The sequence below is a fragment of the Zymoseptoria tritici genome, chromosome 17 (genome assembly GCF_000219625.1).
Source record: "Zymoseptoria tritici IPO323 chromosome 17, whole genome shotgun sequence".
NCBI lineage: Eukaryota > Fungi > Ascomycota > Dothideomycetes > Mycosphaerellales > Mycosphaerellaceae > Zymoseptoria > Zymoseptoria tritici.
In genome coordinates, this window is record NC_018202.1 from 23,417 (window position 1) to 150,391 (window position 126,975).

General features: G+C 52.5%; 15 protein-coding genes across 15 annotated transcripts; 6 read left to right on the forward strand and 9 right to left on the reverse strand.

Annotated features, from left to right (window-relative positions):
• Positions 1-62,360: 62,360 nt before the first annotated feature.
• Positions 62,361-65,801, reverse strand: MYCGRDRAFT_97780 (uncharacterized protein; the record flags this gene model as incomplete). The annotated part of the gene is made up of 5 exons (XM_003847167.1): positions 62,361-62,365; positions 62,494-62,662; positions 62,974-65,049; positions 65,196-65,333; positions 65,490-65,801. The coding sequence occupies 5 exons, from the start codon at positions 65,799-65,801 to the stop codon at positions 62,361-62,363; spliced, it is 2,700 nt and encodes an 899-aa protein (XP_003847215.1).
• A 4,125-nt stretch (positions 65,802-69,926) lies between these two features.
• On the forward strand, positions 69,927-70,283 carry MYCGRDRAFT_97781 (uncharacterized protein; the record flags this gene model as incomplete). Its single annotated transcript, XM_003847092.1, has 1 exon — positions 69,927-70,283. The coding sequence occupies one exon, from the start codon at positions 69,927-69,929 to the stop codon at positions 70,281-70,283; it is 357 nt and encodes a 118-aa protein (XP_003847140.1).
• Positions 70,284-72,002: 1,719 nt separating this feature from the next.
• On the forward strand, positions 72,003-76,142 carry MYCGRDRAFT_97782 (uncharacterized protein; the record flags this gene model as incomplete). Its single annotated transcript, XM_003847093.1, has 12 exons — positions 72,003-72,203; positions 72,257-72,486; positions 72,833-72,903; positions 73,141-73,237; positions 73,370-73,550; positions 73,708-73,810; positions 74,248-74,750; positions 74,818-74,864; positions 75,019-75,180; positions 75,439-75,503; positions 75,681-75,706; positions 75,930-76,142. The coding sequence occupies 12 exons, from the start codon at positions 72,003-72,005 to the stop codon at positions 76,140-76,142; spliced, it is 1,899 nt and encodes a 632-aa protein (XP_003847141.1).
• Positions 76,143-76,948: 806 nt separating this feature from the next.
• MYCGRDRAFT_97783 (uncharacterized protein) lies at positions 76,949-78,290 on the reverse strand (the record flags this gene model as incomplete). The annotated part of the gene is made up of 4 exons (XM_003847166.1): positions 76,949-77,710; positions 77,775-77,949; positions 78,008-78,153; positions 78,213-78,290. 4 exons carry the CDS (start codon positions 78,288-78,290, stop codon positions 76,949-76,951), a joined length of 1,161 nt encoding a protein of 386 aa, XP_003847214.1.
• A 1,650-nt stretch (positions 78,291-79,940) lies between these two features.
• MYCGRDRAFT_97784 (uncharacterized protein) lies at positions 79,941-81,051 on the reverse strand (the record flags this gene model as incomplete). Its single annotated transcript, XM_003847165.1, has 2 exons — positions 79,941-80,158; positions 80,214-81,051. 2 exons carry the CDS (start codon positions 81,049-81,051, stop codon positions 79,941-79,943), a joined length of 1,056 nt encoding a protein of 351 aa, XP_003847213.1.
• A 463-nt stretch (positions 81,052-81,514) lies between these two features.
• MYCGRDRAFT_97785 (uncharacterized protein) lies at positions 81,515-82,278 on the forward strand (the record flags this gene model as incomplete). Its single annotated transcript, XM_003847094.1, has 2 exons — positions 81,515-81,675; positions 81,765-82,278. The coding sequence occupies 2 exons, from the start codon at positions 81,515-81,517 to the stop codon at positions 82,276-82,278; spliced, it is 675 nt and encodes a 224-aa protein (XP_003847142.1).
• A 990-nt stretch (positions 82,279-83,268) lies between these two features.
• Positions 83,269-84,267, forward strand: MYCGRDRAFT_97786 (uncharacterized protein; the record flags this gene model as incomplete). The annotated part of the gene is made up of 1 exon (XM_003847095.1): positions 83,269-84,267. The coding sequence occupies one exon, from the start codon at positions 83,269-83,271 to the stop codon at positions 84,265-84,267; it is 999 nt and encodes a 332-aa protein (XP_003847143.1).
• A 1,839-nt stretch (positions 84,268-86,106) lies between these two features.
• On the reverse strand, positions 86,107-87,335 carry MYCGRDRAFT_97787 (uncharacterized protein; the record flags this gene model as incomplete). The annotated part of the gene is made up of 2 exons (XM_003847164.1): positions 86,107-86,778; positions 86,898-87,335. 2 exons carry the CDS (start codon positions 87,333-87,335, stop codon positions 86,107-86,109), a joined length of 1,110 nt encoding a protein of 369 aa, XP_003847212.1.
• A 974-nt stretch (positions 87,336-88,309) lies between these two features.
• MYCGRDRAFT_97788 (uncharacterized protein) lies at positions 88,310-91,283 on the reverse strand (the record flags this gene model as incomplete). Its single annotated transcript, XM_003847163.1, has 2 exons — positions 88,310-89,519; positions 89,635-91,283. The coding sequence occupies 2 exons, from the start codon at positions 91,281-91,283 to the stop codon at positions 88,310-88,312; spliced, it is 2,859 nt and encodes a 952-aa protein (XP_003847211.1).
• Positions 91,284-91,729: 446 nt separating this feature from the next.
• Positions 91,730-93,016, reverse strand: MYCGRDRAFT_111762 (uncharacterized protein; the record flags this gene model as incomplete). Its single annotated transcript, XM_003847162.1, has 1 exon — positions 91,730-93,016. The coding sequence occupies one exon, from the start codon at positions 93,014-93,016 to the stop codon at positions 91,730-91,732; it is 1,287 nt and encodes a 428-aa protein (XP_003847210.1).
• An 870-nt stretch (positions 93,017-93,886) lies between these two features.
• MYCGRDRAFT_97790 (uncharacterized protein) lies at positions 93,887-96,363 on the forward strand (the record flags this gene model as incomplete). Its single annotated transcript, XM_003847096.1, has 3 exons — positions 93,887-94,720; positions 95,023-95,142; positions 95,269-96,363. 3 exons carry the CDS (start codon positions 93,887-93,889, stop codon positions 96,361-96,363), a joined length of 2,049 nt encoding a protein of 682 aa, XP_003847144.1.
• A 5,854-nt stretch (positions 96,364-102,217) lies between these two features.
• On the reverse strand, positions 102,218-103,375 carry MYCGRDRAFT_97791 (uncharacterized protein; the record flags this gene model as incomplete). The annotated part of the gene is made up of 4 exons (XM_003847161.1): positions 102,218-102,306; positions 102,370-102,632; positions 102,689-102,796; positions 103,308-103,375. The coding sequence occupies 4 exons, from the start codon at positions 103,373-103,375 to the stop codon at positions 102,218-102,220; spliced, it is 528 nt and encodes a 175-aa protein (XP_003847209.1).
• A 6,997-nt stretch (positions 103,376-110,372) lies between these two features.
• Positions 110,373-111,918, reverse strand: MYCGRDRAFT_97792 (uncharacterized protein; the record flags this gene model as incomplete). The annotated part of the gene is made up of 2 exons (XM_003847160.1): positions 110,373-110,865; positions 111,713-111,918. 2 exons carry the CDS (start codon positions 111,916-111,918, stop codon positions 110,373-110,375), a joined length of 699 nt encoding a protein of 232 aa, XP_003847208.1.
• Positions 111,919-113,106: 1,188 nt separating this feature from the next.
• MYCGRDRAFT_97793 (uncharacterized protein) lies at positions 113,107-119,519 on the reverse strand (the record flags this gene model as incomplete). The annotated part of the gene is made up of 2 exons (XM_003847159.1): positions 113,107-114,063; positions 118,356-119,519. The coding sequence occupies 2 exons, from the start codon at positions 119,517-119,519 to the stop codon at positions 113,107-113,109; spliced, it is 2,121 nt and encodes a 706-aa protein (XP_003847207.1).
• A 991-nt stretch (positions 119,520-120,510) lies between these two features.
• On the forward strand, positions 120,511-121,340 carry MYCGRDRAFT_97794 (uncharacterized protein; the record flags this gene model as incomplete). The annotated part of the gene is made up of 3 exons (XM_003847097.1): positions 120,511-120,581; positions 120,769-121,040; positions 121,252-121,340. The coding sequence occupies 3 exons, from the start codon at positions 120,511-120,513 to the stop codon at positions 121,338-121,340; spliced, it is 432 nt and encodes a 143-aa protein (XP_003847145.1).
• Between the last annotated feature and the right edge of the window lie 5,635 nt (positions 121,341-126,975).

Genomic DNA, 126,975 nt, shown 5'->3' on the forward strand with positions numbered 1-126,975 from the left:
TTCGATGGCATGTATATCGGTTGAAGCTCCAAATTCACCGCAATGTGAATATGCATGTTAACTTTCTACGTAGGATCGGCCGCATTCCGGCCAGAACGAGGAGCCAAACCCCTTAAATCGAGAGCAACAGATGCAGAAAATCTCCAGAGATGAGAGTCAAGGTAAGGCGGAAAGTAGGAAAGAACACCTCGAGATTCCCGTCACAACCCCAACCCTAAGCACAACACGGCAGCCCACATCGAAGGAAAGGAGAAGCGCTCCTCGGATCTTGCGCCCTTTCCCCCTATTCCGGAGGAAGACTTCTCCCTTTTACGGCTGCGGGACGAGGTTAGGTCGGCGTTGCGTAGAGGACGGGGGGAGTGCGTACCATTACAATGTGAGCCTAGGCCAGTCCCTGGTTATGGAGATCCATCCTCTGCTTGTGCACCGCTCTCCGGATGAGATTGTCGCGCGCCCTGCCTAGGTAACCGGCCGCCACCCCCTGCTCCGCGGGAGTGAGGGCTGCATAGCTAGGCCGAAACACGAAGCGGGAGATGTCCCGCTCCGCTTGAGCCCGAGTCTTTCCCTGCACCTGGGGAGTCCGGCAGAGGTTGGAGAAATCTAGCCAGTTTATGTACTCTACTGTAGCCCTCTTGTAATCCCAAGTCTCCTCGTGGACCGGGGCCCCACATAGCCGAAGAGCACCGGGAAGCAGCACCAAGTTGTCCTCATTTTCCTCCGACCCAAAGAGTAGGAATCTGGTCTAGGTGTCATATGCTCCGCCCGGCACACCGGTCATTCCGGGAATAATAGGTTTGTCCCAGGCGGCGGTCTCGTGGACCTGCCGTAGGAGATCTCTCTTGAATTTGGTCAGACTGGCGGGAGCATGGTTGGGGAAGTTCTGCTCCATTTGGCGCTCGTCCAGAGTTTGGTTTAGGGCATGCATATTAGGGAAGACCGGAGCAGCCATGTCGATGATGGTGTGGACGATTGTCGATGTAGGAGTAGAGTCGTAGTAGAAGGTGTGGGTATGTAGTTGCTAGAGGTGAGGGGTAGTGTGTTGTCGTAAGAGGTGGTAATCGTGGACTGTGTGAAGGTCCAAGGGAAAGGGAAGGAAAGGATTGCGGAAGTTGATGAAAGAGAGAGGGTTTGAAAAGAAGAACGTAGTCGCTTTTGTGCCCTTGGAGGGGTGACCTGCTAGTGAATTCGACTACGTGCCAGCAGTCACTAGCTTAAGGCTTGTGATAGTACGTGAATTGGAGCATTCACCTGCTGGAATCAGCTGGACAATTGCACTTAAGCCCTTACCTTCCGAGCAATCACGGACCTCCTGGATCACGCTCGTTTATTCGAGATCACGCACACCCACTTGAGAGCATTGGCATATGACCTGAGCCTTTAATTGAGGTTGTCACGAACGCTTAAGGTTACGCATTCACCAAAGGGGAGGATGTTCAAAAACACCAAAAACCTCGCTCAGGTTTACTTGAACCCTTGAAGCCTCGGGCACCGTTTCACTTGAAGGCTTGTCATTATCATATGACTCGCTCGTTTTAGTTAGTCTATATAGCTTGAGGGCCTTCGCCCTCATAAATCAGTATTATTCTTTTCCGCTTTTTAATCAGAAGGGCGACCTGCTGGTGAATTCCACCCCGTGCCGGCAGTTACCAGCTCGAGGCTTGTGATGGTACGTGAATTCGATTATTCACCTGCTGGAATCAGCTGGACGATTACAATACTTTAGCTACGCTATTGCACTCACTTCGACCTCGAATTTGTACATCTGCTCTATATGTGCGAGCTTTTATTCTTAGAGCAATTTAAGGCTCTCCTAGAACTCTCCGCCTTCGAGGCTATTAACGTCGCCGACCTCTTCCGGCATGAACAACAGCATTTTGGCGGTACGATTGTCCAATTCTTTAATGTTAAGGCGAGCGCTGGGACCAACTTAAGGTGTCGATGGTGCCATTGGGGCTCGTGACTGCTCTTCTTCTTTAAGCGCACCTCTAGTAGCGACCGAGCTTGAATTTCCTTCGATCTCGACGTCTTCGTCCTTGGTCGGCGTTGCAGGTTACGAAGCCTCTACGGTGATATTAGTTCCCATCTCTTCTTCGACATGCTCGTCACGGATCTCACTCGCTCTTGGAAACAATAACTGCGATCGAGCTTGCTCCTACGACTCTCGCAAAGACAGACCCAGCACGAGCGCTACTTTCCTATCAACGCTGTTGCCGACGATCTTGTGTTGCTGAGCAGGGCTACCTATCAGAACCTCCCAGTCTTAATAGCCCTGAGCTCGCCTCGCTTCTATGACAGTCCAGATCCGATTCTGAGACCAGTGCATAAAACGTCCATTGATGCTATCTCCGATGGCGGTCTTAGTCACGATGGTTGGAAAGAGGCCATTTGGGAACATTCGCGAAAACATTCTCGAGTTCTCCTGCCGACGGGTTGCGTTAACGTTGTCGCAGAATGTTAAGGGTTCTCCGCGTAGAAGCCCGAGCAATTTGGCCTGTATAAGACCCATCCCGTACGGTCGAGTAGGCACAGCCGCCATCCGGGTTCGGTTTGTTGCCGACTCTAGCGACATGGTCCGATGGTCTGGGAATTGCGGGCAAAGCTGCGGTTGCGCATCTCCGATGTCTGGCAAGTCGGCGCAAGCCTGCGCCGGAGTGACGTATAGGAACGCAGTAAACTCGTCTTTGCAACTACCGAAAGGCAGGCCGTTGCTCGAGAGGCTAAGTGCACGACTTCTGAAGCTCATGTTTGGATGACTATGGCTGTGAGGAATTAGCGACAGTAGCGGCAGACCAGGAGCGGAAGCAGAGATGAACACTTGTGATCGTTGCTGTGGACTGCCGTGCGACCAGGCATCGCCCAGGAATTGCTGAACTTGATAACCAAGTGCGACCAAGGCCGCAACGATTTATAAAAACACATTCTGATCTTTATTCGGTCCCATCCCGGCCGTCATCGTAACAACGTTCTTAAGGAGGAAGTACCGCGGGACGTAGAAGTCCACAAATAACACGATCGACGCTACCAGCGAAGCGTTCTACTTAGACTGCTCGCTAAGCTTAAAGAGCTGCAGCATCGAAAATCCGGGGCATGGACTTCCGCCTGTGAGAATGTGAATATCTCCTGGCCGCGCGATGTTCGACTTTGGGTCGCCCGCCATGGCTCTGGCAAGCAAGTCGTTAACTGAGCCCAGGAAATACTCCATTCTATCCGGCCGTTGAACGTTTGCCCGGTGGCTATGCAACGCATGTTCATTCCAGTCGGCGGCATACTTGAATCTGGCGATACCGGCTTCTTCCAAGCTACGGTCAAAGGTTCCACTACCGCAGAAGAGACTCATCCCGACTATTTTCTCGCCGTGGTGCATATTAGGATTCCATCCTTCTTTCATCGGTGGGAAACCATCTTGTGCTGCGGAAAGGGCTTCGGCGAGGTAAAAGAAATCGCCAGTCCCGTCTCGGTCGTACAGCGTGACAATGTCTCCAGAATCGATTTGGTCTTGACGAAAGCAGCGCACATAGCACTTCCGGATGATTTTGTCGCATGCTTTGTCAAACACGACGTCCGTAAGTACCAGCTCGTTCGGCCTAGCTTTCGCGCCTGTCTGCTACTCGCTCTTCCGCAAGAATTGACGCAGAACGACGCGCCGCTTCTGGGTATCGAACTCGATAATTTGGGTAGGCTAGAGCCGGTCCTCGTCAAGGTCGTCATTCCATTCGCGGACGAGGACGGTGTCACCAATTGCATATTTGCTCCGGCACTCGTCGAATATAGGAACGTTATGCTTGCACTGGTACCTGAAGTCGCTTACTTGAATTGCAACGAAGTCGTATGTGTCTTGCTCGTGAACTGTGCGGAACTTCTGGCGCACGAAGTGTCCTCCCTGCTAATATGGATCCTTGGCATACCAACATACGTCTACCTTATCCAAGACGCAATCCAGGTCAAGAGCCAATGTGCCGCAGCTGCAGTTGTCGGACAAGAAGAGCTCATTCGCAAAAGGGTAATAGGCTTTGCCAAGTGTAGTGTCCTTTGGCTTGTACAGCCAGAGAACATCGAGCGAAGTACGATCTTTGCAAGTGTGCACGTTCTAAACATAGGCATACCATGCGTGCGCTTTGATCCCCCATTTGGTACTGACATCCGGTGCGACGCATACGACATCCCCTGTGTTCACCATGACTGCTTTGTTCCCCTCTTGAGATTCGCTTCGGCTCATACTCCTAGGCGTTAAGGTTTGCATTGGCGGTGCACTTAGAGATGCTCGTCGCGGCGTCAGTCTGAGCCTTGCTTTCAGCTCATCCGACTTCTTTAGCACATTTCGGTCCGTGATCGTCCGCTCTTCTAGCTGGTTACCGAAGTACATATGTCGAAAGCACTGGTAGACAAAAGGCGTGACGATCGTTCGCAACTCCTTGTTTGGCTGCGCTGGGATAGCTGTGAGATTATAGGGATCGACTTTACCCTAGATCGGTTGTCAGCACAATCTAGACTCTTTGTCATCGATATCCCAGCATTCTTTCCAAAGGAAGCCGACATTTGCAGCAATGGTCGTGCGGAAGTCTTTGAGTTTGCATTCAGCTAGCCATTAGTTGAAGCCAGTGTTATCGCCGTGGAGTCTAGTCAGCCATTGGTAAAATCGTCTGCGGAAATGTCCAAGGGTGACCTGCTGGTTGCTGAGGAGGTAGTCGACGAAGTGCTTCCCGAACCGTGCTAGCTAAAGGAACAGCTCGTAGAATCGACGATATTCCGGTGCAGGCGTTCCCAGCTCGTACCAATGACTAAACAGAGCGGACGCTTTCGACTGTAGCTTCGATTGAATGCAGATGCTACCGGCAAAATCTGTAAAGTCTAGGTCGCCATACCTACTGATAGCCAAGATCTCGAACTGTACGCCCTGCACGTAGCGCTTTTTGTTGCCTGCCAACAGAATGCTATCGAAACAGAACTCTGCATAGTTTAATTGCCGCAGTTTCTTAAGAGTGACGAGGTCCGATGCGCGTCGTCCGTCCGCCATGTATACCGAGAATTGATTGAGTTTGAAAGTAGCACATTCCGGAGTTTCGGTGCTAGCAGACTTCGCAGCTGCGAAGAAGCCTACACTCAAGTCTAGGCTTGCTTCGACCTCGTTTATAGGTTGCAAAGGAGGTTTGTATCCGTGGTAAGCGCTTCTCGGAAATGCTAGTCCTGCAATGGAGATGTGGCTTAAGTAGCGAAGCTGCCGTCGTTTCCCGGAACGAGCTGTGGCCCCAGGCTCTGCTCTAGCAGCAGGCTCGTCCCCTAGTTCTGTTTCGGTCGCTGGAGGAGTAAGTGTAGTCCTGAGCCTTCGTTGTCTGGGCGTGCGCAGTAGGCCCTGGTCCTCAACTTCCCGATCTCCGACCGTTTGGCTCGTCTGCTCCTCGCCCGATTCCATCTTATACTGAACCACTCTCTGCACTCCATCTTCTTCTTGTTGTTTCGACTCGCCTCGGTCCTGCTTAGAAGCCGCAGGACTAATCACAATCGCATTGCTTAGGGAAGCTCTAGCGCGCAAAATGTCCATCTACAATTGTCCATTCTGAAGCCGCGGCTTCTTAGAAGGCCTCGAAGTAGGTCCTACTACAATGTTGTCCTCGTCATCCTCAATGACAATCGTATCGCCGCTGATCCGTCTCTTCATAGTTGCCGTGCTGCTTAATGCCGTCGTATACGAGGTAGTAATAGGGTTAAGAATGCCGCTGTCTCGCTACAAAGGCGCCATGTTCTTTTCGTTGCTCGAAGCAGTCCGTCCGCGGTAAGTGTGCCAAATCGCACAATGCGAGTGCTAGAGCTGCAAGTGAAGTCCAAGAGTAAATGCACCAACCATTCACCTTGCAAGCCGTGCACGCAGTGTAATAATCTGCCGAAGCAAAGAAGAAATAGCAGACCAAGATATCCGCAAAACGAATATCCGTAGAGGTAAAAAGGAATGCGCGCAACTTGCCAGTAAAACGTTGCTTCGTGAGGTAGTTAATGAAGTGTGGTCTAGAAGCTTTGAAGTGCGACTAAGGATGTTCCAGCTATTAACTTTTGACCGCGCCTACACCTTAATGCCCGTAATAGCCGCTATTGCGAATAGCATGTGTTAGCGCTGTCAAATTCAAACAGTGGAAGTGAGACGGATTATATTCGAGATTACTTACGCACGCCTACTTGAGGGCGGTGGCATGTGACCCGAGTCTTCGCTTAAGTGTTGTTACGAACGCTTGAGGTCCTCCTCGACTGTTCCTTGTCCGGCCACGGCATCGCGCTGGGCCTAGGCCTCTCGTATTCGGGGTTTGGCGTCCCTCGCTCTTTCGTATGCTCGGAGAGGGCGGCTCAAAAGTCCTTGCTCTCGCGGATGGTTCTCTACGGCGGTTCTCGCCGCTGGGGGCGTAGCTTTCGAAGTGGAGGGCTGGACAGCACGGAGGGTTATCCGTGCCTAAGAGAACTGAGGCACCTCTAGGAACTGTGTCCGGTTAGGCTTTGTTACCCTACCCTGGGCCTAGCTTAGGGTTTCTGCCGAACCCAGCGGAGAGGGATGATCCCTGCGAGTTTACGCTGTCGTTGCCTGTGCCGTGCACTCTCTCCTCCTCTTCGTAATCTTCCTCCTCGGAGTTCTCTTCTCCGTAACCATTCTGTTTCTAACGAGTTACGAACCGAATCGCAATTCTCCTCCCTACAGCCTTCTTCCTCCTTACCTCTTCTCTCGCATTGTAGCCGCCTTGATCAACCCGATCCTCCGAAGAGCCTTTGTTGTCGCAATCGTAGCGCAGTCGCATCCAGCGCGATCGCCTCCTCCCTCCTCAAATCCTCCGTAGTCGCATCTGTCGCAATCGTAGCGTAGTCGCATCCAGCGCGATCGCCTCCTTCCTCCTCGAATCCTCCGTAGTCGCATCTGTCGCAATCGCAGCGCAGTCGCATCTAGCGCAATCGCCTCCTTCCTCCTCGAATCCTCCGCGGTCGCATCTGTCGCAATCGTAGCGCAGTCGCATCTACCGCAATCGCCTCCTCCCCAATCGAATTCTCCGCAGTCCTATCTGTCGCAGTCGCCTCCTCCCGTAACCTTCCCAACCGCCTGCTTGCTAACGATGCTCGACGAAGTAGATGGAGTGGTGCGAATTCCCTTGGACATCCTGGACGCGCTCTTCCGGGCGACCGAACAGCGAGCCGGCGATGCGAACGACTTCGTTATCGTTCGCGCTGACGAGGCCTAGGACCGCCGCGAGGTCTGCTGTCTCTCTCGAGGATCCTAACGCCTTCGGGAACTGTTTGCCGTCTCCGAGGCTCAGGCTAAGGAGCAACTAAGGCCGCATACGGAGAAAGAGATAGAGACTCGTGTGAACAAGGAGGTCCGCTAGCGCATGTCGCGATATTTCGAAGAGAAGGCCTGCCGACGGATCTCGTCGGCAGTAGGAGCGGAAAGGCGGGGACAACAACGCCTACGCGCGACCTCCTCGCCTCCGCCGGTGTATACGGAGTATCCCTCCTCTACGCAGCCGGTACTAGGCAGAGCGGGTAGTAAGGAGACAGCTCCTACGTCGGGAAGAAAGCGAAAGCGGGACAACTGCCGCGCACGGAGCTGCCCAGCGACGTTACCCCTTCGACACTCTCTTCGTCGAGAGAAGTACTCCAAACCTACTATAGAAGACGGGGTGGAGGAAGACCAGCCGGCGGAGAGCGACGGGGAAGAAAACGAGCCGGAAGACGAGCAGCTGTTAAAGAAGCGTCGGAAGCCCATTTCGCCGCGGCAGGTAGTGGAAAGCGACGCCAACGAAGACGCCGTCGACAACGGCAGCGACGATGGCAACGGGGAGCCCGAGGAGATCGTAGTCGCTAAGGTGAGGGCCGCCTCCTTATTCTATCGCCCAAAAAGGTATCCGAAGCAGAGGCCGATACAGCTCAAGGTACTAAAGGACCTACTGCCACAGAAGCGCAAGTCTGGCAAGGGGACCCTAAGATCGACCATTTCCCGTGAGACTGTAGACGAGATAACAGGTCGAGAACCGGGAGCAGCGGCGGAAGCGAGAGAGCAGGACCCTGCGGATCCGGAGGGGAATAGCGGACTGGAGAACGCTAGAGGAGGGCCAGACCCACCTGGAAGCGATAGAGAAGGGTCAGATCCTCCCGAGAACGCTGGAGGAGGGCCAGACCCACCTGGAAGCGACAGAGAAGGATCAGATCCTCCCGAGAACGCTGGAGGAGGGCCAGACCCACCTAGAAGCGACAGAGCAGGGTCAGACCCTCCTAGAGGCGATAGAGGAGGGCTAGATCCTCCCGGAAGTACTAGAGGGACGTCGGATGTTCCGGAGAACACTAGGGAAAGACCAGACCCTCCTGGAAGCGATGGAGGAGGACCAGATCCTCCTATAAGCACTAGAGGGACGTCGGATGTTCTGGAGAACACTAGGGAAAGACCAGACCCTCCTAGAAGCGATAGAGGAGGACCAGATCCTCCTGTAAGCACTAGAGGGACGTCGGATGTTCCGGAGAACACTAGGGAAAGACTAGACCCTCCTGGAAGCGATGGAGGAGGACCAGATCCTCCTGTAAGCACTGGAGGGACGCCGGATTCTTAGGAAGATACTCGCCAGCCGCCCTGTGGTACGTTGAAACCCTCCGCCCTACACCGTCCGCTACTAACTATCCGAAGCCGGCGCTAAGGCCTAATATACGGAGGGCCTCCTACAGCTCCGCCAGCATCCTGCGGCGGCAGGCGCCGTGTCTGGTGTGGAGGGAGTGGGAGGCATTTCCCCCACCTACCCGGATTACTGCCTCTAGTGTAACTTTGTTCAGGACGTCGCTGACAACGCCGGCAGCGCCGAGGACCATCACGTGAGCGCGCAAAGCCTGCGGAAAACACGGGAGGTCGACCTAGGTCTCTAGAAGCACTTCGAGAAATGCCTCGCCATCGCTCGTAGGACTATAGGAACGACCGTGATCGACAAGTGGCGAGGCTTTTTGCAACAGAGTCGAGACCTATGCCGGCGGGACAGGGACGAGGGGGAGACAGCGTTCGTCGAGGACGAGAGGCAGGAGGAGAGGCAGGAGGTGGTCGCCGCAGCATATCGGGAGTACCGTACGGCCGTAGATTGCGAAGTGGGGATCTGGTGGTCGAACTTTGAGTTTCGCCGCGCGACAGTGCGCCTAGCGGACCAGCTAGACCTCTACAAGAAGCTCCCGCCGCGAGGATCGTCGCAGACGACGGCGACAGTACTTCCGGACAAAACGCCCTCCGCGAGGGGGGCCCTCTTCCGGGAGATGCGTCCGGACTGGACCAACAGACTCCCCGCTGGCTTTACGAAAGAGGACGTAGTGCAGGAGGGCCTGGGGACGGAATGGAACGCCTTTGAGCATGCGATCAAGGTAGGGAGGCGCTAGAGGAGGTTCGTAAGGGTTCTAAACCTTGACGCCCTGCTCCTTATCGACCTCGGGAGGGATCTGTCCTACATCCAGCACACTATCCCGCTTCCCGTTTTTGTCGCCTAGGTCCATCTCATCCGTCGAGTGCGGCCGGAGATTACGCCGACGGCCGAGCGACTCCAGAGGTGGAGGTACTACGACCGCGCGCGAACTGCCGCGAAACCGTATGTGGCGAACCTGCGGCTCGAGATGCGCGGGTATCGCGAGCTATCGCCGACGCAGCAGTTTGAATTCTCGGGCAGCGAGGACGGCGGGCTGCGGACGTACGATCCGAGTGTCCTGTCGCAGCCTAGCGATGCAGTGACCGACGTCGACTGGGGTTCGTCGTTTTCGACCTTTCTGAACGACGAGGACGTAGGCGGAAGGGCTACGGAGGGACAGGATGGTTGAGAGGAAGCGCGGAGGAGATGAGGTCCAGCGAGTTATCCAAGTATAGATTTGATCCGGACCGGTCCGGCTCCTCTGATTCGTCGGCCGCAAACTCTGAGCCCCACGTCTTGGTCAATTGACCAAGGTGGGTCCGTGCCTGGTCACGTGGGCCCAGAAGCGCACTGCTGAACTGTCCCACCCGGACTCCTCCCTCCCTTCTATGACCTCCTCCGCGGTAATTGCCTCTATCTCCTGCACAGCGAACTCCTCCGTCTCGTCCGCCTCGACGCGGATTTCGTTGAATCCGAGTCTGCTCGAGGGTAAAACAAGCTCTTATAGATACGACATGGAAGATTTTTAATGGACAGTTCTTCTCGTAAATGCCCAGTCTCGGAGCCCGTCTTTGTTGCGAAAGAAACCGTCACAAGGTTCAGAAGTGAGGTTTTCCAAGTATGCGACGAGCGTCGGATTCGTCTTGCTGCCCCGACTTGCCGGCAGACCCTTTACGAAGGATTTTCGGGTTTCGACCACAACTAACAACACCCGAGCAAGACATAGTACTGCCGCGGAAGAGGATAGTGAAGAGGAAGCGCGGAGGAGATGAGGTCCAGCGAGTTATCCAAGTATAGATTCGATCCAGACCTGTCCGGCTCCTCTAATTCGTCGACCGCAAACTCTGAGCCCCACGTCTTGGTCAATTAACCAAGGTGGGTCCGTGTCCGGTCGCGTGGACGAATCGGCCGCGACGGGAGGGCCGCTGCGTCCTCCCCTGCCCATTAGCTGGCCGCAAACTCTGAGCCCCACGTCTTGGTCAATTGACCAAGGTAGGTCCGTGCCTGGTCACGTGGGCCCAGAAGCGCACCGCTGAACTGTCCCACCCGGACTCCTCCCTCCCTTCTACGACCTCCTCCGCGGTAATTGCCTCTATCTCCTGCACGGCGAACTCCTCCGTCTCGTCCGCCTCGACGCGGATTTCGTTGAATCCGAGTCTGCTCGAGGGTAAAACAAGCTCTTATAGATACGACATGGAAGATTTTTAATGGACAGTTCTTCTCGTAATTCGGTCTCGGAGCCCGACTTTGTTGCGAAAGAAACCGTCACAAGGTTCAGAAGTGAGGTTTTCGAAGTATGCGACGACCATCGGATTCGTCTTGCTGCCCCGACTTGCCGGCAGTGAGCTTGTTGTATTGGATTGTATTGTATATGAGGGTGGTAATAATACAATACAACGTGTATCTTGGCAACATACAGTGGATATCCACTGTATACAACACTCTCAGACCTCATCGTCCACCACTGTTGCTTATGAGTCTCCTTAAGCAGTGCAGAAGGTTGTAAAGCCGGCTGTTGTATCGCTCATGAATGAGCTTGTTGTCTGACCATCTATAGACTTCTTAATGTCCTCGTCGTCGTCAAATGCTAGTGTTGTTGCTCCGGCTCTTGTTGTCTTAATTGGAGGTCTATATGCACTGCGAAGGAACGCATAAGCCTCGATGATGTCGCTATGGAGCTGTGAACGGCGGTAGTTAATCATATCTCTGCCGGAGCTGAATGAGCGCTTAGGGTTGTCGCTCATAAGGGGGACTAAAAGGCAGTCGAGTGCCATTCGTGAGAGGCATGGCTACTAACGGCAACGAGCCATCCACCAAGCAATAGCGTCGAATAGTAGTGTGCGTTCGCACAACGAGTGTATTTAGTGCCCTTGATCTTAAAGGAGTCTGGCTGAAGGGCCTTGTCGAATATAGCGCTGCTCTCACAGAGCGTAACATAGTCGGAGGTGCGATCCTTGCGTGGTAGCAGTTGCCAGCCTGCTGTCGAGGGTGTTAAGGCTGAAGATGAGGCCATGTTGATGGCAATAGTGTTGTTACAATAGTTACAAGAGCAGTGGATTAATGGCTAACTTCTCAGGTGCAGACTCTGTTTATGCAGTGCAACAACACCGGCGCAGACTCCGAATACACCTCTGAAAACACCACCTCCGAATACACTACTATAAACATGGCCCTTAAAACCATGCCTACTATCACCGGATACAGCTGTATTGTATCCAGCCGTACAGCACGACAATACAATACACCAGCCTTAAGGTGAGGATCTACGACAGCTGTATATACGACAATACAATACAATACAACAAGGATACAATACAACAAGCTCACTGCTTGCCGGCAGACCCTTTACGAAGGATTTTCGGGTTTCGACCATAACTAACAACACCCGAGCAAGACATAGTACTGCCGCGGAAGAGGATAGTGAAGAGGAAGCGCGGAGGAGATGAGGTCTAGCGAGTTATCCAAGTATAGATTCGATCCAGACCTGTCCGGCTCCTCTGATTCGTCGACCGCAAACTCTGAGCCCTACGTCTTGGTCAATTGACCAAGGTGGGTCCGTGTCCGGTCGCGTAGACGAATCAGCCGCGACGGGAGGGCCGCTACGTCCTCCCCTGCCTATTGGCTGGCCGCAAACTCTAAGCCCCACGTCTTGGTCAATTGACCAAGGTGGGTCCGTGCCTGGTTACGTGGACATAGAAGCGCACTACTGAACTTTCCTACCCGGACTCCTCCCTCTCTACTACGACCTCGCCGTCTCCTCCGCTCCGAACTCCTCCATCTCCTAGACTCCGACGTGGATTTCGTGCAATCCAAATCTGCTAGCGGGCGAATGAAGATCTAATATATACGATATCGAAGATTGAAAACAGACAATTCTTCTTGTCATGACCCGCACTCGGAGCTTGTATTAGTTTCGAAAGAACCCGTCGTGAGGTTAAGAAGTTGGGTTCTGAAAGTATACGACGAGCCTCGAATTCGTCTGTTCGCCCCGACTGGTCGGCAGACCCTTAAGAAGGATTTTCGATGGTTAAGAGGAAGCGCGAAGGAGACGAGGTCCAGCGAGTTGTCGAAAGAGCCCTGCTCCAGACCCGTCCGGCTCCTCTGATTGGTCGACCGCAAACTCTGAGCCCTACGCCTTGGTTAATTGACCAAGGAGGGTCTATATCCGGTCGCTAGGACCAATTGGCGCACCGCTGAACTTCCCGCTGAGACTCCTCCTTCTCTGCTACAACCTCGCCGTCTCCTCCGCTGGGATTGCCTCTATGGCCTGCACTGCGAACTGCTCTACCTCCTCCGCCTAAACGCGGATTGTATCGCTTTCCGGAGCTATGGCTGAAGTCTACCCTTCTCACGATATAGACGATGCTAGCCGCTGGGCGGATTTCTCGCCCAATGCTGGGATGGGCGGATTTCCAGCCCACCTTGCTGCTGGGCGGATTTCCAGCCCACCTTGCCGCTGGGCGGATTTCTCGCCCAATGCCGGGATGGGCGGATTTCCAGCCCACCTTGCCGCTGGGCGGATTTCTCGCCTAATGCCGGGATGGGCGGATTTCCAGCCCACCTTGCCGCTGGGCGGATTTCTCGCCCAATGCTGGGATGGGCGGATTTCCAGCCCACCTTGCTGCTGGGCGGATTTCCAGCCCACCTTGCCGCTGGGCGGATTTCTCGCCCAATGCCGGGATGGGCGGATTTCCAGCCCACCTTGCCGCTAGGCGGATTTCTCGCCCAATGCCAGGATGGGTGGATTTCCAGCCCACCTTGCCGCTGGGCGGATTTTCCGCCTAATGCCGGGATAGGCGGCCTCCGCCTAAAAGCAAAACGGAAACTTCCAAGAATTATAGCTTTCTGCTTTCACCTCTCGTATCTCGCGCACATAGCTAATTTCAAAGATTCTAAGAACACGGAGAGTAACTCCAGTATAAGAAGTTCCTTTCTATGTGTCTATATTTAATTTGAGATCGTTGTTGTAGTGTCAAAAAAGGTCGAGAAACTTGAGGTGTCGCTGCTAGACTGTGTGTCGGAATTTCCGTTTTGGCTTCTACACCTTAGGTAGATTTCCAGCCCACCTTGCCGCTGGGCGGATTTCTCGCCTAATGCCGGGATGGGTGGATTTCCAGCCCACCTTGCCGCTGGGCGGATTTCTCGCCCAATGCTAGGATAGGCGGAGAGCTGACCTAGCAGCCGAACACGTAAGCGGCATACACCTCCTGCTCGACGCTCAAGAACAGCCACCGCAGAAACCTCTACGGACATAGAAGTCCCACGATATAAGAGCCTGCGACGCTAGCGCTACTACGTGCAGCTTTATTACGCTTTCTACCGGGTGCCCGATAAGGAGGGGGTGGTGCTGAATGTAGGCAGGAATTACTACGACGGGAGAGCACTACACTACGTCGTCGAGCTCCTCGTTGGTAAAAATACGCGGATGGCGAGTCCAACGTGGATTTAACGGCCTATAGAGGACGGCTCGGGCACGAGAACGGCACGAGGGAGAACAGATTAACGAGAGTAGGGCGGAGGAGGAGGAGGGAGAAGACGTGGACACAGGAGATTCGAAAGCGAGACGGTAAGGCAACAGACGAGACCGGAGACGAGCTAGGCAAAGGGAGAGGAAGACGGGAGGATGAAGAGGATATAGGCCCAGTAGGACGGGATGGCATCGAGATGAGGACGATGTAACGATGCCTAGAGAGGACGATATAACGATGCCGGGGACAGCCCATTCTCAGACCGGGGAGTGGAGGAAGAGACGACGAGCAGGACGAGTGAGTACGGAGGGGAGGGTGGCCCTTTATACCACCACCTCGTCGAGTGTAACGATTCTAATCAAGCCGTGGACCCCGGTAGACGGCGAGATAAGAGGATGGCCATCGACGATGACCATCGACGATCGTGAGGCTGACCCTGCTCGTAATTGTGAGAAGGACGACTACACCCCGGCCCTATAAGAGCCGGATGTGTTCCCTCCTCTCTAGAGCCTCGCTACCACCTGTTTACGCTCTTGGCCTCAGTTTTCCTCTACGGTGGAGACTTCGAACCATCCGTGAGCACTCTCTGCCTGGGTTGCCCTCTCCTTCGAGTGCCTCCTACTACCGATCCCGACTCGTTACTTCGCCGACCTCTCCCTCGACGTTCCTCGTAGCTTCCTCCTCCCCTCTACCCTCGGCGTCGCCCTCTCTGCCCTCTAACCCTTGGATGTTATCCAAACCGTCGACGAGCGCGGTACGGCCCTAGGAAGGTCTGACGGCCTTTGCAGACGCCCTCTGGGAGCTCTATAAGGGCGTTATCCCGTGCGGCGGCGAGATCGACCACTTTGGCGTCCTAAGGAACAAGACTGGACATCCCGATACGGAAGGACGATACTACCGCACCTTCGAGTGCAAGAAGTGTCGTACGAACAAAAGGCGTACCGTCAAGGCGTAGATTAAGAGCGTCACCGCAGAAATCGGCCGGTCGAGACTTACGCTTGTGGCGCAAACGATCCTGGACTAGCTTCGTGACCGTGGTAAGGATACGGCCCAGCTCGTTGCCTGGATTGAAGATCGACTAGAGGAGCCGGTAACCGCGCCGGCGAAGCGAGCACTCGAGTCCAAGTCTTCGATCGAGACAGCGTCCGCGGATTGTCGGTTAAGGAAGACGATCCGGCGTGAGGAGGACGTGTTCCTGGATATTGTCTCCACGGATCTTCCTTCTACGAGCATCCCTTCGACAAAGATTCCGTCGACGAATCTTCCTTCCACGGACATTCCTTCCACAGACATTCCTTCCACGGACATTCCTTCCACGGACATTCCTTCTACGAGGCTCCCTACCGACATCCCTTTGACTAGGCTGCCTTCGATCGACATCCCCTTAACGATCCCTACCGTCCTCGTCCCAGAGACCGACCCTGCCGCGATTCTAGTCGACCCTGTACCGAAGCCCATCGTACAGATACCCTTCTTTCAGAAATACGCCGAGGCCTGCCTAATCCGCGCGGCGAAGGAGACGAAGCGATCGGTTGACCGCCTCCTATACACCCTGGGCGAAGGTCCTCCTTATCGCTTGGACGAAGGTCCTCCTTATTGCTCGAGTGAAGATCCTCCGGACCCTCCTGGACCTAAAGACGGCGCGAGCGAGCACCGGAAGGAATCGAGACCCGCCACGAACGGAGCCCCACCGCCTGGCCGGAACGACGCGCGAGCGGAGTCGATCGAGGAGAGACGGCAGAGGAAGAGTCTTCCGCACCGTTCCGTCGAGGAGAAGCGCGGAGGGAAGAGTGTTCCTCCCGAGGTACGACCCTACGACCTCTTTCCTAGTAAGGACTACGACCTTCTCTCGCCCTTTTCTACGGCATCCGTCCCTCCTCCCCTCGTGCCCTCTCCGGACACGCCCTCTCCCGCAAAGGTAAAGGAGCTTACTCCCTTTCCGTTCTCTTCGTCGGGACGGTAGAGGCCGTGGATCGCGGACCTAGCCGCGCGTGCCGAACTAGTAACGCCCTCCCCGAAAGCGAAGACCTTCCGGATTCTCTCCGCGGAGCCGAAGCCACGAACGAAACCGACCTCTCCTTTGGCGGACCGTAAGCGGAAACCACTCTAACCCCGCTCTGTAAACCTTCCCGGGAGATCGTCTGCGGATTAGGTCCGCGAGTTCGTCGATTGCTATCGAGAAGCCGATAACAAATTTAAAAGGCGAGTAGTGCGGCAGAAGGCGAAGAGTGCCGGCGTCTTCGACGAGTTCAAAGCCGAGCTGATATGGCAGGGGCTGGAAGAGGAGCCGGCGGGACGGGAGGATGGCCCAGGCTCGAAGAGAGAGACTCGAGGAGCATCCTCTAAGAGAGAGAGTCGAGAGGCATCCGGGGGAGGCGAGTCCTCTCGCGGGTCGCGAGACCAGGAGGAATGCTAGGATTGGATGTATTAACATCCGGGGCTTGGGGGATAATAGGTGGCCGATCCTGGCGGCGCTGATTGACGACGACGTCCTTGACTACCTCTTTATCGTCGAGACCTGGTTCGTCGAGCATAAGAAGCGCCGAGCGGATCACCGCGTGATTGCGACCACGGTGAAGCCCGATACGGTGCTGAGAAAGGGTCGCTTGGGCTGTGGGATTCTGGTGATGGGGACGGTACGCGCGCGAAGTTGGCTCACCGGCGAGGCGCAGATCATTGGGACGGACGCCATAACCCTGCCGACGGACCGGGGAACGATTAGCGGAGTCTACTTTCCCCCCAAGCGGAAGCCGGATGAGGTCCGGTCTACGCTCGACGCGGTTGCCGGCTCCGATGTCGTTCTCGGAGATATTAACGTCCGCTTTGGTAAGATGTCTCTCCAGAGCAGGAAGGCGTCGCCGCTTCCGAGACAGAAGGTCGTCTCGCGATGGATCGAGGACTCCGCGATAACCCATCTGAAGCCGATCCAGGAGCCGATCACGATTGCGGACGCCGTATGCGAGAAACAACTAACGACTGACCACTGCTTTGTCCGCCGGACGCTGCTGCATGCGACGCTGGCTCTACCGCGACCGACGGAGAAGATGAATACCGACTATGTCTACTAGCTCTACCTCCAGCTGGACCCGACTGCGGGTACTCCGGGTGGATTAGCCGTGCCGTATCAACTTCGACGCTATGCGATAAGCCGGCTGAACGACGACGATACGGCGCAGGCGCTCTGCTATGGCTGGGAGAGAAGGGCGCGGCATCGACAGCATCTGTACCATATGAGCGCCGATGTGGACAAGCAGAATGCGGAAATCGTGTCGCTCTGCCAGCAGGTAAGCGAAGCCGTGCTCGGACTCGCCTCTACGCGTTGTCGAAATCGTCCTCCGGGTAGACGAAAGGCGGAGGATATAAGTGACAGAGGCGGAGAGAAGAAGAATGGAGGCGGAGAGAAGAAGGATCGAGACGGAGAGAAGAAGGATGGAGGTGGAGAGAAGAACGACGGGCCTTGAAAGGCAATAACAGACCCGAAGCGAAAGCGAGCCGAGGATGATGACAACGCCGCTCGCAAGCCAAAGCCGCTACGCCGCCGTGGCAAGAAGAAGAAGGACTGGCGTCTCAAGGCGATGGCGAAGCCGAATCCGGACGCCGATGGCGGGACGCTCGAGACGGTCCGTCTCTATAAGAGAGCGCAGCGCCGCGCGAACGAGAACACACCGCTGGTGCCGACCCCGGCGGGGAAGGCGAGAGGGATGACGGCAATCGATGAGGTGACGGAGGGATTTGCCGGTCGATTCGTCTCGACGGCGACCCTCCCGGTACGGGAGATGTTTCCTGTCGACGATCGATCCACCTCGCTCTCCTTCTCGATCGACGAGATAATGCAGGAGCTTACCCACCAGGATGCTACGAAGGCCTGCGGAAACGATGGGGTACACATCCGTCTGATAAAAACCCTCGCGACGACGAGCTTCCTCCAGATCCTGGCCGCCCTCTACAATTCCTGTCTCCGGAATGGTAAGACGCTGCGGAGCTGGAACGAAACTGTCGTCTATCTGGTCGTCAAGGACAAGACCCGACGGGAGGATGGTACAATGCCGGCGAAGGACGCTAACAACGTTCGTCCGATCTCGCTGGTAACGATGTTTCGAAAGGTCTTCGAGCGCCTACTCCTCCAGCGCTTTGATAGCAGGACATAGGCGAGGATGCATCCCAACCAGGCGGGATTTCGAAGTCACCACTCTACCGTGACGAACGCCGCGGTCGTCCACGCCCTCCTCGAATCAAGCCGGATTACACACGCCGTGTTCCTCGATTTTCAAGCCGCCTTTGACGTTGTGGATCATGTACTGCTCGCGGACGTTCTACGCCGGCGGAGATGTCCAGAGAACATGCTAGCTCTGATTGCGAGCCTCTGCTTTTTCGACGTCTGGTCCTTTGTCGTTTCGGATAGTACGGCTTCTCGGTGGTTTCCGCGGACGAGGGGAGTTCTGCAGGGCTCACCCCTCTCGCCCTATCTGTTTAACATCTTCATCGATGGCTTGCTCGAGGACTTGAATCGACCTGGGACACTCGCCCTGGCCGGCTCTTCCGACGTGATGCCCGCGGCGCCGCCGATTCCTCGCGCGCTGTTCTTCGCCGATGATGGTGTTCTCCTCGCTAGCGACTTGGACGAGGTACGTCTACTGATCCAGATCCTCGAGTGCTGGTCCTCCGCCAACCGCATCGCCCTGAACATTAAAAAATGCGCCTATCTGGCTCCGGCGTCTTCGCAGGAGGCAATCTACCTCTTTAGTGCGGAGGTACCGAGGAGAGAGGTATATACCTACCTCGGATTTCCCGTGACGGCGCGAGGGATTGACTTGAGGAGGCACCTTAAGAGCCGGCTCGAACAGGCCGGGAAACGAAGCGACTTCCTGACCCTCGACGCGGACGGTTGGGGCTTTACGCATCGCCTGCGAGTCTATTGGCAGTATCTCGCACCGATGTTCGAGTATGGCGCGCCTCTCCTCGCGGCGTTTGCCGAGGACTCTCCTAAGTTCTGGGACGAGACGACCAAGGACGTTGCGAAGCTGACGAAGTGGATCTCGGGTTATGCTTCTAACCTTCACTTTACTCGCAATCTCCTGGGAATCTCCGCCCTACCCTCGCGATTTAAGGCACTAAAAACTGGCTTTCAGGTCGTAAAGAAGCACGCTCCGGAAGAAAGTCCGCTGCGGAAGTTGGGATTACTAATCTGGAAACCTAAAGCGTTCTTCCGGCGCTTGACGGAGGACAAGCTCTACGAGAAGTACCGCAAGACACCCGAGTCCTGGCCTCGCGACCGAAGCCTCAGCGAAGACCGCCGTTCTATCCAGCGGTTCCTGCGCTAGGAGAGAGAGGAAGATATGGCCGAAGAGGCCAAGAAGTGGAGCCTGACCCGGATTATACCGGGAGAAAGCCGCCTGAAGCGGGACTTACGAGGAGCCGATCACTTTTTAAAGGCGCCGCGGTCCTTCCAGAAGCGCTTCCTCCAGTATCGGCGTAGAACCTTCCATACCCATGGTTTCTGCGTCTGTACGAGCAAATTCATCCGAGGACACGAGACTTGCTACCGGGAAAACAGGACGAGCTGGCTCTTAAGGAAGGAACGACGGGCGAAGCAGAAGATGCATAAGAAAATGGGCACTACGAACACGAAGTTTACCGAGGTAGACTTCCTTCTAAATACAGGATGCTGGGAGCGAGCTAACGAGATCCTCGAGCGAATCTCGACGAAGATTACGACGGAGGAAGCTGCGGAGGAGGAAGCGGAGGAAGCGGCGGCACAGACCTAGTGCACACTGTCCTGAGTAGGACGTTAAAAGGCTCCGTCCGATGAGTAGGACGTTAAAAGGCTCCGTCCGATGAGTAGGATGTAAAGTGGCTCCGTCCGATGAGTAGGACGTAAAGTGGCTCCGTCCGATGAGTAGGACGTAAAGTGGCTCCGTCCGATGAGTAGGACGTAAAGTGGCTCCGTCGACCCGGGACGTAAAAGCGGAGATTATCCCTCGAGGATAAATTGGGCGTTTACCCTATCGAAAAGGAGTCTCTTCCCTCGAGATGAAAGTGGGCGTCCGATCGGTAGGACGTTAAAAGGCTGCGCTGCGACGTGGGAGACGTGGGCGACTGGCAAGGCCCGGACTGGCTCCGCACCGGACGATCAACTCTATCCGGAAGGCCCAGCGGTGGATGTGAGGCGTGTACCCTAGATCTGCGGCTGCTTCCTCTCAAAGCCGGGGAGCGGGAGGAAGAAAACTAGTACCTCTGCAGAGCAGTAGGAGGCTTGGAGGAATGCGAAGGCGACGGCGTGGTGGGGGGGAGGAGTGGACAACGACGATCGCTGGAGGAGGAATTCTGGCCGAAGGGAAGACGGCTCTCCCCAAACCGTTCGGGAAGCACTTGTGGACTGGTGTGCAAGCGGCTCGATCGGAATCGAATGTCTCCGACAGTGGATACGCCGGACGGAGGGAGGACAGAGCTCTACCGAACGGTCTTAAAGCGGGATGTTCCCCCTCAACGAGACGGGGTTACAGTTTCGGGCGGATGAGGAGACGCACACCTCGTCCGTCACCTGGGAGGTTTGGAAACCCAAGGTACGATGGACAGTGAGCGATTGCCGGAGCGATATTGTGCGTTAGGATGCGGATTAGCCCATCGGTGGTCTCTCTTTTTGGCGGTTTGGTCAACTCGGGAGATGGTAAAAAGGACACCGTAAAACGTGGTTGGGCTGGGAGTAGCTGCGGTGCCGTGCATCGCGAGGCGCTTTACGTGGGAGCGTAGGTCTGTTTCCTCCCCTCTAAAGACGGCCAAAAGAGCCGGGAGCAAGGGCTTGGATGGGGCTCCAGTTCAGATCAGGTGCAAAGGTAGACTAGCCTATATAAACAAGTACAATGAACCCCTAACCCTACCCTAACCCTAAGGGCCAGTGTGTCTGTCTATTCGTATGCTATACAAGAGCCGGTTAATCGAGACCGGCAGGGACTTGTGCTTTCTGAAATAAGTCCTAGGATATCCGATATTCCTCTCGGACCCCGAAGCCGTATAGACTATCCTCGTACGACCGGAGCGAGCGGTGGACTGACCGGACTTTATGCTTGAACGCTGCAAAGATGCGACGGCGCTATAGAGCCTTAGCAGCCTGCCCTCGCCGGGAGACCGCCTAGGCTTTATTAGCTGCACTCTGTGAGAAGGCGAGGCTGCTATATACCGGCTGGGAGAACAGAGGTTCGGTCGACTAGTCGACTAGTGCAAAGAGATCCTTAATGTTGTTGTACCCTTGCATAAAGGCGACACCGCCTAAACGCTCAGGTGATTCGCGCTTTAATTCGCCGCGAACCGTAGTACTGTTAAAGGTCCTACTCCACTAGTAGAGCTCTGGCTTTATATTAAGCTAGCTGGCTTAGTATTCGTTGTAGTTCGTACGGCGGAGTAGAACGAGGGGTTCTCGATGAACCCTCGACCGGTTTGTAGGTTAGTAGGCTAGGTCCTTAAACGCAAGATCTACGAAGGCAGTGTCGAAGTCGATGTACTCCTTGTCGAATTGTCGTTTAAGGGACCGGTCGACCACTTGCCGAAGGCTGGCGACAGACGTCTTACGGAGCTCGAGCTTGCAGCCGTAGCGCACTGTAATCAGTTCCGCTTCCTGCCAGTCCTCTTCGTCGTCTGCTAGGCGTTCACAAATACGGGTCCAGAGACGCGCGAGCGGTAGTGCCCTAGGACGCCGGGCCTGATCGCTCGGCTATGTATTTGGAAGGTCGTAGAATAGCTCGCTAAACGACCGGTTGGTCGACCGAATCGACTGCCGCTGGCGAGCGTAGGACCGGTTATACGCCTGTTCGAAAGTGCGAGGATAGTGCTAGAGAATGTCGTCTAGGTAGGTGTCTTCGAGGGCAGGTATAAAGATTTCGTTAATAAAATACGCTTGCTAGATCCGGTTAAGGTAGCAGCGGCGCTGTTTGTCGACTGCTCGTTGCCGCTTTATAGATAGCAAAGGTAGGTTTGGGAAGAAGATGTAGGTATCGAAGCTAGTAGCACTAAAGCCACAGGCGAGCCGGAAGTGCTTGCATGTCGTTGGGCGGATGCCTAACCGGCCGATAGGTATATGCCAGTTGCTAGAAAGAGTCTTTGTAAACCGTGGCTGGTAACAGAACTGGATGCCATGCCGATGGGCTGCAAGTAAGGTTAGTAGTAGGAATAGGGCATTAATGTCCCACCGGCGCGTTATCGTAAAGGGCTGCTGCTAGTATATTAGACAGGACCGCTCGAGCGATAGGACCGGTCGGTTATCGTCCGGTGCACTAGTACTGCTAGCGAGGAGTCTTTCCTATGCGATGTAGCGGATCTGGTCTTGACTGTAGACCGGGAGAACTCTATGCTCTGCAATATGTCGCATTATATCGGGAATCGTACATCGTTCCTCTATGTTTATATCTCTATCCGGGGACCGGTCTTAACTCTCCTCATCGCTTTCTCTAGTAACCTCAAGGCTCTAGTTACGGCAGAACTAGCGGAGCGTTTGACCGGTCCCCTACCTCTCTAGACTAGCGCTATCTCCTATTGCCTAGGAACACTTGCAGCCGCTACAGCGAAAGGCTCTTTAGAGTGTCCGAATAGTATAGGGAGTTGCAGTGTTCCTCACCTCTTCGCTCTTATCCTAATCTGTCCCTCTACTACCTTATGCGCTCGACCGGTCGCTACTAGCATACGACGACGAATCGTCCTCGACGTCTCCTTCTTCTTCTTCTCCTACGTCGCTATCGGTAAGCGACCAGTCGTCAGGATCCCGAGGAACAGGCTCCTGTGTCTCGGGCTCGTCGATAACCGGTGTTGTAGTGTGCCTTGTCCCTACCCTCTCGTCCTCGTCGGTAGCGCTACTACCTAAAGTGACTAACTAGTTGCTATATATATCTAAAAAGTCGTCCTCGACGTAATCCTCTTCTTGCTCCTCTTCTTCCTCGTCTTCTTCTGCGTAAGCGGTAAGCGACCGGTCGTCGAGGTCGGAAGGGTTAAGGTCCTGATTTGTCTCAAATTCGTCGATAACTGGTGATAGAGGGCCAAGCTCCTGGTCCGACTCGAACTCGTCGATAACTGGTAACTCGAATTCGTTAATAACCGGTAGTAGAGGGTCGGGCTCCTAGGCTGTTTTAGATTCGTCGATAACTAGTAGTAGGGGTACGGCCTGCTAGTTAGCGCGGATACCTATCGCTACAATGCCTCCAACGAGGGTGTTCTAGTCGGACTCGTCGACCGGTCTATGTAGTAGCGCTGCGTGCGAAGGAGGTTTAGGAGCGATTTTCCGAGGGCTCCTCCTAAGGATAGCTGTCTCCGGGGCGTCTTCTACGAGCTTAGTCGGACGGTGCTGCTGCTGCTGCGCCGCGCTCGCTACGACGGATGGTCCTACGACGACAGATAGTCCGGCTACGACCGGTGCCTACGGTTGTAGGGTGTCTACAAGAGCATCCTGTCGTCGCCGTGCGCGAAGCTCTCGCTGAGTCTGCGACCGACGTTCGCGGGTAGTAGCATCGAAGGCGGCTTGCGACCGCGGAGACCGGTGAACCGCTCGCCTAGGCATCGCTCCGAGCGACCTCTCGTAGGAGGGAATTAAGTAAGAACCAAAGCTGCACCGGGAGTAGGGCGGTATGTAGGTGCGTCCTCGTCGTCTCGGTGTATTAGAAAAAGTGAGGGTGTGGACCCCGCGACCGGTAGACGAATTAGCGGTCGCGAAAGGCGGCTTCAGATCGCTGGACCAATCAGCAGTGCCGAAAGCCGGCTTCAGCTTGCGGAGACCGCCCAACCCTAACCCCAAACTACCTTATGGTAGCCTCCATCCCCGATCTTGTCGTTGTTCTTCAACCCTCTCCTGGTCCTCCCTGCCCGAAGGACGAATTCTTTTATGATTTAGGAGGGTAGATAGGTGGACCGGAGGAAAAGTAATTCGGATAGATTCTCCTGAGCGTTAAATACCGGGGCGAAATAAAGGTCGGCTTCCCTTACTTCTCTCTCTACTTCCTATAACTTATAAATGCCTCGGGGTTAGTACCAATCCTCGGCGAGTTCTTGTTTTTCTTCTGGCGGATTTTAAAGTCAAATTTTGATCCCACCTCCGGGAGGTGACGTTAGTCGGCTTCCCAATAGAGCCGATGCACTCTCGAGTTACGTCTTAATATGGAAAATAGAGAGTGAAAAGTAGGTCTTATCTGTAGGGAAGTTCGACATCACCTCGTAAATTATGTTTGTTTAACTTTACTTGCTCCTGGCTTTCTAAGTCGCGGTTGCTCTATAGAGGTACTATGCTACTATAGGCAGAGGAGTGTGGTCGATCTATCTGCAGGCATCTCTTTTATAGGCGGCCACGGTATGTTAATGCGCCCTTGCTCGACTTCCGGTCGTGGCCAGCACGGATAAATGTCTACATAGCGAAGGTTTGTGTTAGGCTTGCCTACGTTGAACGGTATTATCCTTAGTGTCTGACGATTGTTACAGAAGAGCAACAGAAATCTCCTATTAAGCTTTAGGCGGATGTTTAGGGTTAGGGTTATAGGGTTGTTTCCGAGCTAGATCCTAGGTCTTCCCGCCTCGGTGCTTTGGAAGACTTCTTCTTGGTCTTTGGTTCCTCCTTGTAGTAGTCCTTAAGGATCTTCTAAGCAGGTAGATCTTTATGTGTGTCGCTTGCACGCTTGCGATACCCGGGGTTTTCCCTACGGGACCTCTTCTACTCCTTCAGCTTCGCCTTATAGACCAGGAACTGTTCTGCATCCTTTAAGACCCGTGCTTAAAGTCTGTAGTCTACAACAGTACATTCCGAGCGTTTTTCGCAAATGTTCTTGCCTTTTGCTTCGGTAAGATCTTACTAAGACGGTCGTGTACACTTCCCGTCTTTGCCTAAAGGTTTGTTAGACGAGCTCGGCCTTAAGTTTATAGCTTTCCTTTTCCGACTGTTCTCGTTGCGGCCGAGTTCTTGTGCTTGTCTTCAATCTTGCCGTAACCGTAACATTAGAGCAAAGGCCATTCTTCCACCTTTGTTTCTTTTAAATGTTTAGAAGAGTCGAATAGGCTTGTCCGGTGGAATCTCCTTGTCTAGCTTGTTATAAAGCATCTAGTCTCTTCATGCAGTAGGTGGATTCGCGCGGTCTGGTTCTATAAGACCCGAGAAAATCGTCCTATAGCGGCGTTGTGGCGTTGCGTAGTTGTTCGTCGAATCGATGTGGTCGAATTAAAGGTCGAAGTGCCGGATTTCCCGTCGGGAGGTGACGTTCGGATTTGAGTTTGCCCCTAGTGGACGATGTCCGCAAGTTGCCTAATCCGGTATAGGCCGGCGTTCAAATCCGGGGCTGCAAAGACCGCTTTTGGACTTGGTCGATTTCTGAACTGGCGTTTGGAGCGTTCTCGAATATTCGGGTGTTCTCAGATGTACAGAGTCGAAAGATGCGCTACTTCCGGGCTCATAACGTTTAGAAAAACGAGTGGGTTGTCAATTATCTACCGGTGCGAACGAGGGCCATATATATCCGTAACTACCGCATCCGAAAGGTTCTACGAAGGCATTGGCCGACGTCGGAAGGCGTTATATTTGTAGGCAGAAACGCGGTGAAGGTTCGATACATTTCCGACAAAGCGCTTACTAGAGGTTAACTACTGTTGATTGCCGATGTATACGAGTGTCTCCTTGCTACTCCCTAAGACTGTCTTGACCCTCTTATTAAAGATCAAGCCTAGAACGGAATAGCCTTGACCTATAGAGTCAATAAGACCGACCTATGTTTCTACATTCCAGACGGAGTCGCGGTAATACTCTAGGGACAGATCGATGTTATTTAGTGCGTTAAACAGTCCTATCGGATCTCGTAGAGTATGCTTTCGTTCTTCGCATCGCGGCGGAGTGCGAGAGACTCGAGAGCTATCCTAGTCGTAAAAGGTCGCCGATTAATCCTCGAACTCTTCGTTACTTGTGTTATCGAGCGTGCCGAGGCGGGTAAGGACAGACCTGCACCTCGCTAACCGTCCGATAGAACCGAAATTACCGACGCCATCCCGTAATGTAGGCGTCCACCAAAAAGAGCATCTCGTGCGAGTATAAGAGGAACACATCCTGACATAGTTGCACGAAATGAGAGGCCGATACGGGGATTGAACCCGTAACCTTCCGTGCACTGCTATGGACAGAAATCATACCACTTGACCAACTAGCTATAGATAAGAAACAGGGGATTTCCCCGACCTTATACACCCTTACATTAGCACTTGCATTCTAACCCCGGATGGCTCCCTACCTAGGGTTAAAACTACTCCGACGAGGACTCCGAGGAGCTCTCTAATCTAGACCTCCCCTTCTCCTCGGAAGGGAACATTTCCCACTTAGATCCGGTTTCTGATGTAAGAAGGGAGGAGATTTCCTCTTATTCGATAGCATGTATATCGGTCGAAGCTCCAAATTCACTACAATGTGAATATGTACGTTAACTTTCTACATAGGATCGGCCGCATTCCGGCCAGAACGAGGAGCTAAACCCCTTAAATCGAGAGCAATAGATGTAGAAAATCTCTAGAGATAAGAGTTAAGGTAAGGCGGAAAGCAGGAAAGAACACCTCGAGATTCCCGTCACAACCCTAACCCTAAGCACAACACGGCAGCCCACATCGAAGGAAAGGAGAAGCGCTCCTCGGATCTTGCGCCCTTTCCCCCTGTTCCGGAGGAAGACTTCTCCCTTTTACGGCTGCGGGACGAAGTTAGGTCGGCATTGCGTAGAGGATGGGGGGAGTGCGTACTATTGTAATGTGAGCCTAGGCCAGTCCCTAGTCGTAGAGATCCATCCTCTGCTTATGCACCGCTCTCCGGATGAGATTGTCGCGCGCCCTACCTAGGTAACCGGCCGCTACCCCCTGCTCCGCGGGAGTAAGGGCTACATAGCTGGGCCGAAACACGAAGCGGGAGATGTCCTGCTCTGCTTGAGCCCGAGTCTTTCCCTGCACCTAGGGAGTCCGGTAGAGGTTAGAGAAATCCAGCTAGTTTATGTACTCTACCGCAGCCCTCTTATAATCCTAAGTCTCCTCGTAGACCGGGGCCCTACACAGCCGAAGAGCACTAGGAAGTAGCACCAAGTTGTCCTTATTTTCCTCCGACCTAAAGAGTAGGAATCTGGTCTAGGTGTTATATGCTCCGCCCGGTATACCGGTTATTCCGGGAATAATAGGTTTGTCCCAGGCAGCGGTCTCGTAGACCTGCCGTAGGAGATCTCTCTTAAATTTGGTCAGACTGGCGGGAGCATAGTTGGGGAAGTTCTGCTCTATTTAGCGCTCGTCCAGAGTTTGGTTTAGGGTATGCATATTAGGGAAGACCGGAGCAGCTATGTCGATAATAGTGTAGACGATTGTCGATATAGGAGTACAGTCGTAGTAGAAGGTGTAGGTATGTAGTTGCTAGAGGTGAGGGGTAGTGTGTTGTCGTAAGAGGTAGTGATCGTAGACTGTGTGAAGGTCTAAGGGAAAGGGAAGGAAAGGATTGCGGAAGTTGATGAAAGAGAGAGGGTTTGAAAAGAAGAACGCAGTCGCTTTTGTGCCCTTAGAGGGGCGACCTGCTGGTAAATTCGACTACGTGCTAGTAGTTACCAGCTTAAGGCTTGTAATAGTACGTGAATTGGAGCATTTACCTACTGGAATCAGCTAGACGATTGTACTTAAGCCCTTACCTTCCGAGCAATCACGGACCTCCTAGATTACGCTCGTTCATTCGAGATCACGCACACCTACTTAAGAGCATTAGCATATGACCTAAGCCTTTAATTGAGGTTGTTACGAACGCTTAAGGTTACGCATTTACTAAAGGGGAGGATGTTCAAAAACACCAAAAACCTCGCTCAGGTTTACTTGAACCCTTAAAGCCTCGGGCACTGTTTCACTTAAAGGCTCGTTATTATTATATAACTCGCTCGTTTTAGTTAGTCTATATAGCTTAAGGGCCTTCGCCCTTATAAATTAGTATTATTCTTTTCCGCTTTTTGATCAGAAGGGCGACCTGCTGGTGAATTCCACCCCGTGCCGGTAGTTACCAGCTCGAGGCTTGTGATAGTACGTAAATTCGATTATTCACCTGCTAGAATTAGCTGGACGATTATAATACTTTAGCTACGCTATTGCACTTACTTCGACCTTAAATTTGCACATCTGCTCTATATATACGAGCTTTCATTCTTAGAGCAATTTAAGGCTCTCCTAGAACTCTCCGCCTTCGAGGCTATTAATGTCGCCGACCTCTTCCGGCATGAACAACAGCATTTTGGCGGTACGATTGTCCAATTCTTTAATGTTTAGGCGAGCGCTGGGACCAACTTAAGGTGTCGATGGTGCTATTAGGGCTCGTAACTGCTCTTCTTCTTTAAGCGCACCTCTAGTAGCGACCGAGCTTGAATTTCCTTCGATCTCGACGTCTTCGTCCTTAGTCGGCGTTGTAGGTTGCAAAGCCTCTACGGTAATATCGGTTCCTATCTCTTCTTCGACATGCTCGTTACGGATCTTACTTGCTCTTAGAAACAATAACTGCGATCGAGCTTGCTCCTACGACTTTCGTAAAGACAGACCTAGTACGAGCGCTACTTTCCTGTTAATACTGTTGCCGACGATCTTGTGTTGCTAAGCAGGGCTACCTATTAGAACCTCCTAGTCTTAATAGCCCTGAGCTCGCCTCGCTTCTATAACAGTCCAGATCCGATTCTGAGACTAGTACATGAAACGTCTATTGATACTATCTCCGATGGCGGTCTTAGTAACGATAGTTGGAAAGAGGCTATTTAGGAACATTCGCGAAAACATTCTCGAGTTCTCCTACCGACAGGTTGCGTTAACGTTATCGCAGAATGTTAAGGGTTCTCCGCGTAGAAGCCCGAGCAATTTGGCCTGCATAAGACCTATCCCGTACAGTCGAGTAGGCATAGCCGCTATCCGTGTTCGGTTTGTTACCGACTCTAGCGACATAGTCCGATGGTCTGGGAATTATAGGCAAAGCTGCGGTTGCGTATCTCCGATATCTAGTAAGTCGGCGTAAGCCTACGCCGGAGTAACGTATAGGAACGTAGTGAACTCGTCTTTGCGACTGCCGAAAGGCAGGCCGTTGCTCGAGAGGCTAAGTGTACGACTTCTAAAGCTCATGTTTGGATGACTGTGGCTATAAGGAATTAGCGATAGTGGCAGCAGACCAGGAGCGGAAGTAGAGATAAATACTCGTGATCGTTGCTATGGACTACCGTGCGACCAGGCATCGCCTAGGAATTGCTGAACTTAATAACTAAGTGCGACTAAGGCCGCAACGATTTGTGAAAACACATTCTGATCTTTATTCGGTCCTATCCCGGCCGTTATTATAACAACGTTCTTAAGGAGGAAGTACTGTAGGACGTAGAAGTCTACGAATGACACGATCGACGCTACTAGCGAAGCGTTCTACTTAGACTGCTCGCTAAGCTTGAAGAGCTATAGTATCGAAAATCCGGGGTATGGACTTCCGCCTGTGAGAATATGAATATCTCCTGGCCGCGCGATGTTCGATATTAGGTCGCCCGCCATAGCTCTAGTAAGCAAGTCGTTAACTGAGCCCAGGAAATACTCCATTCTATCCGGCCGTCGAACGTTTGCCCGGTAGCTGTACAACGCATGTTCATTCCAGTCGGCGGCATACTTGAATCTGGCGATACCGGCTTCTTCTAAGCTACGGTTAAAGGTTCTACTACCGTAGAAGAGACTTATTCCGACTATTTTCTCGCCGTAGTGCATATTAGGATTCTATCCTTCTTTCATTAGTAGGAAACTATCTCGTACTACGGAAAGGTCTTCGGCAAGGTAAAAGAAATCGCCAGTCCCGTCTTGGTCGTACGGCGTGACAATGTCTCCAGAATCGATTTGGTCTTAACGAAAGCAGCGCACATAGCACTTCCGGATAATTTTGTCGCATGCTTTGTCAAACACGACGTCCGTAAGTACTAGCTCGTTCGGCCTAGCTTTCGCGCCTATCTACTGCTCGCTCTTCCGCAAGAATTGACGCAGAACGACGCGCCGCTTCTGGGTATCGAACTCGATAATTTGGGCTGGCTAGAGCTAGTCCTCGTCAAGGTCGTTATTCTATTCGCGGACGAGGACGGTGTTACTAATTGCATATTTGCTCCGGCACTCGTCGAATATAGGAACGTTATGCTTGCACTAGCACCTAAAGTCGCTTGCTTAAATTGCAACGAAGTCGTATATGTCTTGCTCGTAAACTGTGCGGAACTTCTGGCGCACGAAGTGTCCTCCCTACTAATATAGATCCTTAGCATACTAACATACGTCTGCCTTATCTAAGACGCAATCTAGGTCGAGAGCCGATGTGCCGCAGCTGCAGTTGTCGGACAAGAAGAGCTTATTCGCAAAAGGGTAATAGGCTTTGCTAAGTGTAGTGTCCTTTAGCTTATACAGCTAGAGAACATCGAGCGAAGTACGATCTTTGCGAGTGTACACGTTCTAAACATAGGCATACTATGCGTACGCTTTAATCCCCTATTTAGTACTAACATCCGGCGCGACGTATACGACATCCCCTGTATTCACCGTAACTACTTTGTTCCCCTCTTGAGATTCGCTTCGGCTCATACTCCTAGGCGTTAAGGTTTACATTAGCGGTGCACTCGGAGATGCTCGTCGCGGCGTTAGTCTAAGCCTTGCTTTTAGCTTATCCGACTTCTTTAGCACATTTCGGTCCGTGATCGTCTGCTCTTCTAGCTAGTTACCGAAGTACATATGTCGAAAGTACTAGTAGACAAAAGGCGTAACGATCGTTCGCAACTCCTTATTTGGCTGCGCTAGGATAGCTGTAAGATTATAGGGATCGACTTCACCCTAGATCGGTTGTCGGCACAATCTAGACTCTTTGTTATTAATATCCTAGCATTCTTTCCAAAGGAAGCCGACATTTGCGGCAATAGTTGTGCGGAAGTCTTTAAGTTTGCATTCAGCTAGCTATTAGTTGAAGCTAGTGTTATCGCTATAGAGTCTAGTCAGCTATTAGTAAAATCGTCTGCGGAAATATCCAAGGGTGACCTGCTAGTTGCTGAGGAGGTAGTCGACGAAGTGCTTCCCGAACCGTACTAGCTAAAGGAACGGCTCGTAGAATCGACGATATTCCGGTGTAGGCGTTCCCAGCTCGTACCAATAACTAAACAGAGCGGACGCTTTCGACTGCAGCTTCGATTAAATGCAGATGCTACCGGCAAAATCTGTCAAGTCCAGGTCGCCGTACCTACTTATAGCTAAGATCTCGAACTGTACGCCCTACACGTAGTGCTTTTCGTTGCCTGCCGACAGAATGCTATCGAAACAGAACTCTACATAGTTTAATTGCCGCAGTTTCTTAAGAGTGACGAGGTCCGATGCGCGTCGTCTATCCGCTATGTATACCGAGAATTAATCGAGTTTGAAAGTAGCATATTCCGGAGTTTCGGTGCTAGCAGACTTCGCAGCTGCGAAGAAGCCTACACTTAAGTCTAGGCTTGCTTCGACCTCGTTTACAGGTTGCAAAGGAGGTTTGTATCCGTGGTAAGCGCTTCTCGGAAATGCTGGTCCTATAATAGAGATGTGGCTTAAGTAGCGAAGCTACCGTCGTTTCCCGGAACGAGCTGTAGCCCCAGGCTCTGCTCTAGCAGCAGGCTCGTCCCCTGGTTCTGTTTCGGTCGCTAGAGGAGTAAGTGTAGTCCTGAGCCTTCGTTGTCTGGGCGTGCGTAGTAGGCCCTAGTCCTTAACTTCCCGATCTCCGACTGTTTAGCTTGTCTGCTCCTCGCCCGATTCCATCTTATACTAAACCGCTCTCTGCACTCTATCTTCTTCTTGTTGTTTCGACTCGCCTTAGTCCTGCTTAGAAGCCGCAGGACTAATTACAATCGCATTGCTTAGGGAAGCTCTAGCGCGCAAAATGTCCATCTATAATTGTCCATTCTGAAGCCGCGGCTTCTTAGAAGGCCTCGAAGTAGGTCCTACTACAATGTTGTCCTCGTTATCCTAAATGATAATCGTGTCGCCGCTAATCTGTCTCTTTATAGTTGCCGTGCTGCTTAATGCCGTCGTGTGCGAGGTAGTAATAGGGTTGAGAATGCCGCTGTCTCGCTACAAAGGCGCTATGTTCTTTTCGTTGCTCGAAGCAGTCCGTCCGTAGTAAGTGTGCTAAATCGCACAATGCGAGTGCTAGAGCTGCAAGTAAAGTCCAAGAGTAAATGCACTAACTATTTACCTTGCAAGCCGTGCACGCAGTGTAATAATCTGCCGAAGTAAAGAAGAAATAGCAGACCAAGATATCCGCAAAACGAATATCCGTAGAGGTAAAAAGGAATGCGCGCAACTTGCCGGTAAAACGTTGCTTCGTAAGGTAGTTAATAAAGTGTGGTCTAGAAGCTTTAAAGTGCGACCAAGGATGTTCTAGCTATTGACTTTTGACCGCGCCTGCACCTTAATGCCTATAATGGCCGCCATCGCGAATAGCATGTATCAGCGCTGTCAAATTCAAACAGTAGAAGTAAGATGGATTATATTCGAGATTACTTACGCACGCCTACTTAAGGGCGGTAGCATGTAACCCGAGTCTTCGCTTAAGTGTTGTTACGAACGCTTAAGGTCCTCCTCGACTGTTCCTTGTCCGGCTACAGCATCGCGCTGGGCCCAGGCCTCTCGTATTCGGGGTTTAGCGTCCCTCGCTCTTTCGTATGCTCGGAGAGCGCGGCTTAAAAGTCCTTGCTCTCGCGGATAGTTCTCTACAGCGGTTCTCGCTGCTAGGGGCGTAGCTTTCGAAGTGGAGGGCTGGACAGCACGGAGGGTTATCCGTGCCTAAGAGAACTAAGGCACCTCTAGGAACCGTGTCCGGTTAGGCTTTGTTACCCTACCCTAGGCCTAGCTTAGGGTTTCTGCCGAACCTAGCGGAGAGGGATAATCCCTACGAGTTTACGCTGTCGTTGCCTATGCTGTACACTCTCTCCTCCTCTTCGTAATCTTCCTCCTCGGAGTTCTCTTCTCTATAACCATTCTGTTTCTAACGAGTTACGAACCGAATCGTAATTCTCCTCCCTACAGCCTTCTTCCTCCTTACCTCTTCTCTCGCATTGTAGCCGCCTTAATTAACCCGATCCTCCGAAGAGCCTTTGTTATCGTAATCGTAGCGTAGTCGCATCTAGCGCGATTGCCTCCTCCCTCCTCGAATCCTCTATAGTCGCATCTGTCGCAATCGTAGCGCAGTCGTATCTAGCGCGATCGCCTCCTTCCTCCTTAAATCCTCCGCAGTCGCATCTATCGCAATCGTAGCGCAGTCGCATCTAGTACAATCGCCTCCTTCCTCCTCGAATCCTCCGCGGTCGCATCTGTCGCATTCGTAGCGCAGTCGCATCTACCGTAATCGCCTCCTCCCCTATCGAATTCTCTGCAGTCCTATCTATCGTAGTTGCCTCCTCCCGTAACCTTCCTAACTGCCTACTTGCTAACGATGCTCGACGAAGTAGACGGAGTAGTGCGAATTCCCTTAGACATCCTGGACGCGCTCTTCCGGGCGACCGAACAGCGAGCCGGCAATGCAAACGACTTCGTTATCGTTCGCGCTGACGAGGCCTAGGACCGCCGCGAGGTCTGCTGTCTCTCTCGAGGATCCCAACGCCTTCGGGAACCGTTTGCCGTCTCCGAGGCTCAGGCTAAGGAGCGACTAAGGCTGTATACGGAAAAAGAGATAGAGACTCGTATAAATAAGGAGGTCCGCTAGCGCATATCGCGATATTTCGAAGAGAAGGCCTGCCGACGGATCTCGTCGGCAGTAGGAGCAGAAAGGTAGGGACAACAACGCCTACGCGCGACCTCCTCGCCTCCGCCGGCGTATATAGAGTATCCCTCCTCTACGCAGCCGGCACTAGGCAGAGCGGGTAGTAAGGAGACAGCTCCTACGTTAGGAAGAAAGCGAAAGCGGGACGACTGCCGCGTACGGAGCTGCCTAGCGACGTTACCCCTTCGACGCTCTCCTCGTCGAGAGAAGTACTCCAAACCTACTATAGAAGACGGGGTAGAGGAAGACCAGCCGGCGGAGAGCAACGGGGAAGAAAACGAGCCGGAAGACGAGTAGCTATTAAAGAAGCGTCGGAAGCCCATTTCGCCGTAGTAGGTAGTAGAAAGCGACGCCGACGAAGACGCTGTTAATAACGGCAGCGACGACGGCAATAGGGAGCCCGAGGAGATCGTGGTCGCTAAGGTAAGGGCCGCCTCCTTATTCTGTCGCCTAAAAAGGTATCCGAAGTAGAGGCCGATATAGCTTAAGGTACTAAAGGACCTATTGCCACAGAAGCGCAAGTCTGGCAAGGGGACCCTAAGATCGACTATTTCCTGTAAGACTATAGACGAGATAACAGGTCGAGAACCAGGAGTAGCGGCGGAAGCGAGAGAGCAGGACCCTACAGATCCGAAGGGGAATAGCGGACTAGAGAACGCTAGAGGAGGGCCAGACCTACCTAGAAGCGACAGAGAAGGGTTAGATCCTCCCGAGAACGCTAGAGGAGGGCTAGACCCACCTAGAAGCGATAGAGCAGGGTTAGACCCTCCTAGAGGCGATAGAGGAGGGCTAGATCCTCCCGGAAGTACTAGAGGGACGTTAGATGTTCCGGAGAACACTAGGGAAAGACCAGACCCTCCTAGAAGCGATAGAGGAGGGCTAGATCCTCCTATAAGCACTAGAGGGACGTCGGATGTTCTGGAGAACACTAGGGAAAGACCAGACCCTCCTAGAAGCGATAGAGGAGGACTAGATCCTCCTGTAAGCACTAGAGGGACGTCCGATGTTCTAGAGAACACTAGGGAAAGACCAGACCCTCCTAGAAGCGATAGAGGAGGACTAGATCCTCCTATAAGCACTAGAGGGATGCCGGATTCTTGGGAAGATACCCTAACCTAGCCGCCCTATAGTACGTTAAAACCCTCCGCCCTATACTGTCTGCCGCTAACTATCTGAAGCCGGCGCTGAGGCCCGATGTGCGGAGGGCCTCCTACAGCTCCGCTAGCATCCTGCGGCGGCGGGCGCCGTGTCTAGTGTGGAGGGAGTAGGAGGCATTTCCCCTACCTACCCAGATTACCGCCTCTAGTATAACTTTGTTTAGGACGTCGCCGACAACGCCGGCAGCGCTAAGGACTATTACGTAAGCGCGCAAAGCCTACGGAAAACATAGGAGGTCGACCTAGGTCTCTAGAAGCACTTTAAGAAATGCCTCGCCATCGCTCGTAGGACTATAGGAACGACCGTGATCGACGAGTGGCGAGGCTTTTTGCAAGAGAGTCGAGACCTATGCCGGCGGGATAGGGACGAAGGGGAGACGGCGTTCGTCGAGGACGAGAGGCAGGAGGAGAGGCGGGAGGTAGTCGCCGCGGCATATTAGGAGTACCGTACGGCTGTAGATTGCGAGGTAGGGATCTGGCAGTCGAACTTTAAGTTTCGCCGCGCGACGGTGCGCCTGGCGGACCAGCTGGACCTCTATAAGAAGCTCCCGCCGCGAGGATCGTCGCAGACGACGGCGACGGTACTTCCGGACAAAACGCCCTCCGCGAGGGGGGCCCTCTTCCGGGAGATGCGTCCGGACTGGACTAACAGACTCCCCGCCGGCTTTACGAAAGAGGACATAGTGCGGGAGGGCCTAGGGACGGAATGGAACGCCTTTAAGCGTACGATTAAGGTAGGGAGGCGCTAGAGGAGGTTCGTAAGGGTTCTAAACCTTGACGCCCTGCTCCTTATCGACCTCGGGAGGGATCTGTCCTATATCCAGCACACTATCCTACTTCCCGTCTTTGTTACCTAGGTCTATCTCATCCGTCGAGTGCGGCTAGAGATTGCGCCGACAGCCGAGCGACTCTAGAGGTAGAGGTACTACGACCGCGCGCGAACCGCCGCGAAACTGTACATAGCGAACCTACGGCTCGAGATACGCGGGTATCGCGAGCTGTCGCTAACGTAGTAGTTTGAATTCTTGGGCAGCGAGGACGGCGGGCCGCGGACGTGCGATCTAAGTGTCCTGTCGTAGCCTAGCGATGCGGTGACCGACGTCGACTGGGGTTCGTCGTTTTCGACCTTTCTAAACGACGAGGACGTAGGCGGAAGGGCTACGGAGGGATAGGATAGTTAAGAGGAAGCGCGGAGGAGATGAGGTCTAGCGAGTTATCCAAGTATAGATTTGATCCGGACCGGTCCGGCTCCTCTAATTCGTCGACCGCAAACTCTAAGCCCTACGTCTTGGTTAATTAACTAAGGTGGGTCCGTACCCGGTCACGTAGGCCCAGAAGCGCACTACTGAACTGTCCTACCCAGACTCCTCCCTCCCTTCTACGACCTCCTCCGCGGTAATTGCCTCTATCTCCTACACGGCGAACTCCTCCGTCTCGTCCGCCTCGACGCGGATTTCGTTAAATCCGAGTCTGCTCGAGGGTAAAACAAGCTCTTATAGATACGACATAGAAGATTTTTAATAGACAGTTCTTCTCGTAATTGCCCGGTCTCGGAGCCTGTCTTTGTTGCGAAAGAAACCGTTATAAGGTTCAGAAGTAAGGTTTTCCAAGTATGCGACGAGCATCGGATTCGTCTTACTGCCCCGACTTGCCGGCAGACCCTTTACGAAGGATTTTCGGGTTTCGACCACAACTAACAACACCCGAGCAAGACATAGTACTACCGCGGAAGAAGATAGTTAAGAGGAAGCGCGGAGGAGATAAGGTCCAGCGAGTTATCTAAGTATAGATTCGATCTAGACCTGTCCGGCTCCTCTGATTCGTCGACCGCAAACTCTAAGCCCCACGTCTTAGTTAATTAACTAAGGTAGGTCTGTGTCCGGTCGCGTAGACGAATCGGCCGCGACAGGAGGGCCGCTGCGTCCTCCCCTGCCTATTGGCTGGCCGCAAACTCTAAGCCCCACGTCTTGGTTAATTAACCAAGGTAGGTCCGTACCCGGTTACGTAGGCCCAGAAGCGCACTGCTAAACTGTCCTACCCGGACTCCTCCCTCCCTTCTACGACCTCCTCCGCGGTAATTGCCTCTATCTCCTATACGGCGAACTCCTCCGTCTCGTCCGCCTCGACGCGGATTTCGTTAAATCCGAGTCTGCTCGAGGGTAAAACAAGCTCTTATAGATACGACATAGAAGATTTTTAATAGACAGTTCTTCTCGTAATTGCCTAGTCTCGGAGCCCGTCTTTGTTGCGAAAGAAACCGTTATAAGGTTCAGAAGTGAGGTTTTCCAAGTATGCGACGAGCAGCGGATTCGTCTTGCTGCCCCGACTTGCCGGCAGTAAGCTTGTTGTATTAGATTGTATTGTATATAAGGGTGGTAACAATACAATATAACGTAGATCTTGGCAACATACAGTAGATATCCACTGTATACAACACTCTTAGACCTTATCGTCTACTACTGTTGCTTATAAGTCTCCTTAAGTAGTGTAGAAGGTTGTAAAGCCGGCTGTTGTATCGCTTATAAATAAGCTTGTTGTCTGACCATCTATAGACTTCTTAATGTCCTCGTCGTCGTTAAATGCTAGTGTTGTTGCTCCAGCTCTTGTTGTCTTAATTAGAGGTCTATATGCACTGCGAAGGAACGTATAAGCCTCGATAATGTCGCTATAGAGCTATGAACGGCGGTAGTTAATTATATCTCTGCTAGAGCTAAATAAGCGCTTAGGGTTGTCGCTCATGAGGGGGACTAAAAGGCAGTCGAGTGCCATTCGTAAGAGGCATAGCTACTGACGGCGACGAGCCATCCACCAAGCAATAGCGTCGAATAGTAGTGTGCGTTCGCACAACGAGTGTATTTAGTGCCCTTGATCTTAAAGGAGTCCGGCTAAAGGGCCTTGTCGAATACAGCGCTGCTCTTACAGAGCGTAACATCGTCGGAGGTGCGATCCTTGCGTGGTGGCAGTTGCCAGCCTACTGTCGAGGGTGTTAAGGCTAAAGATAAGGCTATGTTAATAGCAATAGTGTTGTTACAATAGTCACAAGAGCAGTAGATTAATAGCTAACTTCTCAGGTGCAGACTCTGTTTATGCAGTGCAACAACACCGGCGCAGACTCCGAATACACCTCTAAAAACACTACCTCCTAATACACTACTATAAACATAGCCCTTAAAACTATGCCTACTATCACCGGATACAGCTGTATTGTATCCAGCCGTACAGCACGACAATACAATACACTAGCCTTAAGGTAAGGATCTACGACAGCTATATATACGACAATACAATATAATACAACAAGGATACAATACAACAAGCTTACTGCTTGCCGGTAGACCCTTTACGAAGGATTTTCGGGTTTCGACTACAACTAACAACACACGAGCAAGACATAGTACTGCCGCGGAAGAGGATAGTAAAGAGGAAGCGCGGAGGAGATAAGGTCTAGCGAGTTATCTAAGTATAGATTCGATCTAGACCTATCCGGCTCCTCTGATTCGTCGACCGCAAACTCTAAGCCCTACGTCTTGGTTAATTGACCAAGGTAGGTCCGTGTCCGGTCGCGTGGACGAATCGGCCGCGACGGGAGGGCCGCTACGTCCTCCCCTGCCTATTAGCTGGCCGCAAACTCTGAGCCCTACGTCTTAGTTAATTAACCAAGGTGGGTCCGTGCCCGGTCATATGGACATAGAAGCGCACTACTGAACTTTCCTACCCGGACTCCTCCCTCTCTGCTACGACCTCGCCGTCTCCTCCGCTCCGAACTCCTCTATCTCCTAGACTCCGACGTAGATTTCGTACAATCTAAATCTACTAGCGGGCGAATAAAGATCTAATATATACGATATCGAAGATTGAAAACAGACAATTCTTCTTGTTATAACCCGCACTCGGAGCTTGTATTAGTTTCGAAAGAACCTGTCGTAAGGTTAAGAAGTTAGGTTCTAAAAGTATACGACGAGCCTCGAATTCGTCTGTTCGCCCCGACTAGTCGGCAGACCTTTAAGAAGGATTTTCGATAGTTAAGAGGAAGCGCGAAGGAGACGAGGTCTAGCGAGTTGTCGAAAGAGCCCTGCTCCAGACCCGTCCGGCTCCTCTAATTGGTCGACCGCAAACTCTGAGCCCTACGCCTTAGTTAATTGACTAAGGAGGGTCCGTGTCCGGTCGCTGGGACTAATTAGCGCACCGCTAAACTTCCCGCTGAGACTCCTCCCTCTCTGCTACAACCTCGCCGTCTCCTCCGCTAGGATTACCTCTATAGCCTGCACTACGAACTGCTCTACCTCCTCCGCCTAAACGCGGATTGTATCGCTTTCCGGAGCCATAGCTGAAGTCTACCCTTCTCACGATATAGACGATGCTAGGGCAGGCCGGCTACGGATTACGGGTGTGGGCGGATTTCTCGCCTAATGCCGGGATGGGCGGATTTCCAGCCTACCTTGCCGCTGGGCGGATTTCTCGCCCAATACTAGGATGGGCGGATTTCTAGCCTACCTTGCCGCTAGGCGGATTTCTCGCCTAATGCCGGGATGGGCGGATTTCTAGCCTACCTTGCCGCTGGGCGGATTTCTCGCCTAATGCCAGGATAGGCGGATTTCTAGCCTACCTTGCCGCTAGGCGGATTTCTCGCCTAATGCTGGGATAGGTGGATTTCTAGCCCACCTTGCTGCTGGGCGGATTTCTCGCCTAATGCCGGGATGGGCGGATTTCCAGCCTACCTTGCCGCTAGGCGGATTTCTCGCCTAATGCCGGGATGGGCGGATTTCCAGCCCACCTTGCTGCTAGGCGGATTTCTCGCCTAATGCCGGGATAGGCGGATTTCCAGCCCACCTTGCCGCTAGGCGGATTTTCCGCCTAATGCTGGGATAGGCGGCCTCCGCCTAAAAGCAAAACGGAAACTTCTAAGAATTATAGCTTTCTGCTTTCACCTCTCGTATCTCGCGCATATAGCTAATTTCAAAGATTCTAAGAACACGGAGAGTAACTCTAGTATAAGAAGTTCCTTTCTATATGTCTATATTCAATTTGAGATCGTTGTTGTAGTATCAAAAAAGGTCGAGAAACTTAAGGTATCGCTGCTAGACTGTATGTCGGAATTTCCGTTTTAGCTTCTACACCTTAGGCGGATTTCTAGCCCACCTTGCTGCTAGGCGGATTTCTCGCCTAATGCCGGGATAGGCGGATTTCCAGCCTACCTTGCCGCTGGGCGGATTTCTCGCCTAATGCCGGGATAGGCGGAGAGCTAACCTAGTAGCCGAACACGTAAGCGGCCTACACCTCCTGCTCGACGCTTAAGAACAGCTACCGTAGAAACCTCTACGGACATAGAAGTCCTATAATATAAGAGCCTGCGACGCTAGCGCTACTACGTGCAGCTTTGTTACGCTTTCTACCGGGTGCCCGATAAGGAGGGGGTAGTGCTGAATGTAGGCAGGAATTACTACGACGGGAGAGCACTATACTACGTTGTCGAGCTCCTCGTTGGCAAAAATACGCGGATAGCGAGTCTAACGTAGATTTAACGGCCTATAGAGGACGGCTCGGGCACGAGAACGGTACGAGGGAGAATAGATTAACGAGAGTAGGGCGGAGGAGGAGGAGGGAGAAGACGTGGATATAGGAGATTCGAAAGCGAGACAGTAAGGCAACAGACGAGACCGGAGACGAGCTAGGCGAAGGGAGAGGAAGACGGGAGGATGAAGAGGATATAGGCCTAGTAGGACGGGATGGCATCGAGATAAGGACGATGTAACGATGCCTAGAGAGGACGATATAACGATGCCGGGGATAGCCTATTCTCAGACTGGGGAGTAGAGGAAGAGACGACGAGCAGGACGAGTAAGTACGGAGGGGAGGGTGGCCCTTTATACTACTACCTCATCGAGTGTAACGATTCTAATTAAGCCGTGGACCCCGGTAGACGGCGAGATAAGAGGATAGCTATCGACGATAACTATCGACGATCGTAAGGCTGACCCTGCTCGTAATTATAAGAAGGACAACCATACCCCGGCCCTATAAGAGCCGGATGTGTTCCCTCCTCTCTAAAGCCTCGCTACTATCCGTTTACGCTCTTAGCCTTGGTTTTCCTCTACAGTAGAGACTTCGAACTATCCGTGAGCACTCTCTGCCTAGGTTGCCCTCTCCTTCGAGTGCCTCCTACTACCGATCCCGACTCGTTACTTCGCCGACCTCTCCCTTAACGTTCCTCGTAGCTTCCTCCTCCCCTCTACCCTCGGCGTCGCCCTCTCTACCCTCTAACCCTCGGATGTTATCTAAACCGTCGACGAGCGCGGTACGGCCCTAGGAAGGTCTGACGGCCTTTGCGGACGCCCTCTAGGAGCTCTACAAGGGCATTATCCCGTGCGGCGGCGAGATCGACTACTTTGGCGTCCTAAGGAACAAGACCGGACATCCCGATACGGAAGGACGATACTACCGCACCTTCGAGTACAAGAAGTGTCGTACGAACAAAAGGCGTACTGTCAAGGCGTAGATTAAGAGCGTCACCGCGGAAATCGGCCGGTCGAGACTTACACTTGTAGCGCAAACGATCCTAGACTAGCTTCGTAACTGTAGTAAGGATACGGCCCAGCTCGTTGCCTAGATTAAAGATCGACTAGAGGAGCCGGTAACCGCGCCGGCGAAGCGAGCACTCGAGTCCGAGTCTTCGATCGAGACCGCGTCCGCGGATTGTCGGTTAAGGAAGACGATCCGGCGTGAGGAGGACGTGTTCCTAGATATTGTCTCTACGGATCTTCCTTCTACGAGCATCCCTTTGACGAAGATTCCGTCGACGAATCTTCCTTCTACGGACATTCCTTCTATAGACATTCCTTCTACGAGGCTCCCTACCGACATCCCTTTAACCGGGCTGCCTTCTATCGACATCCCCTTAACGATCCCTACTGTCCTCGTCCCGGAGACCGACCCTGCCGCGATTCCAGTCGACCCTATACCAAAGCCCATCGTATAGATACCCTTCTTTTAGAAATACGCCGAGGCCTGCCTAATCCGCGCGGCGAAGGAGACGAAGCGATTAGTTAACCGCCTCCTATACACCCTAGGCGAAGGTCCTCCTTATCGCTCGGACGAAGGTCCTCCTTATTGCTCGAATAAAGATCCTCTGGACCCTCCTAGACCTAAAGACGGCGCGAGCAAGCACTAGAAGGAATCGAGACCCGCCACGAACGGAGCCCTACCGCCTAGCCGGAACGACGCGCAAGCAGAGTCGATCGAGGAGAGACGGCAGAGGAAGAGTCTTCCGCACCGTTCTATCGAGGAGAAGCGCGGAGGGAAGAGTATTCCTCCTGAGGTACGACCCTACGACCTCTTTCCTAGTAAGGACTACGACCTTCTCTCGCCCTTTTCTACAGCATCTATCCCTCCTCCCCTCGTGCCCTCTCCGGACACGCCCTCTCCTACAAAGGCGAAGGAGCTTACTCCCTTTCCGTTCTCTTCGTCGGGACAGTAGAGGCTGTAGATCGCGGACCTAGCCGCGCGTGCCGAACTAGTAACGCCCTCCCTGAAAGCGAAGACCTTCTGGATTCTCTCTACGGAGCCGAAGCTACGAACGAAACCGACCTCTCCTTTAGCGGACCGTAAGCGGAAACCACTCTAACCCCGCTCCGTAAACCTTCCCGGGAGATCGTCTGCAGATTAGGTCCGCGAGTTCGTCGATCGCTATTAAGAAGCCGATAACAAATTCAAAAGGCGAGTAGTACGGTAGAAGGCGAAGAGTGCTGGCGTCTTCGACGAGTTCAAAGCCGAGCTAATACGGCAGGGGCTAGAAGAGGAGCCGGCGGGACGGGAGGATAGCCCAGGCTCGAAGAGAGAGACTCGAGGAGCATCCTCTAAGAGAGAGAGTCGAGAGGCATCTGGGGGAGGCGAGTCCTCTCGCGGGTCGCGAGACCAGGAGGAATGCTAGGATTGGATGTATTAACATCTGGGGCTTAGGGGATGATAGGTAGCCGATCCTGGCGGCGCTAATTAACGACGACGTCCTCGACTACCTCTTTATCGTCGAGACCTGGTTCGTCGAGCATAAGAAGCGCCGAGCGGATTACCGCGTAATTACAACTACGGTAAAGCCCGATACGGTGCTAAGAAAGGGTCGCTTAGGCTGTAGGATTCTAGTAATGGGGACAGTACGCGCGCGAAGTTGGCTCACCGGCGAGGCGCAGATTATTAGGACGGACGCTATAACCCTGCCGACGGACCGGGGAACGATTAGCGGAGTCTACTTTCCCCCTAAGCGGAAGCCGGATGAGGTCCGGTCTACGCTCGAGGCGGTTGCCGGCTCAGATGTCGTTCTCGGAGATATTAACGTCCGCTTTAGTAAGATGTCTCTCTAGAGCGGGAAGGCGTCGCCGCTTCCGAGACGGAAGGTCGTCTCGCGATAGATCGAGGACTCCGCGATAACCTATCTTATGCCGATCTAGGAGCCGATTACGATTGCGGACGCTATGTACGAGAAACAACTGACAACTAACTACTGCTTTGTCTGCCGGACGCTGCCGCATGCGACGCTAGCTCTACCGCGACCGACGGAGAAGATGAATACTGACTATGTCTACTAGCTCTACCTCTAGCTAGACCCGACTGCGGGTACTCCGGGTAGATTAGCCGTGCCGTATCAACTTCGACGCTATGCGATAAGCCGGCTGAACGACGACGATACGGCGCAGGCGCTCTACTATAGCTGGGAGAGAAGGGCGCAGCATCGACGGCATCTGTACTATATGAGCGCCGATATAGATAAGCGGAATGCGGAAATCGTGTCGCTCTGCTAGTAGGTAAGCGAAGCCGTGCTAGGACTCGCCTCTACGCGTCGTCGAAATCGTCCTCCGGGTAGACGAAAGGCGGAGGATATAAGTAACGGAGGCGGAGAGAAGAAGAATAGAGACGGAGAGAAGAAGGATAGAGGCGGAGAGAAGAAGAATAGAGGTGGAGAGAAGAACGACGGGCCTCGAAAGGTAATAATAGACCCGAAGCAAAAGCGAGCCGAGGATAATAACGACGCCACTTATAAGCTAAAGCGGCTACGCCGCCGTGGCAAGAAGAAGAAGGACTGGCGTCTCAAGGCGATGGCGAAGCCGAATCCGGACGCCGATGGCGGGACGCTCGAGACGGTCCGTCTCTATAAGAGAGCGTAGCGCCGCGCGAACGAGAACACACCGCTGGTGCCGACCCCGGCGGGGAAGGCGAGAGGGATAATAGCAATCGACGAGGTAACGGAGGGATTTGCCAGTCGATTCGTCTCGACGGCGACCCTCCCAGTATGGGAGATGTTTCCTATCGACGATCGATCTACCTCGCTCTCCTTCTCGATCGACGAGATAATGTAGGAGCTTACCTACTAGGATGCTACGAAGGCCTACGGAAACAATGGGGTACACATCCGTCTAATGAAAACCCTCGCGACGACGAGCTTCCTCCGGATCCTGGCCGCCCTCTACAATTCCTGTCTCCGGAATAGTAAGACGCTGCGGAGCTAGAACGAAACTGTTGTCTGTCTGGTCGTTAAGGACAAGACCCGACGGGAGGATGGTACGATGCCGGCGAAGGACGCTAATAACGTTCGTCCGATCTCGCTAGTAACAATGTTTCGAAAGGTCTTCGAGCGCCTGCTCCTCTAGCGCTTTAATAGTAGGACATAGGCGAGGATGTATCCTAACTAGGCGGGATTTCGAAGTTACCACTCTACTATAACGAACGCCGCGGTCGTCCACGCCCTCCTCGAATCGAGCCGGATTACACACGCCGTATTCCTCGATTTTTAAGCCGCCTTTAACGTCGTAGATCATGTACTGCTCGCGGACGTTCTACGCCGGCGGAGATGTCCGGAGAACATACTAGCTCTGATTGCGAGCCTCTACTTTTTCGACGTCTGGTCCTTTATCGTTTCGGATTGTACGGCTTCTCAGTGGTTTCCGCGGACGAGGGGAGTTCTACAGGGCTCACCCCTTTCGCCCTATCTGTTTAACATCTTCATCGATAGCTTACTCGAGGACTTAAATCGACCTGGGACACTCGCCCTGGCCGGCTCTTCCAACGTAATGCCTACGGCGCCGCCGATTCCTTACGCGCTGTTCTTCGCCGATGATGGTGTTCTCCTCGCTAGCGACTTAGACAAGGTGCGTATACTAATCCAGATCCTCGAGCGCTGGTCCTCCGCCAACCGCATCGCCCTAAACATTAAAAAATGCGCCTATCTAGCACCGGCGTCTTTGTAGGAGGCGATCTACCTCTTTAGTGCGGAGGTACCGAGGAGAGAGGTATATACCTACCTCGGATTTCCCGTGACGGCGCGAGGGATTGACTTAAGGAGGCACCTTAAGAGCCAGCTCGAACAGGCCAGGAAACGAAGCGACTTCCTGACCCTCGACGCGGACGGTTGGGGCTTCGCGCATTGCCTGCGAGTCTATCGGCAGTATCTCGTACCGATGTTCGAGTATAGCGCGCCTCTCCTCGCGGCGTTTGCCGAGGACTCTCCTAAGTTCTAGGACGAGACGACTAAGGACGTTGCGAAGCTAACGAAGTAGATCTCGGGTTATACTTCTAACCCTTACTTTACTCGCAATCTCCTAGGAATCTCCGCCCTACCCTCGCGATTTAAGGCACTAAAAACTGGCTTTTAGGTCGTAAAGAAGCACGCTCCGGAAGAAAGTCCGCTGCGGAAGTTGGGATTACTAATCTGGAAACCCAAAGCGTTCTTCCGGCGCTTGACAGAGGACAAGCTCTACGAGAAGTACCGTAAGACACCCGAGTCCTGGCCTCGCGACCAAAGCCTTAGCGAAGACCGCCGTTCTGTCCAGCGGTTCCTACGCTAGGAGAGAGAGGAAGATATGGCCGAAGAGGCCAAGAAGTAGAGCCTAACCCGGATTATACCGGAAGAAAGCTGCCTAAAGCGGGACTTACGAGGAGCCGATCACTTTTTAAAGGCGCCGCGGTCCTTCTAGAAGCGCTTCCTCTAGTATCGGCGTAGAACCTTCTATACCTATGGTTTCTACGTCTATACGAGCAAATTCATCCGAGGACACGAGACTTGCTACCGGGAAAACAGGACAAGCTGGCTCTCGAGGAAGGAACGACGGGCGAAGCAGAAGATGCATAAGAAAATAGGTACTACGAACACGAAGTTTACCGAGGTAGACTTCCTTCTAAATACAGGATGCTAGGAGCGAGCTAACGAGATCCTCGAGCGAATCTCGACGAAGATTACGAAGGAGGAAGCTGCGAAGGAGGAAGCGGAGGAAGCGGCGGCACAGACCTAGTGCACACTATCCTGAGTAGGACGTTAAAAGGCTCCGTCCGATAAGTAGGACGTTAAAAGGCTCCGTCCGATAGGTAGGACGTTAAAAGGCTCCGTCCGATGAGTAGGATATAAAGTAGCTCCGTCCGATGAGTAGGACGTAAAGTAGCTCTGTCCGATGAGTAGGACGTAAAGTAGCTCCGTCCGATGAGTAGGACGTAAAGTAGCTCTGTCGACCCGGGACGTAAAAGCGGAGATTATCCCTCGAGGATAAATTAGGCGTTTACCCTATTGAAAAGGAGTCTCTTCCCTCGAGATAAAAGTGGGCGTCTGATCAGTAGGACGTTAAAAGGCTGCGCTGCGACGTAGGAGACGTGGGCGACTGGCGAGGCCCGGACTGGCTCCGCACCGGACGATTAACTCTATCCGGAAGGCCCAGCGGTGGATGTAAGGCGTGTACCCTAGATCTGCGGCTGCTTCCTCTTAAAGCCGGGGAGCGGGAGGAAGAAAACTAGTACCTCTGCAGAGCAGTAGGAGGCTTAGAGGAATGCGAAGGCGACAGCGTAGTAGGGGAGAGGAGTAGACGACGACGATTGCTAGAGGAGGAATTCTAGCCGAAGGGAAGACGGCACTCCCCAAACCGTTCGGGAAGCACTTGTAGACTGGTGTGCAAGCGGCTCGATCGGAATCGAATGTCTCCAATAGTAGATACGCCGGATAGAGGGAGGACAGAGCTCTACCGGACAGTCTTAAAGCGGGATGTTCCCCCTTAACGAGACGGGGTTACAGTTTCGGGCGGATGAGGAGACGCACACCTTGTCCGTTACCTAGGAGGTTTAGAAACCTAAGGTACGATGGACGGTAAGCGATTGCCGGAGCGATATTTTGCGTTGGGATGCGGACTAGCCTATCGGTGGTCTCTCTTTTTAGCGGTTTAGTCAACTCGGGAGATAGTAAAAAGGACACCGTAAAACGTGGTTGGGCTAGGAGTAGCTGCGGTGCCGTACATCGCGAGGCGCTTTACGTAGGAGCGTAGGTCTGTTTCCTCCCCTCTAAAGACGGCCAAAAGAGCCGGGAGCAAGGGCTTGGATGGGGCTTTAGTTCAGATCAGGTGCAAAGGTAGACTAGCCTATATAAACAAGTACAATGAACCCCTAACCCTAACCCTAACCCTAAGAGAACCCTCCACAGGAAGAAGACACCCTACCCGAGGAAGAAGAAGACGACATTAATGAACAAATCCGCAAGGAAGAGGCCGCCACTGCCAGACAGGAGCGCCTCCTCTAGCTTAGCCTTCTCTAGGCACGCAACAAGGCCATAAGGGACCGCATCGCCCAGGTACAGAACGGATCTATCCCTACTGTCCTGCCCGATGCCCTAGTTCGGCTATCCATCCCTAAGAACGCGCTCCTAAAGGCCCGGAATCCCTACATCTTCGAGGGAAAGAACCGCGCCGACTAGGAATAGTAGCAGGAAGACATTAACTAAGCAATTAACCGGGCTGGCATGGCTACCGACGAAGAAAAGATAGAATTCGCTAAAGAATAGATGGCGAGACCCTAAAAGCAGCACTAGAAGCGCTACCTTCTCGACAAGGCACCTATTCGGCCAATATAGAGCGACATGCAGCTCGTAATGCTGGATTCTATAGGTACAAAAGACGAACGCACCTAAAGAGCTATAGACAACATTAAAGAGGCCAAACAGGGCGACAGGACCCCAACTGGGCTAATGAACTACCTAAAAGAATAGTAGGATGAGATCAGTTGCACCGACATTCCTAGGATAATCTATAAATTTAAGGGAGCTCTTACCCCGGTAGTTAGAAACAGGCTCGAACAGGGCTAAGTTACCCTTACGACCCTCGTAGATGCGGAGGAACGAGCTAACATATCGTACCGACAGATATAGGAATTTAACAAAAAGCGCTTAGCGAAGACTTCCGTCGACGAGACTAACGGAAGGCGCCCAAACAAAAACAACAAGCCCCCGAGTAGGCCGAGAAGGGCTAAAACCCCCCCGAAGGCGGCTAATAAGGAGAAGTCGGCCACCGCCTACTAGACATGTAGCAAAGAGGGCTACCGGCGCTAGGAATGCCCTAACAAGGACTAGTCGGGAAAAGGGAGAGCCCGTAGTAGATCTCCTCTAATCGCTGCGGGTCAAGTCTAGTACTCGGAGGCCTAAAGAAAGGCTGCCGAGCTAGGAGGAATTCCCCGAACTACAGGGGAAGGGCTAATACGCCTTAAAGTAGAGATGCAGGGTCCTAATAGGACTAAGACACTCCGAGCACTACTCGATTGCGGAGCGCAAAGCAACTTTATAGACAACATAGCAGCTAAAGAGCTAGGCCTAAGCCCTGAGTTAGGGCAAACAGCCTAATACGTAGCACCGAACGGCCAGAGGATAGCTGTTCAGGGAGAATGCCGCGTCCCGTTCAAAGTAACAGACACTCAAGGACACATAAGAGGATGTGTAGAAACCTTCGTAGTCGGAAGAATCCACAGGTTCTAACTAGTCCTCAGCATGCCCTAGCTAGAACGATAGAACCCGAGGGTGAACTTCATCCGCAAAAGCGTTACCTGGAAGGGGACGAAAGGCAGATAATAGAGGCCGGTCAGGCTCGTCTTACCTAAAGAGTTCTAGAAGGACGCCTCCGGCATCCCTTCGGGGCGCGTTTAGGCCCTTGCTACTTAACGCACAGACGACGCGCTAAAAGAACCGGAACTTCTAAGCGAATTCTTGGATTTCGCGGACGTTTTCGCAGAAGGAAACGAGTCCCTTCTCCCCGAGACGGGGCCAAATAAGCTCAGTATCGACCTCGAAGAAGGTAAGGAGGCCCCGTACGGCCTATTATACAACCTCTCTATAACAGAACTAGAGACTCTGCGCAACTACCTCGCCGACAGCCTAGAGAAGGGGTAGATCCGCCCCTTGACCTCCCTAGCGGGGGCAGGCATCCTCTTTGTAAAGAAAAAGGACAGTAGCCTACGTCTGTGCGTCGACTATAGGGCCCTTAATGCCGTCACTATTAAGAATAGACACGCCCTGCCCCTCGTCTAGGAATCTCTAGACCAGTTGGCGCCGGCAAAGTTCTTTATAAAGCTGGATATACGAGACGCGTACTATCGCATCCGAATTAAGGAGAGTGACTAGTAGAAAACTGCCTTTCGGACGAGGTATGGCCACTTTAAGTACACTGTGGTCCCGTTTGGGCTGACTAACGCCCTAGCAGTGTTCTAAGGATACATGAACTACGCCCTCCGGGGCCTGCTAGACCACTGTGTTATAGTATACCTCGACGATATCTTGATATACTTACAAGACGCCAAAAGCTATAAGAAACACGTCAGGATAGTCCTCGAGAGACTTAGAAGACATCGACTCTTTGCTAAACTATTAAAGTGCGAGTTCTTTAAGCGGCAAGTCGGCTACCTTAGGTTCGTAGTAACCCCAAAAGGGGTCGAAATGGAGGCAGAAAGGATCTAAGCTATCGCTAACTAGCCCCTTCCGGCCTTAGTTAGGGACATTCGCATCTTCATCGGATTTGCGAACTACTACCGCCAGTTTATTAAGGGATTCTCCCGTATAGCTAGCCTACTAAACTGCTTAACAGAAAGAGGCCTAAATAGTGCTAAAGGAGAATACCGACAGAGAAAGGAGGAATTAGTTCCCCTCGAGCTCCTACCTAACGTAGTACAAGCATTCTAGCAGTTAAAGACTAGGTTTATTAAAGCGCCTATCTTGCGGCATTTCGACCTAAAACTACCTATCCGCGTTGCAACAGATGCCTCTAGGTTCGCCGTCGGGGCAGTACTGTCCCAACCGCATAAAACGGAGGGCAAAATGCACTAGTACCCGGTAGCCTTCTTCTCTAGCAAGATAAACGCGGCCGAAAGGAACTATGACACATACGATTAAGAGCTTCTCGCTATAGTCGAGGCCTTTAAGCACTAGAGACACTACGTTAAAGGCGCTTCGTACTAAATTAAGGTCCTAATAGACTATTACAACCTAAAATGGTTTATAACAACTAAGCAACTAAGCCGAAGATAGGCAAGATAGGTAGAGCAGCTGTCAAACGTCGACTTCCGCACAACGTACAACCCGGGGTCGCTTAATGCCGCTACGGACGGAGTAAGCAGACGCCTAGACTTGGAAGATAGGGACTACTCGGGACGGTAGATTAACGAAAGCGACAGTGCTCCTACATTAGACACCCTTCGGCACCAACTGGGTCTGTCCGAGGGAATGACAGCCGAATCTAGCCCCGTTTAGTCTATAATAGCAGTTATGACCTACCATCTGCAGCTCGCCAGGACCTACTATAGCAAAACGTATATAATAGCGAGCACTCTGATAGAAGAATCATCAGACTCCCCGCTAATTAATACAATACGCGAAAGCCTGAAACATGACCCTATAGCATCGATAGTCGAACTGGCTATAAATAACCCGGATCCGCTGGAATGGACCTAAAGGTAGGCTATACAAGGCGAATTCCTCTTCTACGAACGGAAACTGTACGTGCCTGTAGGCCCAGTACGCCTAGCAGCTCTCCGCTAGTGCCATAACGATCCCCTAGCTGGCCACTTTGGTTTTGAACGGACCCTAGAGCTGTTGCAACAGTCGTTCTACTAGCCAGACATAAGAAAATACGTTAAGGACTACGTAAACAGCTGCCAGATATGCGATAGGGCGAAGCTACGGCGACATAGCCTATATAGAGAACTCTATGCGGAAGCTCTACCAAACGGGCCCTATGAGGACCTAATATTAGATTTCATCACCGATCTGCCCCTAAGTACGTTTATAGGGCACACATACGACTCAATCCTCGTCGTTATAGACAGGTGGTCCAAAATGGCCCACTACATTCCCGTACGGAAGGACATTAACGCCGAAACCCTCGCGGAGGTCTTCCTAAGAGAAATCTTCCGCCTTTACGGAACTCCTAAGTCAATTACGTCCGACAGAGGACCGATCCTTATATCCAAGTTCTAGAGCACGCTTTGCTACTACCTTAGGGTCCGAAGGGGCCTAAGCACCGCATATTACCCCTAAACGGACAGTTAGACGGAACGTCAGAACCAAACGCTAGAGCAATACCTACGAGTGTACTACAACTACGAACAGGACGACTAGGCACAAATGCTGTTAGTAGCCGAATTCTCTTACAACGATAGCGTTTATGCGACAACAGGGGTAACACTATTCCAAGCATATAACGTTTACGATCTAATTGCCGCCAGATGGCCCGACCTGCCCTAATTAGAGGGCAAAGCTCCTAGTGCGGCGGAAATAGCGCACAGAGTAATCGGCCTATAGAAAACGCTACATAAAAGACTGGCTGCGTCACAGGAGAGACACGCACGATACTACAATGCTCGCAAAACTGCGAAAACATATAAGGTTAGCGACTGTATGTACCTCTCTACTCGGTATTTAAAGTCTATCCGGCCGTTAGAAAAGCTCGATTACAAGTATGTCGGCCTATATAGGATCAAGCGAGTCGTGAACGACGTCGCGTACACGCTAGAGCTGCCGGAAACGATGAACATCCATCCTACGTTCTACATCTCCCTGCTGGAGGAGGAAAAACCTACCAAAATCACTAAACGGGCCCAGAATGGCCTAAAGGAGATCCGATTAGAGGAACCCGACGTTTACGTAGTAGACAAGATCCTGAAGCGTAAGAAACAACACGGCAGATGGATGTACAGGATCGCGTGGAAGGGCTGGCCCGCGTCTGAAAACACTTAGGAACCTACGACTTACATTAGCCCTACTACGATAAGAGCATTTAATAGAGGCACGGGAGGTACTAAGGGCAGTAGACCAGCACGATAGATATACAAACGCGTTATTAGTCACCATTAAGGCCCAAAAGACACTAGTTAACACCACACTAACTCCTTGGTCCGGTTCCTAGTTACCTAAAAATTTTCTCTACCTTAGAAGAATTTCAATCTAATGAAATCCTAGGGGGGGAAATTAGGGGCCAAACGGGCCCCTAAGGACGACATTATCACACAACGAGAGACAATCGAGCACAGTAAAGTCATTTTGATTCCATCTAATCCATAAGTCGCCAAGTCGTAGCAAAAAGAAACAACCCGGGCGTTACCGCGCCTATTAGTCCTAAAACGAGCCTAAAAGAGGCTAAAAGAGACAAAAGAAACACGAAAAAGCGCTTACATGCTTATTCCTTAGGCTTAAGGTCCCTAGAGAGGTCGTACTCGGTCGGACGGAGCACTCCCTCTACAACGGAGGCCTTCGAGCCCTTCTTAGCGCCCGCACAGGTGTAGACGGTGTCTAGAGCGGCCGAAAGGGCCCGAACGCGACGCCTTAGGCGGTCCTCGGTAGATCCTTAGGCCAGAATAAGTCGCTTACGGGGGGTGTTGGGCACGTCTTTACCCTATTAGGGTTAGTAGGGCACTTTTGGGCAAGAAGGGACCCAAATACTTATAAGCTCCCTCTTTCGCTTTACAGCCTCCTTAGCGAGCAACTTCTCGCGCTTTCCAAGCACAAGCGGTCCCGTCTGGTCGAATTCGGCCTTGCCTTAGTATAGATAGAGGCCGTTAACACTAGTAAAGGAGTTAAAGCGCCTAAAAGGGGGTTAACGGAGCTAAACAGACCCGAACTAACTATACATACCCCTTAATACGTACGTAGACCGCCTTGTAGGCCGAACAAGCCGCCGTAGCCATCGCTCCGGTACCATCAGTAGTAATAGCGGCCCTACAGAGCTTATTAGCCCTCGTGATGTCGCCTTTAACTAGTTCCGGCATCTTTTGACCACATTAGCCCCCGAAAGCCCCCTTTTGACCCCGTGTGTACATACCTAGAAACAATCGCGGTTAGAGCAATTGTAACACTTTAGGTAATATTCGTCCTTATTATTAGTTGCCTACTTATCCGGCGATTCGCGCGCAAAGAGGCAGAACTAGGCCAAATCGGCCTTATTTGAGGGCTTGTTAAGGCAGTTGACGCACAGATTGCCCTTAAAGATGCCGTTAGCGGCGAATTGCTTACGTTAGGTCGCGATAGAGGCGGGTTGCGTCATAATAGGCTCGTTCGGTCGCGGATAGGGTTGTTTAGTAAGAATGGCGGTTTTTCGATGAAATTCGAGGTCGTCCGGTAGAAAATAGGGCTAGAGGGGAACTAAACGCCACGTTAGCACTATACAGGCTACAAATGCCCCTTAGGGGGGCACTTTTGGACCTATTTGGCCATCGGATAGGATTAAGTTATACTTACCAAGTCTGCACAAGGTTGTTAAAGAAGAGAAGAACTCGAGGGATCCGAGCCTAGGTTTTAAAGCCGCAGTAGACCCTAATTAAGGCCTTAGGCTATCAAACTTAGCAAACACCAAAAAGAGTTTACTCGAGGTAAAACCGTTCAGAGCGCGACGCTCTACGCAAGGAGGGGGGCTATGTTATATCTGCCTCCGCCGAATACCGACAATCGGCATCTAATCCCTTACCTTAGCGGCATATGCACCCCTACTAGGGTCTTTTAAGCTCGTTTGAGCCAGATTGCGCCTGTAGTATAAGGATACATAGAATCTCCTCCTTCCGAGAGAGTATCGAATCGAGTCTGTTCTGAAGTGATTCATACTGCTACTCTATTCTTAACTGCACCTTTTACAAGAAGGGCCAAAACCCCCCCGAAGGCGGCCAATAAGGAGAAGTCGGCTACCGCCTACTAGACATGTAGAAAAGAGGGCTACCGGCGCTAGGAATGCCCTAATAAGGACTAGTCGGGAAAAGGGAGAGCCCGTAGTAGATCTCCTCTAATCGCTACAGGTCAAGTCTAGTACTTAGAGGCCTAAAGAAAGGCTGCCGAGCTAGGAGAAATTACCCGAACTATAGGGGAAGGGCTAATACGCCTTAAAGTGGAGATATAGGGTCCTAATAGGACTAAGATACTCCGAGCACTGCTCGATTACGGAGCGCAAAGTAACTTTATAGACAATATAGCAGCTAAAGAGCTAGGCCTAAGCCCCGAGTTAGGGCAAACGGCCTAATACGTAGCACTAAACGGCCAGAGGATAGCTGTTTAGGGAGAATGCCGCGTCCCGTTTAAAGTAACGGACACTTAAGGACACACAAGAGGATATGTAGAAACCTTCGTAGTCGGAAGAATCTACGGGTTCTAACTAGTCCTTAGCATGCCCTAGCTAGAACGATAGAACCCGAGGGTGAACTTCATCCGCAAAAGCGTTACCTAGAAGGGGACGAAGGGCAGACAATAGAGGCCGGTTAGGCTCGTCTTACCTGAAGAGTTCTAGAAGGACGCCTCCGGCATCCCTTCGGGGCGCGTTTAGGCCCTTACCGCTTAACGCACAGACGACGCGCCAAAAGAACTAGAACTTCTAAGCGAATTCTCGGATTTCGCGGACGTTTTCGTAGAAGGAAACGAGTCCCTTCTCCCCGAGACGGGGCCGAATAAGCTCAGCATCGACCTCGAAGAAGGCAAGGAGGCCCCGTACAGCCTATTATACAACCTCTCTATAACAGAACTAGAGACTCTACGCAACTACCTCGCCGATAGCCTAGAGAAGGGGTAGATCCGCCCCTCGACCTCCCTAGTAGGGGCAGGTATCCTCTTTGTAAAGAAAAAGGACAGTAGCCTACGTCTATACGTCGACTATAGGGCCCTTAATGCCGTTACTATTAAGAATAGACACGCCCTGCCCCTCGTCTAGGAATCGCTAGACTAGTTAGCGCCGGCAAAGTTCTTTACAAAGCTAGATATACGAGACGCGTACTATCGCATCCGAATTAAGGAGAGCGACTAGTAGAAAACTGCCTTTCGGACGAGGTATAGCTACTTTAAGTACACTATAGTCCCGTTTAGGCTAACTAACGCCCTAGTAGTGTTCTAAGGATACATAAACTACGCCCTCCGGGGCCTGCTAGACTACTATGTTATAGTATACCTCGACGATATCTTGATATACTTACAAGACGCCGAAAGCCACAAAGAACACGTTAGGATAGTCCTCGAAAGACTTAGAAGACACCGACTCTTTGCCAAACTATTAAAGTGCGAGTTCTTTAAGCGGCAAGTCGGCTACCTTAAGTTCGTAGTAACCCTAAAAGGGGTCGAAATAGAGGCAGAAAGGATCCAAGCTATTGCTAACTAGCCCCTTCCGGCCTTAGTTAGGGACATTCGCATCTTTATCGGATTTGCGAACTACTACCGCCAGTTTATTAAGGGATTCTCCTACATAGCTAGCCTACTAAACCGCTTAACAGAGAGAGGCCTAAATAGTGCTAAAGGCGGACACCGACAGAGAAAGGAGGAATTAGTTCCCCTCGAACTCCTACCTAACGTAGTACAAGCATTCTAGCAGTTAAAGACTAGGTTCATTAAAGTGCCTATCTTACGGCATTTCGACCTAAAACTGCCTATCCGCGTCGTAATAGATGCCTCTAGGTTCGCCGTCGGGGCAGTACTGTCCTAACCGCATAAAACGGAGGGCAAAATGCACTAGCACCTAGTAGCCTTCTTCTCTAGTAAGATAAACGCGGCCGAAAGGAACTATAACATATACGATTAAGAGCTTCTCGCTATAGTCGAGGCCTTTAAGTACTAGAGACACTACGTTAAGGGCGCTTTGTACTAAATTAAGGTCTTAACAGACCATCACAACCTAAAATAGTTTATAACAACTAAGCAACTAAGCCGAAGATAGGCAAGATAGGTAGAGCAGCTGTCAAACGTCGACTTCCGTACAACGTACAACCCGGGGTCGCTTAATACCGCCGCGGACGGAGTAAGCAGACGCCTAGACCTAGAAGATAGGGACTACTCGGGACGGTGGATTAACGAGAGCGATAGTGCTCCTACATTAGACACCCTTCGGCACTAACTAGGTCTGTCCGAGGGAATAACGGCCGAATCTAGCCCCGTTCGGTCTATAATAGTAGTTATAACCCACTATCTATAGCTCGCCAGGACCTACTATAGCAAAACGTATATAATAGCGAGCACTCTAATAGAAGAATTATCAGACTCCCTGCTGATTAATACAATACGCGAAAGCCTGAAATATAACCCTATAGCATCGACAGTCGAACTAGCTATAAATAACCCGGATCCGCCGGAATAGACCTAAAGGTAGGCTATATAGGGCGAATTCCTCTTCTACGAACGGAAACTGTACGTACCTACAGGCCCAGCACGCCTAGCAGCTCTCCGCTAGTGCCATAACGATCCCCTAGCCGGCCACTTTAGTTTTAAACAGACCCTAGAGCTGTTGCAACGGTCGTTCTACTAGCTAAATATAAGAAAATACGTTAAGGACTACGTTTGTTTGTTTGTTTGTTTGTTTGTTTGTTTGTTTGTTCCATTTACGTCCTTTCGGAGTCCAAGACTATGTAGGACGGCCTTGTAAGCAAGGCAGTAGATCTATTTACAATCAAGTTCTTTCGGTTTCTTTGACCTTAGGGGAAACCCCGTGCCTAAGGCAAAATGCCAAAGGACTTTAAAAGCAGCGCAAGACAAAGGAAATCAAACGAGTGTCGTTGTCTGCAGCCGGGGCTGCACTGCAGCCGGGGCTGCAGAGTTTTCGCGCCAAGCTTTTTGCAGAATTTTCAGCGGATCCTTCCGCTTCGCACGCACGCATGCTGCAAATTCGAAACACAGTGCAAAAGCAGTGCAAAAGCAGAAGCAGCTGTCCAACTCGCTGCCTTCTCTTATCCTTAATATGCCTTTGTGGAACTGTATGCCGCTTCCAAACGTATACAGCTACGCAGGTTGATCGCAGAGTTATGGATTCCACCAACTGTTCCAGCTCTTTAAAGTGCATGTATGCTTCCTTCGAGGGCGACGAAGTCTCTCGAGAAGGGACATGCGATTTCGGTTCGGATTTCGAGGAGGTGCGCGTATAGGGCAGAGTGGACTGCTTCTTCTTCTTCTTCTTGTTTGTAGCGTTTGTAGCGTAGAGGGCGTTCGAATCGTGTTGTTCTATAGCTTATGTTTCAATGGGAGGCGTACCTCCAGGTCGTGTTGTTGTTGTAAGGGAAGAGGGATCGACGGCCTCTCCAATCCTCCGGAGGAAACTTAGCTCTGCAACGACGGTATCGTCGCAGGTTCGTAGCCGGCACCACGTACAGGTGTTCCTCGTCGCCGACCTAAGGACTACGTAAACAGCTGCTAGACATGCGACAGGGCGAAGCCACGGCGACATAGCCTATATGGAGAACTCTATATAGAAACTCTACCAAACGGGCCCTAGGAGGACCTAACATTGGATTTCATTACCGATCTGCCCCCACATACGACTTAATCCTCGTCGTTATAGACAGGTAGTCCAAAATAGCCTACTACATTCCCGTACAGAAAGACATTAATGCCGAAACCCTCGCGGAGGTCTTCCTAAGAGAGATCTTCCGCCTTTACGGAACTCCTAATTCAATTACGTCCGACAGAGGACCAATCCTTATATCTAAGTTCTGGAGCACGCTCTGCTACTACCTTAGGGTCCGAAGGGGCCTAAGTACCGCATATTACCCCTAAACGGACGGTTAGACGGAGCGTTAGAACCAAACGCTAGAGCAATACCTACGAGTATACTACAACTACGAACAGGACGACTAGGTACAGATGCTATCGGTAGCCGAATTCTCTTACAACGATAGCGTTTATACGACAACAGGGGTAACACTATTCTAAGCATATAACGTTCGCGATCTAATTGCCGCTAGATAGCCCGACCTGCCCTAATTAGAGGGCAAAGCTCCTAGTACGGTGGAGATAGCGCATAGAGTAATCGGCCTATAGAAAACGCTACATAAAAGACTGGCTGCGTCACAGGAGAGACACGCACGATACTACAATGCTCGCAAAACTGCGAAAACATATAAGGTTAGCGACTGTATGTACCTCTCTACTCGGTATTTAAAGTCTATCCGGCCGTTAGAAAAGCTCGATTACAAGTATGTCGGCCTATATAGGATCAAGCGAGTCGTGAACGACGTCGCGTACACGCTAGAGCTGCCGGAAACGATAAATATCCATCCTACGTTCTACATCTCCCTACTAGAGGAGGAAAAACCTACTAAGATCACCGAACGGGCCTAGAAGAGCCTAAAGGAGATCCGATTAGAGGACCCCGACGTTTACGTAGTAGACAAGATCCTAAAGCGTAAGAAACAACATAGCAGATAAATGTACAGGATCGCGTAGAAGGGTTGGCCCGCGTCTGAAAACACTTAGGAACCTACGACTTACATTAGCCCTACTACGATAAGAGCATTTAATAAAAGTATAGGAGGTACTAAGGGCGGTAGACTAGCACGATAGATATACAAACGCGTTGTTAGTTACTACTAAGGCCCAAAAGACACTAGTTAACACCACATAGACTCCTTAGTCCGGTTCCTAGTTACCTTAAAAATTTTCTCTACCTTAGAAGAATTTCACGAACCTAGTGAAATCCTGGGGGGGGAAATTAGGGGCCAAACGGGCCCCTAAGGACGACATTATCACACAACGAGAGACAATCGAGTACAGCGAAGTTATTTTAATTCTATCTAATCTATAAGTCGCTAAGTCGTAGTAAAAAAGAAACAACCCGGGCGTTACCGCGCCTATTAGTCCTAAAATAGGCCTAAAAGAGGCTAAAAGAGATAAAAGAAATACGAAAAAGCGCTTATATACTTATTCCTTAGGCTTAAGGTCCCTAGAGAGGTCGTACTTAGTCGGACGGAGTACTCCCTCTATAATAGAGGCCTTCGAGCCCTTCTTAGCGCCTATATAGGTATAGACGGTATCTAGAGCGGCCGAAAGGGCCCAAACGCGACGCCTTAGGCGGTCCTCGGTAGTTCCTTAGGCTAGAATAAGTCGCTTACGGGGGGTATTAGGTACTTCTTTACCCTATTAGGGTTAGTAGGGCACTTTTAGGTAAGAAGGGACCTAGATACTTATAAGCTCCCTCTTTCGCTTTATAGCCTCCTTAGCGAGCAACTTCTCGCGCTTTCTAAGTATAAGCGGTCCCTTCTAGTCGAATTCGGCCTTACCTTAGTATAGATAGAGGCCGTTAGTACCGGTAAAGGAGTTAAAGCGCCTAAAAGGGGGTTAATAGGGCTAAATAGACCCGAACTAACTATATATACCCCTAAATACGTATATAGATCGCCTTATAGGCCGAATAAGCCGCCGTAGCTATCGCTTCGGTACTATTAGCGGTAATAGCGGCCTTACGGAGCGTATTAGCCTTTATAATATCGCCTTTAACTAGTTCCGGTATCTTTTAACTATATTAGCCCCCGAAAGCCCTCTTTTAACCCTATATATATACCTAGAAATAATCGCGGTTAGAGTAATTATAATACTTTAGGTAATATTCGTCCTTATTATTAGTTACCTACTTATCCGGCGATTCGCGTATAAAGAGGTAGAACTAGGCTAAATCGGCCTTATTTAAGGGCTTACTAAGGTAGTTAACGTACGGATTACCCTTAAAGATACCGTTAGCGGCGAATTACTTACGTTAGGTCGCAATAGAGGCGGGTTACGTTATAATAGGCTCGTTTAGTCGCGGATAGGGTCGTTTAGGGAGAATAGCGGTTTTTCGATAAAATTCGCGGTCGTCCGGTAGAAGATAGGGCTAGAAGGGAACTAAACGCTACGTTAGTACTATATAGGCTATAAATACCCCTTAGGGGGGTACTTTTAGACCTATTTAGCTATCGGATAAGGTTAAGTTATACTTACTAAGTCTATATAAGGTTATTAAAGAAGAGAAGAATTCGAGGAATCCGAGCCTAGGTTTTAAAGCCGCGGTAGACCCCGATTAAGGCCTTAGGCTATTAAACTTAGTAAATACTAAAAAGAATTTACTCGAGGTAAAACTATTTAGAGCGCGACGCTCTACGTAAGGAGGGGGGCTATATTATATCTACCTCCGCCGAATACCGATAATCGGTATCTAATCCCCTACCTTAGTAGTATATATACCCCTACTAAGGCCTTTTAAGCTTATTTAAGCTAGATTACGCCTATATAATTAATACGACCGAAGAAGAGGCGAAGGAGGAACTCGAGGTATAAGGATACGTAGAATCTCCTCCTTCCGAGAGAGTATCGAATCGAGTCTATTCTAAAGTAATTTATACTACTACTCTATTCTTAACTATACCTTTTATAACGACTTCCCGACCGGGTAAAACCTATAAGTTTAAGAGGAGCATTATAGAATAGAGGACCTATATAACGTAATAGCGTATATAGTAATATATAGAGTATAACCCTACTTATAATATAGGGTTAGCCGGACTACTTCTATACGTACCCTAAATAGCTAGCCGTTAGGCTACTATATCTATTAGGCGCTTCGTTATCGGCCTAGACGTTGTCGACTAGTAGGTTATATAAGGCGTCTTAAGAACGTATAAATCTAAGTATATATAGATTCCTAAAAAATATATACCTAATAATTTCCTAGAGGTTAAATAGCTAAGTAGAATAGACCCTTTACCTCCGGCTTTTTATAAGCTATAGAGTATAAGATTAGTAGGTTAGGAGGTAACGGAGCTAGATTTCTAGGAATAGGGTAGAATTTTAAGGCGGATTTAATAGTTATACCGGTTTTGCGATTAGGGGTAGGGATAGGGGGGGGGGGGGGGGGGGGGGTATTATTAGAGGCTAGTACCTAAGGCTATATCGGCTATACCGATGCCTAGGCTAACGCCTAACGGACGAACGCCGGTTTAGAAATCTACCAGGCCGAATCGCGAATAAGCTTCCTTTCGGCCGACTAGAAGGCTACGTATACGCTAAGCGACGCTACGCGTATATATAGCTTATACTCGACGTTCCGTTATTCTAGATAGATCTTCTTTTCGGTAGCTTTAGAATTTTATATATTCGGATCTAGACCTTTATACGTCCCTTCGGTTTAGACCCTTATATATACTAAATAATTAACTCTATCTAGAAGGCCTAGTAGTAGATATAAGATATATACCCTAGATCTATAGCTACTTCCTCTTAAAGCTAGGGAGTAGAAGAAGGGAAACTAGTATCTCTATAAAGTAGTAGGAGGTAAGAAGGAATATAAAGATAATAGTATAATAGAGAAGAGGAGTAGATAATAATAGTCGCTAGAGAAGGAATTCTAGCTAAAGGGAAGATAGCTCTTCCTAAACTATATAAGGAAGACTTATAGATAATTATCTAGAAGCGGACCCGGAGATATAGTCTCGAATTAGAACTAAATGTCTCTAATAGTAGAAGCGCTAGGCGGCGGGAGGATAGAGCTCTACTATATAGTTTCGAAGCGATATAATTCCTCTATAACGAGACGGGGTTATAGTTTCGGGCGGATAAGAAGATATATACCTTATCTATTACTTAGGAGGTTTAGAAACCTAAGGTATAATAGATAGTAAGTAATTACTAGCGTATTATTATACGTTAAGCTACGAATTAGCCTATTAGTAGTCTTACGTTTAGCTAATTAGCTACTCGAGGGATAAAAGGATACTATAAAATATACTTAGGCTAGGAGTAGCTATAGTACCGTACATCGAGAGGCGCTCTATATAAGAGCGTAGGTCTGTTTCCTCCTCTCTAAAGACAGCTAAAAGAGTCGGTAGTAAGGGCTTAGATAGAGCTTCGGTTTAGATTAGGTATAAAGGTAGACTAGCCTATATAAACAAGTATAATAAACCCCTAACCCTAACCCTAACTAAAAGGTATTCTATATTAGTTCTACGGAGAACGCCTAATAGGATAGACAAAATGCCGAGGGCTTAAGAATATAATAAATCTTAATTAATCTTAATACCCGGAACCTCTTCTAGTCCTTAATAAATGCGCTGCCTCGCTAACTCCTTTATACCCTCGACGATCTTGCCTTATTAATTGTCCTAGCTCTCCTAGCTTTTCTTAGCAAAATCTCCTAAAGGACCGGTCCGATCGATTTCGTACTGTCTAGTCCTCCTCTCCGAGGGGTTGCGATGCTTATGTAGGAACTCACTAGACGGACTTAATCTCACCGCTGCCGATGCTAGGGCTGAGCTGTAGCAGTAATGGGTCGTAAGAACTTCGTACGTCTAGTGATCTCTCCGTTCAACCTGTTCCGCAAATTCTTATATTTCAGCCGTTGGACAGCGAAGACGGGAACGCATCTTCCAGCATCAAAGCGCAGTACTTCGTGCTCTCGACGAGGGTGTACTTGGTCATCTTGTGGCGCAACTCTCACGCCCTCGCCGGCAGTATTCCACCTCTTTCATCTCCAAACCTCTCCGGCGTCCAAGTCTCGGATAGGTGGCACGACCACATCGGAGATGGATTAGGGGCTCGATCGGTGACTTGGAGGTCTGTGTTGCTGCCGGAGGCGCGCGGACTTGGAGGGCGGGAGTGCGAATGGACTGAAATGTGAAGAATCAGTAGAGGGAAGAATCAGTGGTGGAAAGGTATAGAAGGTGTCGAAGAAGAAGAAGAAGTGTCATTAGGTTCGAAGGAAACGATGAAGGTCCTCACGCTAGCGTGCTGTGTTCGGCTGCCGTGGCATTGCCTGAATACGAGTTGATGAATTCATTCGAAAGAACGCCCGGATTTTGACAAGCGCGGCGTACAATGATGTTGTTGATACGTGATATATGATGACACATTCCCCTCTCTCACAATACCGCATATACATAGTCGATCGGAATGCTCACATTGCTCCACGCCCCCACACCGACATCGCTTTGGCAATATCGGCGTTTTCTTGCTTAATGGCCTTCTTCAAAGCCGTCAAGCTTTGGACGACCTTCTTGAGCTTTTCAACAGTACGGTCACTCTGACCCTCGTGGAGTTGGCATGTCAATACATCCAAACCATACTCTTTGTCGAGCTGAAGGGCAGCATGCATGCGCTCCTTGATTTCGCCAATCTTGCGAGCTTTCTCTTCGAAATAAGAAAGCGTCTCTCGCAGTGCGTCCACAAGCTCCGTACACATCGATAACCGGTGTTGCCACTCTGGCGAAGCGGCTTCGTACCTCTTGGCGAGATCGGCAGCAGCTTGCATAACTTGAATGCCAGGGATCACAGTTGCACCATCGGGAACTGGTAGCGAGATATCGAGCTTAGTAGTGAATTCTTCTGCGAGTTTCAACTCGTTGACGTCGGGTTGTATCGCGATGTAGCAAAGGGAGAATGCGTGTCGCGCAGTGAAAAGGTGTGGCAGCTGCAGTTGAGTCGTTGCATGCATACGTCGAATAGCGTGCAGAATAATGAAGATGCCGCAGTTGATAAAGTCGTCCTGGATCGGACGGTCCTGCTGCGCGGCTGCAAGAGTCCACTCTATTGGGCCGACGTCTTGGTAACCTGGCAAGGTCTTGCAAAACACAAGCAGCTTGGCGCTCCAATTTGTGCTTCTGCGGTCTGGAGTGCGAGCGAGCGGGTCGTAGAATTCGACTTCTCGTCGCTGACGGTCCACGATCCCCAAACACCAGTGGTATGGTTTATCGTAGATGGGAACGACAAGCAATCTGCTCTTGGCGAAGGAGTTGCGGCGGGGTTTGTACTCCTTGTCGGACGAGAGTAATCTCCCGACGTAGCCAGAATCCACGATGTGAACATGTGGTGGTGCGAAAAGCTTCAGCAGCTCATCAACGCCTGTTGTACTCAGCCACTGCTCGGGTCGGAGATGTTCGAGCACGAAATGTGGGTCTGACGAAGGCGTTTGGGAACCAGAGACCTTTGCAGGTGAAGGTTTCAATTTCTTCATGGTGTTCTCGGGCTGGGGATCCTCGGGATTGTCATCGCGTCCGCGCTTCGCACTGCCAGTCGCTTCAACTAGGGTGGGCGAATGACCATTCCACGGACCGTCCGAATCGAAGACGGGCGGCGTTTCACGGTCCGAAATAGGCCCCGCGACGGCTCTCCCTTGCTCGGGAGACCGGCTGCGAGAATATCCGACGGGTGTTTCGGTGGACGATGAGGGCAGTTGTGGGTGGGTAGGTGTAATTCGCGGCGGCGCTCCAGTGGAAAAGGCCACGTCTCCTGCGCTGACAGCCGCTTCCTTGTGTTTCGCACCTCCATCTTCTGTGCCTCTATCTGCAGCCTCATCTCTCTCGCTTGGCACATCTGTGCGTTGCTCTTCTTCTGGCACGTTGTCCTCGCTTCGTGAAGCTGCGCCTTCATCTCCAGCCTCATCCCTCTCGCTGTGCACACGTGCGTTTTGCTCTTCTGATACGTCGTCCTCGCTTTGAAAATCTGTGCCTTGATCATGTGCTCCATTGTCCTCGCTCTGTGACGTGTGCTTATTTTGTACCTTCTCAACCGCTTTTTCGACGTCTTTGCTACTCCATTCCTTCAGCTTGCGGTCGTGTCGGCCTTTTGATATGCGTATCTTCTTGCATTCCAGTGTGTGTCGGATCACGTCGTCTCGCTTTTCGAGCGGTAGTTCTTTGCTGGTCTCGGCCAGAATCTTCAGAAATTCTCCAGTTTCAAGGCAATTGTTGAACATTCCTGCCAAGTCGAGCAAGGTCATCTGCCATTGTGTCCGAAGAGTGTTCAGATAAGACTTTCGGTGTTTGTCGATTTCGAACAATGAGTGAAGCATCTTCTCGCTCTTGTGGTCGTTCTTCGTTCGCTCGTAGATTTGACCGATGGTCAGACGGGATTCGTGCCATTGTCCGTATAGTGCCACGGCTTCTGCCATCAGAGCTTTTCTCTTGTCCTGTTGGTCTTTCTCAAGAGTCTCCACCGCGTTTCGTTGCTCCTCAGTCGTAGTCTTGATGTTGCCCAGTAACTCATTCAGTTGCGCTTCCTACGCGGTCTCTGATTCGTCTCTGCGCTCCGTGCCGGTGACGGTGGAGGAGGATGTTGAAGGCCCATGGACGGTGTTGTTCGTGGGACCGGTCGTGGAATCTGGTGGTGTTGTCATGGTCGACGAACGGAGCTGCCGCCTCGTACGAACGCCGTCGCCAGCTTCACCTTGACCGCTGAACTGCATCGATGGACGAGATGTGAAGGTGTGGAGGTAACGTCCGCGAAGGTCTGCTGGTGGATCTGCACCCCAGTGCAAATGGAAGGTGTGAGAGTGAGGTGCAACTGGAAGGTGTGAGAGTGAACTCTGTGGAGCAAAGCGGAGGAAGTTGCCTCGACGGACGCTAACCTTTTCAAGCCATTTCTGCCTCAGGCATCAAGGCATCAAGGCAGCAGCACGAGCTTCGTCTCAACCGCAAACTCAACGTGGATGGAGCTCACGGAGTCCATCTGCGAGGGAGGGAAGGCCGTGACACCTACAGCTGCTCGACAACACATCAGTGGTGGCTTGATGAGACAGTCGCGCATGTGATGCGGTACACTGTATATAAAGTGTACCACATTTGACAGCTCCGCCACAAGAGTGAGGTATAGATACGACAAGAGTGCTGTGTATGTGGAAGAGACTTCCCGAGGCCGTGTCTTCGCGGGACCAATGCTTGTGAAGAGGAGAGCGGCGAGTGGTATGCGGTGTTCGAGAAGTTGATGTTGATGTTCGTGAGGAGCTGGTGAAAAGTCAGCTTCGAAAGTCATTATAAACAACATGCGGGAGCTTGCCGAAGGGATGACGCTCCCGATCTATTATGTCGCTCCCCCTCCCTCGTTGCTAAGGAAGGTGGAAGATGTTAATGTTGTTGTTGTGTTTCTTGTGCGACTGAAGCAAAGGGATGTACTACAACGACGACGGCAATAACGCAATAAGTCATCGGACGCCCGCACGCATGTGCTGCGCATGTGCTGCGTTCACGGGGCGTAGTGATCACGAAATGAGCCAACTCTCGAATGGCGGGGTGGGCCATGTGAAGGCTTCAACGGCGAGAAATCGGCCAAGCGGGTGAAATGTATGAGAAGGTAGAGACAAGTGCCAGAGTGGACGGGTGAAGGTCTGGAGCATAGGTTGTGCCGGACAGCGAGATCGAGTTGGATTCAGCGCGAAGTCGAAGGACGAAGGCACACGGGGAGACGGTCGGGCTGATTCCGGAGTACGCAATCGACCATCCAGCCCTGATTTGGCTCTGGCAGGCAGACCCCAAAACTCCTCTGCACATTAGTCTTCCCTGCAACCGCCTTCTTCGCCGCTACCTGCCGATATGTTAGCCACAATCCACCGCATTGATCGGAGCCATTGAGCAAGCGCCCAACGAACCTCTTCGAATGCCTGGTCTCTCCTGCTACTGTAGCTGAGCACGTCGGTGATTCTGTTTTCCCGAGCATGACTTTGCGCGCAAATGCGGCAGTCCAAGATTCACCGTGGAAGCTGTCAACACGGCCAGTCTGGCTATGCTTCGCCCTGTGCAGTAATCATCAAAGGGACATTTGAAGTATGTCTGCGCCGAAGGTGGGTCCGGCGGCGCGCGTGTTGCATGCGAGCCCGTGGGTGTGATGCAAGCGGAGCTGTCTCTGTAATGACGAGATGAAGGTCTTAGTCGACACCGCAGGGAATATGTCAAGTTGAGGGCGCTGACGACTGGGTCGAGGCCGTAGCGTAACTTGGCCGTTCAGACGTCAAAGCGTAGATGTCTTTTGCGGGTATGCTAAGGATCGGAAGAGTCAGGTGTGCAATCGTCAGCGCGACGCGAGTGGTCCATATTATGCAGTATCACCATCGAGGTGCTGTCCTCACGGTGCCCTCGATTCACAATACGGACACGGATCCTCGGCGACCAGCTGGTGGAATAACATGCGTAATGTCTCTTCATAACGCCCTGTGCTCTTCCATCGCGACCTCCGTGATCCAGCAGCATTTCCAACAGTCCTCGGCGTACGCAGTGTGTGATCTTGGTTCATCGCCTCACCGCTGATCGTCTCACGCCTTTGCCTCTCTCTCCTCGGCTGTCTTGCGCTCCCATCAACTGTAAAGCAGCTTTCTGTTCGCCGTCGCGCGCCGGTCGTTCGACCTTCTCCGTATCTTGACATTCCTGTGCCGTGCGTTGCTCGGGGTTTGTTGTGTTCGCTGCAATCTTGCCGTGGCTTGGACGTGGATACGGCGACTTTTTGAGGCTGAGTATCTTGTCGTTGGACGAGAAGTCGCCATGATGCGTCGGTAGATTCGACAAAGGACGGCGCTGTGGATTGGCTTGTTAGTGATGTGATGCTGCCTCGCTATCATCCCGTCTTGCCGCTTCAGCGCCGGCCACGGGTCGTTCCCATCAAATCCCGACTCCTCCCGATTTTCTTGACGCTGTTGGATGCTTCGTTGTGGTTTTGCCGTTCAACTCCGTGGAGGTCCTTGTACCCGCGATCGAGGATCTTGTCGTTGGGAGGTGTTCTGCAGTGACTTTGTCCTGGGCTCGGTGACGTCGTCCGACTGCCTCTTGCGGGTCTGTCGAGTCAGCTGTTCAGATCGTGCTGCACTTGCTGCGTTATGACTTCCCCGGCCTGCTCCTTGCCTGACTCCGGATTTCTGCATTGCGGCGATTTCGTGTAGCATTGGCTACTGCGATGTGCGGTCACTGGCGATGGAAGGTGTGAGGTAGCGATAGGTGAAGCGGCATTAAGGACGAGTGGTCGGTGGCGTAATGTGGTCGCGAGGATGGGATGGAGTTGTTGACGATGCCGAGGCCAATGACCACGGAGGTGTCAATACTGGTTGAAGAGTCCGGATAGCTCACAATCGGCTGAGTCTCCTGGTACGGGTGGCTGGAAGGTTCGAGCCGCGACTGCGCAACGCCCCTTAAAGGTGACGATACGTATAATAGCTCAAAATGTTGCGACGATCGAGGTGGTGATGACAGTTCTGCATCATGTGTTGACGTTGTAGGGTGTGAAAGGTTTGGCAAGCCCGGTGGAAGGTTTGGTGCCTGAGGCCGGCTGTCAAAATCTGGGAGTTTTCTCCCGGATTTTGACACTGCTTCGGAGGCCTGCACGGAGTCGTTCCACCCCACCTACGATCTTCCAAGGGATCTATCAACTGCACTGTTCGGTCAATCAGTGCCTCAAGCACTATGCTCCACCAGATCGTTTCGCTGACATCAGTCTCCTCGCCACAGGACGCCGCGAGACGCCTCATCAAGCCTTCTTGGAGAGGATGAACCCGTACGGTTGGGATTGAGAGCTCGATGTCTCTTACAACTGCCGGCATGGACAGTCCAGTATTAGTACATCCCAGTATTGATACATCCCAGCGAAACACTCACTCACTGCCTTTAGCGCCTGGAGATCAACGCTTTGACCTGCCGTGATGCCACAGCCTACATCAGCACGATTGCAAGACTGGAATGAGACCATGCAGACCTTCACCACAAGAGGACTGGCCATGCCCATAGCACAAGTCACACACCGGCGACATTTTGCTCTTCGGACAATGCGTACCAATGGAGCAGAAGACCCCTCGATGGCCCAAGATACATGTTGTGGAACTCGGTCAGCGATAAGGAAATCAAGCTTCAGCCTCAACATAATAGCATATGTTCGCATCCCTCCCACTGCATGAGATACGACAAGCGCGCCGTTCGTTCCAGCAGCAAAGCAGAGTCGTACTCAACGCCAGGCTCCGATTTGCAGAAGCGATGGGGAAGGTGCCAAACGCGGCGGTCAGAGGATCACGCTGCCGTTTTCCGGTTTTTTCATGGCTGGAGAGCGACGCTGCATTCGCCGGTGTCTGATCTCTTGCGTCTCGTTGGCTGCATCGAACTCTTGATCCACCTCTACCGTACGATTAATGGTCCCTCCTCGATCCAGACTCGCCGATTGAGACCGCAAAATGCTCGCTATTGACACGGCGGCAACTCCTTCTGCAAACCAGACAAGCACACCAATTGTGGAACATGGTCAGCCGAATCGACTACGACCGAGAGTTCAAACCGCAGCGACTGCTCCTACATCGACTTAAGCTCGAGGCTACCAGCTTCCCCAGATACATCTTTATCATCTGTTCACTCCAACGTCGGCGTTCCCTTGACGACGTCGACACGACGGCGGAATTCCGCTTCAACAACTGGCCCATCCATCCGCATTAGGTGAGCTGCTTGCAACCACGGATGTAGCCGTTGCTCGGCAGTCTCATGACCTCCGCGGCGCTGATTCGACTTGTGAGATGCGCCAGGCGCACGAGCTCGTTGGCATAAGGAGCATGGGCCATGGAATGCATGCCATAAAATCAATCTGAAGATCGGACGATACCTAAGAGCACTGGAACTCTTGATCAGCACTCCCGGCATCGATTCAGGACACATTCGCATTGATTGAGAATGTCAGCCGAGTCTCCCGTATGAAATGGCGCGCAGGCATGCAGAAGCGTGCGAAATCGTGCGAAATCGTGCGAAACCGCTCACTCGCAATTTTCGCACGAAAGAGAGATCACCGTCAATTCTCCCGATCACCGTCAATGCTGCCCGCGCTGTTGATACTGACCGCGCCATTGATCCACCTCCTTTACAGACGTCTCTCTCTGTCTCTCTCTTTACCTTATAGCGAACATCTCTTTCATCTCTTGCTTGCCCATCTTTCCCTTTCGACAAAACTGTATCATCATACAACGTGCACTGACTCTCTCTCCGGACGCGAGGAGACAGTATGTCGCTTCCCTATGAGTCGATAACATCCATCGGTTTCTTTCACCTCTCCTCTCCAGAACCCAGTCATTACCCTTCTCTTTGTCCTCCATACAGCACATCACCGTCATACCGCCCTACCTTTTCGCCTCTCTTTTCCAATGAGATGAATTTCGCCCTCCCGGAGCCGAGTCGCGGAACAAGACTGTCCAGACGGATTTTCGAGCAAGTGGCTGAAGGAAAGACCAAGGACGAAGCTGAACAACTCGTGTCATGCGACCGCGGGACCTACCTGCACACCTGCGATCGACGCGATCGACTACGATTCTCCCCGAGCGACGCCTTCTGCTGCGATTCTGCCCAGGCCGACCTGCCGCCATCAAGATTTCCGCCTAGGTACCTCTCCTCCCCAGAGACCTACGACGGCATGACAAGAGAAGGACTGATAGGCGTGACATGGCATTGCATTATCAACGTCTTAGCGGGTTGCGCACAGCCGAACAACGTCTTTGGCGCAGGATGAGGGCAACAGGCAACAGGCGATAGGAGCACGGATGAGGTACACTATCATTGCATCGCCATCCGCTTTGCGGGACATGCCATTCGGGCAGGAGGATTCGTTCAATTGTGTTCTTCACTCTCTTGCTGGAAGAGCACTCATTATCGGCTGGACACGCAAGGATTTGAAGAAATTGGGCAAGAGGGTGGACGCTGCTTAGGATAGGAAGGCGTGAGCAGTGCCGTGGGAGTTTGAGTTCACTCGAAGGAGTGGGCAATAAGCGGAAGTGGTAGAATGTCAAGTCGGCTAATCAGATCAAGGTGCTCAAGCAAACGATCTGGCCACAAGTTCGCCTTCTCTCCATCGCCTGCGTTTCTCTGGTCTTCTGCAAGGTGACTCTCTACCCTTGCTGAAAATGCGGACATCGAAAAGCTGAGAAAGTCGCCGTCTACGGTGGTAAGTACTTCACCGCCTTTCCCCGCATCGCCATTTTCACAGCATTCCCGCAGCAGCCTTGAACGATCATCGGGAATCCCACCTTGCGGTGCTACCTTCCCGGCGTCAGCAACGACAACCAACCTCGGCGAGATGCGCAAAATGACCGGATCCGCCTCAACCATCGATTGATTATCTATGGCGCCATCCACCACACAGAGCATCGGGTGATGTCGAAGAAGGCTGGCTTGAAGACATCGACGATCTGGCCAGTGGAATGAGACAACCTTGGTATCTCGCTTGGTTGAATAAGACCCATTTTGAGCAGAGATGTGTTGTCTACCAGCTACCATCTCATCCGATCTATGCAGATTACACAAGCCTGCCATTCAGCCAACAGAGCCGTCTTACCGAATAACCTCTATCATGTCGCATGCCGAATCCAGACGACATCATGGACATGGTCTCGCCCGCAGTTATCCCGCTCTTCAGGCGCTCTTCAAAACCTCGCGCCACGACTCACACTGGTTTGGGCTTGATCTCCACGTGCACAGCCGAGTTGATGTAGTGGCGCGTCTCGTTCGAGGGTCAAGAACGGCAGGAGCTGCGATACCGGATGCCTCATGGCCTCGCACCTGGGACGGCGCCTCCAACAATTTTGCACGATCTTTCGGCCCGTAGCGGTCTTCGCTGTATGACAGCTCCTCCTTTGTTAAGAGTGAGTGCATTTGAAGAAGCGAGTGCAACATGCCAACTGCGACGGCCCCCCGCCGGTACCAACGAGTCTGACAGTGGCATTTCAGCTCATTTGCCGCCTCCGTTTGATGACACTCGACTCCGCCCCGTCGCCGTCCACCAAGGACTTCGCCCGTTCAAGATTCCGATGTACGATGCCGTCCTGTGGTCGGCCGACAAATCGATCCGCCGCTGCAGAAGAAGCTAGGACAAGCTGCCAAGGTCCAACGGTAGCTCGGCATGTGAGTGGAGAGCAAACACGGGAGTTGGATACCAGGTCAGTGGAAATGGCATTATGTTGATCATTAAAGAATGGGCATTTTGTGGTCAACAAGAGGACAAGAACTTCAACCTGCATCTACCGCAGTACCTAGGACTGGAGAATGTCATTCGATCCGGATTCGTCTATTACAGTATCTCCGCCTCTGGAAGTTAGAGCACGGGAATTGTTGTTGATCTACCGATTTGGACCTAAGACCGAATGATGAGCGGCAGGAACGACGATGAACTACGAAAGGTATATAGATGTCAGACCTCCGCGACGATCTCCCGCGCGTAGTCCACATTTCGAAGATGCCTCTCGGACAGTCGGTCGAACGTATCTTTGATGGGCGACCTCTGATCGGGATTCTACGCCGCGCACCCGATCAGGAACACCGGAAAGAGCAGAACAGCAAACATCTCCCGCGGAAGATATGGCAAATATTCCAGCGCCGTGTCCACTGCCTTCACCACAGCCGGAAACGGATAGGATGCGCGAATCGAGCGCACGAGGTAGATCCAGGTAGCCTGACGGTATAGTATAGCTACGATATCTCGGCCCACAGAGTGGTATGGTGTGGTCCATCTTCTCCACGCGGTGTCAACGGCGGAGCCCTGCTAGAGTACCTTCGAGTCGAGTGCATGTCTTCCATGGACTACGCGCAGAATACATAGCCGTTGTCTGGGATGAGCTGAATGGATGTGTGTTCACTGGGCAGGAGACTGGAGAAGTGTATCGGAAAGACGCGGGTATACGTGGCAATGATGCTGCGGTCAAGTGGTGTAACATTGCAAGGTCCGTCGGGTCCGACCATGAATCCGAAGCAGCAAAAACACCGAAGCGCGTTTGGCGCCCACAGCAGCAGCAGCGTCATACAAAGAGGTGGAATGGATTTTCACGGCGGATAAAAGCACCCGTCGATTCAGCGGCAAATGAAGCATTCGGTCCTCACCTTTTTCTTCGCAGGGTAAGCAGCTTCTCCAGTACCAAACTCTCCAAAACATGGCACGGCGGCTCAATGCTCCTGCGGGATCAAGCACGGGATTCCGATCAAGCACCGGATCAAGCTTCGAGAACAACGAAGACTCATGCTCAGGGCTATTCCCATACTGCTTCGCCGCGGACTTATACAAGGTTACAGCGAGCTCGATTCCGAGAGGAATACGGAATCAACCGTCGACGAGAAACTACCTCCGGATGAGATCTTCGAGGGTCTGATACACTCGCTGTATGCCGCCCAACTTCCTCAGCCGCAGGACTCCTTGCTCAGCTAGCTGGCCCGAGCATCTCCCGACTACGATGATTTGTAGGATCTCCTCGGAACAGGCGTGACCGCCAGCCAAGATCTCGATGCTACGTAGCATTAACATCCGACCCGGTTCACAGCGGAAACTTTCAACTCGTTCAATCGTAACGCCCCTTCGACTCGTGCTACTCCCCGCTCTCTAGGCCAAGTTCGCAACCCGGAGAACTGTCCTTCGCGGTCGCCAACCAACGCATCCGCGCCCAAACAGCCTTGCCCAGAGCGCGACGACGTTCTGCTGCTGTGAGTGCACCAGCGCCGGAAGTCAGCGAGACCTAATCTACGTGCAAAGTGATGCAGCAGCCCAACTACCCCAGACCTTCTTATGACCCAGCACGTCTTATCGTACCGAGATGTAGCACTTCAACCGTCCAGCTCACCTCTGGCCAAAGCTACAACATCGGTCGTCTCGATTGACGACGTCAAGCGTCTCGCGCTCGTTCTGCTCCGGTCTATGCGACACAAGTCCTCGACCGGTCCCTCCGACATCGAATTCTACACCGCATCGCAGGCGGCACAGCGTTGCGCTCAAGGCTGGAGGCGACGGCCATCTCAAGTATTTGTTGCATGTCACGTTTAACATCCATAGATTGTTCGACCGCCGGCAGAACGCCAGTCTAAGCAAATCTCGGAGGCCTATGCCTGACCTCCTGGTGGCGAGCCAGCTCGAAACTCCGGACATGTTACTACTGTAGACATGATACCATTCGCAGCAACCCACACTGAATTTACTATCCTGGAATTCTCGCCACCTCGACCACTCGAAACCGGACGGAAGTCTCGAAATGACAACCGTGCCCACCAGTCGCGGTAGCAGTCCGTCGTCACACCTCACCTCCTCAATACACGCCAACTTCGCAACCTAGTGTCCGATGATGCTTCCACGACAGACGCCCATGTCGACACTCTCACTAAAACACCTGACCGCAAGCACAAGTCTATGGAACGAATATCTCCGAGCGCTTGGGTGGGCGGACGGTTCACTCAAGGTAGTCTGAAAGGCAATCACGAGCGATGTGGCTACATGACAGATCGCTCTTGGCTTGTTTTAGGTGTCACAGTCCAAGGCGTTCACAGCTCTCTCGCCTAATAGCAGAATCTCGACCGAGAATGGGCGACCGCCAACTCGCTGCCCCGGTATTCCTTACGAACGGTGACTTTGCTGCGATTGGCGACACTCCTCGCCAAAGGACTTTGCACATGGCTTCTAGGACTTTGACGAGGACAGACTCCGTATCTTCTGCAAACTATAGGTCTAGGGAACATCACTCGATCCGACTTCGAGTACTACATCAATACCATACCTGGCAGCCAGATCCCAGCGGAAGAGCACGCTTCTAAACTGTTCCTTTCGCACGCAATGCTAAGTGGTAAGCGAGCAGGAACAGCAACAAACCACGAAAAGTATATGGATGCGAAAGAACAAGGAAGAGCACGTTGGAGCTGGTTTGGGTGTATCAATTCAAGGCGCTCATCAAAGAGGCACCCATCAAAAGAAAAGCACGTTGGAAAAGCTAAAGACAAAGAGTGCGCTCTGGATGACGAAGGAGATTACGAGACGGAGCAATGGTATGGACAGATCAACAACAGCGTGATCATCAACTGGCAAGCTACTTGCGACCTGCGATCTTACCTGCCTTATCGACCGCACCATGATCAATCAATCGAGCCGATGCGGTCGACACATCTCTCAGCGCTCCAACAAATCATAGCTCAGCGGGAAGAGGTCCTGCTCATTGGATTGGCATTGCGCTTAGTAGGCCGGAGTGAGCTTGTCGAAGAATTGTCGAGCAAGTCACTGCAGAGCTACAAGACATTGGCAGTGTTGTCGACTGGCGTGCACTCTGCACGGGATCATGTCCATCTTCAAGTGAGCTGTGAACACTCTGAGCCTGTGGCGAGACTTTTACTGTGGCTACAACGCGCGGGAAAGCATGTGATCGGGTGGATGGGCAGCTCCTACCGCATGCAACCTTGCATCCTTAAGATCACTCTCGCCTGGTACCTTGGTTGATACTTCGCAGTGTCGCATTCGTTGTCGCCCTTATCGTCGCCGCTATGTTCCGTCGCACAAATCTCGTCCGTCGAACACCGAATGTCACATCGCTATGGAGACAACAAATTCCGCCGATTCGCCATAACCTCAACCCCGGTTCCGAGAGTCGTTACAGTGGGAGTGATATTGAGTGAGAGGAGCTGGAGGGAGGGTACTTGTCGCAGCTAGGCCAAGGCCCGCGCAAAGCTCCTGGAGGAGCAATCGATCGTCAGAAGTAGCTCCTGGATCTTATGGATGACGATGCAACGGACGATGAGCAGACCAAGGCTCATATTGGCGACACGTCGAATCTTGGCAGGTTCTCAACAGCGCCACGCGAGGCCTGAAAATATGTCAGTGACATCACCACATACCGAACATTCGATGCTTATCCCTCTGTTCCCTCCAGCATGAGATGCAAACATCGAGCGATGCGAGCCCGCAAAGAATGCTCCGCCGTTGCCACACCTGCAGGTATGCATATCGTACAAGATGTCACGCAGCCGCCGCCGTGCACAATGGCCCAAACATTGCTCTTTGAAGACACGCAAGGCTTAAGAAGTAGTAGGTAAAGGGTTGTTTCGTCGGCCGAACAATAGGAGTACGCAACCCATCCCGCGGTCGGCAATCAACAGACTGCTTTTCATGCAGGGTGCCGTAAAGTCGGTGTTGCGCTGGTGTGCACCTCAACCTTTTTTTCTTTCTTCCCTTTCTTCTTTGCCTGGTCTTCATCTCTGCAAGAAAAAAACAGCTTGTTCTGCTTCCATCTCCCGCACAAAAAAGGGTCAATCCTGATCTCGCACTTTTCCATCAGAGACAATCTCGCTTGGTAGCAGGTATGTCCGCTCGCACGGCACGAGAAGCATTGTCCCGTGCTCGAAAAATGCTCACATGATTCAGTCTCCGAACAACGACCTCCCCAAACACTACGAAACTCCATCCGAACCTCCATCCGACGAGATTCCGAAGATGGCCACCAGGACCAGCGAAGTAGCAGCGCAGGCCAAGGAGGCGCTGGAGCTGGCACAAGAGGCGAGGAGAGTCGCGAGATTGGGGTTCGCATGCGCTACCGCGACGTGGATTGGGCTTGTGGCGATGTGGTGGCTGAAGTAGAGAGAGCGGCGGCGCCGCAGGCCGACGAGCCTTGGGATCGTGTCGTGCACGGGACAAGCAGGGAGGAATGGCTTCCACGGTGGAGGAGGATGGAAGGCGCAAGGAATCGGGCCAGCTGAATGTGTCTCGGTGTGGCCGGGGAGAAGCTGTGTCTTGTGCGGACTGGACGACGGAGGCGAGCTGTCAGAAGTGTATAGAATAAGTGGCTGTGGTATGTGGGCGCTGAATTTCTGCTCTCCCTAGGATTGCGTTTAGCATCTCGCATCCACGGCGCCGAGATCTCACGATGATTTTGTTGCTTGTTTTCCAAGAGGCTTCTTTGATCTCGGCGTGCTCAAAGCGTCATGCCGCAAAGCCTTGTCACTTCTCATCTCGAATGTCACAAGGTAGCTGTAGAATAATACAATCTCAAGGTCGCAAGTTCAACGATAAAAGAGCCTCAGGAGATTTATCTGCCAAAGATGCCGATATTCAACGTGTCTTTCTCTCTCTTTCTCTCCTTTGTACCGAAGTGCATGCTGAGTACTAGTCTTGCTAATGACGCCGAGCTCCAACGTTCAGGCTTCGCTTGTCAAAAGCCAAGTGACTGAAGAATGACAATGGATGAATGGATGAATGAATGAATGAATGAATGTGTGAGGAAGAAAAATCCCATTTCATGTATCTAATTCAATCTTGACAAAGAAGAGATAGCGCAGAACAAGCGGAATCGAGTCAAGATCGCCCAGAGCGATTGCACTCATATCGGCAAGTCCCATTCGGCAGACTTCGCAAAAAAATGACAGTAGGAGGACAATTGTTGGAACTCAACCATACATCGAGCCAGCGGAAGAGGACGAGGCAGAGCTGGCCGAAGCAGAGCGAAACTGCACCTTCTTCTTGAAGACCGGAACAGCCCTCTTAGTAGAAGTCTTCTTCGCCGTCTTGACCGTCTTCGCAGGAGGAGTGGTGTACCCACGATGCTTGATGTTCTTCTGGCCCTTCTCGAAAGTAGCCTTCATCTTGGCCTTGACATCCGCCTGCCACCATGACATGAAGTCGGGGTGGGATAGGGCGTAATTGAAGGAGCTCTCCTGGAGGGGGCCGAGAGTGACGGAGGACGGTTCGTATTGCCAGTCGAGGAAGAGCGGGTCGGCGGTGACGGCGGCGAAGATCTCCACGGGGATGGGAGCCTTGCTAGGCAGAGAGTTCTTGGCAGGCTTGTGGATCTTGGTGGCGGGCACTACGGCACTCTTCTGCGGGTGGGAGAGATCGGAGAAGGCAACAGGGAGGTCCGGTTCGTTCTGCACGGACTCCGCTTCGAGATCCTGAAGATCCTGGACAACAAATGACTCCTCCTCAGCGGACGCCTCTAGGACCGGCTCGGATTTCTTGAGCAGGCCAGCCTTTGGAGCCGCGAGGGACCCGAGCCCGTTGGCGGTGGCGGCGATCAGAGCTCCCGCAGACTTGTACTGACGCTGAACAGAAGGTCGCGGAGGCAGGTTCTTCATACCGGCGGGAGGCTTAGGAGAGGACTGGCGGAGGATGAAGTCGAAGCTGGGATCGATCCACCGAAGGGTGTAGGCGGCCTAAAACAAGGGAAGGTCAGCATAAAATACGAGGGAAAGGTGCCATATCGTTGTCACAACGTACCCAGACGTTCTCCCAGTCTGCCATACGTGTCTGGTCGGGGTTCTTCTTCGTCTCAATCATCGCAGGCGAGAGGTTCTTGTTCGTAATCGTGCGAGACAACCAGGAGAGTAGCTTCGTGGCGAGGACCGTAAAGAGCTCCTCGTCGGTTACGTCCCAACCGACAGCGTGCATGAATCTAGGTAACGGAGAGATTAGCGGATGATGGTCAGAGGAGTAAGTGTATAGCAACCTACTCGGTAAGCTCCTTCGGGTCCTGTGGCAAGCAGTGGGCGGAGATCTGACGCTTAGCGCAGAAAGCAAGAGCGTTGCGGATCCAAGCGGCGGAGAACGAAACTTGTTTGCCAGAGAGGGCATCGTCGTATGACATGTTCTCGTACATCTGTAAAAAGAAAGGGTCAGCGATGATTATTCGTGTGAGAATTGGACGATGTGACATACGCGGACTTGATCGTTGGAGGCGGCGGCGGCGGACAGGGCAGCGCCCACCTTGGTGAGGGTTCCTTGAAGCCGAGGCATTCTTGTTGAGGGTGGTGGAAACTGGTGAACAGATTGAAGTCGATGTAAGGGAATAGAAGTTTGGCTTCGTGAAGTTGAATGGTGTTGCGATGAGGAAAGATCTGAGTGCAACATGGAAGATATAAGATGTTGTCAACTCCAGGAAAGATGGCAGACAGGCGAAATGTTTAGCAAGAATGTTCAGCAAGACTGTTAATGACTGGGAAGATTGTTGAAAATCAGGAAGACTGTTGAAAATCAGAAAGACTTTTGAAAATCAGGAAACTGGCTGATGACTTCGGATCCGCGTGCGGACCCATTCATTTCTGCGATCAACGAGCACTGGATGGCGGGCTCTTGACCAGCGACGCTGTCGCTGGACATCGAGCAGTTTGCCGAAGAGTGGACGGACGATTTGCTTGTTCATCAACTGAGGGACATGAGGGTGCTTTGCCGGTTCTTGGGAACATGACTTGCCCGCGAGTGCCGGCCGCAGAGCTGGACGTCGCACAATTGTCTTCCTCACCATTCTTCTCCGCGCCATGTGTATCACCGTCTTGCGCGTCATCCTCTTCTTCGCCTTGACTGAAGTGAACTGTGTGACTCCATTCCTTCGTCTCCAACGGCATCTTGTACCACATCTCCACCTGCACGATGAGGGTGGGCTGGTTGTATCCTCCTTCTTGTCCTTCTGGCCGTGACGCAAGCATTCGATGCTGGAGCTCAGACTTGGTCGCCGGAATGGATGTCCTCACGGGCGCTTGGAGCCAGAAACGTGGCATGCCGTGTCAAGATATTTCCCGTGTGTGGTTCGAGTTCGTTCGTAGAGGCTGTTGCACCACGCGGCGGACGACTTTGGACATCGAGTCAGACGTGTGCTGCGATGTTTTTGGTGAATCAATACATCTTCCTTCGCCAAGTCGACTCTCACCGCGATATCGTGCATGTTCGTGGTTTTTTGACGCTGTCGACGCTTTTGAAGGCATTGTTGGTGTTGTTGCTGCAGTCGCCTCGCCATGCATAATTGTTGGTGCTATTTGATAAGCTGATGAGCAGCTCCTTTTGATGCCGGTGTCCGTCCTCACTGCGCTCCATCGTCCACCTTTCGCTTCTTGTTGCTCTTGACCTGTAAGGGCGGCGGTGCTTGCGTTGGCGTGCTGAGGACGTGATGCTCGACGAGTGTCGATCAGGGCGCCAATCGCGGACGCTACGGAGGTGACGACATGGTCTGTGTTCGCGCAGATGGGCAGTGGCCTGTCGAAGAGGGCATGAATGGTCTGAGGTTGACATGGTGAGAAAGTGGCGGCCACTTTCTAGGTCTAACCAATTCCGTCGATCGCCCTGCGAAATTTCGACCCGACTGCTGATCTTGACGCTCATATCGTTGTCGCTCTGCCCTCTCGAGGCATGGCAACACGGACACTCGCAAGACCTCCTATTCGTGTGCGCCGTGAGATAAACGTTGCTGGTTTGAACAATGGTGCAGGAAGACAAGACCGGAAATTTGAAAAAGGTGAAAAAGATGTGCCCCGAGGCGAACTTGATCTCTTTCATCTGGAAACTCTGACTATTCTAATGAGAACATGCATTGAATCTCTGGTCTCTCCATCACGGTACACTTTCTCACGCTACATCCTCCCATGCCGGCTCTTCCGACGCCGTGCTGGCGCCTCAAACCTCCCTCTTCAACAGGACCAACGCCAGCTTCCCATCCCTCTCTACGATCTTTAGTCTCTCGACTTCCATGCGTTTCTTCGCCAGACTCTCCCCAAAGGCCTCGATCTGCTCGTCGAGCTCGTACAAGCGGGCGGTCATCATAGACATGGTCTTGAACTTCGATACGGTGGCAGGAGTCGGTGGCGGGTTCACCGGTGCCGCGATAGTGAGACCTGGGACATCGGGTGTTAGCGGAAGAATGAAAGAACGAGGCAAGAAAGAATGTACCAGGAGTGCTCTTCGGCGAGGTTTTGATCTTCGATGCGCTGGCAGGAGTCTTAAACGGGTTCATTGGCGCCGGGATGGTTGGAGTTCGAGCCTTGGGTTTGTTGACAGGCGCAACGGCGGGCGTCGGAGTCTTTGGCGCGTTCACCGTTGCCGCGATGGTTGGAGTTTGAGCCTTGGGTTTGTTGATAGGGGCAACGGCCGGCGTCGATGTCGACGTGTGTGTACGATGGTTCAAGCGGGTGTTGGGCTGAGAAGCCGGTGTCTGCGCGATGACGGGCGTAGCCCACGCATTCTCCAGCGAAACAAGCGTCTTGTTGTCGTTGTCCGCCTGGTCCTCCAGCTCAACGGTCTGTCCGTCCTCCTCTTCTCCCGCTTCGCCACGCTCCTCTTCTGCCTCTTCGCCGTTCTCTTCCCCTGCCTCTTCTCCGTGGTGATGTTCTCCGCTCACTCCCTTCTTGGCCAGCTTCTTCTTCCAATACTTCGCGACCTCCTTCGCCAACTCCTCCACCTCGTTCGCCTTGGCCACATTCCCGTCATTGACACCCTTCTTTCCCGCATAGTTCTCGATAAAGATCATCCCAACACGGTACGCTATCTCAAACACGTCGTTCTCGGTCTTGAGATGCTGGGCGTACTTGAGCTTCTCCAGCAAACGAAAGAAGGCAGGAGCATCCGGCATGTGGTATCGATCAAAAGAGAACTTCTTGCAGTAAGCGTCGAGGGTTGCGGCTTCTTCATCGCGAAGCTTGAGCTTGTGCTGGGGTAAGCGATGGCCGTTCTTCTTTCGTGCGTGGAGTTGTTCCAGAGTACGATGAGTAGCACCAAACGTTGTCGACATGATGGGTGGTGATGGCGGCATGATGGGAGATTGTCGCGGATTTTTGTCCTCGTCGACTTTCGGTGAAGTTGGCCTTTAACTTTGAGGGCGATGAGCAGTCTCTTAAGTAGAGAACCGCGGCGATGTGGAGATGCTGTCGGCACCAGGACTAGTCCCGATCATGGAGACTCCCGATCATGGAGGCTCTTGATGCTTCGTTAGCAGGAAGGTTCTTGATTAGTAGGAGGGTTCTTGATCAGCAGAAAGGATCTTGATCAGCGGAAAGGTTCTTGATCAGCAGGACGGCTCTCTGCAAGAAGGCTCTTGATCATCAGTATGGTCCATATCATCCCACCGTCGCTGTCGCTGCCGTTGTATATCTTTGACAGTCGGCCAAAACCTCTTCTTCCTTCGCTCCAATCTCTTGTCCTCAACCATCATTTACATTCACAGCGATTCCAACATCGGCCACAGTCGAGACGAGATGCATCCGTCCAAGGAATATACCACTCAGGTCCGCTTGATCGAAGCGGCGCGAGCTCGGCGGCAGGAGCTTGAACGCGAAATCGTCGAGGAGATGCGGGCGCTGGAAAAGGTCGAGAAGATGAAGGTGAAACATGGGAAGACATTGGACATGTACGACAGGTGAGTGAGTTCAGACGTGACATCATGTCTTGGCACAGCGGTTCTTCCGAGGTCCAGATTAATGTTGACCACTGACTGACCACCTCCAGCCTGCTCAGCAACAAGACCGCCACTCCGCCTCCACCACCTGCGGAGGCTTCCGCCGAATTCTCCGCCGACGAGGAAGCCCTATTCTCCGCCGACGAGGAAGCTCAATCCTCCCAGGAAGCCCAATCCTCCGCCGACGAGGAAGCCGAATCCTCCGCCGACGAGGGAGCGTCATCCTCCGCCGAGGGAGCCTCATCCTCCGATGAGGGAGCCTCATCCTCCGCCGACGAGGGAGCCGAATTCTCCGCCGACGAGGGAGCCGAATCTTCCGCCGACGAGGAAGCCGAATCCTCCGAACCTTTGACCACAGACATCAACGCAGACGCCGCCCACGAGACGGCGTTGGCCCTCGCATGCGTGGCCTGCAAAGCCCAAGCCGCCCTCGAGGCTGTGCAGATTGGAAAATGGAATAGAGCTCAGAAGTTTGTCGTTGAGATGCTCGAGGCGGGAACGCGCCTCAGGGACATGTTGGATGCTGTGAGGGTGAATGAGGTCTTGTCCGGGAAAGGGTACTAGGGTAGAATAGAGCGAGAGACGTTGAAGAGAAGCAGCAATTCACAATACGAAGGAGGATTGGCTGGGCTATTACGGACGGATACTACGGGCAAGGCATCGTGTGCGCAGGTCAAGACATGAAATATTTTGGAGCTTGGCTTATGATAAGGTATCGAGAGGGCATGTTCTTCTGCTTTCGTGGTGCGATTTCCTCTTCACTTGACGGGAGCATTGGCTTCTGGTATAAAGATGCGGCATGACCTGTTTCTAGCATATTGACGCTGGAGAACGGGCAATAATCACGCGATTTGGAAGACGATTCCTCGCGTACACTCATCGATATCTCTCGGAGATACCGGCTCCTTCTGTGGTACCTGGGGCCTCACCTTCTCCTCTCTCAATCCTGCCCGATGACCAGGACACCCTTGGAATATGGAGACTGGCACTGCATGGTGGCGCCTCCAGCCGGTGATGGACTGAACATGTCTCCTCCCGGCAGTTTGGAGGATTTTTACCAATGAGGAGGATTCTTGCCAATCGGGAGGATTCTTGCCAGTCAGGGGGATTCTTGTCGGTCAGAAGAAATGCTGTCAGTCAGAAGAAATGCTGTCAGTCAGGAGGATTCTTGTCAGTCATCTTCCTGACTGACAAGATTGATCTTGAGAGTATCGGCAACTGGTCAGCCTCTCCCTTTTATAAACCCTCCTTCTCTCCCGCAACCTCTCCCTCCCGATCCGCCTTGACAGCACCGCATCAAAGAAATGGCGTCCACCTACGACTACAAGCGAGCGAAACCGATCATCGCCAAATTCTTCATCGATGCAAGTCCCCAGTTCTTTCCACAATGCCTTTCCCAAGCTAACCCAGCCGTCGCAGACCTCGATCGAAAACATCGCCGCCTTGACTCCAACCCAGCTTAACAACCTCTACGACCAGCTCGCCCAGCACGGGAAGGAAACCGCCGATGAAGCCCACTGCAAAACCCTCCTTCTTAAGTGGATTCGGCGCAACATGCCCGAGTACGACACGGGCTACGGAGGGAGGTTCGGCGCGGCGAAGTTGATTGCGGAGAGCATGGCGGAGCGTCACGATGCCTCCTCGATGACCGTGACGAAACCGCCGGGAGGATGTCGCAGGGTCGTTATCCCTACCGCCTTGCAGCCGGGTAAAAATGTCGATGTGACCATGGCGGATGCGTATCCGAGGCACAAGTCGGGTTCGATCAAATTGGAGGAAGAGGAGACCCTTGACCTCTCCGGTACCAGCGCCGAGAAGGTGAAGCTCCGGTACCCGTCCAAGACGAAGAACTTCGCTACCCATGCCAGCGAAGATGGCAAGTTATTCGCCGCTCTGCGTGCGGTGGAGAAAGCGACCAGCTCTAGGAAGCAGCATGAGCCTGCTAACAAGAAGAACATCGTCTCGGTACCATCTCCTCGGCATCAGAGCGCCTCCAACCCGACAACCATGTCTTACCACGCCGCTCTCCACCCTTCCACTACCCAACCAAAGCACGCCGAGAGCACTCATCTTCGCACCTGGGATTCTTTCCACGCGGACGGAACGCAGAAGAACTTCCCATGGGACCCGCTATCCTCCCTCGCTCGCCCGTCTCTTCCTCCTCCATACGCCACCGACGAGCAGCAAGAGGTCCATGTAACCCTTCAAGCCCTACGCCAAGTCCTGAACTCCGCCGGGGACTTGTTCGCGAGTGCAGCGTACACGACCTGCCTAATGGAGGTGTCGAGAGCGATGACGTTGGTGTGTGGTTTTGTTGTGGCGCGAGAGAGTAGCGCGTGCCGGGGGCAGAAGGAGGGCGTAGATGGCTTTGGGGCGGCATGGGATGGGGAGGAGGTAGGCGTGGGAGGTAGCGGTGGGGAGACAGAGGGTCGTGATCAAGAGGATGTGGAGAGGGACGGTCAAGGGGGTTGGGAAGATGACGGTCACGACGAGGACGAGGATGAAGCGGTGTGGGAGGGGGAGGATGAAGGGGAGTGGGAGGATGAGGATTGAGGATTGAGGATTAAGGATTAAGGATTGAGGATTGAGGATTGAGGATTGAGGATTGAGGATTGAGGATTGAGGATAGAGGATAGAGGATAGAGGATAGAGGATTGAGGATTAAGGATCGAGCATAGACCATGGAGCATGGAGCATGGAGCATGGAGTATGAAGGCTGGAGGCTTGAGGCTGGAAATATCGCGCGGCAGCTGAGGGATGAAGGAAGTGTTTGTTGTTGGTGGCATACGTCGGATTTACAGCTTGATCAACGCTGTGCAAGTCACCGTGGTGCATGCATACCGAGGTGTCTTGTATAATTTACGCACTCTTCCTCCCTTCCGCCTTATGATCCGTATTGTAATTGCTATCCCGTATCCGCACCGTCGTCAAGCATTCGGTCCCGTCGTTCGCGTTGCGTGCGACTAAAGCGCCATCCATGGATGTTCGCCAGGCTGACTAAGCAACACATCATCTGACGGCTGCAGTCGGGTTCTACAAAGTAATTCTACACATCTGCCGGCTGTACTTATCTGCCTCTCTCTACACCTCTCATGCTCTTTCCTTCGAAGCTGATCGGAGTCTTGTATTTCATCACACACCGGCACAGCTAACAACTGACCCCACGAATAAGCATGCGACATGCGCACGAAATCGAGAGCGCCGAGAGAGAAAACAGCAGCGGACTCGGACCAAGTGAAACGACGATTGATCCGGCAAAACCGCAGACATGCAAAGAACAACTCGGCGCAATCAGCAAGCTACTATCGAATATTCTGGACCTTCGAGAACGAACGATTGATGGAGCTTGAGAAGGAACCACAGTGCGCGAGGCGGCCAGCCTTGCCAAACTGTTGATCGAGCAGACGTACTGCGAGTGCCACGGATCAGATTTCCGGCCTCGGCAAGCGTCTGACACGGCGATCAGGCGTGCGCATACAATTGAAGCTGGCGGGAATGAGCGGCATGGTCGAAGAGCTGGAGCATGATGGCATACCAGATATCAGTTGCTCGAGATATCGTGGTGGACGAGGAACGGATACTCAGCCCGGATTGCCAGCAGCTTCTGGCCAAACTCAATAGGCCAGCAGTACCGAGAACGTCAGCCTTTGGCCGAACTCCGCCCAAGTTGGCGGCAGTACCGAGAACAGCAGCCTCTGGCCGGTCTCAGCCCGAGTCGGCAGCACTACCGAGAACGGCAGCACCCTGGCCGAACTCTCGCTTGAGACGCAGATGCCCATCATCGCGGAGGATGTGGCCTTTCCGTGACAGACTGTGGACACTCAGAGAGTATATGCGCGATTAAGCTGTCGGACCAGACCGCGACAATAAAAACGGGACTTAGGGTGAGACCTTGAACAAATCGAAGCCCATCGGATTCTGTGAGAGTTTCCTGCTAAGCAAGCAGAGATGGGCCAACTAACAAGGCAAGGTCATGGAGAGGTCTAGGGAGGTGGCGAGGTATCGCATGTATTAAGCGCTGGGCAGAGCTTGTTCCACCCCGGAAGATTGGGAATGAACATCTTTCAATCTCCCGCCGATTCAGCCATCCTCTCGGGCCTTCTCCATGTCGAACTCGTCTTATGCCATGAAGTATACCTCGCTATCGGTCCAGCCTTTGAAAAAGAGACTTGATGCGAGCGTGGCGTCGTTGTGAACAAGCATTCAGGCGAGGAAGGCGTAGAGCGCCTAAAACGCAGAGACCCGGTTGGAGCGAGAGTGGACATTGCGGGAAGCAAACGGCTTGAAAAGACTACGAGGTTGTGCTACGCTGATGGATCGCATTGCAGTTCCTGCTGCTCCCGCCCAGGCGCAGAACGCACGCTTCACGCCACGCTTCTCGCACGTTCTACGCTACTTCATGACCTCCCACGCACTGACGCTCCTGAAACACTCCTCTGCGAAGAGATTCACTCCCTCGATCATTCCTCTTCCCACTCCATCATCATCATCATCATCCGCACCACCAGCGCGAAATCTAAATCTCCCCGACATCCTCAACAGCCGCGCTCTCGTTCTCTCTACCTCGACTTCACACCAACTCCGGGAGGACAATCCCGTCTTGAGAAGCAACGCGATGATCGTGTCCATCTCCAAAAGTTCCCGATATTGCTGGTCAAGTAGTGATAAGCCCTCTGGCGATGTGAGGTGATGAGATGTCATCATCATCATCACATCCTCCTCCTTCTCCAACAAGAACGCGTGATGCACGATCCTCATAGCATGCAGATGTAGCGCGAGCTCCACGGTGCCCATGGCCGCCGAGCCATTGTAGCTGGGCACGACCTCTGACAAGATCGAACCGCGGACGACCGTCGGAGGCGGAGCCGAGAAGGCGAAAACCGGCCGCCCAAACATGTGGCCGTCGTGGACGGCATGCTTGCTGCCTCGGATGGTCAGAACGCCGTGCCGCTGGTCGACGAACACGGCGATTCGATTGCGGTACGAGAAGATCCCCACGAGAAGAATGACTCCCAGAACGTTGAGGGCGAGGGTGTTGCGCATCAAGCGGGCAAGTCTCCTGACCTGTTTGATAAGCTGCAGGTTGCGAACAAGAAAAATTAGAAAACCACGTTTTGTTGTCAAATATTCCTTCCCAGCATCCACCAGGTTTCGGCACAATTCGAAAACCTCCTCTTACCCACCTTGTCAATCCTTCCCGACCGCCCCAAACTCCCACTCCCACTACTCCCACGGGCGGGGCGCGGATCTTGCCCATCCCGGCCATGACCATCGTGATCGCCGGAGTCTGACGAAGAAGCCAATACCCCATGCAAAGCCTCCCAACCCTGAGGGGTCGAAAGAATGACCTTTTCATCGAGGGGACGTCGTCGGGACAGGTGGGAGAAGTGTTCGCTTTGAATCCAGTCGTGGAAAGTCACGAGTCCGCTCCTGCTTTGACGATGATGATGATGATGATGATGATGATGGGGTTCGCTTCCAGCGCCTTTGGTACTCCCACTCTGGTCGACTCCGGTTTCAGCGTTCTCGTCGGAAGCCGCGATGGAATTGGTAGCACTGGGGTAAGTGCCAGAGGTACGAGGAGTAGTATCTTCCCCACCCGACTTTGCAAGATGGATCATGGTATGGTCGCTCAATGTCCTTCCCGGTCTGTCCGTCAGTCCAAGTTGGGAATCACAAAGACATATAACGAACCCGTCCGTAATAACTAAACTCCGATTCTTTACAAAAAGGTAGCAAGCGTTATAAAGTTTCCGTTTTAGAAATCGGTCGAACATTCACTTCGTTTGTATGACTTCACGCAAAGCACACTAACGGCAAGCTAACGCCTTGGCGGAACGTTCCCGATACGGGACACAACGCCTTCTTTATATATATAATATAGCCCTAATCTGTCCCTCCGGTAGATTAGTCGTTTGAATCAACTCCTCGTTTTACACAAATCCTCGTGTCGAACCACCCTTGGAGGAATCATAGCCGCCAGCGTTGTTGATTGCTTATTCGGTTAATCTTCTTTCCTTTCCAGATAAGCCAAGCAGTACTACTAGTCCAACATTAGAGCTTCTAAAACTGTAGGGTATCTATCTATATATGCATCCCCGCGCTAAAAAAACTATAAGAAATTAATGCCATTTAATTACAACATCGACCGGCTTCACGGCAAACTTCATTCTACCAAAACAAAAGTTCTTCTTTCGCGACCCCACTCACTCCTCCGTACCACCGCCCCGCCCCTATTAGCCCGTAAAATTCCGTCCGAAACGCTTGTAAAAAGTTTCAATCCGTAGACTGCCCTGGGAGGAAAGAAAAAAAAAAAATCCTCTACTAGCAACTAGCTTTTCTCGCGCTTCGAATTCGATACCTTGTGACCTGCTTTGTTAACTATCCTTTGAGGAGGACGACAGCTGTATAGCATTGGACTTATTTTCAGTAATTCGCGCCCGTATCGTGTGAGGTGTTTGAGGATTTTATGAATCTCCGCGTCGCTGGAAAAGCGCTTTGTCCTTTGGTTTACGAGCAAAAGTTTTTTGTTTTCGTCGACTATGGATTTCGTGGGTATCTTGCGTTCGTCTTTGAAGCCTATCCTCTCGTCTCCTCATCCAGCAGCAGCAGCGGCGGCAGCAGCACGGTCGGTGGCAGTACTACCACCACCCCCCACCCTCCGGAACTGACCCGCCTGCCGCGCGCACTGGGACCAGCGCCGACAGGTGACCTGGAGCGTTTCGACGGGCCCATGCCCATCATCATCAACATCATCATCATCATCGTCATCATCGCCGTCGTGATCATAGTCATAATCATAGCCACCACGAGACTCCTGCTTCTTCTTCTTCTTGGACAGATCTTCTTCCACGCCCAAGACACGACACCTCCTCCGGCGAGTCGCCGCGTCCCTGCGCTTCGCCGCCGCAGCAGTAGACCCAGTCTGGCTTTGACGCCAATCGATGCGATCGATCAGCCAGCGCCACAACCACGACCACCACCCTCCCGCCGCGCTCTTCTCCCGGTGCGGCGACGGCGCGAGCCAATTGAAGCCATGGCTTTGCATTCCACCACTCAGAGCCCGACGCCTTGCCTCTTCCTCCTCCTCCACGGGCTCCATCTCGCGATGCCTCTCCCCCTCCTCCACCTCCAAGAGTCTCCTCCTCGCTCGCTCAAACGCCTCCTGCGCCCGCACATTCAAGGGAAGGGAGCTTGACTTTTTTTTCTGCGCTCCCACCACCTTCTCCGTGAGCTCATGCATGATCTCATTTGGTGAGGAGGAGGAGGAGGAGGGATGATTGGCATGACCTCCCACCGCTTCGTCAGGAAGAGGCACGTCCTCCTCGCGGACGAACTCCCTACACAACGCCTCGATATTCTGCATCGTGTACAGGCCGCGTTCCGGCGACAGGCGTTCCAAGGGGACGTAGGCCGTCCACGCGTTCCATCGCTGCAAACATTGTCGGCCCACTTTTTCGAGCTGCGCGAAAGTGTGGGCCTGAGAGGCGACGGCGGGGGAGAGGGTGATGTTGAGGTAGTCGAGTTCATAGTTCAAGGCGGCGGAGTCGTGGATCGGAGGGGAGGAGGAGGAGAAGGAAGTGGGTGGGGAAGGAGTCGTCCAGGGGAGGAATGTCGTCATCCACGATGTCTGAGGTCGAGGTGAGACGGCGTGGGCGTGGGCGTGGGCGTGGGATTGGAGAGGGACGACTCGACACAGTTCGGATCGAGGAGCGGCTTTTCGAATGCGAGCCGCGATGTGTTCCGACTCCGCGGCGAGCTCTTGCGAGGTGATGACGGAGCGGTTGAGGAGGGTGGTCATGGTCCTGTGGGAAGAACTTGGCGTGAGCTTTTTGGGGTAAAGACAAAGATGCAGAGAGAGAGAGAGAGAGAGAGAGGAGGTTGGGTGAAGATGACAACAAAACAAGACAAGACACATACCACAATTCCTCCGCCAACGCCACCCCCAAATTCGTCAAGGTCACATCCACCGGCTTGGCCTTGGTATAATTCAGTGTATCCGGACACGCCCACCCACCCTCATCCGCCAAAGCTCGGAAAGCTCGGCGAATCGGTGCATGCGTCCGTGGCTCAGCGATGGTCTCGGCCGCGGTTTCGATCATGCCGCAGGCGAAGACGTTGGAGTCGGATCTTCGATTGGCCGTCTCGGTGAGGAGTTCGAGGGCGGTGGAGGTGTGGCTGATGGCGGATAGGAGGTTGTCGATGGGGAGGTGGGGATTGTGAGGGGTGGGAGGTGGGAGGAAGAGGGAGAGGAGGATGATGAAGATGGAGATGGGGATGAGGATTCCCGTGCCGACGAGGATTCGTGTGCAAGAGGAAAGTCGTCGTCGTCGAAGAGGGGCAGGAGTTGAGGGAGGCTGAGCAGGAGGAGGAGGAGCATAGGCCGGGTCCGGGGTATGCGCCATGGCTGAGGGAGTGTGTATCCGTTGTCGCAGCGTGCCGGAGTTGGTGTGTTGTTGGTATTGCGGTGGCATGAACAAGGGAGTGGCTTCCTGAGACTGAGGAGATGTATTTCGAGGGGATTGAGGTGGTTCTTGGGGTAATGTCCTCGTTGACGAGGAGGACATGATGACTTTGGTGGGTGTATAATGGTTCAATTGGGGCTCCTTGCGCTGCCAGACCGCCTCGTAGACCTGCGAGCACCTCTTCAACCACCCAACATGATCGTCTTCTCTGCTCTTCTCCTTTTCCTCCTCCGTCCTCCCTCCATCATGTCTCCCACGACCGTCATTCCCATCGCTCCATCCGTCATGTCTTCCCCCACCACCACGGCCAAGATGATCACTCCGCAGATCATCCTTATCGCTCATGCACCAACACCACAGCCAGTACAGAAACTTCCAGTCACTCCGTACCAACCACCACCAAAATCGAAACATGCACACGAACGCAGTTCCAATCGCTTTGCCCACGTCGAGTAAGTGACCGCACAAGAACCATACTGTGTCTTCCTCTCGGGGGAGGTGGGATGCTTGCGGGCGAGGAACAGTTGTGGGCTGTTGCTGAGGTTGATCTTGATATTGATGAGGTGGATATGGATGAGGTTGATATGGATGGGGTTGATATGGAGGATATTGGCTCTGATGGACGTCGTAGAGAGGGTCGTATCCGGGAGGAGCAGGAGTGGAGGAGGAGGAGGAGGAGTGGTGTTGGTACTGCGGTGGTGGTGGGGGTCGCGGTCGTGGTGGGGCGGAATGAGGGTGTCCCGGTGGTGAATCACCCCGAGCAAGTCGATCATGATGTTCATCTCGAGTTCTCCGCCTGGACGATGATTTCGACTTATCTTTCGCCGCCGGGGTCGTCACCGTCGAGGCGGGAGAATTCGTGTCCGAACCAGCATTTTTCGAAATCCGCGCCTCTTTCCTCGCAATCTTTCGGTTCACTTTTCGGGTGATTTCCTCCATTTTGACCAAACCTTCGGCTTTGGTCATGGAGGATGATGATGGAGTGGAAGGTGAAGGGATCGAAGAGTCGGCGGCGTCGGGCGTGGGCGTGGGCGTTTGCGGGGTTGTAGTTCTAGGCGAGGTGGTGGAGGTGGAGGAGCGGAACCAGTTCGGCGCATTGTCCATCGGGTTGGGGTTGGTGGTGGATGTTGTGAGAAATGAAAACGAACGACGCAGATGATTCAAATGATTCAGATGATTCAGATGATTGAGATGATGCTCTTGAATGAATTTTGGTGTTCATGGGATCAATCAATCGTGTCGCGTCGCGTCGCGTGTTGAGCGTGTCAAGGTCTGATGTCATCAATCAAGGTCCCGTCACCTGCAAGAACATTTTCAAGACGACGGGATGTTTGAGATTAATGGAATGGAATATTGGTGGGAGGTTGATGGATGTCAGGAATATTGATGGAAGGTTGATGGATGTCAGGACATATTGGTGGGAGGTTGATGGATGTCAGGAATATTAATGGGAGGTTGATGGATGTCAGGAATATTGATGGGAGGTTGATGGATGTCGGGAATATTGATGGGAGTTCAATGGATGTCAGGAATATTGATGGGAGGTTGATTCAATCCTCCCCTGCCTCGGGCTTCGCCTCCTTCACCCATTCCCTCCCTCCCAACTCGGCCCGACTCGCCGCATCCCGCAACTTGGAACTGATCGAATCCAACACAATTCCCACTCGACGACTGAACGACATCGACTCCTCCTCATTCGACACCATCGACATCGACTCCTCCTCCTCCACCCTCAACACCTCCTTCTCCCTCAACACCTCCTCCCGCCATCTTAACGCCGCCACCACCTCGCCCAACACCCTCAACCCGCGCGACAACCTTTCAAACTCCCCTTCCACCCCGACCATCTTCACCCAACACACCGGCTCGCGTGCTTCCGTCGTCGACATGGTCACCCTTATCGACTCCTCCTGGATTTCCACTCCCACCGCCCGCTCCTCGCCACCACCAACCATCACCTCCACCTCTCGATGAAATCCCTCCACATACCCCTCCGCCTGACCCATCGCTCTCTCCAGCACCTCCCACAACGCCCCCGACCCTCGAAGCCTCTTAACCTCATCAGTCGACAATCCGCCCGAGATGACACCGGCAAGATTCAACGCCGGAAACGGCGCGACCGCGGGAAGACGACACGTCGGTGGAGGAAGGGGAGCACTGCCGGTCATGGCACCCTGGTCATACCATGATATCCCAAGGCCAACCATGGCGAGAACGGCGCCGAGCACCATGGCCAGCCCGAAGACATGTCTCATTCCTACCCTCCGAGAAGAATGATCAAGACATGCGGCCGAATTGTTGTCAAAACCCAGCTTCCCTTCCAACACCTCCATCCGTCCCCTCACCTGATCCAACCGCTCCCTCCACGCCCCATCATCTTCCATTTTATCATCCTCTCCCTTGATACATTCCCGCACTTCCCCATGGAGCCCGCGGAGTCCGACCTGGAGGGCGTTCCATTCTTGGAGGTTCCAGCCATGTTGGTGACGGGCGAGTACCCGAGCGTCGGAGGATGAAGTGCTGGATGAGCGGGAGGAGAATGATGGGGATGGGGATGGCAAATGAGCATGAGAAATATCCACACCATCGTTGGGGATCGTCGCCCGCCCACGCTTCTCTGATCTTGTTCTTCTTCTTCCTCTTCGCGCCATGGCTTGCTTTTGCTGAGGAGGTGGTGATGATGATGTTGTTGCTGCTTCTTTTTCATCTTCTTCCTCTCCATTGCGTTTGCAACGGGATTGGTAGCGCCGGCGGCGGCTGGTCGTTGTGTTGGGAGAGGAGTCGTCAGGAGAGGGATAGTCGGAGAGATGAGAGGTGTAGAATAAGGAATCGGGCATGTTGTTTTCTCTTCTTCGATTTTGTGCGTGTGTTTGGTCGGATCTCTGCTTCTCGCTCAGTCAATCAGTCACTGGCCGAAAGAAAAAGGCCTTTTAATTGTAGGGAATGCGGCGGCGGCGGCAGTGTGAAGGTTTTGGACATGGGACTTGGTTAACTTTTGACGACAAGAGACGGTATGATGATGATGATTTCAAAAGGTGAGCCAGAGAGAGAGAAACACGCCTCCTCCCACCAAGAATCCCTCCTGACCTCGTGTTCATCATCAGCAGCAGCAGTATCAGTACCTCCCACTGCTCATCACCAATCATCATCCCACCTCCTCGGCACGAAACAATACCAAGCCGGCTACCCGCAGCAAGCAATTTTGACGTACCACCACACGGTGCACGTCAACACTTGGGGGGAAACCTTTTTTCAAGAAGTTTTTCGGATTCCGGGGTCGGTCTTGTCTTTTTGGAAAACTTGTTGAAACTTTCAGAGGAAGGGTAAGGGGGGTTTTTTGTCCGTCGCGATGATGAGGAGGAATGGAATGCTGCCGAGCAGGGGGACCGCCGCGTAGTGGGTCATGACAGGCAGGTTCTTCCATCCATTCATCCATCCATTCACATCTACATCTACACCCAATCTCCGAACCTCACTCATTCTCTCCATCTCTGGCGAAAAGTATCTCTCCGTCCGAGAAAAGACAAACACCACCCGGCATCAAAACCCTATCTCTCTCTCTCTCTTCTTCCCTGCCCGCTTCTTTGGTCGAGCAAAGTTACCCTCCCATCATCGCCTGGCCTGAACCCTTTCTCTCTCTCGGGAGAGAGATGTCATCATCATCCACCAACCCCGTGTTGCCCACCACATCGCCTCGCGAGCAGAAAATGGCCGACCGGGAGTCTTCCCTTTCTTCTTCTTCTCATTCCGAGGGGCTGAGGGCAACGGCTGCTTTGGGCGACGACGGCGCGGAGGTGGACAATCCTACAGTGGGAGGGAGAACAGTCGATTGTTCTCCCTCACAAGTCTACCGTCCAGTAGTACCCTCTGGAACCCCTGCGACCAGCGCCGATTCTCTTCTTCCGTCGTCTTCGCGGGCCTCCGAGCACAAGTCATCATCATCATCATCATCATCATCATCGATGGAGGAAGAGGCGAAAGAGGAGGTGCAACCCTCGTCCATCCTCAACAACACGCCCTCACCCCGCTCGAACGAGGCTGTCGAGTCCCAGCACGCCGTCAAACTCGAAGGCGAGCGCGAACCAAAGAACCAGCAAGACAAATCGTATCCCCCGCCGCCGCCGCCGCCGCCGCCGCCGTCCCGTTCCTCGACTCCGACTGCGATGACCACGAGACCAATACCCACTACTCCTCCCAACCCGCCAAGCACATCACCCGCGCTGGCTCATACCCTCGCAAAGCGCGTGGAAGGGGTCACTTCGAAACTGGAGGGTGTAGCAGGAGAGGAGCTTCCGGAGGATCTCGCGAGGGAAGTGCAGCTGTTGGAGGAAGAGGTTAGTTCGGAGTCTGAGGATGAGCTTGAGGGGCACGTTCGGGATAGCGATCACGAAGAGGAAGAAGAGGAGCACGGGCGCGGGGGAGTGGAAGTTGAAGGCGGGGGTAACATTGTTGACCTGCGCGACGACTGTGGTGGAGAGAACGGTGGTGAAACATCATCATTCCTGGCGAGCATTTCTTCTGCGAGCAGCGGCGGTGAGGAGGTCAGTCGTTCCGTTCTTCTCCCCCCTTTCTTCTGAAACCAGCGACTCATCCCGAAAAAAAAATCCAGCCCTTGCAGATCATCGTCGCAAATCGTTCATTCGAATGGCTCTCCCGCTTCTTTTCGACCTCGAACTACAGTCAAGGACCAGTCAACAACAACAACAACACCAACACCAACACGTCTCCAGCCGTCGATCATACACTCGAAGTATGGGTTTCTCCATCCCCAGCCCCGTGGCGATCTTTTGCTTCTTCCACCATCCAGCCCCCACCAAACTAACGCATTTGCAAAAAATCGCAGTTTCGCACGACGCAACCGCCTGCCGGCATCCCTTCCGAACTCGTCATCGACGACGATACAAGTCAGGGCGCAGGACCACGCATTTCTTCTTCCGCGTCGTCGGCCGAGGGCACGCTCAAGGTATGCCTTGTTATTGTTGTTGTACAAATCTCCGACCGACACGGTGTTCCTTCCTTCCCGATCAAGCCCAACGTCCATTTGTCGAAGGAAAAAAAAAGAAGAAAAAAAGTTAACCACTCGGCACAGATCACCAAGCGAAACGTGTCCCCGACCTTGTTGGAGAAAATGATGCCGTTCGAAGGAGGAGGTAGTAGTGGAGATGCTCATCCGTCTGCAAAGGAGGACGAGCACCTCGACATACCTCCCTCTCCATCGTCGAGCCTCCATCCTCCCCGTAAACCAGACGACGACGACATCTTCATCGATTCTCCCCCCTTCTCGCCGCCACCACCATCCTCCTCGCCCCTACCCGGACGACGTCCTCGCCCCGTCCTCACCCATCTGAAAGCTCTCCCCGAGTACCTCCGCAGCGGCACCCTCTCCTCCAACTCCCTTCTCGCCTTGATCGTCCTCTCCCTCCTGCTACTCGCCTATGCGACGGTCTCCTGGTTATCAACATCGCCGGCTAGTATAATGGAAACTGGGAGTAGCGGAGTACTGGAGCCGGGTCCCGGGTGGTCGGTAGAGCGGGCGATGGCGGCTGGAAAGAGTCGAAGGGCATTGGTGGAGCTGATTCCCTCGGCGCGGGAGGAGGACCACGACTCCGAGGTTTATCCTCCTCCTCCTCCTCCTACGACGCCGACGCCGCCGCCGCCGCTAACGACGGTGGAACTGGCGCTGTATTTGAAGAGCGTGGCGGTTCTCCATCGAGCCTATCTCAACGCCACGGACGAGCATGACGCCGCCGCCGGGTGGGAGAACGTTAGCGGCGGAGGAGGAGGAGGAGGAGGAGGGAAAGGAGGCGATCATATCTTCCCCTCACCAACATCGCTGCGGGACCAACAGATCCGCGGAGTGCGCGAGATGGAAAGGGTAATTGCGAAACTAACACGTCTCGCCGCGCGGGACGAGGGATTTCCGAATCGGGAGAAGAAGTTTTCATGTCGGGCACTGGAGGAAGAGAGGCGGTTAGAGGCGGAGGGGTTGAGGGTTAGGGTGTTGGGGTTGGTGGCGGGGCTGAGGATTGGTGGGAGTAGCGAGGCTGGTAGCCGTGATGATGGTGGTGGTGGTGGACGACGGGGGGATGGTGGATGGAGGGATGTAGTGGAGGGGTTGAATTGCTTCGTCGAGGCGTATTTTGAGGGGGTTGCGGGGTGGGAGGGAGGAGGGGATGTGATGTGAATGGAAGGGCGGGGAGGAGTCTTCGTTTTCTTCGTGCGAGGAGAGACGTGGAGAGTTTCAGTTTGTAAGAGATGGGATATGTAAGATGCCCCCCCCCCCCCCCCCCCCCCCCGCTCGGGTGGATTTGCGGCAAGGGACTCACTCGTACGTACTCAATCCATGGGCACTGCACGCAGCGGAACAGTTTTCAAGTCAAGTGACGCTGCCCGACAACCGACCCGGAGTTTTTGAGGGCGACAGTTTAGGTAATCGGGTTTGTTAGAAATAGAAGGACTATATCGGGAGATAAAGGGACTATATCGGGAGATATAGGACCTGCTAGATATAGCTCGAAACAAAGGGACGAAACAGGGCTAATAACGTAGTCTATTACGGGCTATTCTATCTATATACATACGAGGGGGATATAAGGGCCTCGAGTCCCCTCGGTAGACAGATTACTTAGCTTTGTATCGCCTTATCTACTCGTTTATTCCAACAGTTATAAGCCCGGAAGCAGCAGCGGCCTAGATATACAACGTGTATATCTTAGCACACGTATAGCGCACTTCAGCATTACCCCGGATTTCGAAAGCCTACTAGCCCGAAAGCAGACATTGCTACAGTCCAACTTCGGTTGTAAAATCCACTAGTCCGAAATAGGCAGATTTCCGAACAACGTCGGCTCCCGAATCTCTCTCCTCTCCTACGATAACAAGCCGGATTCGATACACAACTACGCAACGCCGCGCCGACGTATAACAGCGATACGCTAGGGGAATATAGAACCGGCCCTTGCGGATCCGACAAATTAAAAATCGTATCGATACGACAAATACTCGTAGAGTTATACGCACTCGAAATGGACGACCTCGTTACGGAATATAAGACGTCTATTAGCATTCCTCGGCTATCTACGGACAACTGGCTCGACTGGAGCGACTTACTAAGCGACCTACTCGAGGCGAGAGGTCTGCTATCGACTATACGGACTACTACGCCCTCGGAATCGACCGGAAACAACGCTTTAAACTCGAAGCAAAACGACGCAAAAGCAAGAGCTATTATAAAGACTGCGGCGGGCCCCGAGTACCGTGTACATATCCTCGGCCTTTCTACAGCTCGAGAATGCTTCGATAAGCTACGTAGCGTCTGCGAGACTACTAGCGAGGAGCTAGTATAAGTCCTACTTACGGAATTCTACGGATTTAAGTTTACGACGTCTATCGATACTACGGCGTCTAAACTATCGACAATCCAAATCCGAGTTAAGGTGCTTTGCCCGGAAGAAGCGCCTACCGATACCTCGAAAAAGACGATCCTCCTAAAGAGCCTAGGAGAAGAGTATAGGTCTACGATCTTTGCTCTTAAGGCGGCCGGACTTTCGAAGATATCTTTCGACGATATCGTACAACGCCTTAAGGAAACCGAGTACGGGCTTACGGAAATCGAAGACGTACTTACCCGAGCCCCTATAAGCGTCGGAGCAAAGGAATCGAAAGGAAACATCGAAACGAAGGATTTCGAAACGAAGGATTACGAGCCGGTTTCGACGAACGAGAATACTCGTTTAAACGGCAACGAAGTACTTAAAGCGGAGGCCTGGACAGTACTTATATAAGCCGTCTTTTAAGTACCCGGAACGTATATCGATCGAAGGAATCGATATACTATCGACCGAAGGAAGTCGATATACGAGCAAGCTATCGATCGTAGGAATCGATAGGCTATCGACCGAAGGAGTCGATATACGAGCAAGCTATCGATCGTAGGAATCGATAAGCTATCGACCGAAGGAGTCGATATACAAGCAAGCTATCGATCGTAGGAATCGATAAGCTATCGACCGAAGGAGTCGATATACGAACGAGCTATCGATCGAAGGAATCGATACGCTATCGACCGAAGGAGTCGATATACGAACGAGCTATCGATCGAAGGAATCGATACGCTATCGACCGAAGGAGTCGATATACGAACGAGCTATCGATCGAAGGAATCGATACGCTATCGACCGAAGGAGTCGATATACGAACGAGCTATCGATCGAAGGAATCGATACGCTATCGACCGAAGGAGTCGATATATAGACAAGCTATCGATTATAGGAATCGATAAGCTATTAATAAGCCGATACCCGGACAAACTATCGATCGAAGGCATCGTTAGTTAAACCGGACATACCCGAATACTCTACTAATAGGACTTCCTAACCTACGAGAGGTATAGGAAGTAGGGGGAGTGTTAGAAATAAAAGGACTATATCGGGAGATAAAGGGACTATATCGGGAGATATAGGACCTGCTAGATATAGCTCGAAACAAAGGGACGAAACAGGGCTAATAACGCAGTCTATTACGGGCTATTCTATCTATATACACACGAGGGGGATATAAGGGCCTCGAGTCCCCTCGGTAGACAGATTACTTAGCTTTGTATCGCCTTATCTACTCGTTTATTCCAACAGGGTTCAAGCTACCTGAGCTGCACGCACAATGGCAAAGTTGTCTTTCTATTCGGAGTCGACGTTCGATCATATGCATTGGTTTTCCGAGAGCAGGGTCTAGTTCTACCTGCCTCCATTGGACTTGCCCTTCTGAACTGCCTCCACGTGAGCATGACATATGATGGTCTTGATGCCATTGACGCCGATGCTAGTCCAAGCGCATCATGAAGATATGCGACCACAACATTCGTCGCAGCACATGGCTCCATCACTATCGTCTAGAAATCCACCATCGACATAGAAACCCCCCACGCCTCAGCAGAAGTGCCGACGAGAACAGCATCCTGCTTCCCACCAGGGAGTTCCGCGGCTTCAGCAGCTTGAGCGATCATTTAGCAAGACCGCTGCAGACATGTCCCAAGACCAGAACTAAGTCGGCGTCGGCGTTTGGTTTCGCAGTTAGCGAAGGCATTCGCGGACTCGGAAGGTATTTTTCGATAAAAATCGGAGCAAGAGATTGCGGTAGGGTGTGTAAAGTAGAGATGGTTATAATAGATAAGTAAGCTAGTGGAGGGGAGAGGCATTAACAACAGCCGTCAGAGTTGTGTAAGGAATGTAGGCTGTCCGAGGGATTGGCTGGGAGCCGGCTTTCTCGTCGACCTTTGACGCCTCGTGCGAGATTCCGACTTGATCCGGATCTAGAGATGTGAACGTTGCTTGCGACTTTGGGGGTATTTAGAGCTGGGAGAGGGCGTAGGAGAGCTGGAGTTGTGGGGAGCTTTCAAGGCTCTGTTCAGAGGAGGCGAACGCCCGGATAGGTTGCGAGCGAAGGTGTTGAACGGCTTGAATGGCCATTGTTTTTGTCGGATACCTTTGGTTCGGATTCGCTACAGGGACGACGTTCAGCATTTCTCACCGAGACTGGCATGTGTCATCCACGCTCACCAAAGGAGCGGAGCTAGGACTTAACCGCCCTCTTTTCTATCTACTCGTCCGCCGCCGCATCCAACCTTACATCCGTCCGCCTATAGCTCCGCTCGTCGAGCTGGGGAGGATGCCACAGGTTTGCTATAGCGAGCAGTCCGGTCAGGGGAAGTACGGAACGAAGAAGGCAGAAGAACGTGAAGTAGAAGGAAGAGCAAAAGGAAGAAAGGCGCGTGCTGTGGGTACTAGGTTGACAAGATCGAGAACGTCTTGCTGATGCCGGGCCGATTGGCAGAGTCTGTCCACTGCGTGCGTTGGACGACTATTGTTAGTGGCGCATTGGGCGTTGCTTTTCGCCCGGAGATGGTCGTTGATCCAGCCCTAGGCGTTAGCGATGATGTCCTCGCGGAGGACTTGTGAGATGCGTTTCGAGGGATAGGAGCGAAGATGGTCTGGATCTACCCGGCTATCATGAGGTCGAGGCCCGGCTCGTTCATCGGTACAACCTCCTTCCTTGAAAAATATTCCACGAATCCTTATAGCACCAACGACCGCCTTGAAGAACCGGGACAGAGCCTTTCTCTCGCTCAATGGCCCATTGTCATCCATCCATATGTGTTCATATGATCACTACCGCCGCCGCGCTCATCTTCTGTCTAAGATGTCGGCGCCGGTCTTGGTGATGTCGATTGCAGGAATCGGCCAAGGAAACTGGCCTCCTTGGCTGCTAGCAAGAAAGGGACGTATACAGCTTCAGTTGAGGACAGTGTTAAAATTGGCTGTCGTCCGGATCCCCAGAGCAGAAGCACACCAGCCATCATAAAGCAGAAGGCGCAGGTAGAGCGGCGTTCGTCGTAATCGTTAGCCCAGACGGTGTCGGCGTAGCCAGAGAGAGGGAGAGAGAGAGAGAGAGAGAGAGAGAGAGAGAGGTTGTGACCATCGATCTTGGCGCCGGTGAACAACCATGTCGCGAGGCTCACCGAGTCGAGATGTCCCTGTGTAAGGTTTGCAAGGAAGCGTGAGAGCAGGCCAAGGTGATATAAGCAGTCAGCGCGAGTGACCATTGCAGGCCATAATGCTTCACCGACGGCGGTTCGATACTCCTTGCGTGCCGGTGAAGGAGTACTTGTACTGCAGTCGTTGAAAGTATGAGTCTTGAACAACCGTGGATAGTGTGAGCCTTGTGGTCGCGCACAACACGCATGCGAAGGTAGTGGTAAATGGCACCAAGGTCGCGGACTTTGAAGTGGGTCCTCTAGCAGAGCGGCAGTGCCTTCAAGTTCTGCGATCGAGTGTGAGATGATCAGCATGTCATTCACGTAGGTGAAGATAACATTGCCGTTTGTCTTGTGCTTAAAGACGCAGATATCGCTAAGAGCTGGCAAGAAGTCCAATGAGGCCGGAAAGTGAGCGTTAGTTTTCTAACGTCGTCCGCGAGAGGCTCTTCATCTTCTTGGATGACCACTAGCTCTTCACCAGTTAGCACAGGTTGAACGACTAATGCTGCTGTACCAGATGAGGCACCCTCAGCTTCGTCCGCCGTGTTGCGAGTGAAAATGAAGATGTCGTCCAAGGGAACCAGTTCGTCCGAGTCGTGCAGAGGCCAAGCAAGCTCGTCCTCAGTCGTTTCAATGAGCTTCACATCCTTCGTGCGATAGATGCGGCCCTCTGACTTGACCCATATGCGATCCAGAGCCGCCTCTCCATCATCTTGCGAGCGGCCGCGTTGACGATATGATTTCCGACTTCAGCTTCACAGCTTTGAGTAGAGCTGTGAGGCGCCGTGACTTAAGGAATGATACCTTCGTCTTGCGCAAGAGCAGTGAGAGCATCACCCTCGTGTTCTTAACCTCCATCGATGCGATACACGCCAACGCGCTGCTTGTATCAAGTGAGGACAAGTTGGCGATAGTGACGGATGCGCCTGGCAGCTCCATTCTTTCTCTTCGATAGATCGGGGTGGCGGAACAGCGTGCACATGTCGGTGAAGAGTCGTCTAGCGCTCCTTGTACATGCCGCCGACGAAAGAGACTGTTGCAGGCGGCTGTAGATATTCTTAGCCAGAGCAAGGCGGCAGGCCACATACTCCTTGGGGTGGGGGTGACCGCGATGAGCAGTGACAACGATCAGACCTTCCTTTCTCTTCGATACAGGCTTGCGGCTGTGAAACTGTGCGAGTCGGCCATGCTAGATATCGACAGTTGCTGCCAGTGGCTGCTTCGCAACATGCGCATGGTTAGCTATGTAATGCGTGAGAAGATGTGGATGTCCATAATGTAATGGACGTAGATATGAGCCGCAACGACTTCGAAGTTGCCAACCTTCGTGAAGAGCACTTGAGTGTCGTTGCGGTACCTCTGCGACTTGCAACGAGACAAGGAATAGAAAGACATGGGAGTATACAACACCTATGGGAGGCTATGACGCTGCTGGCGCTGGCGCGATCCGACGGCAGAGTTACTCATACTCCACCCGCAACGGTTCTGCTTTCCAAGATACGCACACCTATGGGAGACTCCATAACGGAATTGCACAGCGCTCAATGAGAGGCAGTGTCGGCGCGGCCACAATGTCCGGATATGCTCGAGGGTCGCCTGTCAAGAAAGATCAGAAACATGTGGTATTTCGACTCATAGATCCAGAAGATCCTCGCATACAGTGAACACCCTTACTGCGAACAGCCTCCATAGAGACCAGGTTGGCCACTATGTCCGGAATTAACAGTGTATCAGAGAGGGTTGTCGGTCCAGTGTGAGCAAGGTCGATTTGGACCGTGCCAATGTGAGTAGTGTAGACAGTGCCCTTGCCAATACTAGTAGGAACATGGAAGCGCTTCGTGTTGGTCATGGTATCCATGTTGTTGATGATGTGAGTCGTGGTACCAGAATCGAGGATGTATTTGTCGCATGGAGTGCTTTGACTGTAGACTCCGGCAATATCAACCATGCACCGTGCCCACTTTGTTGTCCGGCGTACGATGGTGCCTTATCGTCGTCGTCCGAGTCCGACAACTCGGGGTTTTGTATTTGTGAAACGACATAATGCGCCGTCTCTTTCTTTGGATCCTCCTTTTCTTGCCACGCGCTGGCCTCTTGTTAGGAAAATTCGTTCAACAGCTGGCTAAGGCGTAATTGTTGCGACTACAATGCTCGCAGTCGGCGAAGTTGTCGGTAGTCGTTCGAGGAGTTTGGACTCGTAGAGGGTTCGGTGCGGGCGCATTGCGTTTGGCGATAAGAGACCGCTAAATCCTCTCGGAGGCGGCATTGGCCTAGTCGCCAGATTGGAATGTGAGGGCTGACCTGATTCATGAATCGAGAGACTGACTAAAGCACCGAGATCTCAAGACCAGTGCCATAAAGAGCGCTGAAACGAGCTTTGTATGATGCGCAAAAGTCATTAAGGGATTCAATAGACTCGCAGGTTGTCGATTTAGTCAATGTAGAGCTAGTATTCTTCCGCGCTACATGTGCTGCCGTAGAAATTCTTGAGATGCTTTCAAACGGTTTGCGCAGCCTCGAAAGAGAGACCCGTATCGCGCATCTCTAGTGAGAGGCTTCGAAGGATGGAAGCGCGTGCTGTAGCGTCTTTGGCGTACCACAACTTCAGACGGTCTTCGTATGCGTCCGGATCATCGGAGGGTGTCTTGGTCGGCTTGACCTTCATGCTGGTGTAATGGTGAACCAGGCTGCGTAATCAGTCTTGGACTTCAGCTTGAAACCGATGCTGCCCGCCCTTTTCGGCCATGATGAGAGTGCGCTCGAGTGTCTCGAGATCGCAGAGGAGAGGTATGGAGACAGCGCGCTCGAGTTGACTCGAGCTGGCGCAGACTTACGAGAGTCGCTGAAATGCGCAGCTTTGAGAGTAGTTTGTGCGTAATAATTGCACTGTCTTGTGCTGCAATACAGGTGTACCTCCCAAAGCCACGTTTTTTTTGGAAGTCCGGAAAGGGGTCGAGCACATTTCTTCACCATTCTGCTCTTGACCATCTTCACCACTCTGCCCTTTCCAGTCCTTGTCGGTTTGCTTCGATGGACTCGCTTGAGCTGCCTGGGCTTTTCCCTCCGAGCTCATCTGGGATTTCCCAAAGACGGCACGTGTATGATCTCGCGCATTTGGCGATGAGCTTCTTTGTGCCTCCAGGAGTCTTTTCCTTTGCCGCGAGCGATGCTCTTGCTAGCGGTCTGTTTGCTCTGCGCTGCAGCTCGGGATTTCCACACGGTAGCCTTTGAATGCCGCCGATGGAGTGGCATCCGCTGTCTTTCCTTTACGACGCTTTTTGAGAAGCTCTGCAGCACTGCTTCCCGACGGCAGCTTGCCTTTACACTGTGTTGATGGGATTGTACAATGGTCTGCTCTTGCTGCTCGCTTTTCTCTCCGTCCTTGATTCCCTTGGGCACGCCATTCCGTTTTGGCCTGGTCTGGTTGGGGGTCTCATACCGGCTTCCGCCACGAGCTTCGCAACCACAGCCTTGTAATCAATCCTTGAGATCCTTCGGCTGCATAGAACTACCCTGAACCAGCGTCATGCCCTTCTCCCTTGTACACATGCAAGCAATGGTCTTAACTTCCCTCAGGTGTGGCTCATATCGCGTTTCAAAGACGGCAAACACCTCCAGCAGCTGCAGCTTCCACTCGCTCTTGCCCAGCCAGCGCATGAAAGTCTTGCATCGAGAGCCGTAGAGAATCGCATCGGCCAGAACATCGTCTCCGTCAGCAAACATCGCGCGGGATTGGGCTGCGGAAGAGGCCCGCTAGAACTAATTCATTGGCTGGGCGAGGTAGGCGTCCTTCCAGCGGTCCAGGGCTTGTTCGATGTCATCGTCGGCGGCGCAGGTGGAGGTGGATTCGCGGAGTTGATGTCGTTTGTCAGTCCTTCAGATCGTCGCGAGAGCTGGGCAGCGCAGCTTTGCGTCGGGTGTATCGGGTTGGCCGTCGCCATTGTGTCAGGAGCTGCCTGAGGCAGGAAAGAGTTGACGATCTCGCGCCACGTGACCCTTCCCCATGACGACGGGACATGCGACCTCTCACCTTTCCACTTCCACCCGACCCTGCTATTGTTCCTTCCCACTTTTCCTCTTGCTGCTTTTCCTCTCTCTACATACCCGCTTTTGCCTGCACTTCTCTGCCGGATCCGAGAGCGAGAGAGACAGAGTCCCGAAGAGGACAAGTAGCGGACTTAGAGGTAGGTAGGATTGGGTGAGGTAAGGGCGAGATGATGGAGGAGGGATACCTTCAGGAGGAGGTGTGTGAGGGGAGGTGGTAGTTTGTCATTTGCTTGTAGAGGCAGTTTGTCATTTGCTTGTGGAGGCTGCGGTCCTCACTGACAGAGGGTAAGATGCTTCCGTTGTGCAATCTCAATCCCGCCTCTTCACCCCCAGGGCTCTTACAGATCTCCCTCCTTATTCTTCCTCTGCTAGATATCCCATCCCTTCTTCGTCTCACTTCACCTCTGCATACCAACTTTCCTCTACCCGGCTCCCTTAATTCGACTCCTTGTCACCTCCACGATGCTGCTCAAGGCGTGTCTTTCACCTGCGCCTCCACCACCGCCGGGAATGCACGAAGCGAGCGACATCGAGCACCCTGAACCGGAGCCATGCTGCCCCGGTATTCTCAACGAGCACGACGACCCCAAGCGCTTCTTGCATTCACCTCTTCCAACCTCGACACAACGGCCGCTTTGTCCGATTGCACGTCGATCCCCGATGCACACGATTACTTACACCCCCAAAAGAGCCGGAACAACCGTCCAAGAACCACGGGTGGACCCGAGCGAAGGACAGAATGATACGTAGCGCGGAGGCAGTGCGACGACTCCGGCAGCAGAGGAAGCAGATCGGCGAACCGCGGATGGCATGGCGCCATGTCCAAGACCATGCCAGGATTTCAATGCAAAGACGGAGGCCGCTTGAAGAACCAACAAGACGAGACCTTGTTTGAGGAATTCGGGTCAGCGGTCCAATTCTCCTTTGTGGGCTTCAGGTTGCGTAGTTTCTCTCCAACAATCGGTTCATGATACTGGGTGATGATACTGCGTGCAGCGGAATGCTCTCCTCGAAGCGGATGATCAGCAAGACATGAGCACATGGCTTCACCCAGAAGATGAGTCTTCCGCGTACATGCAACCTCTTCTGCGAGCATGCTCATGTCGTATGCAAATGCTTTGCAACACACCAAGTCGTCGGACCCGTCTCTATGTGTGAATCCTACTGACACAGTCACACACTCACTGATCTGACCCTCACCCGAGCGGACCCCAACTCGAACTCGAAGCCAGACTCCATCCACATCGCCAAGTCTCAAGTTCCACTTGCCTGCTTCTACAGACTTTATTCCACCCTCGAGCCGCCCGCCTTCCCTACGACCATACTGCGACTTTGCACGCCCTACTCCTCCGCTAGCCAGACGTTGCTTTCCTTTCACCTCCGTTCCCTCTGGCACTCTGCGGTGCTCTCCGGATCCCTCACCGACTGGCCGCGCAGTGAACAGTCTTGTTCACCTTGTTCCCTGTTTATTTATGCATGGCGACTGTCTGTTTGAACGCGCTAGGGCGGAGGTGGTGGGAATATGGCCGGTAGAGGGCAATAAGGAGGAAAAGAAGAGAATGTCGGCGTCTGGCCGAAGGCGATGCAGACGAGGAGAAAACAATGTGAACTCTCTGTGACAAATCCTCGTTCACTCCCCTTCAAATCTTCATTCCATCCATCGGATCCTGCATCTCGACATCACTGCTGCTTAAGGAGGTACCCAGATATCGCATCTGACCAGATCGTCACGTCTATGCCGTCGAGTCCAAGGTCATTATTGACGCCCGGCTTGAAACTCACCCTGCGTGACTTTTGCACTAATGGGCACAACAGCGAACTGTCTTATGCACCTCTTCTCTAGTCTGATCAGGCTCACACACTTTCCTCCGGGAATTTCAGGAGACACGGCTGGAGTGGCTCGGCAGCGGTCTAGCCAAGAAGCTAGAATAGATTCGAAACTTGCGAAACTTGCGATCCGTTGGCCGAGTTCAACGACATCTTGCCTCAAAATAAAGAAAGTGGAACGTCCCGTCGGCTGCGAGATATCCACGACGAGATATATACACACACGCCTGATTGCGTTTATACCGCACCTGCGATCCCAAGCTTTCGAGCAATCTGGATGATGCAAAGAAAGCCTAAAAGCCAAGCGGTGACTAACTGACGCATGCTGCACTTCTCGCGGCTAGGCATCGAATGGCTGAGATTCGAGGCAGGAATGCTTCCTCCGTATTAAGCAGCCACATCTTGGCCGTTTGCCATGCACCCGGAGCGCATGAATGGCCCAACACACTCGATGCGCACCCGGGAACTCTAGGAAAACCCGGCATCGCATGGATTGGCCGTTGGGACGGTCGAGAGTGATGGGCTAGGAACAGCGTGGGCAGGCTGCGGTAGATGGTCGATCAGCGGGGTCACGGGAGGATGAAGTGGAGTGAATGATGTCGCTGTCGCCGGTGATGGGCGAAGGAGGCTCCATGGTATGTTGCAGTGCGGCACAGCTGAGTGCGTGTGTCTCACAGATAAGACGGGAGAAGGAGATGTGGTCGGCGGAGAGTCGGGGTCTGGTGGATGTTCACGTTTGCTCGGTGCAGGTGGTGCCTTGATTGGTACTCGGGCGGAGTGGCAGAGTATGTTGATGGAGGATCCAGAAGTCAGGGTAGGTAGGCAAGGGCCAAATACCTGAACTGATTGAATTTGAAGGTTTTAAGACTTGACAGTGGAATCTAGATTAGGGGTTCGGCAGGATTGCCGGTTCATGGACTGTCCTGCGGTGGCTGGTGGAATGTCCATCGGGCGAAGTGGCCGGCGCAGTAGTTCAAGACTTTGTTTCTACTTTGCCAGGACGGCAACAGGAACTGCATCCTTTATAAACATTCCCACTACTACAACAGAGCAAGCGTGCCTTGTATCCATAGCAGGGCATTGTACGTTCGGGACAGAGATATCCGCCGCATTATATATCCTTCTGCCTAGCACATATGCCTTCTCCATGGACCGATCGGCATAGTAAGGCTCGTCGTGCACCGGGTGTGTAGAGAGCGTCCGGATTCTGTGAGATGGTGTCGCCCACGCTAGCTCGTGAAATATAGAGAAAGTCTGCAAAATGACTTCGGTATAAGCGTGAGTGTGAGTGTGAAAAGTGCATAACAGAGCTGGGTTTTACCTCGTAATGCAGTCCCAATAATCTGATTGAAAGTCGAACTGCGCCATTTCAATCTCGTACAGGCCCGCCCATTTGCTAAAGGATATGCTTTCGTATTAGCATGCACGACTGGCTCTATCAGTCCGAAATGCACGGCCGGCGCACTACGCGGTTGAGATGTTTGCGAGCTCTGCCGTGCCTGATACGAAGCCGCTGTGGACGGAATCAAGCTCGTTGGGATGAGGATGTAGCCGATATACGTCGCCGTCGGGGCAGCCGTTGTGTAGGGAGAGAAAAATGGTCGTATGCCGGACTGAGAGCCAAAGCACGAGGATGCCAACCAGGACGTATGCGATGAGAGACAGCACGGCAGGCGGTCTGGTGGTAGGTGGTATGGAAAGGTTGTCGTTCTCTTGGTTGGGTAGATCGATATCCGACTCGAACCGCAACATGTGCGTTCATTCTGAGCGGATAAACGTACCGCGGAGTTGGTAACTGGCGTCATTGAAATTTCTGGCTTATGGCGTCGGCCGTCCCAGCCACAAGGAGGACAACCATAAGGAGACGCTGCGCATGTCTTGAACTACGTCTAGCTGGCTGGCTCGCTACTTCTAGCGGCTGTGCCAGTTGCTTTTTGAACACAAAAAACAATACTATTAGCATGGGCAGAGGCAGACTTACCCCTTTATTGCTATCTCTGCTCAAGAACGGTTACGGTGAACTCTTCCCTTGAATAGAGATGCACCACAGGCTTCCCAAAGAGCACAGCTCGCCGGTGTAAGAGCCTCCGCATGCATGCATTCGAAGGATTTGAGGATATCGTGGCTTGAAATTCGAGCACAGATCCTCGTATGATAGATGCTGGGCCAAGGCGTGCAAGAGTCGTGGATTTTCGGGGCGGATGCGAAATTCATAGGATCGAATTCTGGGCCGTAGCCAGCGAAGGTAATCCGTCGGTCTGAGCATTTCTGCCTGAGCGCGAAGTATCCCAGGACGTGGTGCTTTAAGTTTAGCCCGAAGAGCCTCGTGCTGTAGGAAGAGAGGGAGTGCCGAAGCTGTTTTGCGATCGATGGACGGTACACAGACGTTGTGACGGTGCGAGTTAATGTATCCTTTCGTGTCGGCTGTTGGATGATCAGTATCGCAGTGCAAGGGTGAACTCAGCTCTGCGTAAAATTCGTAGTTCTCTTCTCGACAGGCGGTGTTCCTGAGCTGCTTGCTGTGCGGATTGCAGGACTGCTAGCGGTAACAAGAGAGTTTGGCATCGGGCGAAGGCGGAGGAGGCGGAGGAGGTCTTCTTGGCGGATCGGAGGCCATGGTTTGTACTGTTTGTAGTGGAGCGGGACGTGGCACATCGCCGAGAAGGCCAATCCTCTTTTCGCGAATGAAAACGTCCTTCGCCTCGAGCGACCCACAGAAATGTCGCAATGGCCGAGAAAAGAGGAGCGAGAGAGAAGCCGTCTCAATCGATCGTATCAGGTTGTGCTAGGACTGTGACAGGCTTCCAAACGAGATGCTCCACCTCAAGGCGGCAGGACACTGTGGTCAGAATCACCGTCGCCGACGCCTCTTGGATGATTCGCCGAAGAAATTGCAGTCCATGGAGACCGAGCTCATTGTCGACGTCCCTCAGCATTTGCCACCACCTCCAGCGCCAAGATAAGGGTTATCGAAGACGACCTCATAGATGATTTGGAGGAGGATTGCGAAGCCTCTCACAAGCCGTGCTCACCGCAACTTTCCGGAGGTGAAACTTGCAAGGAAACTGTCAGACGGCCGCACTCCCGAGATACAGCACCATCCCAACATTTTTGGCGGAACTTCCGAAGCGAGCCGAGGAAGATGCAACGAGCTTCAACGGCGCGATGGCCTTCTGGGCTGCCCATTGGAGCCAAGCCGATGCACTTCCAAGAGACAACGACGAGGTTTCCGCCTCTCTGGTGCTAAACCTCGACTGCTTTGTCTCGTCCTTTCTGCATCCGCTTTGGATAAGCAAAGGCTGCTCCGTATGTTTCGAGGAGGAGTGTCTCGTAGACTGGATGCCTAAGAGACAGCAACGCATCGACCACCGGTCGTTAGACCGGGGAGCTTCTGCTGGCCACAGGAGGAATATGTCGATAGCCATCTCGCAAGTGGCAGTGTGCAGATGAGCGCTAGCCGGCCGAGGGATTGATGGAAGAGATGAAGCTTTGCAGAGTCGAGCAAAGCGCCCGTAGCCTTGCTCGCCGTCTTGCTGTGCTAAGGTAATTGTGCACAAGTTGGAGAGAGAAGAATATAGGATAACACAACAGTACTTGCCTGAGGCGTCGATGTTTACTTGAACCAGCTGTCTGTACGAGTTATTAGAGCGTCACCGATCAGCTGCTAGCCGTCTTTTGAGGCAGAATCTTTCATCTACACATGTGTTGTTCCTCCTCATGGCACTCGGCTTGCACTATTTGAGCGGAGCACTTCGTGTCATTGACAGATTCCTCCTCATTCTGTCTCATCATTCTCCAGAATCCTCCTCAGCGTACCCCTCCTGTAAGTGGTGGTCCGTGTAGGCTTCGAGTAGGTTTCCAACCAAGGACTTGTCGATTGCGCCGTCTTGCTTGTATGAGTCTTGCGTTGTCTGTGCCAGATCTTTGAGTCGGTCGAGATTCAGCCTCTTGAAGTACCCCTCACGGTCGAACAACTCGGTGACGTTGTACATCTCCGGACCATAGTCGGTCATGCCGAAGCCCATCGGACTGCTTCTGTCGTCCTCGTCGCCCTCTTCCGGATCGGAGTAATCGGCCTCGAAGTCATCGGCCTCGTGCGGTTGTCCGAACTTATCGCCCTTTTTCGGATCGGAGCTTTCGTCCGGGTCGTTTAAAGCCAGCTCGTACTCTTCGAAGTAGCCCTTCTCCAAGTCGTGGACAGGTTCATTGGAGTCGTATTCGGTGGAGTCGTATTCGGTGGAGTCGTATTTGGTGGAGTCCCAGTCTTCCGAACTGCCCGGCCTGTCCAAATTTTCAGATTGATCTGTGTCGACTTCGTGTGCATGCTCTTCTTGTGCCTCTGGAGAAGGAAGCCATGTTGATGATTACATGACTCGTTTCGAAGCGCCGGTCCAGTGGATGGTTGGAAATGAGTTGAAGTGACGTGCGCCCGGTATATCTCGTACGCGCATTGGTATGTATCCAACTCCAGACTCGTCCAACTGCAGGACTCTCAAATCGCGGACAGGAAATCCTCCCAAGTGCCATGAATCCCCTTTCATGCTTCAGCTCTGCGATTTTGCGTGGTCGAAGATTCGGGGCGGAGGTGGTGGTCCGACGACGAGATTGGAGTGGTTCGTGAGCGAGTACAGGGCTGGAGGCGCGCAGCAATCGGTGAGCCTCCTTGCATCGCGGCCGAGAAGCTGGACAAGTCGCCAGCACGATGGAATCCGAATTCTCTCGGAGCACTTCTTTCACATCTGCCGGAGCAGAATATGCGTAGTGGTCGTCCTCATCTTCGTCCTATCCATCTCAACTGGCCTTGCCATCGGCACCGTCCGGCTTCTACGGACCGTCTTCTCATTTTTATCCGACCTCGCCATCTACTCCAGACCGCGTGAATGGTCACACACGGCCCCAGCAGAAGTTCAAGGACATGCAGGCGGCTATGTCCGTCACGCTTACAGTCCCGCCGTGTCGGTATGAGAAGCAAGGGATGATTCCAGAAGGTTACACGCAGCGGCCCATGAGATCTCTGCCAAGTTGTACCTCCGACTTTCGCACACGCTGCGAACCACTCCATTGTCCTCTGAGGTAAGAATCGTTAGCTCACACCGTTTGCTTCTCCTATCGTTGTAAACGCTCTTACTCCGCAATATGGGTAGAAAGCGAGCCAGAAAAGACGACGACGAGGACAGGTACTACATCTCGGAGCCCGATTATGCGAGGCACGAGCCACGTATCATTATGCGCAAGAAGCAACAACGAAGGTATCTCGACGCCAAGGTCCGGCGAGAGCAGGAGGAGGAGCCGTGGGAGCAGTGTGCTTGGCAATAGCAGCGGCGGGACGGTCATGGCGAGGAAGCGGGAGACATGCAAGCGAGACTCGGTGCACAATGGCAGCACCCGGCAGAAGTCATCATCCATCGAGCCGTCCCGACTAATCCACGGCGTATCGAATCGGTGCATGTGGATTGTGGTCCGCCTGAGACTGCAGGCATCGACGAGATCGTTATTTCTCGCAGCGGCAATGAAAATGCGCCCACGATACTATCAGGATCCGGCAGTCGTCCCGTTAGATCAACTAGGGCGAAGCAAGGAGACTCCGCGATGCCTCGAACTTGTACACAGCCGTCGAACGACGCCACTAGCACGAGGAAGCTTCCTCCACTGCCTCCACTGCCATCATTGCTCTTTCACGGAGATCTTTCCCAGTCCGCAGCTTCCTCGGTGCACAGCTATGTAGCCACGCGCCCGGAAATCGACTAGTCTCCTGGACGCCTCTGCGGAGCAACGGACGCCAGGTCGATACGGTTACAGGTCAGCTCTTCCAGATCGTGAAGACCCTGAACTTCGCCGACTCGGCTGTCACAGCCATCACGATTTTTTTCTTGAAGCTACCAACAACAGTGTTGAGATGAGTTTGTCCAGGCGGACGGCTCTAGGTGGTTCCATTCCGATTTTGTTTGCTTTCGGTGGTAGGAGGAAGGCAGACGTCACAGTTAGGGAACTGGTTTATGTTGTTGCCGGTGTGGTCCCATTGATGGCGAGGAGGCAAGACGTACCGACCTGACGCAGAACGCGATTGATCGTAGAAGACCGATAGACTACTTAGGTCAAAAGCCTTGGATTCCTGACCGAGGAGTTGGCGCTGTTGAGATGAAAGTCGGCCATGGTTCTCTGCTCGGCATCTCCATTGCGGTCATCGGGAGTGACCTTCGATGGGAGGTATGCCTTTGATGTTGCGCGAGATAAATCCAATGCCACAGCCCATCCTCATTACAGAATTAATGGGACCAGCAAGGTTGAATCGATTGTCCGATCTGATCGGCGAGTGGGCCTCGACGTGTTCAGATCAGAGCAACATATTGGACCGGTCTGATGAACATCGCTACGGGCACTCACTCATCTTCGCTTCGTACCTCATCAATCTTGGGCTCGCTGGATGTGACAGTCTAACATACAAGTCTGATCAAATCGATCAGTCTGCGCAGACATATATGCCTCCCATTCACTGTCCGGATCGTTCTCCATTGCGATGACTCAACGCCACGCAAACTCCGACTTTTCCATCCCATACTCGGTACGTCGTGCGGCGATGAAACCTGCCAGGTGACGCATATGCTTTTGGACCACCCGCAGACGCACATTGAGAGTTTCGGGCTGGCTCCCTTTGAGCCTTCGCAGCTGCGCCTCCAATTGGGTGATCGTAGTTTCGGTAGTTCGAGTTTGCGTGAGACCGCGCTGAGCAGCAAGCGAAGCTTCGAAGGACACAATCTCCTCTTGTACGTCGCCGTCGAACTGATTTTCAGCGCCGCCAGAGCGGTCCAAGGCAAAGGAAGCAAGGTAGGTAATGAGCGCGACATCGGCAAGGAGGGCCTCCGCGAGAGCCGCTTTGGCGTCCAGAGCTTCGCAAATCAACTTGCTCAACTTATTGTGGTAACGGATTTCCTCCGCGGTTTTGGTAACTCGACCGCCCTTTTTAGAGCTGTTGGGCTGGGAGATGGTAGAGATGACATCGGCGGTAGATGGCAATACGTCGGCGACGGTCGCAAGGGCAGCGCCTGGATCGTTGTCGCCGTCGGCGGTACCAGAAGCCAACGTGGTGATCGCGTGTGACCAGATGGGTGAAAACGCTACAATGTCGTCCGGGACTGGACGATGTATGCACATGCACGTCGCTGCGATAACAACGGCATAGTGGGGGAATGTCGTGATCACTGGTGTGAACTCGACCACTTCGATGTCTTCGTCGTTCTCCATCTCGCGGGACAGATGTTGCTTGATGTTGCCCACATCGATTGCTGTTTCTTCCGCCAGGTAGAGGCGGCAAGTCTTCCGCTTGTCAATGTACGCACATGCCACAATGTGGCCCGCTTCGTTCGTGTACAGGATACACGTGCGGCTATCAATGGGGTATGCACTGGTGTCATCCACGCGCCGGCAAGAGGTCCGCAGCCCTTCTTCGTCACTTCCGCCTTTTGCGATGGCGGTGAGCCACTGTTGGGAGGAATCTTCGTGACGAGTGTCAACAGGAGGATCCACCAGCGACGACAAGATTCCTTTCGAGGCGGATGGGCGAAGAGAGGCGTTGAGCATCTGACGCTTGGTATGGCGGTCATCATCGGGTGGCTCGGAAAGTTGGCGCTTCACAGTGCGGTGAACAATCAATCCATGGATTGAAGGATTGGTCAATCCTCATAGCTTGGTTAATCAATCCACACTATAGCATTAGATTGCAGGGGTCTTAATCTATTAATCCATAAGTAGTGGATAGATTAGCTTGGATTGACGGATTAGTGTTGTTAGTAGATATAGTAGTGTTAGTAGTAGGAGGTCTTAAGAAGCGGTTTTAAAGGCTATATAAATGCTGCTCTGGCCGCACATTCGAGCACGCACCGGCGCACATCTCTTACTTGCGCAAACGACTCGCATAGAGCCTAGAAACGACGAATCTACTATTAAACGGTCGGCTAATAAGAAGGCTAGAAACTCCTTCAGTTTTTATAACTCAGCTATGTTTATAGCGGTAAGGGCGGTGTAGTGTTGTTCGTAAGGCTCTTAGTAAGGCTCTTAGTAAGGCTCTTAGTAAGGCTCTTGGTAAGGCTCTTAGTAAGGCTGTTGTGACGGTGTTAGCGCGGTTGTTAGCTCTATAGCTTTATAGCTTAGTCGCTATATAAGGCCTTAATGTCGAAGAGCGAGTGCGTTGCTTAAACGACTAGCACGGTAGTGTCGGTCTTGTCGTTCTCGAAGAAGCATTCATAGCTCGTCGTCGTCGCTACCTCTACGTATCCATAAGTCCACGTAATAACCGCCTCTTTAGTCCAGCTCTGTAGACAGCTAGCGGCATTAATCGTGTGCTCTGCGAGGTTGTTGCGGCGGTTAGTTACTATAAGGCCGGTCTAGCTAAACTGTCGCTCTAGGCCGTTACTTATTAGCGGTGTTGTAAGGATATTAAGCGCTATACGTATAAGTTGTAGCCATTCTACGCGTTTGCTCTACTACTATTCGAAGACGTCGCTAACGTAGTAGTTTAATGCAAGTGATGAATACAGACGCTATTGCTCTTAAGGTGTTGCGACCGTTCTGCTCTAGTGTTGTTCCTTGGCCGCTTCTTCTTTACTACTGCCTTAAATGTCTACGAACGTAGACGCCGGCTCTTAAACGCTCGTCTGCTAGTGCCGTCTACTACGCTTAGTTAGTAAAGCTGCTTGTGGTAAGGGTAGTGTTAGAGCCGCGGTAGCTTTAAAGGCGTTCGGAAGGATAGAGTAACGAGCCTAGAGGTGTTACATAACTTCCTTAGCTGTGTTAATCCACTTAGGCCTGTTATACTACTCTCGACGTAGGTAGATCCAGTTATATCGCGGATGCAGAACGACCGCTGCTATATAGACTAGCGACTTATCGGTAAGGGCGTAATAGGCGTCTAGCTTCTGCTATACAAGGTTAATATTGTTCTTAAAGTAAGACTCTTAGTGTAGCTTAGGAGCGTCCGGATTGTCTACAATAGCCTTATTAGCGTTGTTAATACTATACGTGCGCTTTACGCTCTCGAAGTAAGCTAGCAGCTTCTATATTATTAGCAACACCTGCTATATATAGCTATGCTTTCTAACGTCGCCTTAGAGCTTAATCGTTGCGGTGGCCAGCAGCTTAAGGATCTTAAAGTATTTAGTAAGCGTCTGCTAGTCGTCGTAAGTAAGTACATTATTAAGGATAACTGGACGCTTCTTCTTCTTCGCCGGTTTTGCCTTATATACGTTCTTAGCGGTCTATTCGTTCTTATAGTTCGTCCACTTGTTGCGCTCGTTAAGGATAAAGCGCTTAATAGCATCGCGAAGCTCTAGTGCACGTGCAATTATAGCGAAGAGGCTGTTCTATCGAGTGTCGTTATCGCGGACGAGCTTGTATATAGTAAGGGTAAAGGAGCCTATAATATCGACCGCGCTAGCGACGAAGAGCTCGGCTTAAATAGCTACCAGCTTGTTAACGCGTTAAGTACTCCGAAGGATGTAGGTAATAATATTATAAAGCATACCGACGGCTCTACGCTTGCGCTATAATATAAGAAGATCTCGCTCTGCCTTACTATTATTGTCGAGGTCGCTCTCGAGCACGTTGTCGTCGGCATAGCCGAGCATAACACACTTCGCGACGAGGTTGATGATATAGCTAACATAGCGTAGCCGCCGCGTCTTTAGATCGAAGTTAAAGAGCTCGGCGAGCGCTTCTATACACGTGTTGTTGTTATATATATTGTCGCTGTAGAAGTAGCCTATCTTATCGTTAGGGATGCCGAAGTAGGCTATAATTAAAGCAATAGTGTTAGCAATGTTAACACCGCTGTAAGCATTATAGTATAAGGGTAGGCTAAGCAGGAAGTTCTATATCTTGCCGCAGTTGTCGATAAAGTGGACGACAATGCCTACGAGCAATAGTCTATTGCGAGAGCTCTATAGATCGAATAAGAAGTAAATTAAGCTAAGAGCGGTCTAAAGTAGCTTAATAACAATTAGTACGAATCTAGCATACGCCTTATAAAGCTAGCAGCTTATAGTAGTATAATCCGGCAAGGAGTCTGCACATAGAGGCTAAAGGTATAGCAGCAGGGCTTAGAAGTAGAGGTTGTCGACCTTGCGGAAGGGGATATAGCAGAAGCAGATCTATTGCAACAGTAGGCTCTTAAAGTAGAAGGCATTAAACGCCGCGGACAATCGACTAAGGGTGTTATTGTTAGCGCTCTAAAGACTAAGCTGCTCTACAATAGAGCGCTTCTTCGAGACGACTACACCGTTAGCCGCCTTACCTTAACGCGTTGTCCTATGCTTCCGCTCTATATGCTTGCTTGCGCTACTTGTCTAAGAGCTAGTCTCGTATTTGTGTAATATTAAGCTATATATAATATAGCACTCTTTATAGACCTAGAACTCTCTACCTTTTAAATTATCGAGCCGCTAGCTATACTGCTAAACCTACGAGTCCTTCTAAAGCTTAGACTACGAGATATAGCAGTTACGGAGGTAGTATCGTATAAGGTCGAGGCCTTCGTAGCCGGCGATCGTTAGTAGACGTAATAGCGGTTAAACAGTCGTGCTGCCGAAGTCGTTAGTGCGTTAGTCGGCGGTAGGGATGTTAAGCTACGAGCTGGCGATCGTGTCGGTAAGGGCGCTGTCGGTGTCTGCGAGCGAGTCTGCCTATAATAACTGCGGAAACGAAGATAATAGAAGCGATGTTATAGTTATTATAGTATCGAGGGTGTAAGGAATAAAGCTAAGGAAACAGAGTTTAATAGTGCGGCTTGGCATCTCTAACGCTAGTATCGTTAACATGTTACGGTAACTATTTGAATATAATCCAGGTTTGCTAGCACAACTAAAAGTAGTTTATTCGAAAGCGCGAGGTCTACGCTAAAATGCAAACTAAAAATCATGTCGATATAGTAGGTATTAAGAATAATGTTAACATTACAGCTGTTTAGTTATTAAATGTCGAGAGATTGCTGTAGCTAAAAGTCTAATTCTTAATCTTAAAACCTTCTAATATTTCTAGACTCGATAACTCTATAGCTACATACCCGATAATACTTATTCTTTTTTTGTAGGAAAGCGCCGATCGGGATCTCTACGACGCGCCTACTACAAATGCAATATGTAGGTTTTCTAGTAGAGAAATCCAGTATTAAGAAGTATGTAAAGTCGGATTAGAGCTAAGATGCGGCTCTGCGCTAGCATATGCGCGGAGTCCCCGCGTTTCGGCTGCTCCCCGACTAATAGGATCGATAGATTTATAAGGCTCCGCAATTAGGGTTTAAGCTTAGGTTTACGACTTCTCTTCGAATTCCTCGAATTAACCCTAACCTACACCTTTATAACAACAACGACTTGCACACTATCGACAATACCCTTAATCTATTAAGATTAGTCAATCCGAGCTACACGGATTAGACAATCCACCATTTTTGCTCCGCCTACGGCGCGCTAGCCTCCGGCGGTGCCTGCAGTAGGCGGAGCACTACTACTACTACTACTACCCCCGTCGTAGAAGGATTAACTAATCTACCTTAATCCGGATTAACTAATCTACTACAATCCAGACAATCTATAACTACCGGATGGATTAATCAAGCCGGACAATCTACAACATGGCCAACAATCCGGACAATCCGCACCCTGCGGATTGGTGCGATTGATTGTTCACCGCACTGGCGCTTCATGTCGGCGGCGGTGTTAAACTCGCCGATCTAAGCATAGTTAGTCGGTGAGGGTGGAAGCATTAGAGTAAGGGAGACGGACTTGTATTGTGGGAGAGTGCTCGCGGGTAGTAAGAGTGGACCGGATGGCGTCCGGCGGAGAGGAAAGAAGCGAGGTGGGATTCAGCGGTCCATCCCGTGAGGTGCAGGTGGTAAAGTCCAGCTTGATCAACGTCGACGCGCCTTCTTCCTCGGTGACTGCTCGTGACGATGCGACGTCTCGTGTCTTGGAGTATGCGACGGGTGTGTCGTCGGGGGTGTTGATGTCCATGTCCACGTCCATGTCCTCGCCCATTTCCGTGCCCGTCTCACCACCATCTTCACCTTCACCTCCAGCACCACCACCGACGTTCGCATCCGAAGATGGACTTGGAGACGAGCGATCAGACATGGCTTGGCCAGGGGATCTTGCTCGCTCCAATTCTGCAGATGCGTCGTCGTCTTCCTCTTCTCCATTTCCTTTCTGCCTGTCCTCCTTGTCCTGCTCACCCTGCTCGTACTCCTCGTCCTGCTCGTCCTGCTCGTCCTGCTCATCGTTCTCTTCTCCCTTCAACATCGACTGCACGGCCTCCCGGACATCAGCAGGCGAAAAGGGCTTCCTCTTCCTGTTCCTCCACGTCGTCGCCAGGTCCCCTCGCCGGGCGTGTGCAGCCTCCTCGATCGCTGTCCGCAATGCCTCGAACGAAGTGTCGCGCTTCAACGTACTCTGCCCTTTCAGTAGTTCGTTCAGGAATCTCTCGCTCCGGGACTGGTCGCCGAAACGCGCATACAGCTCGTCGATGCCGAGCTTCCACCTTCCATTCGCCAACGCCTGTCGGCGATGAGATGTGATCCATGTCGTGGTTCGGTCGCGGCGTTCGAGCGCGGCCCGGGCGGCGGCAATGTCGTGTCGTGTACGGTTGTCGGTGTTGAAGTCCAGAGCGAACTGTTCCAGAAGCGCGTCGTCCTTGGGGTGAGGCCTCGGGTTGCACGTGCGCTTCATTGCCATAGTAGGTTTGAAGAAGCGAGAAGAAGAGATTGGGAGGTGAGGGAGAGTGAGGATGAGAGTGAGGATGAGAGTGAGGATGAGAGTGAGGATGAGAGTGAGGATGAGAGTGAGGATGAGAGTGAGAGTGAGAGGGCGAGTGAGAGTGCGAGACGGCAAACCCACCAGCTCCTTCCTAACACCGGGCTTGATCCGATCATGCCGCCGGCGTGACTTTGACATGTTCTTGACATGGAAGTACTCACCTGAACCGCTACCACCTCGAAACAGTGTCTCGTCTTCATCCAATTTATCGACATCTTCTTAATCCATCATCTCCTCGCTGCTTAATCCATCGTCTCCTCGCTGCTCAATCCATCAGCTCCTCGCTGCTCAATCCATCATCTCCTCGCTGCTCAATCCATCATCTCCTCGCTGCTCAATCCATCATCTCCTTGCTGCTCAATCCATCATCTCCTTGCTGCTCAATCCATCATCTCGACCGGCGTCGCTCTTCTACTACAAGATCACATCCACGACCTTCACTTTCACAATTGACGAGACCAGAGGCGACTGTCAAAAGGGTTCATAGAACCACATCATTGCCGACAACATGTTCGTGATCCTCAAGGGGTACGGCTCCATCCACGGCACTGCACCTCTTGCCATGACTATCGTCCGAGGTCGGCCGACGACATCTCCATTGTCCATTGTCCCATCGTATATCCAGCTCTTCCTTGCCGTCACCACCGTGTGCTCGGAAAGTGAGTGCGTTTTTTTCCCTCCCAAGTCTACCGCATCTCGCTCCGCAGTCCGTGAACTTCCATGCTCTTCACTTTCCGGCTCGCACAATCGCAAAGGCGGCGTGGAAAAAGACCTCGCTGCTGAGACTTGGGAGAATGGCGGGATGACAGGTGTCCCTGGTAGTTCCAAGTACTCTAGGGCTCCATCCATGATGACGCAGTTCTATTGATTTGGTCGTCACACAGCAGCACACAACGACTAGACCACTCTTGACGCATTCCGACAACATCACCACCACTCTCGACGTATTGCGACAACATCGTCTCCGTGACCACAACAATCCCAGTCTTGATGCATTGCGACCATGACCCTCACCGCCTGTCGCGCCCTCCGACGCAAACAAGCACAACCATGTCGCACTCATGGCTGAATGAGAAGAAGAAGCAGAGTCGATCGATTCTTCGGCAGCAAACAAAACCATATCGCACTCATGGCTAGCAGGAAGAAGAAGCAGGAGTCGATTGATATCTCGTGGGGTCGTGGGACTCCCGCGAACATACAGTGCGAAAGGCAAAGACCGGTCAATTCGGGGCAAGATGCGGAGTCCTTTTGGTACCTCCACCCTCGCTTGAGTGACCTTCCTGAGCAATCTCTTGCCGGAGAAGGCACGGAGACGGTTGATTTGGGACGAGAGGACTGGACCAACTGAGGGAACTGGAGAGGTCGGGTGTCTAGCGAAATCCTACAGCCGTCTTGCTTCCGGCTGCCTCTTCAAAACTTCACAGCATCGCCGCGTGTCTCTGCTTGGAAGAACGCCCAACTCCTTCAAGGACTCTCCGGCTCTCAGTCCGCCGTCCAACATGCCACCCACATTCGGCACCACGGACTTTAACATTGAGCGACTCCTCGAGCGTGGCAAATCCGCGCTGAAGCTCCACGACACAGAATTGGAGATTCATGAATCTTTTCCGACTCCAGTGTTTGGAGGGCGGGACCGAGCTCCGCAAGATGGCGTTTCGCGTAAGAAAAAATCCCGTTGACAACTTTTTGGGGAGCAGGATCGCCAACGGTGGAGATTCACCCACTTCAAACCCACTGCTGCGAGCGACGACGAGTCCACCCAGGACCAGGAGCGGCGATTTCTCACCTCCACGACCATCAACCTAGAGATTTTGACGATCTGCGCCTGCGACAATCTTCCTCGACTCGAGCGTCGGACCCTTCTCAACAGGCCCACACGACTCCATACGCCAGAGATTTTACGAAGAGATGGACAAAGAGAACAACAAATACAACAAGGATGATGAAGATTGTGCATAAGAGCCGGCATGGGACATGCGGACGAAGCGGGAAGTATGATTGAGCCTGGCGAAAGGCCTCGAGTCGATGCTCACGTTCAAACCAAGTGCAAGACTTCGAGCTTCATGAACTGTTAGGGAAGGGCATCAAAGATCTTCTTCGTCCGCGTGGAAGATGGGAAGCGTATTGCCCGGAGCCTGCAGCGATCCACCCTGTCTGTGTGCAAGGCCTGCCGCGGATCTTCTTGATTTTGCCAGCCTCCATCGCTCACTCACTCACTCTCGCCGCCGATCCGCTCCTGTCCGGCATACTAAGGCGTCCCATCCCGGACACATTCCCTAAAAACCAGCGCTTTCGCGACCACTGCTAGCCGAATCCAGCCTGTGCGTCTCCATCCCGCTCGAACCCGCGAACATCTGCGCCAAGAATATGACTTCTCCGCGGACCTCTGTGCAACGAAAGACGACGCCCGCGCGCTCTATCAGCGAATTCACGACGTTCCGGATTTCTGCACCCACAACGCTACCTCCAAGCCCTACACCAAAACCGGCATCAGCCAGCTCACCTATCAAATGCCTCGAGCGCCTATGCACCGAGTATGGACTCGCTCATGGTTAACTCAACTCCTCCGCGCCATCGTCCAGGAGGCCGGAAGCTCCTCCCATTGATCGCGGTGTGACTGGTTCTGGGCTGGACGCTGGCCGCGCGGGAAGACGTTTCTGCTTGCATGACTGTCCAAGCGAAGGGGCGGCGGTGGTAATGTGAGGTGAGGAGAGGCGGAGCCAGGCCATCATCAAAGAGACACAATTGTCAAGGCCATTACGACCGGCCGTCGGCACTGTGAAATTACGAGTCCTTCGCCAACCACCGAGCAGCAGCAAGACCAGCATCCTCTCGTTGACCGATCCGGCGATCTATCTCTCCAGAGCCCTCGTGTTTGCTAGCACACCTTGCTACTCCATTACTGCTCCTACAGCTGACGCAGCCTACAGCCGACTGGGGTCTTGTTTTCCCGCGTCCTACTGGCACACTACGTCTACCTGCTACGCCTTACAGCCGCATCTTTGCTCTCTACGCCTTGCCACTTTGCCCTTCCACCAACTCCGAGTTTTCTTGCTTCCACCTTTGCGCCGTCGCCGTATCTCTCCTCGCATGCGCGACGGATTCAACGCGCCGTTGGGTTTGAGAGGAAGAAGCCATGGGTAACTGTCGTGTGGTCAGTGCATTATGGCATGGGTGAACTACTTGTTAAAAGATGTGGGTGTACGGTTGGTCTATGGGAAGGAGGGATGGAGTGCGTCGCTCAAAGGTCGACCATTTGTCCGTGGATCATTCCGCAGCTGGGGTTGTGGCAAGAACTGGAAGATTTGCTTGGACGGCAGGCGCAAAGTCTCCTGTGGAACCCGTCTGGGACTGGGATGATGATGCTTGGGACGAAGGCGTATGTCCTGGTCATGCCGCGGCTTGATTGGGTGCAGATGATCTGGGTTGTGCTTGCTGAAGAGTATGTACGAATGAATCTCATCCAACCTCCCGACTTGCCCAAACTGACGATCTCCTTTAGTAACTGACGCTCGAAAATCCACGGCTCAATCTGCTTGCTCCCTTCCACCAAAACCTCCTTCCATCAGGTCGACAGCTTCTTAAATGGCTCTCTATGCGCCAAGCAACTAAGAGAGACATCCTCTCCACTGGGCACGGCCATCTCAAAGTCTCTGCTCTCCTCGACTCAAAATGCCTCTCGAATGGCTCCTCCGTACGCACAACTGACCGAGAAAAAACCCGCTCTGCCCGGCACGGCTATCCTAAAACTTCTGCTCACCCGGATCGGTAAGGACTGTTTGAGACGATTAGGCGGACACGCCGCAGTTGACGGCAACGACAACGAGCCAACTGACCTGCGTGAGAATAGCCGCACTCAAAACGATCTTGGAATCGACTCGACTGATGGCTCAAACCAGGCTATAGTGGCAACATGCGAAAACAAAACCACAGCAGCGGCAGCCGACGCCATCGAGCATCGAAGTGCACGACTCATCCTCTTCATCACGACTCCGGTGGAACTTTGCAAGTCAAAAACCTCACATTTCCACCACACACGTCCCGTCTCAACCCGACCTTCGCACCGGTGGCTGTCGCTAGTCAATGCGGCGGAAAGGGCGGCTTACGTACCGCACAGCCGGCCGTTCACGTCGACTGGAAATATCTCTGCCGTCGATATACAGCAGTTCGTCCGATTTGATTACATGGGTCCCGGCTGGTCCCTCTTTCTTAGCTAATAAAGTCTAGGTGGAATGACTCCTGCGTATGGTTGCGAATCTTGCTTTTCCGAGTGTAGGCTCCCTAGACTGCAGAGGGAATCAACGCCTGTTGAAACCCTTCTGGAGGCTGAGAGAGACCGGTACGGATAGCTACGGCGGTCATGTCCCCACTGCGGAGAAAGCAGCCCTCGATCTGTGGAAGGTGATGGCATTGTAGATGATGGCAAATCTGGTAGTCGCCAGACTAAAATCCAGCAGCAGCGCTTTAGACCTGCACATGGACGCACGCACCGTGCGAAACGATTCCTTCGATCTCGGCTGCTTCAAATTGCTGGAGACAAGGCATCCGTAGAACAAGGCGCAACGAGCTGTTGGATCTGCCTAGTCAAGGAAAGGTGGAAGGCATATTGGAGACTCCTCCTAAGCTCAAGAGTCAATTCTAACATTTGTTCACACGCCGTGGACTCCAAGAGTCTCCATACGCTGGTGCCACCATCCCTGCTGACTTGCACCGCTTTCTATAACTATTGTTCAAGGAATGGTCTTCTGGTGAGTTGGATATGCATTGGGATTGTACGCAGCCTGACATTGTCCCTAGAATGGGCTCCTCGATATCGCCGGCGCGACTCGCCTCCGCACAACACTCTCGAGCCAGGTCGTAGACTCAATCCCTCGCTTAAATGGTACGCGGCAGTGCTGTTACTCTTCGGTACCATGTTACTCGAGAAATGGCCGGACTTCTAATAGCTGCCGGTGATAAGGTTGGCTCTGTATATTCCAGGCAATGGAGGGTAAGGACTTGATTCCTCGCCACCTTAATTGGCAAAGAAGCATCCGACTCACCCGCGTGCGGCGGGATATGTCTTCGATTGTTCACTCGGCGGCCAAGTCGCAGAGGTGGCGCTGCACGGCCCTCGATCCATGATCATACTCGGCGGTCAAGCGGTGATTAACGTCCGCGGTGAACCAAGACCAACCTCTTCTCCTGGACCACCAAGCAAGATCGGATGATTGACGCACATGGTCGAACATTGGGCTCCAACTTCTGAGCCTAAGATACCGCCTCAGCGTTTATCATCGTCTCCACCGTTGCTCTCACGGGCGCATCAACTCAAGTCTGAGCATGAAATACCTCCCCCTCGAGGCGAGGAATTTATTCTTCCCCATCAAGCTCTTCGGAATTTACATCGCTCTGCGACTCGGTCTTAGTGCCAAGTCTTCTGCCATTGAACCCAGCCTCGCGGGCCCGCGGGAGCCTTGGACGGAGAACCCACACAGGTGTGGGTCGAACAGGTCCGGCGTTGAACGTCCATTCAGCCTCTCTTAACAAACAACCTAAGTACTTGGTGCAGACTGGTACGCCGCTGTTTAGGCAAAGGCCTCGCCCGCAGGGTGACCGTACTTCTGCAGGTGTGTCCACTTTGCAAGGAGCGGACACCCTTTAAAGTCTCGAGGACGCAGGAGCTTCATCAGATACAAGCCATTCCTCCCCATTTGGTCAACCTCCACGCGTATCAATCGCTGCTCCCTCCCCGGGCTCCGTTGCAGCTACTGCCGTCCACTGCCTTGCTGATAATCTGCTGCAGCAATGCCTCCTCGACGCCATGGCCCACATCGACAGCAAAGAAGTCTCCAGAAGTCTTGTCTGCTCATTCTACCGCTGACCAACACCTCCGAAGATCGGGAATCTCGCGGATTCCACGATGCGTCATTGCCGCCTGAGAGGAACTTCCTAGATGGTCCGATGCAAGTGGCTGGCTTGACGTTGTGAGGTGGCTTACAGTCCCGAATATCTCCAGGTCATGTTTTGCTCTGGTTAAAAAATCGATCACAGTGAGACTCGTACTATACCGTTCCGAGGTCATGTCCATAAGGCGCCGTCTCACCACCAAACCGTCTCCCTCTACCGCGGCTGGTTCATCAAACGACTCGTTGACAGCCTCCACTATCTCGACCTCCCTCTTGTCAATGGACGCCATTCAGGACTACTGGCGAAAATGATCTTCCAAGCTTGTCTACACCTACGGCAATGAGTTCACCCAACGCCGCTCACCAGAATTAAGAAAATCATCGCGAGAGATGGACACCGACGGGATTGATCTCGGATACAGAGCCGAAAACTGCATTTGTTCTATGCATTGCCAAGAATGATGTTGAATGCGAGGAGAGAATGTGTGACATTCCGTTCGAAACTATTGCAAACGTCAACGTTCACCCTGCCCATCGATGAGCCCATCGAAGATCAAGCTAAAAAAGTCGACTTTGACATCGCAGAGCTTCCTCCTCGTTGAGTATCATGTTCTCATTGTGGATGGGCTTCTTGTTGCGAGTTCTGGGAGGCAAGGTATCCCGATGCCGCGCCCGCCGAACTTCTGGCTCGTTTCAGGATCGTCCCGTCCACTGTTCGTACTAAAACCGGACATCTCTCATCTTTGCTACTTCCATCTCGTTGTCGCAACACTATGCTCGCACAGTCTTGGACAGGCCATTCGCCAGTTCATCATGTCCGCTGGAGTTGGCAGCGAGGTCGGAAGCAACGCTCCTACAGCTTTATCAGTGTGGCAGGGATACACCACCGCAACCATCCTCGGGGCGAAGGAGATACTCATTAATGAAGCAAGTTCCATCATTGGCTAATCATCATCCATGTGCGTCCTGCTTACCTAGTGTTTGTTTCCCATTTAGGCCTCCAAGCTCGCCATCGTGAAGTCTGCGGCTCTTCATGGCTGGACATGGTACTCCCTCCCTGGTCCCGAGCCGATGATACAGTCACTGGTTGACCTCCAGGTACCCTTCCATCTGAGCGAGGAGATCATCAAACTCTGCCAGGACCGCGTGTCCCATGCTATGCGGGTTTTGGTTACGAGGAAGCAACTCGGGCGCGGTCTGGTCACTGCAACAAGGGCATCGACAGACGTTGGACGAGTCTTGAAGTAGAGCGAGATGCGTATGGGTCTCAAGGTGGAGGAAACTATAATGTATCCAGAGTGACTACTAACCATTCGAGCATTCCAAGGCCCTGCGTCAACATATCCTGACTGCGGAGTCTTTCGATGCCATCCAGTCACGGTAGCTCAACTGTCGGAATTATTATCAGGTTCCTCTTCCTCCTTCGTCGAATTCCCTGGCGTTTTCTCCGACAAGGAGCGTAGCCCTGTGCGAAGTTCAAAGCGGAAATTGGTAGAGCCGGAGCTCGAAGCAGCACAGTCAACACAATCAGTAGAAGACTCCTCCTCTTCGGAAAAGGGGTTTCAAAGGCCCTCTCAAGCCGTCGTGACAAGGAGCTCAGCCCTGCGCGGAGTTCTAAGCGGAACTTGGCGGAGCCGGAGATTGGAGAAGCGAAGTTCGCCTTACCCATCCTCTCTACCGAAGGAATTATCGTTCGTTGCGATGCT